At 39.4% G+C, this 142683-nt stretch overlaps 11 protein-coding genes across 24 annotated transcripts in view; 6 read left to right on the top strand and 5 right to left on the bottom strand.

Annotated features, from left to right (window-relative positions):
* The first annotated feature begins 11012 nt into the window (after positions 1-11012).
* Positions 11013-15722, top strand: LOC122656413 (probable flavin-containing monooxygenase 1). Its single transcript, XM_043850915.1, has 5 exons — positions 11013-11482; positions 12458-12698; positions 14471-14649; positions 14729-15093; positions 15370-15722. The coding sequence occupies exons 1-5, from the start codon at positions 11033-11035 to the stop codon at positions 15710-15712; spliced, it is 1578 nt and encodes a 525-aa protein (XP_043706850.1). The 5' UTR covers positions 11013-11032; the 3' UTR covers positions 15713-15722.
* Positions 15723-19175: 3453 nt separating this feature from the next.
* Positions 19176-24800, bottom strand: LOC122656411 (peroxiredoxin Q, chloroplastic). 5 transcript variants are annotated; one of them, XM_043850912.1, is made up of 5 exons: positions 24569-24800; positions 24359-24496; positions 24035-24124; positions 23691-23920; positions 19176-19381 (listed from the first exon to the last, which is right to left on the bottom strand). In XM_043850912.1, exons 1-4 carry the CDS (start codon positions 24773-24775, stop codon positions 23702-23704), a joined length of 654 nt encoding a protein of 217 aa, XP_043706847.1. In that variant the 5' UTR covers positions 24776-24800; the 3' UTR covers positions 19176-19381; positions 23691-23701. The 5 variants fall into 5 exon arrangements, with proteins under 5 accessions (XP_043706847.1, XP_043706848.1, XP_043706845.1 ...); XM_043850913.1 differs by having other exon boundaries at positions 19176-19387; positions 23693-23920; XM_043850910.1 differs by lacking the exons at positions 23691-23920; positions 24035-24124; positions 24359-24496 and adding exons at positions 19703-19792; positions 19896-20033 and having other exon boundaries at positions 19176-19599.
* A 1850-nt stretch (positions 24801-26650) lies between these two features.
* On the bottom strand, positions 26651-39467 carry LOC122656410. 5 transcript variants are annotated; one of them, XM_043850907.1, is made up of 10 exons: positions 39147-39467; positions 38200-38346; positions 37919-38101; positions 37620-37750; positions 36001-36043; positions 35172-35324; positions 31419-33777; positions 29837-31277; positions 28767-28850; positions 26651-27126 (listed from the first exon to the last, which is right to left on the bottom strand). In XM_043850907.1, the coding sequence occupies exons 2-10, from the start codon at positions 38256-38258 to the stop codon at positions 27062-27064; spliced, it is 4518 nt and encodes a 1505-aa protein (XP_043706842.1). In that variant the 5' UTR covers positions 38259-38346; positions 39147-39467; the 3' UTR covers positions 26651-27061. The 5 variants fall into 5 exon arrangements, with proteins under 5 accessions (XP_043706842.1, XP_043706841.1, XP_043706843.1 ...); XM_043850906.1 differs by having other exon boundaries at positions 38200-38355; positions 39147-39213; XM_043850908.1 differs by lacking the exon at positions 39147-39467 and adding an exon at positions 38853-38976 and having other exon boundaries at positions 29837-31274; positions 38200-38355.
* Positions 39468-50314: 10847 nt separating this feature from the next.
* LOC122654561 lies at positions 50315-76909 on the top strand. 3 transcript variants are annotated; one of them, XM_043848694.1, is made up of 8 exons: positions 50315-50742; positions 64174-64321; positions 70321-70471; positions 73646-73771; positions 73966-74046; positions 75259-75451; positions 75822-76089; positions 76547-76909. In XM_043848694.1, the coding sequence occupies exons 1-8, from the start codon at positions 50524-50526 to the stop codon at positions 76795-76797; spliced, it is 1437 nt and encodes a 478-aa protein (XP_043704629.1). In that variant the 5' UTR covers positions 50315-50523; the 3' UTR covers positions 76798-76909. The 3 variants fall into 3 exon arrangements, with proteins under 3 accessions (XP_043704629.1, XP_043704630.1, XP_043704628.1); XM_043848695.1 differs by having other exon boundaries at positions 75810-76089; positions 76559-76909; XM_043848693.1 differs by having other exon boundaries at positions 75810-76089.
* A 3517-nt stretch (positions 76910-80426) lies between these two features.
* On the bottom strand, positions 80427-85566 carry LOC122654563 (probable cytochrome c oxidase subunit 5C-1). Of its 2 annotated transcripts, none has more exons than XM_043848697.1 (2): positions 85498-85566; positions 80427-80871 (listed from the first exon to the last, which is right to left on the bottom strand). In XM_043848697.1, the coding sequence occupies exon 2, from the start codon at positions 80838-80840 to the stop codon at positions 80649-80651; it is 192 nt and encodes a 63-aa protein (XP_043704632.1). In that variant the 5' UTR covers positions 80841-80871; positions 85498-85566; the 3' UTR covers positions 80427-80648. The 2 variants fall into 2 exon arrangements, with proteins under 2 accessions (XP_043704632.1, XP_043704633.1); XM_043848698.1 differs by having other exon boundaries at positions 80427-80869; positions 85505-85547.
* Positions 85567-86320: 754 nt separating this feature from the next.
* LOC122654562 (dnaJ homolog subfamily B member 6-like) lies at positions 86321-88636 on the top strand. Its single transcript, XM_043848696.1, has 6 exons — positions 86321-86431; positions 86734-86827; positions 86946-87019; positions 87130-87189; positions 87999-88242; positions 88523-88636. The coding sequence occupies exons 1-6, from the start codon at positions 86327-86329 to the stop codon at positions 88597-88599; spliced, it is 654 nt and encodes a 217-aa protein (XP_043704631.1). The 5' UTR covers positions 86321-86326; the 3' UTR covers positions 88600-88636.
* An 8498-nt stretch (positions 88637-97134) lies between these two features.
* On the top strand, positions 97135-97644 carry LOC122655079 (auxin-responsive protein SAUR36-like). The gene has a single exon (XM_043849319.1). The coding sequence runs from the start codon at positions 97135-97137 to the stop codon at positions 97642-97644; it is 510 nt and encodes a 169-aa protein (XP_043705254.1).
* A 9682-nt stretch (positions 97645-107326) lies between these two features.
* Positions 107327-107772, bottom strand: LOC122656561 (auxin-responsive protein SAUR76-like). Its single transcript, XM_043851140.1, has 2 exons — positions 107613-107772; positions 107327-107567 (listed from the first exon to the last, which is right to left on the bottom strand). The coding sequence occupies exons 1-2, from the start codon at positions 107733-107735 to the stop codon at positions 107334-107336; spliced, it is 357 nt and encodes a 118-aa protein (XP_043707075.1). The 5' UTR covers positions 107736-107772; the 3' UTR covers positions 107327-107333.
* Positions 107773-113646: 5874 nt separating this feature from the next.
* On the top strand, positions 113647-114267 carry LOC122655723 (17.4 kDa class III heat shock protein). Of its 2 annotated transcripts, none has more exons than XM_043850020.1 (2): positions 113647-113888; positions 113977-114267. In XM_043850020.1, exons 1-2 carry the CDS (start codon positions 113682-113684, stop codon positions 114229-114231), a joined length of 462 nt encoding a protein of 153 aa, XP_043705955.1. In that variant the 5' UTR covers positions 113647-113681; the 3' UTR covers positions 114232-114267. The 2 variants fall into 2 exon arrangements, with proteins under 2 accessions (XP_043705955.1, XP_043705954.1); XM_043850019.1 differs by having other exon boundaries at positions 113650-113885; positions 113974-114267.
* Positions 114268-115253: 986 nt separating this feature from the next.
* LOC122655722 lies at positions 115254-124399 on the bottom strand. The gene is made up of 10 exons (XM_043850018.1): positions 124338-124399; positions 123472-123889; positions 122815-123018; positions 119907-119964; positions 119228-119290; positions 118374-118449; positions 117776-117891; positions 117235-117324; positions 117013-117144; positions 115254-115454 (listed from the first exon to the last, which is right to left on the bottom strand). The coding sequence occupies exons 2-10, from the start codon at positions 123858-123860 to the stop codon at positions 115317-115319; spliced, it is 1266 nt and encodes a 421-aa protein (XP_043705953.1). The 5' UTR covers positions 123861-123889; positions 124338-124399; the 3' UTR covers positions 115254-115316.
* An 8538-nt stretch (positions 124400-132937) lies between these two features.
* LOC122656556 overlaps positions 132938-142683 on the top strand; it is a 21056-nt gene continuing 11310 nt past the window's right edge. The window contains exons 1-8 of one of the 2 annotated variants that reach the window (XM_043851132.1): positions 132938-133783; positions 135094-135370; positions 135549-135734; positions 136205-136354; positions 137097-137567; positions 138611-140929; positions 141884-142092; positions 142173-142328. In XM_043851132.1, coding sequence (XP_043707067.1) covers positions 133023-133783; positions 135094-135370; positions 135549-135734; positions 136205-136354; positions 137097-137567; positions 138611-140929; positions 141884-142092; positions 142173-142328 — 4529 coding nt within the window. In that variant the 5' untranslated portion in view covers positions 132938-133022. The remainder of the gene's footprint in view (positions 133784-135093; positions 135371-135548; positions 135735-136204; positions 136355-137096; positions 137568-138610; positions 140930-141883; positions 142093-142172; positions 142329-142683) is intronic. The other variant, XM_043851133.1, reaches the window with a different exon arrangement.

Raw genomic sequence — 142683 nt, 5'->3', positions numbered from 1 at the left:
TCTGGCACAACCGTGTGGCGTTCTTTCTCCCTTTTTTCTATTACATTTTTCAAGGTCTTACCTAGTATGACAAACCTTCTCTAACTTTCCTAGATGTCATAAACATATCTGGATCATCCATCTTCTCACCATCGAAATCTTTCATTTTACAAAGTTGGAGAGCATATCTCCTCCTCCTCTAGTAGAATTATTGAAGAACGTTATCAGAAAACACCATGGAACCTTCAAACCATAAACCTTAGCTCTACTATGAAATGCTTACCTTTAACCATTAAATATAAACCTTATATTCGGACCATATTGAACCCTAATATAGAGTATGAACTATGTGAAGTTACAGATTCAGAATATAAAATTGTGGCTCCAGTCTAAAGCATGATGTTCTTTCCTTTTACTTCCTATGAAAACAAGCCCTATAAGCCTCATAAATAGATGTGTCATTTCTTAATTTTGCCCATTGTAGAGACAAACTGAGGATTAAAGGACATAGTCTTTTCCACCCATAGAGGACGGTTCACCCACCATCCTAGGGTTCACAAACCCCTCCTAGGGTTTTGTATGTTCTAAAATACCCTCTTGATACCCATTCCCGCCCTCTCCCGCCCCTCGGCGAATGGGATCCCATTCATTGTGGGTGGAGGGAAAATCGGTCCTTAAGTAAAAATGTCCGATTTTTCCTTCACCCGCTGTGAACCAAGAGTCTTTTTGCCTACCAACTTTATTCTCTACCCCCATTATACGAAGTTTCTAAAATGCCCTTGAGTGCCCAAAGAGCCCCTGCAATTGACAGTGAGTTTGTTCACCATGGCTGAAGAGAAACTTTCTCATAAATAATGGGAAAGAGAACTCTATGTGGTCGCGTTTGGTGCACTGCCTCTGTGCCCAGATAAAATGCCGCGTGAAATGACCACCGCACACTCAGGGATTTCTGCCTTTCCATAAGGGGTGTGGCGGTCATTTTGCATGGCCCTGTGTGTAAGCGCAGAGGCCGAACACGACCAGCTACCATTTTTCTCCCATAAAGAATTACAAAAGTGATGCAAGAACTACTCCATTGGACTCAGTGAGTGGGCTTATTATCTATTACTGACTGGTTTTGGGCCTGAAAAATATGCCAATATTGATCTGTGCAAGAGCTCTTCTAAATGGATTAGGTTTGGGCCTAACTAGCTAGAAGCCCAAAGACCAACCCCACAAAACCCATAAAACTAATCAGTATGTACATGACCTACGGGCCAAGTGCAGCTCAGGCTTGGACGGTCTTGGTTCTTGACAGAACCAACTAAACAATTTCTTCTGTCAAATGACCAAAATACCCCAATGATATTTCTTCAGAAATAAAAAATTCATAATATACTATTGGGGTGTAGTGGGTAGGAAAAATATCTCCTGTGATTCCCTGATCGGTGCAGTTCCCCTAGTGCCTCCAATAAGAGGGGGGTGGACCCCACCCGGGCAAAGTGTTCAATCAGGGGTGGAATGGTCATTGCACCCCCCTCCCTTGTTAGGGAACCGCAGGAACTGTACCAGGCAGGGAATTGCAGGGGATAAAGATCCGTAGTAGGTAATACTCTTCGCATGCATAATATCCACTCCTCTAGCTTCTTACTACCAGGGTGATGTCAACCACATCATCCCTAAAAAATAAATAAAGGGAGAAAGAAAGCTACCTAGTTGTGTGCGATGCACAACCCTGTGCCAGACAGAGGGCCGTGCGAAATGACTGTCATATCCCCAGGAATTTCCACCTTTCTATGGGAACACGGTGGTCATTTCGCCCTACCGCATGCGACGAGGTAGCGTTCTCTTTCTAAAAATAAATTGAACTTATAACGTAGGACTGAGTTTCCCTCCACCCACTGAGGGGCGTGAGAAAGCAGGAATGGGTATCAGGAAGGGATTTTGGAACATACTAAAACCCTAGGATGGTGGGTGAACTGTCCTTTATGGGTGGAGAAAATTTTTGTCCTATAATGTATGTGCTTCAATTCTTTCTCCAGTTATATCCCTAACTAATTATATCCATTAATATGTCTAATTAACCCTTTACATATTGTTTCCATTTCCACCAAAGGGTTTCACATTAATTTTAGTTGTCATTCAATTAATCACGTTTCTTTCACTACATGGATGAATTCTAAGAATATGAAAGAGCTCAATTGCTAACATAAATTAATGGTTATATTGTTGACTAAACTAATTAAACTTTTTGATATTCTTTTCTAAGATAGGCTCCTACGTCTCTAAAGGAAATTAAGGATACACACTAACCTAAGCCTTTTCCTGTAATTCCCGTTTACCTTTCTTAATCACGGGCCCACTTGACTTTCTGTGGCATGTATGATCAACTTTCTGGCTGCTTTATATTGTGAACTTGATCAGACTGGAGAACCTTCGCATTGACCAATTTAATAGATTTAGAAAGACTAATTAAATACTTAAATAAGTGAAAGAAGAAAGATACGGAAATTTTTATTTGGAATATCCATTCAGAAATTAATTCTTCTCTGCATGCGTTAATTAATCAAGTCATATGTGGAAGTCGATTTCCCTTCACACGATGGTCAAGCTCTCTTACGTTAATGGCCATCATTATTTACTTGATTTCTTTATAACTTTCAATATTTCAACACCCCTCACGTGTTGCTTTGGCATTCGTAGTTCTACACATGAACATACAATATGAAGAAGGAAGCAAAGATGCAAGGATTATGTGATTTGGCCGTAAGCTACATCTATGGAGAGAATATTTTAAGATCAGTCTTTTATGAAAGGGTGTGTGTGTTGGGGGGGGGGGGGGGGTGCGGGCGTGTGGTTCCTGCACTCAAACATAGGAAAGCTTGGAATCGCAGTCCAAAACTCCATCCCTGAGTGAAATAAAAAATGAAACCCAAATTGATGTCCCTGTGCACACTTGCATTGGCCCCCACATTGGTGCAGGGGCTACATGATCAGGTAGTGCTCTCTTGCCCTATTTATATAGAAAATCTTGTTGTAACCAAAATTGGTTACAACAAGATTGTGATCTTACTTTTTTCCCTTTCTGTATAACACACTTATTTTTTTACGAAGATAAACCATGTCATTTTACATGGGCAATGACAATTATTCAAAATGATATAATAATTAGACACATTCAACTTATTTTGAAAATACATTTTTGTCCTGGACTTAAATAACTTTTAGGAATAAGATAAGCGACAATCAAAAGAAGATTACAACTTCTAACTTCACCATTATTTGTGACAACAAGATGCACACACACACCCACCCACCCAGACTTGACCACTTCTCTTGGGTCATATTTTAGGATTAAATTCAATCATATTCATCCCAAATATAAGCATTTTCCTTCATATTTTCAATCATATCCATATGTTTTAAATTTTTTTTTTCTAGAAGTTCAAAGCTTTATTTTTGCCTTTCATCAAAAACTTTATGACTAAGGAAACTTGATAATGTGAACAATAACCTTTAGGCTCTATTTGTCCTTGGAATTTGTGTCCCAGTTGACATGTGTTGTGGCAGAATCCGAGCTGCGGTCCACCTGGTCGGGTCGACCTGCATAGATAGACAACACTAGACAAGAGAGTGCCGGCTTGAGCTTGTTAGTACAGTCCGATGCCTAAGTCAGACCTCTGCAACAGACAACTCTCCGAAGTTAAGAACTTAAGAAAATGAATAGAGAGAGAGTCCTCTATTACCTAGGTTAGGCGTGTCTATTTATAGTTTTGGTTTACTGGATCGATGTGTGTACCATTTGATTATAGATGGTAAACTCGGCCTCAGGTAGTCCTAGGTGGGATGATCTGCGTTTGACATGTGTCAGGCTGTTGAAAACGTGACTTTGACCTGATCGGGATGTTATACCCGTACCTCGGGATATAATTAAATAACATTTCTTCTCGTGACGTGTAGATACATTGCCATGTATCTTTGGTGACTGTTCTCCATGATGGTCAAACCTAGCTACAAAATCGTTGACCACAGACGGGTTTGCCTGTGGAGGAAAGATTCCTCAACCGCCGATGGGAAAGTTCGTTGACGGCGACTTATCGACTACCCTCCAAGTACCAGCCGGGAAGCGAGGAGTTCAGGAGAGAGCATCCTGGACCGTCACCTCGGTTGGATAATTCGTTCGGTGATGAGCTTAGCATTGCGTGGCGAAGTTGTTCGGTCATGGGTAATAAACCATGACGGGGGAAAAGTAAGTTCTAGCCTCAAGACTTATTAATTATTCTTCCCTTGGTAACCTCGAAGTGCGGGTCCGGCTTGAACCGCTCGAGCTATTTCATGAGAGAAGGGAATAATTTAAGTTCGGGTCCCACGTACCTTTTAGGAAGTACATTGGGGACTTATACCCATCTCATATGAACCCATCTAAGAATGGGCTTTTCCCTAATTAAAGTTGTGGGCAGGCCCATTTAACCTATTGACCCAATGATGGGTTATTCCATCCACTTACCCACATAGGACTAATGGGTTGACCCATTAGGCCTCATGACCCATTTGTCTAGAGGTACCCAAATACCCATTTATTATAAATGAGTCCATGAGGGAGAGAGAGAACATTACTTCTCCTTCATCATTCTCATCTACCCTAAATCGTGGAGGAGAGAAAGAGGAGAAGGGAGGTCGAGAGGCTTGGAGGAAGGTGGAGACCCCATCTCTTGGGCCATAAATCGTGGAGCTCTCTCATCTTGGGGGTAGGTAAGCTATTGAAGCTTCTTCCTTCTTCTATTTTGGATTTTAAAAAGGGGTTGGGTAATGGGAGAGATTGACCTAGATCTCTCTTGGAACCTAGGGAGTCGATGGAGCATTAAAGCCCAAGCTATGGTGGAGTTATTTCACTCCATTATGAGCTCTAATGTAAGGGTTCTCATTGCCATTTGAGAGATTTAAGGTTGGACCCTAATGAGCTTAGGATGGAGTTCCTAGAAGTTCTTGTGCTTTAAAACCACTTGAAAATGGGGTCCTTGGAGGGAATCCTTCGGATTTTGGACCACGAAGGTGTGAGGGTTTACATGTGGTTTCGAGACTGCAAGAAACCACCAAATTACCTTCCGAGAAGGCCTTCTAAGAATATGAAAGAGCTCAATTGCTAACATAAATTAATGGTTATATTGTTGACTAAACTAATTAAACTTTTTGATATTCTTTTCTAAGATAGGCTCCTACGTCTCTAAAGGAAATTAAGGATACACACTAACCTAAGCCTTTTCCTGTAATTCCCATTTACCTTTCTTAATCACGGGCCCACTTGACTTTCTGTGGCATGTATGATCAACTTTCTGGCTGCTTTATATTGTGAACTTGATCAGACTGGAGAACCTTCGCATTGACCAATTTAATAGATTTAGAAAGACTAATTAAATACTTAAATAAGTGAAAGAAGAAAGATACGGAAATTTTTCTGGAATATCCATTCAGAAATTAATTCTTCTCTGCATAGCGTTAATTAATCAAGTCATATGTGGCTTAGTCGATTTCCTTCACACGATGGTCTTGCTCTCTTACGTTGTGAGTGGGTTTGGTCGTTTGGGCTTGTTATTATTATTGCATTATATATTATGTAAACATTATAATTAATAAGCATGTTTGTGCATATTGCATACTCTTATATACAATTGTTATAATGTTGATTGGTAACGTGGTACCTTGATGGGTCTCGGTGTCGGTGGGTGCCGTCTTAACCCAACACTATATACATTTATGAAGAAATTTTGTTGAATGTCATGTTGAACTCGTATGCGCCGTGCCGTCTTGTGGTAATCGGGCACTAAACCGGATGAAAAGTTGATGCGCCCGGATTACCTCTCGGGACGATAGGACTTGCATGTAGTATGTTGTGGCTAGGATTTCACACCCTTATGCTCGACCCTTACCAACAGGGGTTTAGGTGTTGGGTAATCAGTACACCGGATTCTGTGGAGGTGGGAGAGGAGCCGATCATGGTAGTATTGGTTATCGGGGTCTGCCATGCATCGGTGGTCTTGGAGGCTTCGATCGGCGTAGGTCCCACGTGACAATTGAGGTTTCATTGTGGCGATAAGTTAAGTGACCCACAGTGTCTCGAGTTGTCACGTGAAAATAGCATATGCCATTGACTTAGTTGTTTGTTAGGTGGAAAAATGGACTTAACATGTGCATGCATCACATTGGACTATGTGGTGCGTGTTTGTGCATCCCCATCCCCTCACTTTGGCTCGGGAGCTAACCCCCTCGTGCGCACACTTTTTAGATTATGATGCAGTGGTGACGGATATCTCGCGGGACTTGGGTTCGACCCTCGGGATACGATGAGATCGGTGAGGAGGAACCGAGAGGCGTGTTTGAGGAACATGGCACCAGGTGTCCTTGCGATGATTGTGCCTACGGGCCGTGAGGATATTCGGGACTCGATCCCTTTTGATTTACTTTTGAGGCTAAGGCCTATGTTGAAATACTTACTATTATACCGCTTTTGATAGTTATTAGATGGTCATTGGAAATGTAACTAATTACTGTATTTATCATCTAGCCTTTGAACATCTTGTAACTATTCGATTTATACGCTCGCAATACTACGATCCTTGGAATGTAATATTCCTCTTTTCGCATTCTAATATTATATTGTGTTAATATTGGTTATGTTGCGTTGGGACACACGTGTTCGTGATCCATGCGGTTTAGTAGGATGACACGCGTCGTCCTAGTCACCCTTTATATGATATTATATTCCTTGTCTGGAATAGGGCGTGACACGGATCTATGGTTAGGTTAGTTAACCGTACCAGGTTCTTGGAGCGCCAAACCGACCTGAGTTAATTATCCCGATCCGAGGCCTCAGGACGTTCGGTTCGTGCCTTTCTGCACAGCTTGGTTTAACCTAGTCGATTCGATTCTCCACGTGTGGCCTGGGGATTGGATGAGTCGAACTATGACTCATCAACATGCTACATGGAAAATATTAGGGTGGTGGGAATGCCTTGTTAAATGTGTCATTGATAAATGATTCCTCTATAATAATTTATGGGGAAAATATCCTCCTATGCCTCTCACATTATGACAATGGGGACCTCTACACTAACACTCTCTCTCCTCTCTAACCATGTGGACCTTGGTTGACGAAACCCTTTTTTTGTTTTTTTTTGTTCATTGCATGATTGATTTGGCGTGGATGATTCCCCCCTCCCCCAACAAGCGGTGTGGGGAACCCTTGCCCTTAACTTATACATTGAGGAAGGTAAGTTAATACTTAGATAAGAGACAGGAGGAGAGGGGGGAGGAGAGAAGACGCAAGGGTGAAAATTAAGAAGAGTAGTTAGAATCCAAGCTAATGGTGGTGGCAGATTTAGGCGGTATTTCGTTGAATAATAAAAAAGTTGTTGCCTTTGTTATGAAAGCTACCGATCGAATTGAAGTAGTTCTTCCGGGTTTATCCAATGTATCTGATCTATCTATTCAAGTTAATTATGGAAGAATTATTCGAAGAAACTCACCAATTCGGTTTACTTACCTCTCAGAACTTTTTTTTTTGGTAGAAAGGGAGCTTTTATAATCAGAAGAGGAATAAAAGGTTACAATCTAGAATATTTTTTTCCCCGCAGCATCGTCACTTACCTCTCAAAACTTTTTGATATTGGAATTATACTTATAGCCTATAGGAGCGAATTAATTAAGGAACGACTGGAAAAGAATTGAATTAAATAATTAAGAAGGCTTCCATCAGTCTCTTTCATTAAACCTAACTAGGGTTAACACAACACAAGCCACGTACCTTCCATATTTCCATAATTTCCATATTCCATAGAAGAAGAAAAAATAAAAACCAAAGGGGAAAGATGGCCGGGGAAAAAAGAAGAAGAAAACATGTAGAGAGTGGGTGGTTTTTTTTTTGGTTTTTTTTGGATTTAAGTTGAGAGTGGGTGTTACTATCTCGAATGTAAACCTTAATAAAAGAACAAGAGAATGACAGGCAAAAATAAAGGGAAGAATTGGAATAGAAAGGGCTAGCTAGGCAGCTGGTTTTAACCTTTAGTTTGAAAGTTATTGGGAAGGTGATGAAGGGTTTTTTTTGGGTCTAGTTCCTCTAGGAAATAGGGTTGAAAGTTTCATCTCATGCTTGTATGTTGACGCATGCATGCACAAGAAGTTATATATATATATATATAGGAGGTGCTTAAGAAGGTATCTAGTTCCCTAGACCATAAATAGTCTCAAGGGTTTTTCCCTTTTTAGGTCTCCCTTTCACATACCATCCATGGTATTATATTGTTCTTATATGGGAGTAGTCTCCCACACCACTTGTATTGGAAATTTCATGTATTATTAGTATATATATTTAAGGTTTGTGATCAAATTCAAGTAATATTTTTTCTTAAAAAATTACAAGAGGCATTTGTCATCTACCATGATATATAATAGTGTCATTTCACACGTATATTCAAAAAATGTATATTAAAGTTTCATGGATCATTAAGTTATATATATATATATTATATTGATGTGTACAAGGAGGGAGAAGAGAATAAATAAGACAAGAAGAAGTCTCACCTCTTGGCTTTACTGAAGAAGCAATGACCTCATTTCTCATGAGAGAAATTGTAGGAACCCAAGTCTATCCCATTCATAGTACACAAACTATTTAAAGATTACAAGGCAGTTAAGATAATTACTACTACTTAGCCACGTTAAGATAGCTAACCCATTTCCTCGTTATCTATTAGAGTCTACATACATAAACTACTATGCACTGACTCCTTGGCAAGGAAAGCCGTATTGGTAACGTGCACGATGGTGTTGTCTATTTCTGATCCATGGTTATTGGATTTATGTGTCCTACCAATTTGGATCCTCTACTGCCGAGCTACCCGGCAGGACCGTGCTACCCAGACAAGGTGTTGCACGCAATGTCCGCCTTACCCCTGCCCAAACACCTTGCCCGAGTGGAGGTAAGGCGGTCATTGTGCGCAGCATCGTGTCTAGGCAGCACAGTCCTGCCAGGCAACTTGACAGTAGAGGATATGGATCCGTATTCTACAGCCATGAGCTTTCACGTTATCCAAAATAAAGTACTTTTACCAAATACCCATATACAACCACCCATATATACAACTCAGCCACGTGGCACACCTTCATGCAAGAGAGAGAGAGAGAGAGAGATGAAATCCATGCATGTAACATCTATTCATTAACTTTATATGCATTCTTAAGTGAATTGATTAATTAATTAATCTCCATTTAGTCAAATGTTTTTTTAATCATATTTGTATATGGTGTATTAAAATATTAAACTGAGATATCACAACATATACGTTGGTGACAATATTACTATTTTTAAATTCTTGTTTCGTTTTCTTTTATTAATTTCACGGAATTTGAATACTGTTGCAGATAACCCAGCTCAAGATGATCCTGTCTAACGTGTGTATGACAATTTAACCCATTTCCACTCCTTGACTCCAAGATATATTTGGAGTTTAAGACCCCTCGATCACATGATTATCAGTAAAGCTTCTTGTTATCAAAAAATATATATATATTCTTGTGTGCGTGCATGGTAATTCATCTGGCACAGGCATAACATCATGACTCATGTATGTTCACAGCCTTCACTCTCCACTTGCAAATTAAAACCCCACATCATGATCAGATCCCACTCCCATGACATTCATTATACACTATGGATCAATGTGTTCTAGCTATCTAGCTACTTGACGTCCACAGTCAACTGAGGAAAGATCCAAGAAATTAAATTTATGTCCATTCCCAATTTTATAGAGCTTAAAAATGAGGGATGATATATAACACCCTCTCTCTCTCTTTTGGTCACCTTTTCCGACTGTTATGGTCAGGTCCTCTAAAAATCATTGAAATTAAGTTTGAAGTGGAAGGAGTATGTCATCAAAAGCCAGTCATCAATCAATACCACAAGCATCTGCAACTGCAGAGAAACCCAACAGTACTACTGGACAACTAAGAGAATAAAGAAATTAGGAAAACCAAACCATTTGGTGCAGAGATCATTAATCTTGTTTGTATTGTTTAATTTATCATAGAGAGAGAGACTTTGATTTCCAAATTCCAATATATGATTGTTGTTGTTGTTGTTGATGATTTGTGATTGTTAATTTGAAATATATACCCGTTCCTTCTCATCACCTTCTTCTCTGCTTCTTGGTTGCTTCCCTGCTGGTTTTTCTCCTCCACGTACCATGCAGCTCACCCATTACCGTACCCCTAATTAGATTCATTAATCAAGTATTTGTTTTGTTATATCAAATAGATAATCAGCTGGTTCTCTAGGTTGTGTTTGGTATGCATTCTTGAAATGGATTCTAGGTCGTTTTTGTATTCTTTGATAATAAAAATAATTATTTTTATCATTTGATAATGCAAAATCAACTTGGAATGAGAAAATAGCTACAAGTGCAATTTTACCAAACATATGAAATTCATTCCTTCTCATCACCTTCTTCTCTCTTTCTTGGATGCTTCCTTGGTTTTTCTCCTCCATCAGGCAAGCTCACCTAGGAAAAAATAATCCTCTACAATGCCCTAATCTGCACTGCAGTGCAGGTCTGAAAGCTCGACACATGGAAGATGTAACACCTTCTTCTCTCTTTCTTGGATGCTTCCCTAGTTTTTCAATTCTCCCCCACCAGGAAAGGTCACACTGATCACCCCATACCCTTAGAAATGGAATAATTCATTTTCCCTTTAGATTCACAAATACCCTCCTAGATTTTAGTATTTTTCAAAATATTCTTTTAGATTCCGTTTCTTTGGCTGTGAATCAGGTAGCATGAGCATTCCTACAACCCGGGTAACAGCAAATATTTGTCCCTTGTCACCACCTCCCACTAGAGAAAGAAAATGTACAAGCACAAAAAAAAAGGTGCTATTTCCACTGGTCTAATTGATTAGTGAAGACCCAATCTCTTATGAGTTCCCTTATAAATAGGCCCATATCCTAAGCTTATCTTAGAGAGACATCTCGCAGTATAAGCTCTAATTAAGCTGCAATTAAGCTCTCAACCATCTTGCTTCAATGGCTAAAGAGAATAACTGTCTCAAAGTCTCTAGAGTAGGAATCATTGGGGCTGGTATAAGCGGAATAGCAGCGGCGAAACAGCTTTCCGGTTACGAGCCGGTAGTGTTCGAATCCACAGATTCAATTGGAGGTGTGTGGAAGCATTGCTCATACAAATCAACTAGACTTCAGACCCCTCAATGTGATTATGAGTTCTCAGACTTCCCTTGGCCGGAGAGAGATAATTCCACTTTCCCTACTTATGTTGAGATATTGGATTACTTGCATAACTATGCTACCCACTTTGATGTTCTCAAATACGTGAAGTTCAACTCAAGGGTGGTGGAGATCAGGTTCATTGGTGACCGGGAAACCACCAATTTTCGTAGAGGAGAGTACGGAAACCTGCTGAGTAGTCGCCCGGTTTGGGAGGTCGCTGTGCAGACCAAACACTCCGAGACTCTTCAGGTTGTTCTTCCTTTTCCATACTACTCTCTCTATCTCTGTCTCTCTCAACTTCTTCCTTCTTCCATTATCTCACTCAAAATTTTCGAAACTGTAGCCCTAATGCCACCTTTATCTTTACTATTTTGTATATGCATGCTTTTTAATTTTTTTATTTTTTTTAATTTTTTTTTTGTTTTTTGTCAATATCATGGAGAGTCTGGATCTCCTCCCCTACGGGTAACCACCCCACCCAACCTCACATTGTCCGTTGAGTATGATCCACCATCATAATTATGTCAATATCATGGAGAGCCCGGATCCCCTCCACCCCACCTCACCCCATCTCACACCATCCATTAGCTAAATTTGAGTTGGGATTGACGGAAAATTATCTCCTCCAGTTCCTTGCCCGGCTCAGTTCTCCTAATACCTATAATAAGGGGGGTTCGGGCAGAGGTGGAGGGGACAAAGTTCTGGGATCAGCTCCTCACATAGATGCCACTCCACATGGATCTCACTATCCATACGATTTTTGTGGGCATGTTGACCCACATCTCATGGACGGTGAGATTTTTGTGGGCATATTTTAAGTTAACGGTATTGAGCACAGTATTAGTGTATGCTACATTGTATTCTCCATTTTCTCATTCTTATTAATATAATCATCTGGTGACTTTTAGTAAAAAAATATTAGTATCTGCTGATACTAATTTGATACTAATCCAAATCGACCCATATCAATTGGGATCAGAAGATTTTGCCCTAGTATTTTCTTTAAAAATCGGTTATATTGACATTTTTTTTATTTTACATATACTCTCTCTCTCTCTCTCTCTCTCTCTCTCTCTAATTGCACTAATTGGGTTTTAAAAAGCAGAGTTATTGGTAGTAGCTAGTAGTTTCTCTTTTTATCAAATAGTGCATGCATCACTAATATATGTTACACTGTACATTGCTTAATTATAAAATCCTTTCATTTCATTTCATTTCATGTAGTGGTATGCTTTTGAGTTTGTGGTGGTATGTATCGGAAAATATGGAGATGTAGCTAAGATGCCAAGTTTCCCACCCAACAAAGGCCCTGATGTGTTCAATGGGAAGGTGTTGCATTCACTCCATTACTCAAAGCTTGATGAGGAAGCTGCCTCTCAACTACTAAAAGGAAAGAAAGTTGTAATCATCGGCTACAAGAAGTCCGCAATTGACTTGGCTGTTGAGTGTGCTGAAGCCAACCAAGGTAAAATTAATTAATATATATTTCTCTTATGTGTTTTATATATGCTTTACGTTGACCATTAATTAAGATATCTTTGTTGGGAGATTTTCTCTTCAATTTCCTTATGAATCAATTCACATGTTTTTTATTTCCTATTTTTTTTGGTTGGGGTGGTTTACTGGATCCAGATTTTCTACTGTCAAGTTGGCCCAGACACAGTGCTGCATGCACCTCCACTTAGACAAGGCATTTGAGCAGGGGTAAGGCGGATATTGTGCGTAACACCGTGTCTGGGCAACACAGTCCTACCAGACTGCTCGGCAGTAGAGGATCCAAATCGATGGTTTACTACCTATTTTGGTCTTTGGACGTCGACAAGGAAAAGGAAAAGGAATTAATTAATGCATGGATTTTGCTTCCTCACTTGTTCTATGGTCCCAGTGTCAAAGATTAAGACAGCTTCGTTGTATGGAATGTCTCTCGGTGACTTTTCAAGTTTTCAAAATTTTCTTAGAAAAACGTTTTCCATATAGCGAATGTGCTGTACATCTTCACAGTTCTCACACGAGTTTTTTTTGTGTTATTATTATTATTTCTCTTCACATATAGATGATACCATGAGGTGACACCCTACAGGATCCAGATCTTCTACAGCACAGGCTGCCCGTCCTGCCATGCTACGTAGACACAAGGTTGAGCGCATTGATCGACCGCCTTACCCTTGCCCGAGCGGGGGTAAGGCGGTCATTGCGCATGACCCTATGTCTATGCAGCACAGGCAGAACAGGGCAGCACACCGTAGAAGATCTGTGTTGCACCCTACAAGGGTAGAGAATCCCACCTTAATGGGATTGGCTCTCCTCTAGCCATGGCGGGAGCTGGAGGATCCAGCCCCGTAAAAATAGGGAGAATTTGATAATTTCATAGGAGGCCCCTCTTGTGAGGGAGGGGAAGGCTAGATTAGAAACAAGAGGTCTTGAACTCCAAACCTCCTAGGGGTTAGGCTTGAATTAACCCTCATACTATTAAATGAGCCATTGTCAAAGTCCCCAATACAGAATTTTTATTGTATGCGGTTCCCTGACTGATGCAGTTCCCTAGCGCCTCTCACAAGAGGAGGGTGGACCCCACCCGAGCAGAGTGTTTGGTCAAATGCCCCCGGTGGGTCCCACCCCCTCTTGTGAGAGGCACTAGGGAACCGCATCAGTCAAGGAATCGTAGACGTTAACGATTCCCCCAATAGGTATCTATAGATGCATGCCAAAATATCCTAGATTGATTTTTAGTGTGTATATTGACATAGGGTCAATAGGTATCTATAGATGCATGCCAAAATATCCTAGATTGATTTTTAGTGTGTATATTGACACATAGTCAATCCTCTCTCTCTCTCTCTCTCTCTCCCTCTCCGACAATATTGTTACATCATGTTCTTCCATGGAAAAATAAAGTGAGCCAAGTACTCAAAAAACTGGATCCAGATCTTCTACGGCGTGCTGCTCATAACGGCCTGAGTAGTACAGACATAGGGTGCAGCGCAATGATTGCTTTACCCCCTTTCGGGTAGGGATAAGGCGGTCATTGTACTATGCCCTGTGTCTGCGCCGCTTAGACCGCTATGGGCAGCATGCCGTTGAGGCCTGCCTAGCTAAAAAACTTTTGTCCATTAGGGTACTTCTCCAAAAGATAGAATTTGTTTTTGTATTTGAAATAGGTGAAGCTTATTCTGTTACTATAAAACTCTTGACTTTGAATTTGGTTGTGGTGGTTGAAAATGGAATTTGTTACAGGAGCAGCAGATGGGCAACCATGCACCATGGTGGTAAGGACACTTCATTGGACGGTTCCTTCATATTGGGTATGGGGGTTGCCCTTTTACTTGTTCTATTCCACCAGATCTTCTCAGTTTCTGCATGAAAGGCCCAACCAAAGCTTGCTTAGGGATCTCCTTGGCTTCCTTCTCTCTCCACTGGTACATCACTCACTAGTCGACCCCATTCTTTCTTTTTTCTCTTAAAACTTCAAATATTGAATTTGTGGTAATTGAACAGAGGAGAGGGATTTCAAAATTCATAGAGAAGTATCTGGTGTGGAAGCTTCCACTGATCAAGTATGGGTTGAAACCAGATCACCCGTTCGAAGAGGACTATGCATCGTGCCAAATGGCAATCTTGCCAGAAAACTTCTTCTCTTTGGCGGATCAAGGAATGATCTCCTTCAAGAAGACATCATCATCACCATCCAATACATGGTGGTTCTCGAACGAAGGGCTCGAATTCGATGACGGTACCAAGCTTGATGCTGATGTTGTGCTTCTTGCAACTGGTTTCGATGGCAAGCGCAAGTTGAAGACTTTGTTGCCAGAACCCTTCCGTAGTTTGGTAGAGGACTCGTCTGGAGTCATGCCTTTATACAGGTATTCGTTCTCTATATCTTTAAAAGCTAGCCGTAAAGGAGAGGGTGTCCAAGTCCTTATAACTCTCCATAACGAGCAACACACTTGACTTGCCCATAAAATTTAAGAGTAATTTCTCAATGTCAATTAATAGTTAATCAATTAATTTTCTCGCCTTCACATAGTACATGAGTTCTCTCCAGCTAATGCTTTAAGGTTTTCGGTTAGACCCCTCGAACAATACCTAAATTAAATATTATTTATTTTGTGACTCTTATCTCTGTATGGTTGTGGCAGGGGAACGATCCACCCTCTAATACCACATATGGCATTCGTGGGTTACTTGGAGAGCGTATCGAACCTTCATACTGCGGAGATACGGTGCAAATGGATGGCTAGTCTAGTTGAGGATCAATTCAAGCTCCCTAGTGTGGAGAAAATGCTGGAGCAAACAACCAAAGAAATGGAAGTCATGAAGAGGACTACTAGGTTTTACAAGAGACATTGCATTTCCACTTTTAGTATCAACCACAGCGACGAGATTTGCGAAGAGATGGGTTGGAGTTCATGGAGGAAGAAAAATTGGTTCTTAGAAGCCTTCAGTCCTTATAATAGCCAAGACTATGAAGAACAGAAATGATCCAAACTCATTACTCCCTTCAATATTACCTAATAATTTTTATTATTATAATTGTTGTTGTTGTTGTTGTTCTCTTTTCTTTACGGGTGTAATATCAATTGCCTATGTATCAAGGAATACTAATTTTAAATTTCTAATAAAAGAATAAAAAGATTATCATATACCATCTCTCTCTCTCTCTCTCTTCAATCCCTTTCTATTTTTAGTTAAAAGCTATCAATTTTTTCTGTTAATCTCTTCCTATTTTTTATTCAAAAGTTATCATTTTTCTTTTTTACTTTTTTAATTATTTATTAATTCTTATTATTTTTTAGTATCATAAAAAAAAAGACGATATCGACAAAAGGATCACTATGACTATCACATCATATCACTGGATCGTAAAATGACGCGATCTGCGATTTGTTGTAATCCACGATATGCCATGATCATCATAGTGATATCGCGTATTGTATCATATCAATATCAATATCAATATGATATGGGTCTGTCTTGTATCGAATCGATAATAAGTTAGTATTGAATCGATATTGAAAGTAGATTCGATAGCATGAAGAGGAAGAAAAAGAATAGTTGACAAAATATTGATATTGCAATCAGATTACGTCATATTGTGGGATCATATATACTATATCGCAATCCCAGAAATGGTGCAAATCGATCATGATATGACGTGATCATTATAGCGATATATCAATATGGTATCATTGATATTGATACGATATGGCTCAGTCTTTGTACTGAATAATAATTTTGGTTTTTTATTAATTAAACCAAAAATATCCATAGCTTTAAACTAAAAAATAGGAAGGGATTGAAGAGAGAGAGAAAGAGAGCACAAAACAATTTAGAGTTTAGAGGCTTGGTTTTGGGCTATGAGAGTAATTGGGAGAGCACAAAACAATTTAGAGTTTATTAGAGGCTTGGTTTTGGGCTATATAGTTCGATTATATAAGCCATGTCTTCGCCGACCATAATTGGGCTGCCTGAACTGGACCAATTTACAAACCCAGCAATGGTGCTTTTTTTTTTTTTTTTTGTTTTTCCCAACTACCCATTAACCCTATTGAATTGGGCCAGAAACTTTGGACATGCATAAGACCTTTAAGCCTAAAGGTGGCAAGAGAAAGCAAATTAGAGAAGAATTAGTACCTTCCCATAGTCCATAGATCGATCCTCACTTATTTGTTATATTTGGACTAATTTTTGTTAAGGTATTGGCAGAGGCTAGTTCTATACCGTCCATATATAGTGCTTCTCATATTAGTAATTAATGAGCATGTTGAGATGTTAGGAGTACTTATGGTCCCACATCGATTTGTCATCAGGTCCTCTCATGCCTTCATGTAATTGAACAATTAATTGTCTCTATTCGAGTTGCATAACCTGAGCTTGTGATTGAGATGCAAAGTGCTTCTCGAGAGCATTCCAAACTTCATGAGAGGTGTTTAAACCAACCACCAATGAAAAGACTGATTTGGTGAGGATAGAAATGAGGCAGCAGAGGAGCATTTGGTCTTGTTGTTGCTAGGTCACGTAATCTGGATTGACCATGGTTGTTGGCGCAGCAACGGTGGTGTCGGCAGTAGGTGTTGCAGTCACAGTCACAAGAGATAGAGATATATATGAGTTTGTTATCTACAAACTAGGAAAGAGTGGTTTGAAGAATTTTGTTCTTTGAAGACTCCTCTTTGAAATCCTTTGGCGACCGTTGAGGTTGTGCGTTATGATCACCTCCAACATGGTATCAATACCCAAGTACCTTTGTTATCCATCGTCTGTTCAAGTATAAAATCACATAACCGATTCTGATATAATTGGACACCTCTACAATAGAGCCAAACATAGACCATCGATTGGTCTCAGGAATTCTCAAGGAAAACGCAGGCAGGATAGCTCTTCATTTCCACCATTATTCTCCTCTTCCGCTAGTGGGTTTCACACTGTGTGTGGGTGTGGGTGTGGGTGTGGGTGTGGGTGTGGGTGAGAGAGAGAGAGTTTAGGGTGTAAATCAGTGAACTGGGCTTTTCAGCCCATGGGCCGGACCCCAGCCCATTTCATGATTTTTCTTATATAAATTGTCTGTACTGGGATTTTCTGTTCAAAGTTTTTCTTACTTAAATTGTCCATTTTCAATGATTTTATAAGCATCACATTCTCTATTCCCTCTCATAAAAGCTCGCATGTGGGACTAAAAAAATACTCCAAGGATGGAGAAAGGACTCATTTTTAGTCCCGCATTAAAAACTAAGAAGAGGAGAAGAGAATAAGAGTTTGTAAATGAGAGAGAGAGAGAGAGAGATTCTCAAAGTAGTTGATATATATGCTCTATGCTACAATGGCTTTAGTCTTTACTGCAATTACTATACCTGGAATGGTTATAATTGTTGGCACATGCTTGAACATTTTGATCTCAACTGAGTACAGGAACTTTCTCCATCCACCTAATCAGTAATAAGTAAGTGATGCAATTGATCCTGTACATCATCCAATCTAATTTGGGGACAATTTTTTATGCCCAAAACATCATAATTTAGAGAAAATGTGTGATATATGAGTTGTAGATCTTGAAGATCTCTTTCCAATGAAGCATAAAAAGTCAAAATCTAAGATCCGGATCAAAAGTTGTGGGTGTGACCCTTTATTTTATTTTTTTTTGGTTTGAGTTGTAGATCTTGAAGATCTCTATCGTGTAATTGATAGTACTTTGATATACAATGTGGTTTTAACCTTTGGTTTTTAATTGTAAATTACTGAAATTCAAAATTTGGCATTGGTTCCCAAGTGGTGTCCTTTAAATGTGTTTTAAGAATTACATGTCTTCTGATTTTTTTTTGAGAGGGTGGTGTCACTCCTCTTTTAACTCTTGGCAATATTCTTCAAGAGTCTTTTCTAAAGTTTTGACCTCCGAAGACCGATGCTGAAGAAAAGAGAGCACCCTCAAATAAAGGGAGCGCAAGAATTGTCATAAGTTCATTTTATTTTTTATCAATTTCAGCCAACTCCCATGTTTTCTCCCTCTAGACTAACTTCACTATCGATCTCGATCTCGATCTCGATCACGATCTCAACACGTGCAAAAACTTTTAGATGGGTTTATAGAGATTGTCGTATCTTGGAAGATTGATTTGCAAGTAAACATGTTTTAAACCTATATGGGGAAAATATAATATTAAGGAGAATGACTGGCATACCTTAGTTTGTGATCGTGATCTCTCTGCAGTGCGACTTTGTTTAAAGAATTGTTTACAATAAGATAAGTCTTATTTTATCTCTAGAATAGTGATTATTTATTACATATAAATTATGTTATAATCCTCCTTTGTACATGAGGGTGAACGGTGATTGCCTGAATGGAGATCACATCCTGATCTTCATCTTCTCTAGTGGGGTTGTGAGTTGTGACTCTGCAGAGAATGGAAAAGGGTCGCCCAACACAAGTAGAAATATACTAACTAGGGACTGTAGTAGTCTAAGTTCTTAGGAACTCATTAACAACTACAAACATGCATTTCTGTCAATAATGGGAAAGTTCCCACTTAAAAGGAATGCAAATAGATAGATTAATAACCCATAAATCTGAAAGAAACGAGGAGGAAAATAGTTTTAAAAAAGACAGACAAAAACCATAACTAAGATGGAAAAGCCCAATTTAGAACAGAGATAGATCAAAGGCTCTGAAGGAGATTGAGAGTCTCGTCGATGTGCTTCTCAGGTTGGAATTGATTGTTGTAGACGAGTTTAACCACACCGTTTCTGTCAAGAACATAAGTCTCTCTCCCTGCCAATGTTCCGAACAGATCCGCCGGCACTCCCCACTCTTTCCTCACCTTGTTTCCTTCGTCACTCAGCAACGTATACGGCAGCCGGTATTTCTTCGCAAACGCCTGTTACATTCTTCCCTCATTAAAATTTTCCTTTTTTCCATTAATTTTTATCATCATCACAAGATAACTAAGAAGCAATTGTTTCAAATGTAATTAATCTCACCTTGTGGGATTCCGTATCATCGCCACTAATCCCTACAACTTCAGCTCCGGCTTTCTTAAATTTCTCATAGGAATCCCTGAAAGCACAGGCCTGACAGGGGATTACAATCAGGTTAGCAAATCCTTAATATGATGATCCAAATTTTCTAATTAGGAGAGAGTAAGAAAAGAGAATTACAAAAATTAAACAGTACCTGCTTAGTGCAGCCAGGGGATTCATCAGCAGGGTAGAAATAGAGTACAACTGGTTTTCCTTTAAATTTGGAGAGACTCACATTCCTTCCTTCCTGATCTTTCAACGTGAAGGAAGGAGGCACCTGACCTTTCGAAACCTGCCCATCAAATTATTTTCCCAAATTAAAAAAAAAAAAAAAAAATCCCTGTAACATTAGCCATGAATGAAAATGGGAGACTGCTATAATCGTTTGAGAGTGAGAATTTGTACCTTGGCAAAAATGGAAGTTCTCAGGGAGGGAATAGCTGGGACTGAAACAGAAGAAGAAGTAGTAGAAAGCTTTACACCGTAGAATTGCGACTGTGATGATTGGGAGAGAATGGGGATGATTTGGGAAGATGGGCATTTAGGGTTTATTGAGGGGAGTGATGGTGGGAGAGAGTGCTTAGGGAGGGAGATGGAATTGAAAGCCATTTCAATGGAGAAAGAGAATGAACGACTGGGTTACTGATTCCGTTCTGCGCAAGAGCGAAACAGGGAGACTGCGAGATCAATGGAACTCGTCTCTAACCTCTGCCTCTGTTCCCCTTTCTCCTACAGTTGTTTGTTTATTCCGACGTTTTTTGTAAATGAATTTTGAGAGAGAGAGGGATGTGGGGTCTACAGACTCCAGAGGGGGTTGGGGGCCATAGATTTTTGTAGATTGGCCATTTAACGTGGACGATTCCTCACCCTGCCCTCCGGTTTCGTTGTTGTTTAGTACTGAAAAAACCAAAAACAAAAAAATTACTACTGTGAAGAGTCTTCACTGAAGACTGAGTCATGTTCCCCTGGCCACTCACATGAAATCTACTGTAGGATTTATAGAAGAAGAAGTGGATTCCATGTGAGTGACCCTGGAGGGTTTTGAAGGTTAATTGTACAAACCTACAAGGACACGATCCGGGTCTGTGGAAACACTACGGCCTCAAGAATCCACTACATAGCAAATACAACCTGAGGCGGCTTCATTTGGCAAATTGGGTAGAAGTGTGATTGGAATAAAATGTTTGACCGAAGCCTTTGATCTTTTGTTGGTATCATTTCCTTTACCGTAGGGTGAAAGAGAATTTCCCCACAATTGTTAAAACAGAAGAGAAGAACAGAAAAAAAATATTATTTCTTATTTTCAATCAATTTTTAATGGGAATTTGAATTATATGTTTGATTGGTAATGGTAGTGGAGTATTAAAAAGAAAATGAAGAAAAAAAAAGTAAATCAATATTAATAAGAGGGTGGGGAAATCTTAGACCCTACGTCTTATATGGGGTGGCCATACTAGTATCAATTAGAGTTCATACACAGGCTTTTTTTAGGGTGGGCACACCATATAATATCTAGCCATGGTGGAGTTGCTCTTTGCTCATCAGAAGTGGATGCCACATGAGGTCATAGATTCGGCCCGAGTTAGTTGAAATTCATAAATGCTCTTATCACTCAAGGGCAAGTATTAGTGGGCACTCAAGGTCCACCAATCTTGATATGGGAACTTTCTTCTCAATCTTTTGTAAAGTTAAATTGTGATGCTTCTTTTCTTGCAAAGGAGAATAGAGGGGGGCTGAGTTTTTTAATTAGAGATTTTTTGGGGAGATGTATCTCTGTAGTTTTCGAACCCTGATCTTTTGATAATGTTCTGGTGGTAGAAGTCATAGCAGTTTGGTAAGATCTTTTGGAGACTATTTCGGAAGGCGTCAACAACTTGATTGTGGAGAGTGATAATCAGGAGTTAATATCATGTCTCTGGTCCAAGTCTATCAATTCTAGATTCATTCTGTGTTCTATTGTATCTAACATTTGATACCTGGTTAGTTACTTTGAGTCCTGTATTTTTCAATTTATTCCAAGAGTTGTTAATGTTGTAACAGATGCTCTTGCAAGAAGGACTTTGTCCGTCGTGAGAAGGACATCATGGTCTATTTTCGATCATTGCTTATCTGAGCATTTCCAGCCAGATCTTAGGTGTGTTTCTCATTTTCTGAATAAATTGGTTCTTTAACAACAACAACAACAACAAAAGTGTAGAGGGGAGATGACCATTGGCTATTGGGGGGCAGGGGGGGGGAGGAGAGAACGCCTTATATGCCGTTTCATTGCTATGGGTGAAGTACATAATTTAGACTCGATTACAGAAGAAAGATATGTCTGCAAACCGAGAACAAATATGAGAAACAAAATTGCAGTAGCAAAGCTGAGATATCATCACAACATCCTAGAGTTTGAACAAGTTGTGAGCACATCTTTAAAATACGACTGAAGCCAGCTAGGTTTTAGTCCAACTCAATTTGAGATATCAACAAAAGTTTTAGCATTACCTTCAAAAATTATCATGACGGCCACTTTACACTCTTTATATTGCCACCTTCCCCCTCCCCTCCCCCTCTCTTCTCGCTTTCTCGCTTTCATTCAAGAGATGGAACTAGAGTTCAGATTGCAGCTATCATTTGTGGTTTGGGAGAAAGGGAGGGGAGCTGTCTACCAAGTGTGTGGGTGTGCGTGCGTGCGTGGGTGTGCGTGTGTGTGTGCGTGTGCATGTGGAGGTGTGTGTGTGTGGGTGTGTGTGTGTAGTAACCCCTTAATAAGAGCGCGGATTGTGTGTGTGTGTATGTGAGAGAGAGAGAGAGAGAGAGAGAGAGAGTAACCCCTTAATAAGAGTGCGGATCGTGTCCTTGTACAAATACCTTCCAAGGCCACTCACATGGAATCCACGTCTCATGTGGGTCCCATAGTAGATTCCATGTAAGTGGCCTTGGAGGGCCTTGGATAGTACTTGTACAAGGGCACGATCCGATGTCCCTTAATAAGTAGGCTACACAGTGCATGTCGTATCTTATAATGCTCCCCCTTTGTGTCTGGGTATGGGCGATACACTCCCCTCCACAAAGAACTTTTCTCCATGAATAAAGGGCAAGAGATCACTGCCTGGTCATGTAGCCCCTACACTAGCATGGGGTCCAATGAGAGAGCACACAGCGGCATCTGCCTGGATATAATTTTTCATGGCAAATAGAATGCTACCTGGTCGTGTTGCTCCTGCACCCAGACACAGGTGTGTGCAAAAGTACCACCCAAATCCATGAAATAAAAAATATTATCTATGTTGGTGCCCCTACGTGGGTTCTCATTGGCCCTAGCATTGGTGCAACCGCTACACGATCAGACAGCGATCTCTTTCTCATTTTTTATTTTACTAGGACTGGATAGTAATTTTGTACCACCTTTGTCTAGGTGCAAGAAGGATGCGACTAGGCATTGCTTTTTTTGTCTTTCATAAATGATAATCCTCCTTTATACATAAGGATGAATGCTGCTATGTTTTGATGCCAAGAAAAGAAAAAATTCAAAAAAAAAATTTAGGGATAGAGTTAAGACACATAAATCACTAATTGCATCATTATGATTTTTTTTTTTTGTCTCATCATGCTTTTTTTTTATCTTTTCTTTTCTTTTCTTTTCTTGGCATCCAAACATAGTGAACGGTTAGTAGAGACTAGAGACATCCTGATCTTCATCTTCTCTAGTTGGGGTAATGAGTAATGAGTTGTGACGCTGCAGAGAAAGGAAGAGGCTCGCTCAACTCAAGTAGGAATACTAACTAAGGACGGTAGTAATCAAGTTCTTGGGAACTCATTAACAACTACAAACATGCATTTCTGTCAATAATGGGAATGTTCCCACCTGCAAATAAATAGATCCATAGATTAATAACCCACAAACCTGAAAGAAATGAGGCAGAAAATAGGTAGAAGTAGAAAAAACGGAAAAGCCCAATTTAGAACAGAGAAAGATCAAAGGCTCTGAAGGAGCTTGAGAGTCTCGTCAATGTGCTTCTCAGGTTGGAATTGATTGTTGTAGACGAGCTTAACCACACCGTTTCTGTCAAGAACATAAGTCTCTCTCCCTGGCAATGTTCCGAACAGATCTGCCGGCACTCCCCACTCTTTCCTCACTTTGTTTCCCTCATCACTCAGCAACGTGTACGGCAGCCTGTATTTCTTCGCAAACGCCTGTTACATTGTTCCCTCATTAAAATTTCCCTTTTTTCCATTAAATTTTAATCATTATTTATCATCATCACCAGATAACTAAGAAGTAATTGGTTCCAATGTAATCAATCTCACCTTGTGGGAAGCCGTATCATCGCCGCTAATCCCTACAACTTCAGCTCCGGCTTTCTTAAATTTCTCGTAGGAGTCCCTGAAAGCACAGGCCTGCCAGGGTAATAAAAGACTGTCAGATAAAAGAGTTATTTTTTTGAACAATACTCAGCAGATAGCTCTCTCTGTTTGAGGTCTCCAGTCTCAACAGAAAATTCACTCTCAGAATCGTTTCCATGAGGTTAGCAAATCTCTAATACTAAACACAATGGGGGTTTGCATTAAACAATGATCCAAAATTTTGTAATTCGGAGAGTAAGAAAAGAAAATTACAAAATTTAACAGTACCTGCTTAGTGCAGCCAGGGGTCTCATCAGCTGGGTAGAAATAGACCACAACTGGTTTTCCTTTATACTTGGAGAGATTCACAGTTTTTCCATCTTGATCTTTCAACGTGAAGGAAGGAGGCACCTGACCTTTCGAAACCTGCCCACCAAATTATTAGCCATGAATGAAAATGGGACAGAACTGTAGTCTTCTGAGAGTGAGAATCTGTACCTTGGCAAAAATGGAAGTCCTGAGGGAAGGAATAGCTGGGACTGAAACAGAAGAAGTAGTAGTAGTACAAAGCTTTACACCATAGAATTGCGACTGTGATGATTGGGAAAGAATACGGATGATTTGGGAAGATGGGCATTTAGAGTTTATTGAGGGGAGTGATGGTGGGAGAGAGTGCTTAGGGAGGGAGATGGAATTGAAAGCCATTCAATGGAGAAAGAGAATGAACGAAGTCCTTGAGCTCTGTTCTGAGGACTCGTCTCTGAGCTCTTCTGCTCTGTTCCTCTTTCTCGTTTATTCTGACGTTGTTGTAAATGAATTTTGAGGGAGAGAAAGAAAGATAAAGGCTGTGGGGTTTACAGACTACAGAGGGAGTTTGCGGAGAAGAAGATAGATTTTGTAGATTGGGCTTTTAACGTGGACGATTGCTCACCCTTCCCTCTGATTACGTGGTTTAGTACTTCAGGACCCTCACCCTCCGAGGACCTTTATCCGCTGCTGTGCACTGCAGCACGGCTGTGCCATCGTGCGATGCAGCAATGGCCATGTGTGCACAGTGGGGCCCGCTGTACACACATGGCCACTGCTGCACCGCACAATGGCACAGCAGCGCTGCAGTGCACAGCAGCAGATAAAAATTCCACCCTCCAACGCATGTGAAGATCGACCCTGTTGCCCCCTTCCAAACACTAGTACACTACGACCTCAATTAAGAATTCCCCATAGCAAACACAACCTGAGGCTTCCTTTGGAATTTTGGGTAGAAGTGAAATTGGAATAAAATGTTGGACCAAGTTTTCCTTTAGCAGGGAGAATCCCTCGACCAAGGCCTTCAATCGGTGTCCATAAGGTATCATGCAACATTCAAAGGATATGTTCGACCATTCATAAATAGGGGACAGAAGTACAACCTTACGTAACTTTCCCTAAATTGTTCATTGGAATAGAAGAATAGAAACTTTTTTTTTCTTATTTTCAGTTAATTTTTTACGGGAATTTTGAATTATATGTTTGATAATGGTAGTAGAGTATTAACAAGAAAAAAAAATATTCCAATATTAATATGAGGGTGGGGAAATCTTGGATCCTACATCTTATGACATTTTGGGGTGCTCATACTAGTATTAATGAGTAGAGTTCATACATTAGGCTTATTTTTCTAGGTAGGCATAGTAGATAATATCTAGCCATGGTGGAGAGAGGAGACAACCATTGGCTATTTTGGGGTGGAGAGAACGCATTGTATGCCAGATTCATTGTTATGATTAGAAGTACATAATTCAGACTCGATTACAGAAGAAAGATATGTCTGCAAACCGAAGACGAACATGAGCAGCAAAATTGGAGGAACAAAGTTGAAATATCACCACAGCATCCTAAAGTTTGAACAAGCTGTGAGGACATCTTTAAAATACGATTGAAGCCAGCAAGGTACTGGTCCAGCTCGATTGGAGGCATCAACAACAGATTTAGCATCACCTTCAAACAATACCAGGACGACCAACTCTCTCTCTCCAAAGATGAAAGTAGAGTTCCAGACTGCAGCCATCATTTTGTGGTTTGTGTGTGTGTGTGTGTGAGTGAGAGAGAGAGACAGAGAGAGTAGCCCCTTAATAAGTAGGCTACACAGTGTACGTCGTATCTTACTAGAGCTGGTCCTTCCACAGAAAATAATCAGTTCCTTATTAATATATGTACAAACTATCAAAACCTCCAGCTCAGACCTCCAAATGCAGGTGCATCCATCACTTCATGTCAGGATGTGCTTTCAGAATCTTTTTCAAGGCGGTTTCATTAGCAAATCATCTGATGATCATCGAGTTTACCGGTACCACCTGAACAAGCAGTCCTCTATTCTTCCACATAATCTCCAAGAGACCAAGAAACTATTACAAATATTCCATATTGAGTGGAAAGTGATAATTTTTAATAGCAATACAATGATCAAGGCTCTTACATAAACACTAAACCAAGCATGGAGAATATTTTTCATCTGTGTTTTCCAGTGTGTGTTTGTGTGTGTGTGTGTGCATACATACGCAGAATAGAAGAATATAAACCATCCTTAGAGGCCATTGTGCTGTGTAAAAATGAAATCACTCTTCTTTCCTTTCAGGGTAGACATTTTGAATTCTTATAATTTGTAAACACTGAAGTACAGGAATACAAAATGACTACAGCAGTAGAAAAAAGAATTACCTGGACTTGCAAAAATAAGGATAACTTTACGCCAATTGGCATCTTTTCACTTTGTACCTATGCTACAAATTTCAACACTACCAATAGGGGAAAACACTAACTAAAATCACAATGAGAAACTGAAAGCTTCGGAAGTCTATGGAAGAAAAGAATACACAGTGGTATATGTATACCACTTCAGAATGCATTGATTTTGTATAAATCTACCTCTATTTCAAAATTAATTGCCACCTCTACATATATATATATATGATTCTTTATATCCTGAGATCCAACCACTTCGGTTCTTGGCTGTCACCTGGGCTTTGACTCAGTCGCCTTGCTTCGAAACGATGAAAGCGAGAAGAATGATCGCGGAGCTGTAAATTTCAAACAAGAAACAAACCAACCCATCAGAAAACTGCTAATGTTTTGTTTCTGAAACTTCTCTGAGTTATGATCATATATAACTGGCCTTTCAATGTAGTGATATTCATAAATTAAAATTAATCCTTTCTTCTTCCATCTAATCCATCAACCATTTAGCTTTTTCTTTTGGCAAAAGGTTTTTATGGACAGTCCCATCCATAAGAGTATATTGGTGACAACTTAGATGTGCCATGTGGATGGACAATGTGGCAATTCTGACCATTGGATATCTAGAAAATGGTCTGGATTAGCCACTTACCAAATTCCATACTTCAATCCAATCATATACTCTCCCATTTATTGGCATGCACCTTCTTGATAGTCTAAGAATTGTCATGCAACCTCTAGGCAGTCCTGGATTTTTAAAATTTTAATTTTTCCACTTGGTCAACCCTGATTGAGCTAAAACATGACATGTGAGCAGAGGACCTCTGGGTCTACCTCTTTATAAAATTTCAGCCCCCACCACACTTGCTATGTTGTACAAATAGATGGGCATTCATTGATACCCTATGGACAGGGCTGTCAATAAAAGCTGCTCCCTTTCTCTTTTTTTATTTTTTTTTTTTTTTTTTTTTTTTTTTTTGTTGCGGGGGGTGTTTATTGACATCCTTTTAGCTTTTGATTGTATGGTTAAGATCATCCAAAGGGCATGAGTTCTGGCAACTGTCCCACAGATTCTTCCAGTGAGAAAATTTTAGGACAGGAAAGGAGTGGAGTAACAACTCAAAATTGCACCAGAAACAACCAAAGAAATGCTAGTCTAAAGAACCTAATCTGCAATAATAGCTACCAACTCGATCACAATGCCATTAGCAATAAGAGTTAAAACAAAGGTATCAATATTGATCCAAAAAAAAAATCTCAGGTATCAATAACACTCAGAGAAACTTAAATGAGAAGAAGCCATCCTCTTTGCCTATGACATATAGCAAGCACACAAAAAGGCAACAGTTGGCAGCAAAGGGTGTTAAACGGTTCATTTCGATTCAAACCGTTTAATTAAACGGTCTTAATTTTGAAAACCATAACCGAAACATTTATTAAACGGTTTCGATTTTAATCGATTCAGTAAACGGTTTCTGTTTGATTTTGGCACATTTATGTACATTTATTCGCTTAAACGGTTCAGTTAGGTTCAAAGCGTTTACCTAAATGGTCTCAATTTTGAAACCATTACCGAACCATTTATTCAACAGTTTCACGGTTCGGTTTCGGTAAACGGCTTCGATTTGATTTTGACACCCTTAGGCCGACAACAGGTGCTGTGCAGTTCCAGTCAAAATTTAACCCTTGCATTTTTCTGGATAGAAGACCATGTACCATGACATAGGAAATGCTTGAAAGTATTGTTTTGTCAGGAAAAAGAAAAGAGGTCATAGGACAAAGAAAGACCCTAGATATGGATGATTCTCTACATAGTCAGAATTTTTTGTTAGACAGTTTCCTATCACAATTTAACATGTCGACCATAGCAAAGGGGTGGCTTCTCCCAATTCCCCATCCTGGACAAAGTATTCTCGTTAAGTTCAATAAGTTTCTTCAAAATAAAGAAAAGGAAATTGAACCGAAGCAGGTGTAAGTAGTGAACCTTTTAGTGAGCTTCCTGATAGATGGTCCTCTCTCAGTTTGAAGTTGTCTGGAGGCGCAGGGATAGAGCTATGTAAAGCTTGAACTGCAGGAATAAGAGATGTCCCATTACCAAATCGAGAATCCAGGTGCATGTATAAATATCTCAAGGATTCCAGGCCATTCTTTAGTAGTATATAAACTTCCCCAAAGAAATGGATCATAGAAGTCTATCATGAGATGAATAGATGGACAGATACGTGAGTCCTTTTAAGAACTCTAGCAATGATATTTATAATCATGGATAAAACTTCAACTCAATATCCAGACACCTTGAGGAAAGATGGATCCAGTTTCCATCTTAAAAAGAAGTAGAGGGCAACAAAGATGAAATACATGAATTTTGGAACTATGATATTACCTCTGTAAGTATTACAGAATATAAATTCCCATCCCCAACTGATAGGATTTAGCAACATCTTACCAAAAATCCAAAATAATTCAATGAAAAAAATTTCCAAGTACCATCCTCATATTTCCTCCTGACCCAACCACAATGATGATGATTCCAGTTACCAGACCTGAACAAGGTATCAACCCCCTTTTTGGGAATGACACCCAGGTCAACTGGCCCAACCCCATGTTAACTAAGTCAAACCTTCCAGTTGCTCTATATATCTCAGAAGCAAACGGAAAAGTGGCTAAACATTAAGTATTATACAGAACATGAATGTATTAATGTTATACAGAACCATGTCAGTGGGTGGATGAATGAGATTGAATTCATGACCCAGTAATGTTTCAACCAGTTCATCCTCCTAGAATAGTCCATTTGTGATAACTAACTAACTTAGAACAACCATGCGGAAAGATCATAGGTCCAATTCCCACAGAAATAACAGAAGAATAGGACATCATTGGTCTCAGTTCAAAATTTCGGGCCCCACACGTAAAAGAAGAGATGGATTTGATTTGATGTGCACTTCAAGTAAGATTTCAAAGCTGATGGCAACTTTTACTAAGTAAATGCACTGAAAAATAATGTGCATGTTGATGGTTGACATAAGGAAATGCAGCAAAATTTTTGCATACCTTGTTCATCAAACAACTCGCCTTCGTTGAAGCCATCATATGAAGGGTGACTCTGTGAGGAACCCATTCTTGATTTCCTCACATCTTCAGATGACCGATTAATTGGATCCCGGCCATCTTCAGTATCGTCATCTCCTTCAGAAGTTGTCGCAGATATCCAGTCCACCAGGCTCTCGGACCCACGACTTTTCCTCCCGAATTTCAATAACCTCTTAAACCCTTTCGTCATGTCTTTCCGTGAAAGATGGTGGGACGTATTAGCTACAAGAACTGGCTTCTGAGCACTGCCCCACTTCTTCCTCATTCGAGCTGCATCAGATTCCATCTGACTGAGAGAGTGCAAGTTCCATGATGCGGGGCTCCCCACTGGAGAGTCCACACAGGCATCAATATCTGATGTCTCATTTACATAAGAAAATGGATGATGCACATGAGAGTTCCAAGATGCAGGACTCTCTCCCAGTGAGTCATGCACATTCCCTGCAAAGCCATGGATTGGAATGGGCCCTGAAGCAACAACATCAACTACCAAGTTGTGGTCTACTTGAGAAAGTGATCTCAGGACATCGCCATTTTCTGATCCAGGATCACCTGATTTTTCTGATTCCTGGCTCAGTCGTGATTTCTCATTATCTGAATCAGCAGGAAAATCTCCAGCCTTAAGAGCTTCTTCACCAGTCACTCTTCCAAACTCTTCTTCTTCCTCTTCTTCTTCCCCCTTGACCATGTCTACTGGATCATCTGGCTGATAAGCCACTTCATCAGAGTCTTCTTCATTTTTCTGGTCCTCAGATGTCATTGAAGCTTTCATCTTAGCTAAACCAGCACCAGCTCCTGGAACTATCCCATTGCCCTTCCTGAAGGAGGGTTTTGACTCGGCATTCTTGGGAGATTTTCCGTAGAGGCCCTCATCAGTTTGCTCATTACTAAATATTACTGGTGCCAGAACAACACCATCGGTGTTCTGAGGTGACATGTCCTTCAACTCACCAGGACTAGCAAAGCTCTTTCTCATGGACTGAGATCGCCGTGGCTTTTCCTCCTTAGCAAGTGGTAGGTCTTCAGTGGCGCTCTTGCTGCGGGTAGAATTTCGAAACTGTGAACGGGTTGCAGTCTTGCTCATTCCGGTTGAAGGTTTTGTGTTTTCCTTTCTAAAGTCAGAGAAATTCGGAACAGACTGTGCAAGGGAATTTTCAGGTAGAGTCCGTTGCCTGCCAGAACTGGAATTGGAACCCTTTGCAGATGATCGTGGACCTGGTACTGCTACAGTTCGAGGGGTAGATGAGAATGAGCTTCTACTGGGCAAAAGCTTCTTTGATTGGGTATTTCTGGAAGAACTATCTGCTGAAGTTATCCCACTGAAGGATATATCTTGTTGTGTATCTCCAGCAAACTGCGATGGATCTTCATCATTTTCGCTCAGGGCAGACTCTATTGGCTGCTGCCAGAAAAGAAAACCTTATAAGGGTTAGCTACAAAAAACCACTCAAGCACCAGTTCTGGGAACAGTTCCCAGGCTCTCAACATAAAACATCCATATCTACCGGTCCACAGCATAAACTATAACTAAAATTAAGAATACCTGCTCCCTGTTCTTACTGGCTAAACGAATGTTAAAAGATCTAAGCTTCTCCGCACGTCGACGAGCAAGAAGAGTAGAGTCCTGCTGGTTTGGAGTGCCCAAGAACTTGGTCTTCATTTCAGCTCTGCTACGTTCAAGACTATCCTGCATGGCTTTCATCTTGGCTTCCTTTTGAACCCTTTTTGAACTCCATTCTTCCCTCAATTTTTCCTCTCGTTTCTGCATGTACCTGTCATAAAACTTTCCTCTAGAATCCTCGGACGAACCAAATTCAGTAATATTCTGCCTGAGAGTATTACCATAGTCTTGATTATCTACCATCTTTATTAAAGAGTTGAAATCAAACTCCAGTGTGTTACTGGAACTACCACGAGGTTCCCCCACTGGATTTTTTTCAAGCAATTGAGTGGGAGTTACTTCATCTGATGTCCTGTACATTGCACTATCAACCTGCTCTACCGGTGCATCTGGTCCCTTAACTCTCCGAACAGAAGAAGGCTGATCTCCAGTCACCCGTAGCTTGTGCGCTGCAAAAATCTTTTCAAGCTCATCAGCCTTCAACTGCAGCTCATCATTGAGTTCCTGACTTCCTTTTGACTGCCTTACCTTCTGAACTTGCTCAATTGGGGTTTTTGTGGCTGAACCAAACACCTCCAAACTTTCTGTAATCTTTCTTTCGGAGAAAAACATTTCACTGTTTCCATTGACAGGGGTGCTCTCACTCCTCCTACCTTGTGACTTCTTGCTCTGTTCAGATGCAGAATTCTGTCTCTGTAACTTCATCCCCTGAAGATTATTTTCCACCCTGGGTGGCAAATCTCCATGGTGCATCCCCAAAGATGCCAATTCTTTCCTCCCCATATCCATTTTTCCTGGGAAAGAGCTCCACTGGGACAGTGGAGCCAACCGATCACCTTCAGAACCTCTGTACTGAACCTGGAAGGCCGCTTGGTTTTTCAGTTCAGGACCACCGTCCAACTTACTTGAGAAAGCTTTATCCTGAATATGAGAAACCGACGGTTGTCTTGAATCTGATCCCATGTCCACTATTGCACCAGGAGAACCTTTGAGTAAAGCCTGACTAGAAGGATAATCTCTCTGTTCAACACTGCTTGTTCTGCTCGCAGAAGCTCCAGATGGCATCTTACTTGCATCCTGACAAGAGAGAACCAAGAACTGCGACTGAGAATAAACTTGATCTTTCACTCCAGAAAGCTCAGCTCCAACAGGACTTCTGAACATGTTTTGAGTAGAAGTTTCATCTTGTAATCCAGATTGCTCAGCTCCACCAGGATTAGATCTAAATTGAGTCTGAGAAGCTGCTTGATCCTTAAAATCAACATCACCCCAGCCTGAATAAGAGCGGGACTGGCTCTCAAAAGGTGCCTGATCCTTCCACCCCACCTTCTCTAATTTGCCTGTTTGAGCATTCACTTGTGTTTGTGAAGCCAGTTGATCTTTCAAACAAACATCCCCTGAACTGCCAAACAAAGCTGTCACTTGGGCTTCGGAATCTGTAACCTGGGTCTGGGTAACAGGCAAATCTTTAAATCCAGAATCATCCAATCGACCTGAAGAACCCTTGAACTCAACCTTAGAAGTTGAAACTGTGTTTTGCGATCCGACATCATCCTTGCTGTCCTCATTCAAACTGGCAAATTTGCTAGATTTACTGGACTGAGTCTGAGAATTTGTGGAAGAACAGGGTGTGGTAGAACTGCTCTCCGTTTCTTTCCGATCATTACTCAAGTCCACGCTCATGTCACTAGCCCCACTCCATCTTCTCAGAACGGCCTTCTCCACAACAGGGGGAGTGGACGACACATCCGAAGACAGCCTCCGAAGCTCAGCAGACTTCCCTAATGCAACCTTACCACCACTCCCAGACTTCTCCTTCTGCTTGTTCTCAAACAAGTTGATCCGGTCCTGAACACTTAGCCGCCTCGATGGCTGACTACTAGCCTGAGGCAACTCGGCCACACTCTCTTCCATGCCCTTGTCTTTCTCGACGGTCCCTTCCCTGATCTCGCCCCTCTCATCAGAACGCCGTATTGGGAAGGTGAAGGATGATTTCGGTTGTTGATACATGGAGGATTTGGAGTTCTCAAGGGGTTGTGTAGCATCATGATCTTGGTGGATCTGTTGTTGTTGCTGGTGCTGATGCTGCTGATTGTGATACTGGCGATGAGATTGGTGGAGCAAACTAGGCCCAGCAGGAGAGCTTTCTTCGGCAAGGTCATCGATGGACATATCTGAACCAAAAGAGGTTCGGACTGCCTGATCATCATCCATATTCTTCCACGCACAGATTAATTCTGGTCTTCTCTGACACAGGGAGATGAATTTGCTACAAGCTTTACTGCAGCGAAAGAGGAAAATAGTAAGGAAACCAAAAATATAGTAGCCAACAAAAAAAATGAAACTTGACACCCTTCTCTGAGATCTGAAATCCAAACTCTGAAGAAATATAACTATCATATGTGGAATGATGGGTTGTTGAATCACCTAGAGCTGCCACTTCACATTTTTATCTTTTTTACTCTTAATGAGAAACACCTGTGATTGTCTGGGAAAATATCAACCTAACAAATGTGATGATAAAATTATTAAATACACCACCAGTAATCAAAATGATCTGGGTGGTTTTGTGCTTCGCCATCAGTCAGGTGGGTCTGATTCTATCTGCACTTATGCGCATATAACGAATCACATTTTCCTTTTCCTCAAGTTATAAGGGTGAAACTATATCCTGTAGCAGTAGTGACACAAACCTTTAGGCAAAATTAATGTGCATCCTATTTACGGAAAATAGAAAGGATGTTTTAATTTTCATATCCCTGTACAAACAGCTATATCCATTATGATTAACCACATCGCCAACTATGGACGAGCCCATGTGATAAGGAACCCAACACCCATCTCACTGGTCAAGTTTCAACTTGAAAACAAGTAGAATAGTGCCTGAAAAATTGAGCTCAAGTGACAAATTATAGAAATGCCACCAAAATCCATTGCAGAAAAATGGCATTTTCTGATTTAATGAAATTTAAACTCACTTTTTCAATACTTTTTAATGCTTGTTTGAGGCAGAAATTTGATAAGTGAGATGGGTGTTGGGTCCTCTATCACATGACCTCGGTTTCTTTTTTTTTTTCAAGCTTAAGTGGTAACAACCCACATGCGATTTTTATCATCACAAACCAACGGTAAATATGAGAAAAATGTAATTCCATCTAATAAGTGAAATCACACACCTATTCAGTTTTAACGGCCCAAGGGAGGTACAAAAACTCTCATGAAAAAGAAGGGGATGTATTTGAGGTTGTCAGAAACCTGTGGGAGTGTCAGTGTAACTTAGCTATTCTTTTATTCCCTTTCATATTCTGCTTTCTGAATTTCAAAAATAACAAAAGATCAATTTTATTTCTTGTCCGTTAAGCCCTCTTTTATGTTCACAATGTTGCACTTACAATTTACTGTAGTTCAAGCTTTTCAATTATTATACAATAAAAAAACCAAGAAGCTCCAATATGAGTGTCATACAAACCTACAGTTCACAAAGAAGCCACCAAAACAATTAAGGAAAGTGCAAAAGTCACTGCAAAAGGAGGAGCCCACCTACTGCAAGGCTTCCATCTCTCTTGCAGATAGAAGGCCAACCTCACTTTGGTGTCAAACTTAAGCTGGCAGAAAACTCACACCTAATTGTGAAAGCCTACTAATGTCTCTGAATGAGACTTTTCTTCAACTTACTTTAAGCGATGGGCACCAAATCGATCCGCAAAGAGTCGGAGTTCAGAGACAGTGTCAAGGGTGAAACCAGCAGCAGACGCTCGAGCAAGAGCTGTGGTCAGGTCTTGCTTAACTGCAACAAGTCGCACATCAATTGCCCTCAGAAGCTCCTTCCTGATTGCAAGCAAAAAATTGGTAAAGGGAGAGTAGAACACAAGTAAACAGACCAAATCTCCATAGTTTCCATACATCTTACGATTTATCAACTCAACTATCCAATGGATGGTGAATGAGACCCTAACTACTCCATCTAACCCCCAATACAACCCCCCCCCTCCCCCCCCCCCCCAAAAAAAAAAGCAAGGTTTTCCCAAAAAATTGATTGCCAATCTAACAACTTCTCATGTATGAAAGCTTCTTTGTTTGTAACAATATATCTAACTACTTCCATGATAAAAGCTCTAGTTGTCTTTTCAATAATTAGTTCAGGGATAAATAACTCCAGTTGTCAGTTCACAACTCTGTAAATGCAAACATAACTGGGTCCAATACTTGAAATGTTAAACTGACTTAAAACACACCCAAAAAAATAATAATAAAAGAGTTCTTTATGTTGGTCAAGGGAAAAAAAAAATCATTAGGTCACTTTTTTTTTTAATTAGAAAATAAAATGCAGGGTACGAGTATCTTAAGAGACAAGAAGTCAAGCTTCCTCCCTTCAGTTTGTTGGCTACAAAAAGAGGGGAAAGATAGACAAGATTTAAGACTAATGGAATTGAAGCCATCATTTAATCTGACCGCACATCACAATTAAGCAACTAAAGAAATGGAGAGAACAGGAAGAGCTTACTTGGTTATGTCAGCAGCATCCAAGGTTCCAATTCCATCTCCACCTGGAGCAAACCATGGAGAGAGAACATAATCAGTCTGTGTGTGGCATCCTACCAGTCACAACTAATAGTTTCTTCTGAATTAAAGCTTAAGTACATCACACAATGAATCTTTGGCCTTGGCATCTCAAAAATAAGATCTTGCACTTAAATCTGAATCAGGGCATGGTACATCACTCACATTTAGAACAGCAACAAATTCTCAGAGTAGATGCCATAATGGCTTCACCTTCTTCATCAGTACAGCATCTAAAGATGGTTAAGAGAACAACACGGCTCATAAAGCCCATTCATCGAAAACTAAACATTTTTTAATGCTTTCCCCCTTTAGTTTTAATGCAACGGCTACCGGTCCTCGTTGGAGTAAAGACCTTGTCCATTTGTGCTTGTGTAGCACGAATTTACTTTTTCAGTATGTGCTGGTTGAGCCCTCATGAAGCTTTCTTTCTAGAGAAATGTATGCGAGAAACAGACAACGAGTACGACATGCATTTTCGTTGTAACTAAAAAGAGTATCTGCATAACCTATTCCTATAAGGCCACCCCTATCCGGTAGCTTTTTCGGACAAAGCGACTGGGAATCAATCCCAAAAAGAACAATCCAGATGACTACCAAAAGAGATCATAAGTAGCATTATTCAAACCTAAATATATTAGGAGTCTCATCACATTTACCGAGATCCAGAAAACTTCTCAAGAAGCTGATTTGTATAAAAATAAAAAAAATAAAAAAAGGATAAAATATGGAAAATGACATAAGACCCCCATGGCAGACTATAACTAGACAAAAAAAAAACACCACTACATTGACACGTGTAAGTATCAAAGATAAAAATCACTAAAACCCCAATATGCATTTCTATAGCTCCCCACCCCTCCCCTCGTTATTTTCCAAGTAGTATGCTACCATTAGTAGTCATGATTTATTTGTTAATTCCTAGTAACAACTAAAAACTACTCATCTTTTCATACTTTCTAAAGGCCATACCCAGTGCACAAGGCTCCATCTTTTCATACTTTCTCTTCTCACAAAATCCTCAACTTAATCCATAAAACCTACTCCTCCACCCCTTGAACCTTCCTTGCCACTGCAACTACGCTTGAAAGGTTCTACTGAGGTCTACCGGAATAGGGAAGAAGACGATAATATCTAATGAACATATTTTTAGCAAAATAGTGATGGAAGTGGCAACTATGTCCAAGGTACAACAAAAGAAAATTGTCAAGGGGAAAAATACTAGGGATGTCAAAACTGGCACAATGATATACTTCCATAAAAATCATTCACTGAGAAAGGAGGAAATACAATAAAATTAACGAGTGAATCAACCAAAACTCCTATGGAAACCATAAGTCTGAATTACAATTGCAAGTTTAAGAAAAAAAAAATCCATAATTGCCTCCAGAAATTGATGGCAAAATTTAGGAATGGAAAGGAATGCAGAATGTTGCAGCAGATATGGAAGTTAGTTTTAATGCATAAAAACTAATACAAACTAAGGGTAAAACTTAAATATATCCAGGAACATGGAGTTACCAAATAACCACTTCAAAAAAAGCAAAGGATTATTTGACATACTCAATGAACCAGACAGCTTATCTCCTCCTCCTTGTGAGTAAATCTTCCGTGCTGCTTCCAACTGAGACATTTCAGCATCAAATGTACTGACAAGCTCCAAAACCTCTGGTGTACTAACAAACCGGACAAACCTGAAACCATGATGCCATATTAGTCAACAATGTAACGCAACCTCCACTTTATGATTAAGTGGCTACTGGCAAGCACACAGTCTCATAATGAAGGGGATTAAAGGTCACATTAATCAAACTGTGGTTCAGTTGGCAACCAAAATAGAAAAAGAAAAACATGAGTCCAACCTCTCAAGAGTTCCTTTTGTAAACCATGTTCCAACATTTTTATGTTTCTCAACTTCAAGTTTGATTGACTGAACTGCTCGAGCAACCTGTTCTTCTGCAACTGCTAAATGAGCAACGAATGGCTTTAACAAACCTGATGTGAGCTTCTCCGTCGCTCCATCACCAGAAATAAATAACTCACATCTGCCAAAAGAAAAGGAAAAAAAATATATAGAAAATCAAAATTCAACAGCAACTAAATAGTCGAAACCCATAAAAATACCATCAAATAATCTTCTCACCGTGACCGTTTTGGCGACAGCTGGAACACAGCACAATCAAGCGGTGTGTCAGATTTCATTTTCTGATAGTAGTAGAAACAACAAGCCTCCCCAAATCTTCAGCACCAGACCGACTTCTCAGCAGCTCAAAGTCCAAATCCTCTGAATCTGTAGCAACTACAAAATTCATCACAGCTTTAATGATCAACTAAAATTTCAAGTCTGCAATAGCTGGTTCCCTAGCAAGGATAAAGGGAAAATTAATAATGACAAAGGCCAAAAGCCAGTGAATTCCTGATAAATTTTGAATCTCCGAAGAAGACTGCATGACGTTTCCAATGTATAAACCAAATAATAAGACACTTCAATCCTTAATCCACATTTCTCCTCTGACGAGTGAAAGAGTGAAATTACATGAAAAGTTTTTGGATCCTTTACAACCGGAGAACGAAAGCTTTGATTTGACCAAATGCCCACCCAATTTTCGGTTCTAAATCCACCATAGATTTCACTGCCAGACGGAACAAAAAGCCCGAGTTCTATAACGAGGTGCCATCAAAACCTAAAATTGTCCGTTCAAGTTGAAAAAGAGATTTTTCAGAAATCCAGAGTCGATGAGACCTCAGATCTAATTAAAAAGGACTAGTGACACGAAGAATTCTTCAAGAAGATACCAAGTGAAGCTATGAAGTTCGTCTGACACAAAAACAACAAGACCTAACCAATAGGTAGCAATAACGGAACCATTTAAACATAATGTAGAAAAGCCTATCCATATACACGCAGTCTCAAACACGATTGAATCAGAAAAAGGTGTGCAATGAAGTCGAATGATACAAAACCCTAGCTATACACAGAGAAAACCAATATGGATTCGTCACAGAATTGACTTGATAATGTGACTTGAATCGTCAGAGTTATAGACTTGAAGATGTAAAAGAGACTGATAGATCGAGATTATATCTTACCTCTTCATGCTGCCGAGACCTTCGATTGCATAACAGATCGTCGATTTCGTTCGTTTCAGAAACCAACATTTTTTTTCCCCTTTCTTCTTCGTCTTCTTTTGTTTTTTTAAGGGCACTTTTCGTGTGTGGGTGTGGGTGTTTTTTAAATCTTTTCCACTCTCCTTCCTTTTGCTATCGATTGTTATCGCTTTACTCTTCTCTCAAATGATATTTTCTTCGCTTTGTCTCTCTCCCCCACTTCTAAGAAATACAGAACAGTGGAGAGAGAGAGAGAGAGAGAGAGTAGAGTTGGTGAGCTTGGAATTCAGACAAGTGACAACAAACTTACATAATCTCCCTCTCGATTAATCTTTTAAGCTAACAACATAAATTCTCTCTCTGCTCTTGCTGTGAAAACTACACAATTACACCGACAGTGAGAACTGAGAACGATAGGTGGATACTTTGAATTTACTATAATGCCCTTATACACTACTTTAAATTCTCGAAAGTAACGTTCTGAGATTTGAAATTTTGAATATCATTCACACTTTTTTTTTTTTTTTTTTTTGGGGTAACAATCTCACTTCACTTGGAAGTTGGAACAACCATTCACTGCAACCCAAATTCACCACTGCACCGTCCCTGCTTGAATCTCTGGGTGTGACCTGAAATTCCGGGTTTAATTCTTTTTCTAAATTTGAAATATAGTTCAAAATAGTGTAGTAAAAAAAATTAATTAAGGGAAAGGGTTTCCAGAGAGGCAGAGTCGCCCTCCACCAGCACAAGGCCAAGGGAAACATGCCGGAAGCATCAATAGAGACGAGATTTCTATCGTTCATGAAAAGTAAGGCAATCATTAGACTCATTACACGTTTACGCACACCCCCTATGTGTATGGAGCAAGGGACCACACTATATTTCAGACTTTTTTATGGTGAAAGGCTTCATTACACGCTTGTGTGAATATTTCAGCCGTTGAATACGAATACTTAATTCGTATATGTTTATCTAACAATTGAAGTATTAACCATGTTTCATTCATAACCCTGTATAAAAATTGGTCTCTTTTTTTAATTAAAGCTTTGTAAATAAATAAAAAATGGAAAAAATAATGCTAGCCAATCGCTTGGTTAGCATGGCTCCTGTGCCTAAACACAAACCAATGCCTTTGTGTATGAAAAAACTATTCAACCCCCAGTAAAATTAAAAATCGCATCCAAACCAGCGCCTCTATCTCCACTTTCATTGGCTACCGCACCAGTGCAAGGGCTACATTACCAATTAATGTTCTCTTGCCAAAAAAAAAAAATAAAGGACATGTCACTTGTTCCTATGATAAAGACTTTGGATTATGCTAACTATTTCTTGGGTTGAATTTACTCATATACTATTTACAAGAGTATCGAAAAAACTCTCATTTAGTTTTCAAAAGGAGAAAGTATTTTTTCACAACCAAGATTTATCACACCATCCTAGAATTCATAAAATCTATGTTCCCCACAATACCTTTTTGTGCAGCCTTGTGGTCAAGGGTCAAAAAATGGACTATAAGAGGCAATCAGATCGGGTCCAATTTAGTTAACCAACAATTGTCAATAGTTTCCCAACAAAGAACCAGCTAGATTCCCGGATTGGTTTTCCAATAATGGAAGCTGTAGATCTGGAATTATTACTGCTCGAATTAAGTTGACATATTTACACTATGATACAGTCATAAGTTAGTTTTTAGTCCACTTTAAAACTTTTCTAAATGCTAATATAATGTTCTGGAATTTGTTTGAGAAGTTAATTCCATTTGAAGAGTTTGTACCATTAAATAGATAAGGTAAAAAAAAATTACCATATATGATATGTGGAAATTGAAAGGTTTTTTATTTGTTTATCTTGATTTTTTCAGTCTTATGAATTGATGATTTGATTATTTTAATCATTGAATATATGAAAAATCTCATTGTAAAATTTGACAACATATTTTAATCATAAAATCCACCATGTATGAGATCATGCCCTTATTTTTTTCAATGGTCTCTATTCTTTAGACTAAGTTGACTTTTTATTATACATTCAAAGCATTATTGTATTTCACACCCCCTAAAAAAATGCATTATAGTAGTATATTGAAATTTATTGCAAAAACAATAAAATAGAAAAAGACGCAACAGATAATTAGAAAAAAAAATTTTATGATCCGATAATGATAAAAGACATTTCTTTATGCGTTTCGGGAAAAAAAATATCATATGCAGTTGTTAACTAAGTAGATTTATTGTTTTGACTTGGCAATCATATGACAGGTAGATTATTCATCCTTTTGTTCCTTAGACTTAAATAAGTCTGCTTATATGTCAGGAAATTTTTTTTTTTCGAACCTAATTTTCTTACACGAACATCATGGAAAGAATCTGAACACTTAGATCTACTATGTAGTAAGTCAGATGAAAATGAAATTTTATGGAAATATAGACACAAGTCCTCTACTCATATGTTAAAAAAAAAAAGAGGTACTACCAAGAGGATGTAAAGGAGTATAGAGAGGGTACATGGACATATATGCAAGTTTATGGTTTTAGATGTGAGGGTAAATACTTGAATTTGAAGTTGAAAATTGAGGTGTTTTTTTTTTAATACCATTCTTTATGATATTCAATGGTTAGATTCATCGCATTAGTCTTCCACATGGTAAATTGGGTATGCACGTTAAGTAGATTATATTTTGATGACTAAGAAACTTTTTTTCCTTTTACCCCTTATTTGGGTGCTCACATGGGTTGGATTTGCAAATCTTGGTAAGAGTATGATAGGCACACTAGGGATCCAGATCCTATACTGCCAAGTTGCCCATCTTACCGTGTTGCGCAGACACAGCAAGGCGTGTAATGACCGCCTTACCCCCACTTGGGCAAGACGCTCAGGCAAGGTTTAGGCGGTCATTGCATGCCTCGCTATGTCTACGCAAGATGGGCAACTCGGCAATAGAGGATCCAAATTGGCACACTAGTGATGGAAAAGTCGCAATACTAATAAATTCCCATGGTTTCATTTAATATCTTTCTAATATGAATGGCATTTCCTTCCGATATATGTACATGGAACCTCTTATAGTCTCACGCCCTCTTTGTATTCTTAAATTTTCACAATTGTTCGTTTGCATAATATAGACAACTTCAATTGAACCAAAACTTGACATATGAATAAGGAAACATGGGGCTTTTTCATTCATAAAACTTCAACCACATATAAATTGTCACGTGGCTGAAAATGATGTACGATTATAAAAATCAAATGATACCTACATACAACAACAATAAACTCAGCCTTATCCCAACCTAATGGGATCGACTACATGGATCCAAACAAAACAAAATAGGTAAAATAGAGTTTTAACCAAAAAAAAAAAAAAAAAGGAAAGAAAGGATAGAAAAAGAGAGATGGCGAATGAGCTGAGAGATTAAAAAAAAGGAAAAGGGCAAATGAAATATGGGAAATAAGCAGAAAAATGAACGATGAAAGATAGTAAGAGGACATAGGCATAGCCCAGTACGTCAGGAAGATCTTAGCTAAATGGGGTCTACGACATGGATCTTTGCCCTCCAATAGGCTCTATCCAAGGTCATACTTGGAATAAACCCTAACCTATGCATGTCCTTCCACCATTTCTCCTATAATCATTTTAGGTTTGCCCCTAACTCTTTTAGCTCCTTTAATTGGAATCAAATGACACCAACTTGTTGAATTAATTTCAATAAAAATATAATTTCTAAGGATACATCATAAGAAGATGTGGTTGTATATTAATGAAGACATATAATAACTAGGAAGTGACTTCCAAGTCCCACCATGAACCATGCTTATAAGCTTGGAAAGTCTTCCATCTTTTAAACATCCATATATAGTATAGACTATTGTGAGATTTCCACCAATTTATTTTTGGGTAATTTACATATACCACCCCTGAGGTTTGACGAAAGGATAATTTTATCCCCCAATTTTGGAAAATTCTGTGTACCCCCCTAAGGTTTGCAAATGGTAACAAATAAGCCCATTCCGTCAGTTTATGACTAACAACATTAAAAATATGATGTGAACTGACAAAAATGCCCTTGTAAGTAAAGAAAAAAAAAAGAAGAAGCCTGCAACTCATCTTCCCCAAAATCGTTTGGGGAGGATGAGTTGCAGGTATCCTTGTAGGGAACACCATGGAATCCAAGATCTCTGAGAGATCTGTCTTAGACAACTCTGAAATTCCAGATTTGTTGTCGCCTAGGACTGCTAGATTGATCCAAACCACTAGAGTTTTAGAAAAATCAAGTGGTATTTCAATTACAAATTTATGAAATTTGGAATTAGCAGTAGTTGCAGGTCCAGTTAGGAATCGAGCTTGTGTTCTCAGTGGGATCGATTTCAATAACTAACGTCCTAGGGTTTCTACAATGACTTTTGCTAATCAAACTTCAATTTCCCAAACCCTAAGCGGCGGCTTTTGTTTGTTTTTCCATCATTCCATCAGGTTTCTTTGCTAACCTTGCTAGAACTGCTTGAGAGTCGGTAACAGATCTTCTCTTTCGAAAGATGTTAGAAGATCAACCATTGAAGGGACTGTTCCTGCTGCAATCACCATATCATGGTTTCCTGGGTAGAGAAGGAGCCCGAAGATGGCTACCACAACATTTTTTTTCCCTATTGGATTTCCCTCTCTTATCAAGTTCACCAAAGAGGGGATTGCATCTGGTATTTCTCCTATCAAAATCCTGTACTCTTCCACTGAAGAATGCTAAAACAGAGTAGCAACTGCGATTTGGCGACAATCCATCTTCAAACCTCTGCTTAGAATATCCAGAACCAATCTCAACAATCTCTGTTTTGCACTTGCAACCCACCATCCATGACCAGAAATATGTTAATCCTATTTTGTGATCAATAGATGCAATTCTCGAAGCTTATCTAGGGTTAGGATTATGTAGTTTTGTGAACATTAGATGCAGCAATCAATTGAATGTGTAGCTGGTTTTGCGTAGGGTAGGGTTTCGTCTTTCAGATTGGCCGAATTTCTAGGTTTCCATTTATTTTCAAAATTTTCCCCTTTCTAACTAGCATCTTATTCGGTGCTGCCAATCCTGATTTTAAATCATCTCATTATGGTTTGTTATGGTGTTACCTTTGATCCCATCGAATCCACATCCATGGTGTTGTGCCTGCAATTCATCTTCCCATCCCAATCGATTTGGGGAAGATGAGTTGTAGGTTTTTTTCTTTTCTTTTATTGCAAGGGTAATTTTGTCAGTTCACCTCTTATTTTTAACACTGTTAGTCATGAACTGACGGAATGGGCTTATTTGTTACTGTTTGCAAACCTCAGGGGGGTACGTAAAATTTTTCAAAACTGGGGGGGGGGGGGAAATTATCCTTTCGTCAAACCTCAGGGGTGGTATGTGTAAATTATCCTTTATTTTTTCATTTAATATTGTTATAAAAAACATAAGCAAGAAGATAGACAATGTGAATTAAAAGTAAAAAAAAAAAAGGACTTTCAAAAAAATGGACTTCTAAATGACACCTCTATAGGTGTATTTAGGACTTGATACTTTCCTTTAAGGGCAAGAGTCACTATTTGGTCACGTGGCATCTGCACCTAGCGGGGGGACAATGAAAGCATGCATATAGGCATCAACATGGATGAGATTTTTTATTTCATGATGGCAATGTAGTAATTCCATGCAAACCTATGTCTGGGCACAAGGGGATTGGGCTCATCGTGCCACGCACATCCAATGATTGGGTTGCCACGATGCACGTGCGCCGCACTGCAGAGGAGCTGAATCCGGCAAGAGGTCACATAGCCAGGCAATAGTATTTTTCCCTTCTTTTAATTACACATTGTTGTATTCCCGAAACTTCTTTAAGCTAGGGGTATAAAGGGTTTGGCAAAAGGTTTGACTTGTCATTATCAAAAAGTTACCATTGTTCTGCACATTTTTCGAGTACAATATTGAAATGATGGTATTTGTCATAGTGGAGGAATAAAAATGTGTTATAAGGCAAAAAAAATAAGATCAAATTTTTTAACACTTAATGGGTATCATTGTGTCAATAAGAAAATACTCAAAAATATAATAATAAACATACCAAGCCCCCCAAAATTTTCACCCCAAAATTATATATATAAGAGTTGTAGAAGAGGACCACATAGTCGAGTAAGAGAAATAAAACAAGGTCAAGAATAAAATATCAAGTTAAAAGCCAGATGTTTCATGTAAGAAACATAGGATTTAAACTTTAAAATGCCTTACAAATGAGCCTCTTATAGTAGAACAGAGACACAAGAGCATAGAAAGTTGTTATTTTTTTTAGTGCATAGAATTGAAAGTAGTTGCAACTATCAAACTTTGGTTCTAGTTTTACTCCTTCACATTGTCATCAATAATCCTCTCAAGTGCAATGCACCACACTTAAGAATCCAACCGTAAAAACATGGACAATGTTGTCCTTTTATACTCTCAAGTGTTGGGTGGAAGGTTGGATTCTCAAGCGTGATGCACAGGGCAGTGCACCGCAAGAAAATGAAAATCCACTAGGTAAGGGTGTTCTCAATCTGATTCAATCAGGAGTTGAACATATGAGTTCAATCACAAGGTCGAATCACCTAATGGTGAGGGAATTCTTCATTCTCTTTGTTCGCCCCAAACCGTTGAAACCTGAAATAAACACACACTTTGATAAGATCAATCTGTTGAAAAATAAGTCAATGATAAAGAACAAAAAGATTATATTTTTTCATATCCATCAAAATTATTGTCATCATGTTTGTCATTTGTCAATGTGTTCCCCCAAGAGAGTGAATAATGAGTGAACGAAACTTAAAAAACCCCACGTACACACCAAAATTGATTTCTAATTGGCTTTAACCGGTTATTGGGTTTGGTCTGGTTAATTGGTATTGATCCAAGATCGATAAATAATTTATAGGAAAAGGTTCTCTAGTCGCTAGGATAGTGTACGCTAGCACCTTTGTGTCTATCTCTCCTCCTCACATGAAATGACTTCACTACTCTCAAATGTAAGATATTGTTTTGTCAACATCTCATTGGTGCATGTTCCTCTATGCCACTTGCTTAGAGAACCATCTACTATATTTATTCTCTGATGCTGATAAAATAGTAGAAACCTCTTTGCCCAATTTTCTCACCCATTTTCAAAATCTAGAATCAAACCAAAGGGTTATATATTTATTTTTTGTATGCTTGATAGATTAAGGAAACAGTAGACCGCGATTTTTAAATTAGGAAAGTTTTTGAAATATGGGGAGGTTATATAGTGCTATGCACATCGAATGATTATGTGCCTTTATTTTCTAACAGATTGATTTTATTTAATATTTAAGTTAAAAAAAAATTCAAAATATGATGGACTATATGGATGAATTTAACTACAAATTTGATAAATGGCTTATCCGTTTGTCTTTATCTTTACAATGGCTAGAATTAATGACTAATTTTATACCAATTTCGTAGCTGAAAATGCATGGACGGAAAACCCATTGGAGATGGGCAATAAAATTTGTAATTTTAATGATACAACAAGAGAAAACGTAGCTAACTCAAGCATAAGTATAAAGCATTTCAATTGAAGTGACTATTTTTGCCACATGGACTACTCTTTTGTTCATATTGACTAGTTGATGGGAATGAGTTGGATAGATCACATGTTGAATTTGGTAGATCATACTTCAAACATAAGGCCCATCATTTACAGATTCCCCCCTCCCCTTATTTTTTTCCCCCTTTTCTGAGTTGTTATAAAAGATTTGTATTTTTTTTAAATAATAAAATGACAAATAGAGAATTCATATTGATTTGAAAAATGATAAGTGGTTAGATGATGATGTGGATAAACCATCCACTAACTGTCTCATCAACACTGCTGCCATGTTCAGGAAATTGCTTCAGTTGAAAGCCCTCCTGCAACAAATTTCAGTTTGAAACAAAAAAAGCTTGAGAAATGGTTAAAGATTCTGATGAATATTTCTTAAAATTACATGAATGCCTATTTCATCTTTAATGAAATTAAAATTTTTTTTTGGGGGAACTGTTTTATTGGTATGTACAAATGCACAATAGAGAGGGTATCACTAGATTTGATAAATATCTGTCATGTGCACTTCAGATGGGTATGAAGCTTTGTAGACAGATACCCTGTACCCCGAGGTCCTTTGCTCACATGTCAAGTATTAGTTTTTATGGAGATAGTCAAGTAGCAAAGTAAATAGTTGGTTGTTTAAGCCTACCAAGAGGGTGCATGTAATATTTGGATCATTGAAAAGTTGCTTGTCAATATATAAGATGATACATGGTTGAATCTAAATATACTATTTAATATATGGGAAAAAGATCGCTACTTAGACACGTGGCCTCTGCGCCCAAACACAGTGTTGCAAGAATTTACCACCCCACCTCTTGTGAAATAAAAAATTTCATCTATGTTGATGCCTCTATGCACGCTCTCATTGGCTCACGTGCTTATGCAAAGAGCTACACGACCAAACAACAATCTCTTGCCCTTAATATATTCAACAAAAGAATTGTTAGATCACCCTTCGACGTGAAACAATTAGTTGTAAATGAACTATTAAACTAAGGAATAAGTTTCCCTCCACCGCTCGCCATCCTAGGGTTCGCAAACCCCTTTTCTAGTCCACCGACTAGGAAACCGAATATTCCCTCTTATTTGACAAATGGTCAATAATACCTTCTCTTTCGGGATATTTGGTATACATTCCATTCTCAAAACGTAGAGTGCATTCTTAGCTGAGAAAGCGAACACTAACTTTTTTTTCTTCTTCTTCTTGCTCTTCCTCTTTTTTTTTTCTTTTTCTTCCTCTAGAACCAACACGATTTAGGATTTCAGAACACCAACCGGATAAAAAATTCCTTCTTTCTTCTTTCTTCTTCTTCTTCCCAGCCAAGCCATCCCATGCATCTCCCTTTCTACCCATTGTCAGGACCAATCAGGGTCAGCCCAGCCCGACCCTAAGGGTGGGTTGGGTTGGATTTTTCTAGCACTAGGTCTAGCTAAGGGGATTTTGGGTTGGGCTGGGGTTTTAAAAGGCCTGAACCACTTGTCTCAGTCAGTCTCAGTTCTCGAATGCACGGTTTGACAAGAACAAGAACATGGAATGGGCTTTTTGGTGCATTTGAGAACAAGACCCGTTCTTGATCTCATTCTAAGGATTTAGAATGAGAATACATACCAAATAATAGGGTAGCTTTAGGCCGAGCTTTTTAAAACCTCAACCTAACCCTGAGTACCCGTAGCTTACACTAGGCCCGGCTGGCCATGACTCAGAGTCTGAAAAATCCAACCTTGATCTGCCCCCACGATTGGGCCAGGTTGATCCTAATTGGTCCTGACTCCTGATTGGGGACAAGAAGAAAAGAAAGAAGCACTTGGATGGTTAGAAAATAACATTTTCCACATGGTAGTGAACTAAAAGCATCAATAACAATAATTTAAGGAAACCAAAATCTCAAAGTAATACTAGACTTATGTAGTTCCAGAGCAAAAAACATATAATTTTTTTGGGTAAATTACAGATCACCCCTGGTTTTCAATCGAAACTCAGATCACCCCCTAATTTTTGAAAAAACTCAAATCACCCCCTGGTTTAGACCCCAAAATGACAAATTAGTCCCTAACATTAGTTTTATGCTGTTAAGTGATGATGTCAACCAGTTAAATAAATTTAAATCCCTAAACTACCCTTGACCAATGTTGAAGATGAAGGAAGGGTAGTATTGTAAATTTAATTATAATGTTTTAGTATAATAGTAAAATAGTCCTTTCACACCAATAACTAACAGCAGACTAACACCGTTACTATAGAGGGGGACATTTGAGTTTTTTCAAAAACCAGGGGGTGATATGTAATTTATCCTAATAATTACCATGTAGAATCTCTATTAGTGTGGACTCTGATGCATTCCTTTAATCATATCAGAATTCTAGGTTTAATTCTAGAATAAAGGATTAAGCAATGAGATTGTCATTGTTGTTCAAGTATAACATGACCATAGTATGAATATTATTCTAATGTCTTTTTGCATCAACTAATTTGAAGAAAACAACACAACCAATTAAATTCATGATTGATGCATAAGGGCATACTTGTAAAAGTATATTCTACAAAATAGGAGGATGGAAGCAGTTGCTAAGATCTTATTTCAATGTGCAAATGCATATTCAACTGATAGAACCAGGTTGGGCCGAGCTGGGCTTAGCCCAAGGCCTCATCCTTGGCCCTGACTAAGGCTAGAAATTCCTAGCCCTAATCCGCCCTCATGGCCAGGGTATCTCAGCCCAAGCCTTGATCGGGCTCAAAGTGGCCATGGCAAGCTTGGGCAAACAAGGCCAAACTTGCACCCCTACTCCTACCAAATAACGTTCATGTTGTTCCAAAATGCATTATAGACTCAAAATGATACCAAACACAACATTGGTTTTCTCTCCCTAGTTTACCCCTAAAAATGCAACCCATTCCCTTTATTTATATAAACTTTTGCATAACTATGAAGGTTGAACTCACCTAAGCTCTTCTCAGCTTTGGTTGGAGTCCAAACATAGACCAATGTGATGAAATGGCATCACGAATCATAGTAACCATACATATGCGTGTCTCAGTCTAAATGTCACTAACTCTTGGCGTTGGGCTCCTGTATTGCTGTGTGCACCCCAAACATAGCAAGGCGGCGAAAAGACTGCCTTACCTCTACTGTATGGCGGTCTTTTCCGCTGTGTAGAGCACACGAAAATAGGGGCAGCTCGGAAGTGGAGGATCCGGATCCGCTTGTGACAAGCTACTCAATCAATAGCCGTATATTTGAACCGGTTGGGCCTGAACCAAGGGTAGCATTCCTGGTCCGGACTCGCTTAGGACGAACATTGACCGTTCCGCTGGCACTCTTTAATCCGATTATTACTCTGTCGCACAGTTGGAGGCCCAAACGTTACCACGTTGACCATAGACGGTTGCCAAGTATCTGACACACTGATGCACTCGTGTCATGCTTTTTCTGGGGGACGGTAATATATACATCCGGAGTCGTGGCGAGGGCTTGAAAAACAATAAAAAAGGGTAATCGAGCTGCTTGGATTGGAGCTTTGGACTGGAAGAGAAGATCCAGGAGGACTTGCTTTAGTTAACACTTCCTAGTTGCTAGTTCCTAGTTCCCATTTCATGTTCGGTGGTTTCCTCCCCTGAGTTAATGGAGAGAAGAGAAATCCTAAGTCGACGGCCATAGAAAAAAGTACTTTGTTCATTAGAGCTATTCGCTTCAGACTTCGACTTTGATTTCCTGGTTCCCTCAAGCTTTGTCTCCGACCGCCGAGGCAAAGCGAAAGCATAATGGAGAGGAAGAAGTCGCTTCCTAGGCCTCGAGTTCGAGTCACGGCCAAGAAACGAGTGCGAGAGTCGAAGACTTGGGATTCAGTGCTAAAGATTCGGGATAGTGAACTATGCAACTCCGTCAAGAAGCTTCAGCGGCGAGAAATCGGGGGATTACGGAATATGGGTCGTGGGGCGTCCTCAAGTTCTCAAGAAAAATTTAGGAATTATCAACTCCAGGTTAGATTTTCCATTCATTCATTCGGTTGAATTGGCCATAATCGGATTCGATGTCAAAGGTTATTGAGTCCAGCTTCGTGAATTACGGCAGTTTTTATTGTCTGCCTTTTTTGGTCGAATTATTCATCGTGCCGTTGTCTTTTGCTCCCTTTTGTGAATTGTTCCCCCGGTCCCGGTAAAACCCTAATGCAGGGGTTTGTGTTCATCTTTTAACTTTCACTGGAGTTCTGGTTATTGCTCTAAACGTTACTGTTTCGTGTTGTAGGTTAGTCATAATTCTTATATTGGTAGTATAGTTAAGGTTATATGGTTCTACGGTTCTGCCGACTCTCATTTAACGCCCTGCTGTTTAGACTAAAACCCTAGTCTCAATTTCTTTCAACTCGGAAGTTCGATTGTTTTGCTTGGAAATAACATTGAACTACCGACGAGTTGCAATACGAGTATTACAATTGATGTGCAGTTGCTATGAAGGAACATGTAATTTTTTTTGGGTAAGGCAGTTCTCACCATTTTGAACCATACTGGGCGCAATCCTACTCACTTCAACCAACAATTTGTCAACATAGGTCCTAAACATGTTAGATACGTTCTTTGTTTCACTGGAATTGAAAATGATAGAAGAAAAAAAGACATGAAAGTATATATTTCAGATATCGATAATTAGGTGGAGTAATCAGGGTTTAAAAAATCGATGAATCGGGAATAGTCTGATTCATATCGGCGATTTTTGCTGCTCTGAATTGGAATTTGAACATTCATACCGAGAATCTCCGATGTCTACCCTTTCAGGCCAATTATAGGGTTAATCGGACCGATTCCGATCTGATCTGAATTGGTAATCAGTAGGAACCGATTCCGGTTTAAAACCCTGGGTGGAATCCTTAACTCAAGTAGAGGGGTGTACTGAGAATATGGAAGGGGGATTCACTAGAAGTTAGAATGGTCAATGGAGAGGAAATACGTTGGTGGAAAATTCAAGGACTTGTGGCTTTTATTCATGAAAGAAAAGGACTTTGTGGATCAGAGTTGGCAATTAGAAACATTCTATATATTAATGTGTATACCGCAAGAATAATAATAGTACGACTAGTATAATTCAAGTAGACAAGGAAATGCTAGTAGAGGAAAGGGATATGTCAGCAACTATAGTGTCATCAATGAAGTGAACAAATAGTCTAACCCTAACCCTAACCCTAACGCTTGATGGAATTTGGGCAGGGAAGTTAGAATGGTCAATGGAGAGGAAATACGTTGGTGGAAAATTCAAGGACTGGTGGCTTTTATTCATGAAAGAAAAGGACTTTGTCGATCAGGGTTGGCAATTAGAAACATATATATTGTAATGTGTATGCCGATGCAAGAATAATAACAGTATGACTAGTATAATTCAAGTAGACAAGGAAATGCTAGTAGAGGAAAGGGATATATCAGCAACTATAGTGTCATCATTGAAGTGAACAAATAGCCTAACCCTAACCCTAACCCTAACCCTAACCCTTGATGGAATTTGGGAAGCTGAGTCTACTTGTAATAAGACAGATAACATGTAAAATTCCCAAGAAGCCAATAAAAACAATTGATTGGAACTGTACTGAATTATGGATGACCCAAAAAACAGCAAGAAATTTATCAGAAAAGCCAGAAATAGCAGACACTGCAACTTAGGGTTTAGGGAAAAAATCAATGTCTTGGAAACCCCAAGTCCGATAGATATGAGATACAATTTGAATGGTCCTTGAACCTTCCTCTGTCATGCGGTACTGATTAGAGAGATTTTTCCCCTTGAGCTAGAGGTATTTAAAGGAATAAAAATTTGGACAGGATGATCAGACCTGATGTGAAAAACTAATACAAAACTTAAAATGTCGAAACTTAAAAGGAAGTTCAGTATTCTAGTTAATAACAGTAGCAGGAGAACAGGGGATTGCAATTGGATATCAGATTTGAGCTAATGAAGAGAATAAGAACAAACTTACCTCTTGGTCTGGTTAAGCGGAACTTGATATTTCTGAAACTGAACTTGAACTTGAAGATAAAGAGAAGAACACTAACCCCAATAGAAGTCCACCAAAGACCTAGGGAATTCTCACTAGTTGTGAGGAATCCACCTCAAGCAACAAACAATGAATTACTTGGTTGGAGAGAATTCTCAGAGCTTTCATTATTTGTAGTGCCTCCAAGGGCTACAAACACCTGTATTCATAGACTGGGTTTCCATGGTAAACTTGGTTACAAGGAATAAATTTCATATTTCTTGTTTCATGCGTGAAATAGAAGCTATGTAGAAACTCTAAATCTTAACTCCTAGCTCAACAGGAAATCGAAACTAGCAACAGAACAGGAAAGTAGAAACTAACAATAGCTGGAACTCTCCTAACAGAGTAAGGCACTACAATTGGATGCTAAAGATAAAGATTGCCTCCTAGAAAAGACCATGGCTTAGGGTGTTTCAGCCACTCTGTTGCCCTTGTACTGTCCAAGTGGCATGCTGTATCAGTCATTCTACCACAAAGCCTTGCACTTTTAAAGGGGTGTGCTTGGGCTGACTTATTAATGTACCTTTTGGGAGGTTTTGCTGAAGCCTTTTGAGAAATTGGAGGTTTTGATACCCTTTGAAGTGAAAATGAGAATGAAGCATGGGGTCTGGATGGAATAACGAGAGAACATAGTGAGGGAGGACTTGACGTAAATGTTTGAAAAATTTCATAGGATGGGGCAAGCATCATACTTTCTCTTCCTTTTTTTGGGGGGAGGGAATTACTGTCACTCCCTATTTTTGGGGGAATTATTTATTGACCCAAAAAAAAAATTGCTTTTCTGATTCCCCCGGAAATACAAGTTCCACCTCTCCTTCTTCCTCAGTATTTTAAATCCCTCAAATTACCCATGGCACCCTCCCTTTTTCTTCTGTATTCCCCGCTCAGCAGACCAGCACCGGCCCGCCACCACCCCTTATCCTGCCCTCTGCATCTCCCCCCACCCATGCCCATCCCTCCTTGCCTCCCCCTTCCATCCCTTTTTAACATGAAGAACAGGGACGGGGTGCGGGACAACAAACTGAGGGGTTGTGGCGGGTCGTGGGGGTTGTTGAGAGAAGGGGTGGGGTTGGGGATTGTGAAAGGGATGGGAGGGGGAGGCATGGAGGGGCGGGCGGGGGTGGGGGGAGGAGATGCAAAGGGCAGGGTAAAAGGAGGTGGGGGCGGAGCTGGGCTGCTGGGAGGGGAATAAGGGAGGAAAGGGGAGGGAACCAGGGGTAATTTGGGGATTTTAAAATACCAGGGGAGGAGGAGAGGTCAAACTTGCATTTTTTGGGGGAATAAAAAAAGAAGTTATTTTTTAATTAAGAAAAAAGAAATATATGTATTGAGGTGATCCTAAATAAAGCATGGCCAAATTCTTGCTATCGGATGATAGGACATGATTGGTAAGTTGCTGAGTGTAAACCAAGGAACATTGTAGAAGGTTGATAGATTCTTGATAGAGTGGTAATTGCAAGTGGATGCTTTGAGTTGAAGATCTGGGAAAAGTTTTGGAGGACATTTTCGTGAGATCAATTGTAAAAGCATGCATAATCTTGTACATGGAGGTTCCTCATTAAGCTGATGAATTTAGAGATGTATGGAAAATAAAGATATATGATTGTACAAGTGTATATCCAATATATGGTTCTCAATTCTGGTGAATGCTTGTCATTGTGAGGTTCTAGCATAGCGATTGAGGGTTGAGGCTAGGGGTGTCAATTTCAGGCCCGCACCAGCAGACCCACCGAGGCCGACTGATTAAAGCTCGAACCGACCTGGCCCGTTTAATAAATGTGCCAGGCTCAAGCCCGAGCCAATTATAATTGGTCATTTCCGGTGCGGGGCACTTACCTGTCGGTTGCCCAACCGGCCCAATTGACTACGATCCCGCTTAAGCCCGGCCCCTTTAGCTCGCCTAAGCCCAACCCTTTAGGCCTGTTTGAAATACGTATTTTAACCCCAAAAGTCTCCATGACTCCAATTTTTCCTTAAGGCCCAAAATCAAAATCGATCAAAAGCCCCAACCCTCTCCATGGCTCAATAAGCCAATGATTTTCAATGTAATGGGCCAACAAATTAAACATTGCTTGACCCTTGCAATCCTAAAAATAATTAAAAAAACAGTTTCTGTTGTGCCCCATTTTGAGCCAGTTTAGAGTTAAAATGTTCACTAGCCCGACTAAAGCCAGTTTAGCCCAACTATAGGTAGCCCGATTAAAGTCCGGAAACCGGCTGATCGATTATAAACAGTACCATGCCTGCCCAATGTAAGCCCGATTAGTTAATTGGGCGGTCACGGTGCAGGGGGAGGGGAATTGGTAAAGCCCGTTTAGGCCCGACCGAACCTGACTGGTTGACATCCCTAGTTGAGGCAAGTTTACCTACTATTGCCTATGCTTCATTCTAGTGGTGAAGGTTCTTAGTATGATATTGTTATGTGCATGGATAATCTAAAGAGAAAATAAAAAAAAGAGAGATAATAAGTGGAGAGAGAGAGAGAGAGAGAGAAAATAGGGATTTGCTTTACGGACGAAGCAAGGGCATCTTGGTGTAATTTGGAGGTAGCTGACCTCTTCTCAAGTTACCTCAAGAGATAAATTAGGATTTTTCTAGACTATACATCTTACTTCCATTATCATCTATAAATACGAATTACAAGTGGTTAGGACTTCCTACTCAATCCACTGCCTCAAATAACTTCCCACTATGACCATGACTCAATAACTCCCTATTAAAACTACCTCAAACATACAATGCTAAGCCCAAATAAACACAAGATAACTACCCTACACGAATAACTCTCTACCAATACGCTAGACATGTAACAACTCCTCCCCCCTTAAGATCAGACCTTGTCCGCAAGGTCAAAACTTTGAGACTGGAGGCTCTATCTTTACAACCCTGTTAAGACCAGGATCATATGGGAAAGACCTGCCAAAAAATTGATAGATTTGCTCCCAATTGCCCGTGACATTGTCGAGTCAAGCATCCAAAAGTTCCTCATAGCCTCCATTATTAGGAAGTTGTCCATAGCCGTTCTAATTAGCAGAATATTCTTCCAAGGGTCATTGGTAGTCAAACATTGTATCATAGAGTTGATGCGCTTGCATTTGCTTGAACATCCACTCTTGGCTAGGTGTTACATTACTAATTTGAGCTTCCATTCGTTGAAGACGTCACTTACTGGTTTAATTTGGCTCTGGATTTACGCCGGTCGCAAACTCGGTGTTGGGGGGGGTGGTTGAGGACTCAATCTCTTGAACAACTCAGTGAGTTTCAAAAGAATTTGTTGTTACCCGTCGAGTTTTGAGAAGATTTGTTGTTGTCCTTGAAGTGCACGAACATCTCCTTCCAACTTTGCCACCATTTGATCCATAACCGGCTTTGATACCAAGTTGTTATGTGCACGGATAATCTAAAGAGAAAATAAGAAAAAAGAGAAATAATAGAGTAGGATTTTCCCAAACTATCCATCTTACTTCCATTATCGTCTATAAATATGAATTACAAGTGGTTAGAACTTCCTACTCAATCCACTACTTCAAATAACTTCTCACTATGACCATGACTCTATAACTCCCTATTAAAACTTCCCTACCCGAATAACTCTCTACCAATACGCTAGGAACGTAACGGTTATTGACAAGGCTTACAGTTTAGGGTTGCACATGATTTTTGGTGCTTTTCCGGAGGTCTGGAGAAAGCTGCAATCAATAGGTCGACAAGCCTCCCTTCCCGAAAGGAAGAACGTGAAATTCTTTTTCCTTTCCGCAGGGACCAGTAGCTTGCTACCTGGTACAGGTATAGACAGAAAGGGAATAGCTCAACTTCCCAACTGGAATACCTGCTGATCTACGCCTTCCAGAATAGCGGGAACTCAGATCACTCTTTACCCGGCCAAAGAGTAATTTCCAAAAATATACATATAAAATATACTGATACCGATAGATGAACCATACTTAAGGTCTTCTGTGCATGAAGTGAGACATCCTAGTAGGATCTCAAGGTTTTGGAAGAATTACTGCTTTACGGATGAATTTCAAGAACACTACTATGACTATAGGTAATGTGAAGGATGAGCACTTGGAAAGATGCTCATCTTGGGTGTGCTACAGGAGAGTTGCCTTTAATTTATTTGGGTTTCCTATTTACTTGTGTGCATGCTTCCATGTGTGTCTGTGGGCATCGTTTGTTGAAAAGACTTGACGGATAATTTTATTTTATTTTGGTGGGTGGGGGTAGGGGTGGGGGTGGGGGGTTGGAGAGAAAGTAGTTCTTACATCAGTTCTGTGTTTTCTTCTCTACATTAAGATGCTATGCCACTTTAGAGATTGTTAAGAGTTGACAATTAGAGTTTACAGGGTTTCTGGGGGAGTTTTAGTCTTATTTATATTTCTAGTTTATTTCATTGTCTTAAGGGTATTTTGGGCAGTTTACTTGTAATTCATTAATTAAGGTTATAAATAAGACTGCCACCCTCACGATTTACTCACACAGAAATCGTGAGGGAGTTTATTGCTCTCAATCGATCTCTCTCTTCTCTTCTTCTTTGTTACATGGTATCAGAGCACTAATTCTGATCAACAGAATTTTCGTTTGTTGCTGTTTTGAAGGCCTCTCCTTCATCTTGCTCTGTTAGCGTGGTCTACAGCAACCAGATGCTGTACATTCCTGTTTGAACCCTAGTCATACCCTAATGAAGGACTAGGGCTCCCTGTTTTACTGAAGAATGATTGTGCCTTTTGTGGCTGGTGCTGTTCGAGTTTCTGCCGCATGAAGTGATCGATTCTCAAAACCCTGTGAGAATCGACTCCTTTTTTTTCTCCTGGGATTTCTTCTCCATATTGGCTGCTGGTTTGGGGATTTTTATTCCTCATTATTTCGTGGTTATCTACACCAACAATTGATTGTTTTTGGGCTGTTCAGCCCCCTTTTTGCAGTTGTCGATTTTTACCCTAATTTGGGTTTGGACTGAAATCGACTGTTTGGTTTGTCTTCATTATTGTTGGCTGTCCCTGCTCTCTATCCATCCCAGGTAATTTGTGACAATATTATTTGACCTAATGGCTGATTCTAAGCCTCCCACGGACAATTTTAATATTCAGATTACTACAATCAAGCTGAATGGTGCCTCCAACTATCTGCTTTGGTCTCAAGCTTTTGAAGTTTATGTTATTGCTCGCGGAAGATGTCTTACCTCACTATGACACCGCCATCTACGATGCAAAATATGATGATTGGAAGGCAGAAAATGCGACCCTTCTTTGCTGGCTTTGGAATAGCATGGAGCCATCCATCGCCTCTAATGTTATGTTTCATAAAACTGCCAAGGGTGTTTGGGAAGAACTCAAGGAAAGCTATTCTCAAGATACTAATCTGTCTCGCATTTATGATCAGTATGAGAAATTTTGCTCTTTCAAGCAAGAAGGAAAGTCCCTTGGCGAATACTATAGTTCACTGAAGGGAATGTGGGAAGAACTCAATGTGTACCAGCCTATCTCCACCGATGCCTCTATAATTAAATCCCAACGATCTGAGTTTTTGGTTGCTAAGTTTCTCTCTGGATTGGATCCTGATCTTCAATCCGTCAAAAGCCAATTATTGACTGGGGAGAAGATTCCATCTATGAATGAAGCATATTGTCGGATCCAGAGAGTTGTTTCTCCTTCGGTGGTGAAGTCTGATCCAACTCCTATCTCCAAGGATAATTCTGCCCTCTTTATCTCTACTGGAGGACGTGGTGGTGGGGGTACCTCTTCTCTTCTCGAGGTCGTGGTTGTGGGGCTGGTCATGGTGGTCATGGTAGTCGTGGGGCTGTTTCAAATTCTGCTGGTACCCCCTCTGGTGATGGTGGCTCTCGATGGTGTACTCATTGTGGTCGTCCTAACCACACTGTTGAAAAATGTTGGCTGAAACATGGCAAACCACAATGGGCACGTGAACAATTTGCTAACGCTGCAGTCTCTGATGGAGCGGCTGATCCTGTGCCACCTTCTGACACTACTTATGGGTCTTCAACTGATGATGGTAGTTCCTTCAATGACCTGGTTTCTCAACTATTACAATGAGTGCAGCAACTTGAGGCTTCCTCCTCTACATCTACAGCTATTCTTGCCCACTCAGGTACATCTACTACATATTTCGCCTCCTCATCTTCTCCGTGGGTCATTGACTCCGGTGCTTCTTCTCACATGATTGGTAAGCCCAATTTATTTTCATCTTTTACACAGTCCGCTGTCCCATCTCGGATTTCTATTGCTGATGGGTCCTTTATACCGATTACTGGTCATGGGGACATCCCCTTATCTTCTGACCTTTCCTTGTCTAATGTTCTTCATGTTCCTAAGCTTCCTCTTAATCTTCTCTCTGTTAGTCAATTAACTAAGACCTTGAATTGTTCTATAACTTTTCATCCTTCTCATTGTGTCTTTCAGGATCTTGCAACAAGGACGACGATTGGTAGAGGACATGAGAAGGGTGGCCTCTATTACTTTGATTTGGCATCTCCTCCTACGGCAGCGGTTGCTACTTCTTCTAACACTTCTCCTTTACATTGGCACTGTCGGCTAGGACATCCTTTTTTATCCAAGCTGTGCCTTCTTGTTCCTAGCTGCAAATCTGTCTCCCGCATTGAGTGTGAAGCTTGTGAGCTTAGCAAACATCATCGTACTGTTTTTCCTTTGAGTCCAGAGTCTTATTTAAGTTAGTCCATTCAGATATTTGGGGCCCTTGTAGGGTCAAGAGTCGGTTGGGTTTTTATTATTTTGTTAGTTTTATTGATGATCATTCTCGTATGACATGGCTGTACCTTTTGAAGGATAGATCTGAATTTGTTTCTATTTTCAAACAATTTTATAATGAAATTCATGTTCAATTTGGTGTTCATTTGAAAATTTTGCGTACTGACAATGCCCTAGAGATAGTTCAACGTGAGGTTTCCTCCTTTTGTTCTGACAATGGCATCATTCATCAAACTAGTTGCTCTTACACACCTCAACAAAATGGTGTGCCAGAGCGTAAAAACCGCCATTTGTTAGACATTACTAGGTCCTTGATGTTTCATATGCATGTTCCTAAACTCTATTGGGCTAATGCACTTTTAACCGCTTATTTCTTGATTAATCGTATGCCTTCTTCTGTTCTTAATGATCAAATTCCATTTAATATTGTTTTTCCTAATCGAGCTGTTTTCTCTCTTCCCCCTCGTGTATTTGGTTGCCAATGTTTTGTTCATGTGCTTCGCCCTGGTCTTGATAAACTATCTCCTAGGGCTGTCAAGTGTTTGTTTCTTGGTTATTCTCGTACCCAAAAGAGTTATAGGTGTTTTGATCCCATCTCTCGCCAACAGTTTGTTTCCGCTGATGTTACATTCTTCGAAAACTCTCCTTATTTTGCTGCTTCTTCCATTGGTGTGGGTCCTATTCTTGATACTGGTGGGGTTGATCGTATTGTGGCTGAACATGTTCCTCCTCCTATCCCATTGGTTGCAAATCCTGGTCCCATGCAGGTGAAGGTAATGTAGTCCTAGAATAGGAAATAATCCTACTCGGAGCCAGGTAGAATCAAGCTCTGGTTAAGCCTGCTGTTTAGGGCTGATTAGGGGCTGTTTTAGGGCAAAATTAGGGTTTAGGATGGGAATTTGGGAATGGGGTTTATATGGTTTTAATCTGCAGGTTTAGAGGGTCATTATGGTATAAAAATATCTGAATTTGGATCAGTTTTAATTTCCTGCAGAAATTAGGTTTAGGGTTTCGGGTTTTGTAATCAAGAAAAATAATTAGAACTAGGGTTAACAGTAGGATTCAGGGGCTGGGGTTTAGGTTGAGTGTTAGGGGGACTTGGGGGAAGGTTCGATCCAATTATGAAGGTAATCTGTCGATTGAGACAGTCTAGACAGAATTTGGGCCAATTAGGGTTTTAATGGGGAAGAAGAATTTAGGGTTTGTGATGGATGGATGGGATCCAAAGCTGGATTGAGTGGAGGGCACATAGGAAGGGGGCTGTAGCCTGATTTTGATGGTAATCTAATGAGGGAACAGGTCTGGGCAGAGTTAAGATTGGCTAGGGTTTATGGAATACAAATAGAAATAAAAAGAGGATCGAATGGGGAAGGGGAAAGAAGGATGAAACAGAAATTAATAGGTAGACTTACAGTAGATATCCACGGCAGTAAATCCAGCATTGAAGGATAGAACCACCTTCACAAAGAGCCTCTCAGCCATCACGGCGTAAGGAGTCGCAGGATTCCACCCACCCTTCCACCTTGATAAGCCCACAAGGATGCACACACTCTTGAAGAGCAAGGAGCAGCAAGCAGCCACGAAAATCTCTTTTTTTAAATTCAAATCTGTTGTGGGGGAGCCTCCCACGATTCCTTTATTTATAATTAAAGGCCTAAGCCAAATCCTCATACAATCTAATCTCCTCCTCACTTAAATCGTGGAAGGGATCTAATCAAAGTCAAATTACTAATTTAAAATACTAAAATGTCCTAACTACCCCTACTAACTTAAAATAAAAGAATCTAACTTAAAAACAACTAATTAAAAGAAGATTCCATATTAGCCAATAGGATAAAAGAGCCTATTAACCAATAGGAACACTTCACTTAAATTAGACCCATTGAACCACTTGGATGCAACCAAATGGTCCAAATCTAAACCGGTTCAATCTAAAAACATAAAAATACTAAGTATTGGGTTAATCCCGTATGCAACCTAAGTACCCTTAGTTTAGGCTCATTAAAGTGGCCTATTACATAAAAAACCCTTGGGAACAAAGGCCCAACATGGATATAACCCAACCCTAGGCCTATTTCTAAAGAAATAAGCCCTATTTGGTGATCATTCTGCATCAGAAGGTCTACACGTGTCGTACCCAACAGTAGCCGCTGCCACTGCCAAATCCACCTATTGAGGCTGCCTCTCCACCGCCACCAGCTGGCTCCTTGCCTGTGGATCCCATTTTAGACGTTGATGATCTCCCTATTGCCCAGAGGAAAGGTACTCGCACTTGCACTCAGACCTCTCTTTACCCATTGGCCAATTATGTTTCTGTTTCCCATCTCCCACTTCATCATCGTGTTTTTGTTGCTGCTTTACATTCTACTTTTGTTCCCCACTCTTATACGCTTGCCTTATCCCACCCTGGGTGGAAAACTGCTATGGATGTGGAGATGGATGCCTTGGTCTCTCGTAAGACTTGGTCGTTGGTTGATCTACCGCCTGGTAAGGATCTTGTTAAGTGTCGTTGGGTGTACTTAAGTACAATCTAGATGGCACTGTGGAGCGACTCAAGGCCCGTTTGATTGCCAAGGGGTTTACACAGACCTATGGGGTCGACTACTTCGAGACTTTCTATCCTGTTGCGAGGTTGAAGTCTGTTCGCATTTTGCTTTCCTTGGTTGTCAATCTTGATTGGCCTCTCTATCAGATGGATGTGAAGAATGCCTTCTTATATGGTGATTTACAGGAGGAGGTATACATGGAACAACCTCCTGGTTATGTTGCTCAGGGGGAGGATAGTGTCCGGGTTTGTCGCCTTCATAAGGCCATTTATGGACTGAAACAGTCTCCCCGTGCGTGGTTTGATAAATTTAGCAGTGTTATGGCTAGTTGTGGGTTCTCTCAGTGCTATTCTGATCACTCTATCTTTGTTAGACGTCAGAGGTCTAACGTGGTCATCTTAGTAGTTTATGTTGATGACATTATTGTTACTGAAAATGACGCTTCTGGGATTGCACAGGTGAAGACATATTTGCATAATAATTTTCAGATCAAGGATTTGGGTAGCCTCAGGTACTTTCTTGGTATTGAGGTTGTTCGCAGTTCTCAAGGTCTTAGCCTGTCCCAGAGGAAGTATGTACTTGATTTACTTGATGAGACAGGAATGTTGAGTTGCAAACCTATTGATACTCCTATGGATCCACATGTCAAGTTGGTACTTCTGATGACAAGGAACTTAGTGACCCACATCAGTATCGATGCCTGGTTGGTAAACTTATTTACCTCACTGTTACTCGTCCTGATATCTCCTTTGCTGTGGGTGTAGTTAGTCAGTTCATGCAGACACCTAAGTAAGTACATTGGGATGCTGCTTGTCGTATTTTACGCTATCTCAAGGGTGCTCCAGGTAAGGGGCTGGTTTACTGTCGCCATGGTCACACCAGTATTATTGGATTCTCTGATGCTGATTGGGCTGGTTCTGATGGCGATAGAAGATCGACTACAGGTTATTGTACCTTCTTTGGAGGTAATTTGGTTACTTGGAAGAGTAAGAAACAGACCACCGTTGCTCGTTCCAGTGTTGAGGCTGAGTACAGAGCTATGGCTCATACAGTTGCAGAGTTGATGTGGGTTCGTTCTTTTGCTTGTGAGCTTGGTTATTCTAGTGATCAGCCCATGGAGATGTACTGTGATAACCAAGCTGCCATTTATATTGCCAACAACCCTGTTTTTCATGAACGAACCAAGCACATTGAAGTTGATTGTCATTTTGTTCGAGATGCTGTTCAGAAGAAGCTAATTACTACTCCCTTTGTTCGTTCCCAATTTCAGCTTGGAGATATGTTTATGAAGGCTTTGTTTCGACCTCAGTTCTTGAGTGGTTGTTCCAAGCTGGATCTTGGTGATGTCTACGCTCTAGTTTGAGGGGGCGTGTTAAGAGTTGTCGATTAGAGTTTATAGGGTTTCTGGGGGTGTTTTAGTCTTATTTATATTTCTAGTTTATTTCATTGTCTTAAGGGTATTTTGGGCAGTTTACTTGTAATTCATTAATTAAGGTTATAAATAAGACTGCCCCCCTCACGATTTACTCACACAGAAATCGTGAGGGAGTTTATTGCTCTCAATCGATCTCTCTCTTCTCTTCTTCTCTTCTCCATCTTCTTCTTCTTCTTCTTCTTCTTCTTCTTCTTTGTTACAGAGATCATAATGAGAACATTGGTTATGAACAAGTAGGTGTCTTCTCTAGGCTATTGCCTACAGTCAGAGATTCCAATTAATGATAGCATTTTTCACATGAGTTATTTATTTTATATAGGTGGTACTATCCTTGTAACTGAGTCTTAATGTGAAATTCCATCTTTGTAGTATGAAGACTAATGTCCAGCAGATTTCCAGAACTTTATGGGAAATAAGGATATTTGGAAATGTTTTTTTGTTTCATGTTGTTAATCTTCATTAAGTTATAGAGTATTGTCATAAATGTTGTTCACCCCTTAAATATAGGGTTGTAAACGGATTGGATTCGGCTCGGATAGTGCTATATCCGCATCTGCATCCGCATCCGATTAGCTATCGGACGGATTCGGATAGTGCTAAACGGATACGGACACGGATACGGAAACAGATTTTGACTATTCATTTACACCCCTACTTAAATATATTTTTCATGTCTGCTGTCTCAGGAGGAGTTTGATACATATGATCCAAAAGCTCATTTATTTCTGAGGCTACAGTTCCTTAAAAAGAGATCCAAAATTATAGAGATTGTTGCGGCCAAGGATCTTATATTTGCTCTTGCTCAGTCTGGCCTCTGTGCGGCTTTTAATCGTAGTAAGTAGCCGGGCTCCTCTTGATTTTATAATCAGGTTCTGTTTGTTTTAGTAGGAATACATTTTAGACATACCAGAGATCTGTCAAAAATATTGGGAAAATTTTTTGGTCAGTTTGTTTGCACTATTTGATGATGCAGTGTAAGATACCTACGATGAAGTCGAGAAGTATTTTTTTAGTATTTAAATGATCTAAAATTGTGCCTGGTAAGTATAATTGTAATTTTATATACTGATAAGATAATTGTCTCTTTTAGCAAAAGTTACATAATGATTTGTATAACTATTATGGTGTAACTATATAATGAATGTAACTATTATTCCTAGCTGACTGGGTTGTTGTGTACAAAGATTTTGATGTTAATGTCAACGATCTGGGTTCAATTTGAGTCTTGGGCTAGTAGGATATTTTAGGTTTTATTTATTTCTATTTTGGGATTAACATGCAATATTTTATTTTGATAGCTTAAGTGGGAGATGGCTATTGGGATATTTTTTCCTAATTGATTTGAGTTTCCAAATTAGAGTAGGTTTCTGTTCATGTTGGGTTTCTTTCTTATTAAGTACATGTAACTGCCCAATTAGAACTCAGATTTGAAGAATGGAATAGTGAAGTGTTGATCGACAACTTGTGCACCTTACAGCTGGTGGAGGGCCGGTTAGGAGAAGAGGGGGGGAATTGGGAAGAACCAGAGTTGCAGGGGAAGAGGAAATTAAGGGTGTCAATGAGTAACCAGTAACCAAGTACCGAATCCGGATCCGGAACGAATATCCGGTTCCGATCCGGACCGAATTTAATATGGTGAAAGTCCTGGATCTGAAAATGTCTTTATAATTCGGTTCGGATATCCGGGTCTACCCACCTATTTGGTGGATCTATCCGGTTCTGGACCGAATACCCGCCTTAAAAATTAACAGAAAACCCTAATATTTTATTAGGTTTAAAAGACTCTAATTGACTATTACGTGGTTAACTTAACCCTTCAATTAAAATATTCTATCAATATTTCTTTTACTTAAGTAAGTCATATATTTTGATCTCAAACTTTTGCTTTGCTTTGTCTTGTGAATATCAGAACCGAACGAGAACCAAATGGCATAACTGAACATAAATTGGATATAGTAACCAGATAAGAACCGAATACAAGAACTGGATTGTAACCAGATCCAAACCGAACTGTCCAGAAACAGATAGAGTATTCAATTCTAGAACCGTTCCGGGACTTGGTCTGGATCTGGATCTCACTACCATTGCTTGGAACCGAACCGGATCCGAACCGAATACCCGGTTCCGTACCCAATTGACACCCTTGGAGGAAATCACATAAGAAGAAGAAAAAGAAGAAGAAGGGGGAGGGGGGGGGGGGAAGAAGCTCGCTCCATACACCACGCAGGCACAATTAAACTTGATTTTCAATTCATCTTTTCAATCTGCTTCAATCGTTAGTTACACATGTATATATAAAACCCAAAAAAATAGACTTAATTACTTCCTAAAACTTAGACTAACTAAACTAGAAACTCAATAAAATTCAAATTGGAAATAACCCCCACCGTCTTCCCTTCCCCTCTTAGGGCTTCATCAAGTGGGAAAAAAAAAAGTAATCTGCGAGTGCCTATGTGGCCAGAGTGATTGTGCAATCTTCTTCTCCCCCTCCCTCTTCTTATGCGATTTTCCCTCTCCCCTGCAACTCAGATATCCCTTTCTCAAATTTCTTCCTATCCTAACCGGCCCTCCACCACATATTCTTTACTCAAATCATCTTTAATTGATGGGGGCATATTACATATATAAATGCCTAACATTCCTAAATTGACTCGTAAAATGACTTCTAATACACTTACACACTCAATAAAGTAAATAAACTCAAAACAGAACAAGGGGATCTCAAATTGGTAACCTGTTGAAGCTGCAAATTGGATTGAGTGGTCCTATTAGATGTAGGATGAAACCCCAAATAAATGAGCAAAATCTGAACAGATAGAAGAGAGATCGATCAGCCTTTCAGGGTTTTGAAAACCCTAATTTTCTCCTGAATTCGATGATGGGGGATTGGCCCCTGCTGTGATGATTGATATTGATCTTGGCAGCAACTCGAAAATTGGTAAGAATGCCCAAGAGGATGATGCAAGCAACTTGCAGAGAAATTCCAGCAAACTTGAAGAACTCCTTGAGATCGATTAGGGCAGTTTCAAGATTTGAAAACACTAAAATTTTGAGATCGATGGAAGGGAATGGGTTTCTCACCTATCCTATCTCAGGATTTCACAATTGAACAAGCGAATTTTTCTATTCATTCAAATCGTGGGGAGCTCTCAAGAGCTGATATTTGTATATATAGCCTAATGGCTGAGACAAAATAGAAAGTAAAGTCTAACTAGTATTCCCAATTAGGAGTCCAACCCAAACATAACTAGGAAAATAAAAGCCTAATAATAAAAAGAAATAAAATAAACCTCAACATCAGCCCATGATTTGTTACTTGTGTAGGGTAATCCTTACACCTCTAGTAGTGCTGGTGTAGGGGAATCCCTACACTTGCGGCTGTACTTCTTGGCATGCAGCCTAGATTCATCAAGAACTCTATCTAGCTATTAAGTATTCTAATCTAACTCAAACATTGAACTTTTAATCCCGTGTACTAATTTTATCCCTACTTTATGGGCTTATAAATTTGGTTCATTACAACGAAACCCCAAAAAATAAAGGCCCAACCCATAAATCTAACTACCCAAAGGTCAATTGCAGCCCATTTGATGCAAGGCTGGATCACGAATGACCTAGCCCCAGGCAGGATCTTCTTGAATAAAGTTTAATGCTGATTTGGTCTTCAAAATATTAGTCAACAATTGAAGAACTTGTAGCAGATCACACAACGAAATTGATTGAAATAGAAACAAAAAAGAAAATAGAAGATAGAAAAGAAGGATAGGATTGGATCGAGTATCCCTGATGTAGTCCTAGGTAGGAGAAGTCCCACTAGGAGCCAGGGGAATAGGGTTACCTAACAAGGCTGGTCGATTGGGACAGATTAGGCTAATTAGGGTTAGGGTTAAATAATGGTAATGGGGTTTAGAGGGTTTTAATATGCAGGTTTAGGAGGCTTTAATGGCATAAGAATATTAGGGTTTGGAAGGGTTCTAAAATTCTGCAGTTGGGCAGAATCGAGTTGCAGGTTTTTAGGTTTAATGGAGTGGGGCAATGGAGGGGTTAAAGTGGAGACTAAGGGCTAGGGTTAAGGTCGAGTGTGGGGAGTGATGTGGGGAATGTAGGCTGGAAGTAGGGTTTGAAAGTGAAGGCTAAACCTGGAGTTATGGGGGAATCCTAGTGGAGGTAGGAGTGCAGGTTTAATGGAGAATTAAGTTGATGGATGGAGGGGACTGTAGATTAGGTCTGAGTAGAAGAAAGTTTAAATAAAAAAACAGATTCAAACTCACTGTATTGCAGGAACAATGGCAGCAGCTTGAATGATTTGAAAGGACCTCCCGATCTTCACAATGCAAGGAGTCGCAGGAGTCCACCTACCCTTCACCGCCTTGAGATCCACAAGGATGTAACCACTCACAAAGGAGCAGAGGCAGCAGCACGATGGCAACAACAAAGCTTGAAAAGCAGGAAAATTTTATGCAGGAAATAGTGGGGGAGCCTGCCCACGATTGCTATTATTTATAGTTTTAAAAGGGCCAAAGGCCTTACAGATATTCAGATCTGGATTAGGAATCCCAGATCTGATTCCTAGTTACATTCCTAGTTACAAAACAACTCCACCCTCTTAAAATAATGGAGGGGGGAGACTAAAACAAAGTTTAAACAAAAAAATATAAAAGATGCTCTACGAGCCAATAGAAATAAAACAAAAGCAGCCAATAGGAAAGAGTCACTTAAATTGGACCATTGGTTGGACCGGTTCAATCTAAGAGCTAAAAAAAAACTAAGTATAGAAAAAAAGAGAAAGGCTCCAACACAAAACAGCCAAGTCAAGGCTTCTTCTTCTTCCTAGTGCTTGGACCTACATCAATCCCACTCTCTCCTGGGACTCTCACCCACGACCTCTCACCATATTTTGGTCTCTCACCAATGGCATCTCACCATACTCTCTCACAGAGCAAAGCACAAAGCTATGTTTTTTTTTTTTTCCCTCTCAATCTCATTAATCAAATTCGTGTATATGGCTGTAGCCCCTTATAAACTTACGTAGAAGACTTAAAAACAGACTCAAATTCGTGTACAAGGCCATAATCCTTCACTGATAAGGTTATATAAACTGACTAGGAAACTAAAATAATGAAAGAAACAGACTCAAAACAGGACTCTTAACTAAACTAATGAAGTAAATCCCATTTTCCTACTTTTTACTCATATTTTAGACTCATTAAATTGGCGAATTACAAAGTAAACCCATGGTATCAAAAGCCCAACACCTATGTAACCCAACCCAAAGCTTATTTTCCTTAAAATAAGCCCTTTAGGTGACTTATCTGCATCACACATCACCATTGGACTGCCACCGGCACCGTATGTGCCTCCCAAGCTTGTGCATCAGCTTCCATTCGGTATTAATGTCTGATGCCACTGCATCACCACTAGGTAGCCATATATGGAGAAGCTTCTTTGGATGGGTTTCTAAAAGACCTTTTGCCATATGTTATATAACCTTCTTTCTATTGATTTCTCGTGTGTAATTCTTATCATATCTTACAATAATTTCCCAATGAGAATTGCTACAGAGACACATTATTGTTGATATTATTAAAAACTGGTGATGGGTTGACTGCTAGTCTAAATTTGTTAAAGAAAACAATGTAGTGGAGATTAAAAGGGCATTAAACATTGTGTTAGATGGAGCAACTCACCACTGCCTCTCTTCATCTATATTACCCAGATTTGTCACTCCGAATTGCATGTCCGGGGAGATCATGCTCTTCTGTTAAAAAGAAAAATAAAAAAAATGAAGGGTGCTGTAAAGCTGTGTTTCAGGCATCCCTTAGAGAGAGAGATGAACTCATTGACATCGCAGATTGCTGCTGCAATCCCTCCCATCCACCACTCTCGGTATTGGGCGAGACGAAGGAAAAGGGAAAACCATTTCTTTTACATAGAGAAAGGAAAGGGAAAATATTCATTTAACACTTTAACTTTGGCTTATTTTTTATTTTACAAATTTACCCTTTCTTTTTGTTTGTATTCTTCTCTGTCCTCTATTCCTAGGGTCTACTATTCCATAAATAGACCCCTGCCACAAACCACTGTTTTGGAATCTTGAATGATTGTTTGGAGATGAGAAATGTTCCGTGTGTTCAGCTCTTCAGTTTATTTTAACTTGCAAATTTATTAAAAAGAAATTCTACTAGCTATTTGTTAAAGTATGTATCCCCCCCCCCCCCCGGCGTGTCCCTGAGTCCTATTTTTCAATGAGAGTGAAGACAAGTGCAATAATCAAATCCATGTTTGGCAATGTCGGAGGTAGTCCCAAATTTGACCAGGTAATTATTCATCTGTCCAATATCCTTGATTAGTCAAATAGCCCTCCTAGTGGTTCAATCAAGTCACCTAGGTTGCTGCCGTGAAAAAAAAAAATCCCATTTGTGATGTAGTAGAGCTAAAAGGAATTTTGATGCATAATCATATATATATGTACTACTATTATTTTTATTTTTTTAAAATATCTAAAAGAAATGAATACCTGTGAAGTGTTATATTTTCTACAAAGCCAAAATTCCATCAAAATTCAGATTAAAGAAGGGGGGGGGGGTATCACAATTGTCCTGCCCCATTCCTTTATCTAATATATCAAATCGAGGGGGAAGTATCAGGGAGAGTGAACCCCCCCTTTCCCCGGCTCTGTCCATTACAAATGTCCCAGAGAGAAGTCTAGTTTCAGTCCTCTCCTGATGTGGGGACCCCTGTATATGATCTCTTAATTATTGTGCTTGTACAATTCCTTGTTTAGTTATGTGTGTTATACTGACTTATTTGCATGTGGTGTTCTCTTTTCACAGCAACCAATAAACGTCTATGCTTCCTGAATATTAGTCCTGATGAGGTGATCAGAAGTCTTTTCTACAACAAGAACAACGAGTCACTCATTACGGTGTCAGTTTTTGCTTCAGACCACTTTAGCTCATTGAAGTGCAGAACTACTCCTATCGAGTAAGAAACTCATGTTTATGTTTTGTGCTTGTTTTACTCTCAAGCCTTTGACTTGGGTTAAGATAAAAAGAAACCTTTACAAAACCGTACAGGTGAGTTTGTAGCCTGAGTATCTGAGATAATGTTTGTCTATGAACAGAATATATAAAAATGGTCTATATACTGGATTCCCTGCTGTTTGATGGACCCCAGTACTCCATCTAGGAGTTCTCATTGGTGAACTATGCATAGAGACCACACAATAATAAGCTTTCTCTGGGCAACCGGACCACAACCCTAATGTGTAGCGGATCAAATGGTTGTGTTCATACAATCTGGATGATTCTGACTTTGATGACCTATGATATGGGAACTGGAGCAGCCTTGTGCCAAGGGTAGGATGGAGCAGGGTCAAGGAGGAAGAAGAACACTCAATCACAAGATTGGAACTCGCAAGTTCCTCTGAAACTCTCCAATGGAGGTCGAATTCAATATTATTCAATAATCTCCCTTTCCTTATTATAGTAGATCCTTTTATAGGATTCCCAAAGCCCAATCTCAATCCCTAAGCCTAAGATTGAGTTTTACTAAAATAAAAATATACTAAATAAAAACATAGCATATTAGGTAAAAACTAATTAAGGATAGGATTAGAAGGCAATCAACTGTAAATCAGCTAACCAATCCTTGATTGCAATCAACACCAAATCAGCCAGCCAATCAATCCTTGATTGCAATCAATACCAAATCAGCCAAGCAAGGATCCTTGATTGCAGTTAGAATCCAATTAGCCATGTTGGGCTCTTATTCTCTTAGATCTTCTAAGGATCTTTGGGTGGTTGAGCTGGACTTCCACGTCCTCCACTGCTGCCTCTATGCCTGCATCATTCCCTTCTGGTTTAGAATAATTCAACCTCGAATTTAAGTCACCATCTTCAGATGTTCGCCTTCTACCAGGATCAAATGGAATCCAGATAAAGTCATTGGTGATAATGATATCTCCAATTGAATATAATAAAATTTGGAACTCAACTTCAGATTTGATGGCGATAGCAATTGAGATGTTCACGGCTTGAAGAAATGAGGCATTAAAATATGGCTTGTTGACAATGTGTATACCGTGAACAAATTGAAGTACAAACGGGAAAGAAATAACGGCCAAATACGGATCATCATACATATTGATAATGTCAATCCATTGGAACGTGTCTCCATTCGTCTTCTCCGCTACATTGTTAACCAATAAGTAAAAGAAAGTTGCACAGTTGCACAGTTGCAACACTCCAAATATTGATCTTGATATGGTGCCGTGTTCATCATTTCCTTCACGAAAAAATCTCCAAAAACAAAAACTGATATGCATGATGGAACCAAATCAAAGGCTTGAGAGGTGATCTCCTCAATGGGAAGATCAGTGGTTGTTGGGAGTTGGGACTGCTTTTTTGCAAGGAAAACAATCACTTACATTTAATGATGCTGGCTCACCGTGTTGTGCTTCTAAAATAGAATCAGGTTCAAGGCTTTCAAAACCGCCATGCTCGTCGACGTACTCATCCTGGTATTTGTCAAACTTAGGAGGTTCTCTCCAATCAACCTGGGTGACTAATCGATCGTCGGTAGCTTGTTGGCAAAGTTGTCAATTCTCCACTCCAAGGTTGATCTTTTCAGCTGGAGTTGTGTGGTCGCCTTTCAACTTCCGAAACCATTCGACCTCTCGCTCCTCCTGAGCATGTCGTCGTAGTGGTCTCGTAGCAAAAGCACGCCTTTCATCTTTCGATGAGGGTGATTGACTGCCTATGGTGTTATCCGATCTACTGGAATGACAAGATGAGGTTTGCAAACGCTCCATCTCAAGATTCATTGCAGCAATCTGTTGACATAGTTGAGCATTCTCGTCTCTCAACGTAACGTCCTCTATGTGACTAGTGTGATCTCCCCTACGCTTGGGAGACATACTCGTTGCACCCTGCTTTGGCTTTGATACCAGAAATGGAGCAGCCTTGTGCCAAGGGTAGGATTGAGCAGGGTCAAGGAGGAAGAAGAACACTCAATCACAAGATTGGAACTCGCAAGTTCCTCTAAACTCTCCAATGGAGGTCAAATTCAATATTATTCAATAATCTCCCTTGCCTTATTACAGTAGATCCTTTTATAGGATTCCCAATGCCCAATCTCAATTCCTAGGCCTACGATTGAGTTTTACTAAAATAAGAACATACTAAATAAAAACATAGCATATTAGGTAAAACTAATTAAGCATAGGATTATCAGGCAATCAACTGTAAATCAGCCAACCAATCCTTGATTGCAATCAACACCAAATCAACCAATCAAGCCTTGATTCCAATCAATACCAAATCAGCCAATCAATCCTTGATTGCAATCAATTCCAAATCAGCCAAGCAAGGATCCTTGATTGCAGTCAGAATCCAATTAGCCGTGTTGGGCTCTTATTCTCTCAGATCTTCTAAGGATCTTTGGGTGGTTGAGCTGGACTTCCACGTCTTCCACTGCTGCCTCTATGCCTGCATCAGGAACCCTTAAAAGGGTGGCACTGAGCCCTTTCATACAGATATGTGTAGGGATTGATAGTCTAGCAGTCTGAATGATCTGATTTCTAGAAGCTTAAGATAAGGTTATTTTTGTTATAAATAAGGGAAATCCAAAATATGATGCTCAATAGCTTTTAAGACATAATTGGTGGCACAGCGATTTATGGGCTTGCATCACAAATGTAGGTGTATGGGGTTCAAGGCTCCTTACTTACATGAGCTACTTGTGATTTTTTTTAATATAATTCACACCATGGTTGATGGTCCGATGTTCTGATCCTTGTCTGTCTGGTCAAGTGGTCCATGAGAATACTGCTATAATTGTAATATAGCTGCAGTAAGTTGTACCGTACAGAGTTCATACTTCATCCAGCAGTTTGGACTGAGAATCTCGTTTCCCTGCATTTCTAAACCAGATTTTTGTATCTTGATGGAACTTGTTATATTCCTCAAAACCCGATGCCCTTAGATGGCAAGGCTTAGCCACCACCCTCTTAAGTACCCTGCTTGTCTGGTCATATAATCTCGCAGAGTTAGGAGGCAGCAGGAAGGAAGTACTTGTCCCACTTTAGGGTTTATGCTTTTCTTCCCCCCACCCCAGCATTTGTATCTATAACAATGTCATTGGTTAAAATTGTCACAGATATATTAGAAGAAACCAACTGGATGCTGGAATCCCACTCTTCGAAACAGAGTCGCTGAAATGGCCCGGTTTTGTTGAATTTGATGATGTTAATGGAAAAGTTCTGACGTATTCAGCCCAGGATGGGTAAGAGATTCTTTTGAAAGTCCGCTTAGTTATTGCAGTCCAGTCACTTCCGTGGCATTGAAGTTCCTTTGTCAATGTGTACTAATTTAGAATTTGCGCATATGGATGGTGATTAGAGTGTTGTGCTATGAAAGACTTCCCTTAATATCCATCGATTTTAATCTGACATTCTTGCTTGGTGCAAACTTGTGTAGAATATACAAGGTGTTTGACCTGAAGAACTACAACTTCTTGTACGCAATATCTGATAAAAACATTCAGGAGATCAAAATCAGGTTTGTACTTGTATCTTCTGTATCTTTATTTAATATTTTGATGTTCTTCCAATGAAACAAAAGGGAGAGATATCTCCATGACTGTAGGTGGCAACAGCCAGTTTGCTTGTTGGGCAGGGCTCAGCTGGGGACTGGAGGCCTGATAGGCCATGCTAGGCTGAGAAATTCCTGTCTCAGTAGTCAAAACTTTGGCTGTGCCTAGTGTCATCCTGGCCTGCCCAGATTCCCATTATAGATACTGCAGCATATAGATTAAGAATTTTTTTCGGTGTGCGATAGCTGAGATGGTCGGCCAAATGGTTCTCCACTTGTTGCAATTTTCAGCCTGACTAAGCTGCTTTGCGGCCAAAGGAAGTCTGAGCTGTATTTTTCTGGTGTATACCTTTTTTTTTCTGATAATTTGTCTTCAGAAATCCTAGAAAATTACAGTTGTACCTCTTTTTGCTGTATGAAATATCCCTTTTTCCTGAAACATGGCAAGGTGTTATTGGGATTGATCATATGAAGTATCTGATGAGGTTCAGGTGGATGGAGTTTCACACTTGTTGGTAGTAGTAGTGTAGATCCATACTATGTTTCATGGGTATTGCATGGAGCATAGTTTGTCTGAAATATTTCGTCCACTGGTTTTATTTAGAGGGTTGAACAACATTCCAGATTTAAGTTCATTAATGGTCTCAAAAGTGTTATATATTGTATTTCATTTCCCCCAAAAAAAAAAAAAAAAGAAGAAGATATATATTGTAGGGAGAAAGAATCAAAGAAAGCCACCCAGTCACGCAGCACACGTCGCCCCTGCCCCCAGACACAGGGGCGCGCGTAATGACTGCTGCACCCCCTGGAAAGATGGAAATGACCATGGGTGTGGTGGTCATTTTGCATGCCCCTGTGTCTGGGCGCAGGGGCAGTGTGCGCCGCGCAACCGGGTGGCATTCTCTTAAATATTGTATTTCACTCTGACTAATTGAAACCAAAGAACTGTACTGTCTGGTGGATGATATAGATGCTTCCTTCTGCTGGTGTAGGAAAGGGGGTAGTCCCATGATGAAAAGCAAAAGGAAGATTTAAAGTTCAATAGATGATGTTTCAGGTTACAATGCTAGGCTTAAGCAGACAGTTTCTAATGAGCTGTGCTTAGGCTGGGCCTGTTGCCAGTCTATCAAATTTCATCACAGTTAACTGAATCCTGGATGATACTTTTGTGGATGACAGCCCAGGAATTATGCTGCTAATTTTCCAAAGAACCCCTGGATGTGTGCCTTTGAAGATACTCTCCATTGAAGATGGAACAGTGTTGAAATCATTCAATCACCTCCTACACCGTAATAAGAAGGTCGATTTTATCGAGCAGTTCAATGAGAAGCTTTTGGTCAAGCAAGATAATGAGAACCTTCAAATTCTTGATGTGAGCACCTTCTGTTTCTCTAGTGCATACATTTGCATGTATGGGGAGATGCACTCTAGCTCACATGCTGGGGCCTGGTATGGGGGTTGGGATCCATCATTCAACTGGTTATTTGGAACAAAAGTAGCCTGATCAAACCATGGAATCCTTAACATTCTTTTACGTGGTTAAGAAGATAGGGGATGTTTCTTTGAGGGGTGGGGGGGTAACAGAACCTGATATATTGAATGGTTTATCATCATCCATTTGTTTTTGTTGGAGGTTGCATCTTGAACCCTGAAACCGCCAGATGTGTGCCTTGTGGATGCTAGTTACTGTGTTCCCATACTTTCCCCTTGTCTGGTTAAAATTTTTTTAGCTTTTTGAGCAGGTGAGGAACGCAGAGCTGATTGAAGTTGACCGGGCAGAGTTCATGACACCATCTGCCTTCATATTCCTGTATGAGAACCACCTCTTCCTGACATTTCGGAATAGAACTGTCGCTGTGTGGAATTTCCGAGGAGAGCTGGTTACATCTTTTGAAGATCACTTGCTATGGCACCCTGACTGTAACACAAACAACATCTACATAACCAGTGATCAGGAGCTCATAATTTCCTATTGCAAGGCTGAGGAAGGATCTGAGGATGATGGTGAATGTACGTGCTGTTATCCCTGCATCTTTACTTTTCACATACTTTCCAATTAGTTATTACCTCCAGGAGCAATGCTATATCAATATATACTATCTTGGCTGTGATGTGGCATGTTCAATGAACCCATCCAGTTAAGTGCCGAAGGTAAGAGATCAATTGGCCCAAGTGTGAGATCAATGGAGAGACACAGAGAAACTAGTTATTAATAATCCAGCTTCTACCTTTCAACTGCATTAGATTGGATGGTTTCATTCATACCTCCCAGATAATTGAAAGCATCTGTATTCTTTGTAAGAATTGTCATCTGGCATTTGGAATTTGGAAGTGGGAATATTTATATCTTTCAAACTAGGTTGATATGCCAATTTATTCCATTGAACTAGAATTTTGGGGGTTTTTTTTTCTTCTTTCGGATTAATTTCATTTTAGATTAATTCCTAGTGTCATTGATCTTAAGAAGCCTATTTTGCAGCTTGTGCAGTTGGATCAATCAATATGAGCAACATTTTAACAGGGAGGTGTATTGCAAAGATTTCGTCGAGTGAGCCCACCCTCAAAATCAGCCCTCGAGGCAGAACTGGGGGGAGGTCATTTATCCGGAGCACTGTTCAAGAAGCTCTTGAAGATGTTACAGCCCTATTCTATGATGAGGATCGGAATGAGATCTACACCGGTAATAAGCAAGGACTGATTCATGTGTGGTCAAATTAGCTATGCAATGTAATCCAAAGGAGGATCATTGGGAGGATTTTATCTTTTTTGTATAGATTGATTATGTTCTGACGCAGTAGTAATCTTCTAGGCTGAAGTTCATTGCTAATCTTCTACACTGAAGTTCATTGCTTCGGTTGTTTATCTGGATAATCTGTAAATATTTATAGATTGTAACTTAAAAAAATTAATGGTATGATATTTTCTGTATTTTTTCTGTTGGTTTCGTGCACACCCTAACACCCTGGTCCCCTCCCCTAAAAAAAAAAATCCTCTCTTTTATGAGATAAAAGTATCATATTAGGTTGTCCAATTGAAAAAAAAATGATATCATGTTGATTGGTATTCTTTGAGCTAACCCTTCGTTACATTGCAGACACGTTTACGCAGCACGGGATTTGCTTTCATGGAGTCCTAAACACATGAAACTAGCGTGGTCCCGAAGAGGAGTTAAAGAGTAAAAGAGGAATGAGTCCAAATTGGAAGAATCATTCCTCAAGTAAAAATGCTTCTGTTTTTTTCATTATCGTAGCTTCAATAGGTTTTTACCAAAAAAATAAAAAATAAAAAGCTTCAAGAGGAGGATTGAAGTAGCCGGATAATTTTAGGAGTTCTTCACATACCTGGTCAAAGCCTTCGCTTATACCGTGAAGAATAGTAATTATCCATGCCGTTTGACACTGTAACAGACGAGAAGAATAGAGATTTTGGGATGGCAAACCTCGCTGCCCTATCACATCTTTGAGAATCACCCTCGCTCACCTTTTTTGATCTTTTTTGGTAGATAACAGGACTATTCATTCACGCGTGCCCAACGCCAACAGAAAAACAGGATACATAAAGGATACTAAAAAAAGATAGGTAGCATGACCAACAGAAGGTTTGGGTATACAGAACCCAGACCGACGAAGCGGAAAGCGACCCGGTCTCGCATGCCAAAGACTGAGTCATCCAGAAAAGGGGATGGGTGAAAGCCATTGCCCCAGATAAAGCGCTGTCAACACAGCAACTGATAAGCTCATGCACGTTCGTGCCAAAAGAAAGGACCCCAAAAGTGCCGAAAAGATCTGCGCCATCATGCCCATGCGAGCCGGTACGCTGCCGCGCCGAGAGGAGCTTCGGTGAAAGATGATCGGGCCACAAGATCGGTACGGCGAGAGGGGTAACGGAGCCGGCCATTTTCATGGCGACACCAACGCCAGAATCGACGTAACCTACAAAGCCAGAACCTAAAAAAGAAAGAGGAGGTGGAACTCGGCACCACCCAAATAAAAAAGAAAAACCTTCCACACCAAACAACTCGGCGTTGCTCATAGCTAGCATTGCCGATACTTCCAACAACTGCAGGGACTGAAACTCCATCAGCATCAGCCACGTCCCCCTGCCTATGAGGCTTCCGCCATCCTTATCGCGCAGGTCAAGAGCCCACCCGAAACCATCGACAGAGATGAAGACAAAGACGGCGACGCCGCCCCTGAGGAAGTCGAAGAGCACCCTGACATGGGCAGTGAGCAGGGGGAACCACGGCCTTGCGCTTGAAGATCCAGAGAAAACAGAAGGTAGCACTGTCAGAAGGAGGAGAGCTTGTATTGTCTATGCACTTGGGCTCAACATCATTCCAAACGAATCAGATGCAGAGGAAGATTCCGGCATTGGTCGGCAGGGCAAGTTTCTGGCATTCCTTGTCCAGATTGAAGAGATAGGTTGTCGGAGGGTAGTGGTGCTCAAGAGACAGGTTGCGTTTCGACCTAAGCTTGCCGTTGGAGTCGTCGTCGGCTTCGGCGTCTTCTTCGCTGGGGGATTCAATGAGCATGGTGAGAAAACGGAACACGCACTAAGGCGGAGAGCTATACACGCACTATGGCGGAGAACGAAACACGCACTGTGGCGGAGAACTAACAAGCACGGCGGCAGAAAAATACAATCGCGCACCCTGCGGCTGACAATAGGAGAAGAGAAAAGAAAAACCTAACCCTACGCAAAGTGCCATTTGAAACCCTTGTTCGAAACAGCAGAAAGAGCTCGATCGCTCTCAATAGAAGTAGCGGCAGCAAATCGATTCAGCATCAGAGGCAGCGAGAGCACAAAATCCGCAATCAGTAACCAATACGATTACTCTGAGGGAGTCTGCGTTCCTTCTTTGATGTCTCTTCTTCTTCGTCTTCGGCGTTCAGTTCTTCAAACAGAGTAGACACAGAGAAAGATTAAATCATTGATGTCTCTTATCTTAAACATCATGGTTGAGGACCCCCAACATCGACTCTGCGTTGCCTCTTTGATGTCTCTTCTGCTTCGTCTTCTTCGTTCAGGGCTTCTTCGTCTTCTTCTTACCCCAAACCTTATTGCCTGCCTTGTGCCTATCCAGCTGCTGAGTGCGGGCCAAGCATCTAAGATTCGCGCACCTTTTTTGATTATGGATTGAAGAAGCTGCATTACGATTTCCTTCAACGAATCCTTCCTTTGGAAGAGTAGGCTGGATGGATGGATTGCCAGTGCTCTGCTAGCGCTGGTCTATTGGGTTAAACTCAAGTCCAGTGGCTAAAAATAAACTCATTTCAAGATCGCCAATTAGGGGTGTTAAATCGGGAAGAATTGTTTGACTGGACCAGAACCAATGAGTCACCTGTTCCATTGATATGGACACATCTGAGATCACCAAATGCTTGGGAATTCTTCTATTCAATCTCTTTCATTTTTCTTGTTGCTGCTGGATATTTCATTCCCATCTTGGGTGGAACAGATCTACTAATTCTTTGATTCCACTTGGTAAGAGGGATTTTAAACTAAGAAATAGACCCTGAGCAATTGCAATAATTGGATTCATTGATGTTCCTTGATATAGTAGATGCTATCTCACAAACAGTCACCTAATTAACACTCAAACCAACTAACCGAATCAGTTATAAATTGATCCAGCTTCGGCCATTAAGTTCACGGGTCTTAGATTTCTCAAAATTTGTGCCTAATTTTGCCATAGATTGAGTATGAGATGTATTTTGGGCCTTAATTACCGGCTTTCCGGTTTTTTTTTTTTTTTTTTGTGGTTCCTGATTTTATTTTAGATTCTGTTTAGGCTCTACCTATTGTATTACTACGACACAGTCTACCCAAAAAAAAAATTACTACGATACACTGAGGAATTGCATTGCCATGATTCTCCCCCCTCAAATTAACTGGTGGAATTAGTTATGAGTTTTATAGTTCATACCAGAAGCCTCGACCTCTGGTCAATTTGGAGCGTCACTTCTGTATCCAGTGGTTGGAGTACCAAATCGGCCTCCATATGGCAGAAAATAGATCCACCAAAGCAAGCTCTATATATGACCCTCAGTGGTAGTGGAGAGTCGACATACCCTGATACTGATAGGTTGGTCACTACAAGGCTAAACTAGCTAGCAGTGTTGACATAACTCTCATTGTCCACAGTCAAAATTGCTATCCTTTCATCTAAACCATTCAAGACTTGCATTAACATCATCTGAGTTCATAACCATGCAGTCAGAACAGACCGATTAATTAATTGGCCACAACATATCAGGAAATATCAAATATCCATATCCGGTTGGCCTACTCTGTAAAACAATTACTTCCCTCCCAACGAAGAAAAGAACAAAAAAAAAAAAAAAATTCACTTTCATATTGCTTCAAATTAGGCAATCATGTATTAAAAGATGTACGATGATCAAAATGTGTTTCACAATGTTGGTGCCAGACACATTTATTAATACCTATACTACTCAATTATGCTCATTTCCATCCAAACTTCCTCGAGTCGATTGCAAAGTACCACAATGAACAAAAAGCCATTTTTGAAGGCATCAATGGGATCACACATATTGGAGGCGGAAAGTCTACTCTTCAGCAACAATACTAATCTCACCTTTCTCGAGCATGTCATAAAAGGCTCTCACTTTCCTCTGCTCATTCCAGTGATGCATTTTCCACATCCCTCCGGCCATCAACCCAAGGGCAGTCCCTATGATGATCTCCTTTACCACACTTGGTCCTTTCAATGTGGCGTGAGCAATCTTGTGGCCAGCCATTCGCTTGAGCAGCTAAAAGAATTCCCTGTAACTTCAAGTAAATAGGAATATCAAGGGACAGTACTTCACATGTAATATCTGTCAAATATCAGAAAGACCAAACTAGACCTTTTTCCGCAAGGGGAAAAAAAAAAAAGAAAAATTAATTGTGATGGATCACAACTCACAATCGAAATGCTAGAATGATTATAGACGTTCCCAGAGTACAAAAGAAAAATGGCATAGAAACAATCCTTCAAAACTAATAAATCATTATTTAACTCAATTTGAACAGTTCAGGTTTTCATTAATTTTGATTATTTATTGGACAAAGGTATACCCAATTGGTGGCAGATCAAAGTTCCAATGGTTGCTATTTTTCCTTCACATGAGGCTGCTTTGACCATTCCAACCATTGGATCTATAGGGTATCCTTAGTAACAAAAAAAAAAAAAAAAAAACCAAAAAAGACAAGGTATCCCTAGATAGACCACATGTCAAATTCAGTAGGACCTTTCCCCCTTGTACTTTCCAATGAAAATTCAAAATCTTTATTTGGTGACTCAAGCTGAAACTTGGAACATGAGAAGAAGGAGATGTAGATAAACCAGTGCCTTGCCTTGTCACTATCCTAATTCCTCTTATTAGCTTAAAGAGATAATTATCCTAGAAAACCCAACGAGACAAATCAATGCACCCACCTAACCTATGGGCCCAGCCCAATAAGAGCCAAACACATCCAATATGGACCACCATGATCAAAGCCTGGTTCTCTTCAGTGTACAACACAGCAGGTGCAAGAGACAACTCAACACCTTCCCCTTATACTTCCATTGGTACGACCTTTTCACAATTCTATAATATCTGGTCAGGTTCAATCAAGCTAAAACTTCGACAAGAGTAAAGGATGACATGGACAAGAGTATAGAAGTTGATGTACTCAATCATGATACCTCACAGCAAATTCTCTGTAAGCATGCCTCCATCTTCATTTAGGGGCAGTATGCATGCTCCCATGCTAGAGCAGGAGCAGCCTTCCTCATCACAAAGGGATGATGGTATATAAATAGAAAAGAAAAAATACAATGGGAAGAACACCCTTTAAGAACATGAGTTGAGCGCACAAAAGGTAACCACAACCCCACACAGTGTGACATATCCAAAGAGTCCATTTGTTCATGAAATGGAAACCCCCATTACCCTCTCTTTTTCCGGTAATCCGCCAATTGCAAACATCAAACATCAGATAATGGAAAAGGGACACATTCAAAGATAATGTTAAATCTCTATATGTATAGAATTATGAAAAGTTCTCCAAGTCCATTCTTTTGCAACACCAATTTAATCTCAACTATCAAAGCTAGACTTCCTCTCAACTACAAAATGTCCAAAAGAGCATTTATGTCAAAATGATTCACTTGGGCATCGCTTTCTGACTCCTGAGTGTAGTCAATGACATTCCAGATCCTGACTCCACTCCCACGCATGAGGGTTCATTATGTTGAACACTCCAAACAAGCAATTCAATAGAGTCAAAGACCCAGACTCCAATGAAAATCATAGATATAGGTCTTCAATTGAACAGGCCATACCAGCAGACTCGTATCAAGATTGGCTGGTTGCTATCCAAGTTGATTCAGCAGTTCCCCCCTCCATAACTAGGTTGTTACAGGTATTCCAAAGAAGCTGTTTTACCCAAACTGGGCTAATTTGATCCCAAAGGTCTAACACTAAATCCTTGGTGACAACATTGACTCCACCAATTCTTGATTTGGCAGACAAACTACAAAATAATTCTTGATTTGGCTGAGTTTTGCATAGTTCTTTACTTTGAAAAGAATAAATAGAGTAGAGTCAAACAATCTATCAATAAGTTCTCATACAACACTACTAGAGAGGATTCCCTCCTAAAGGCCATAATAAAGCTTAAAGATCCTGAGAAGCATTGAGAGAGAACATGAGAATGAAATTTTTGGATTTTTTTGAACCAACTAAAGGAAATCAACTCAACTCAAATAAGCCTTTTTCCCAACTAAATGAGGTTGGCTAAATGAATCTTGTTTTACCATTCACATGAATCAACTAAAAAGTATTTACTTCAATCAGCAGACACAAAATCTGAGTTTGTAGATGGAATGCCAGCCAGCAATAACAAACTGAAACGAAACAAACTTATGCTAACATAGATAGTAACCATCAACGATAGAAAACAGATTATTAAGCATAAAATAAAACCAGCAACCATCTAATTCTTCAAACTATAGAATATATTTCTCTTCAATTAAATTTACCAATACAATAGCATGTCAAACACGTATTAATATCACACTCGTAAATAGCAATCCTAATCCAATAAAACTTAGTGTCTAACTCATAAAAATAAGAAACATACATTGGCATCATGGAGTACTATCTAATTCCACAGAAGCTATTTAAAGATTGGCGAACAAAAGTTATATTCTAAAAGCACTAATTTGATGTAAATCAGCAACTCCAAAAGATCCATTACCCAGTGGAGGTCCCACCTATGAAGGGTACTAGGAGAGGTGAGTTTGGAGACTGTCCTAACCTTTGGCATTTTGGGCAAAGTGGTTGATCTCAAGACTCAAACCCGGGCATTTGCCTTGATTTACTATTGCTTCAAGCAACGGCCCCTTTTTAAAACAATAAAACTACTAACAGACAGAAAACAGAACATTATTAAGGCCATCTATGGACCCACATTAAGTACTCTAGCAGGTCATATTCTAACACCCCCTATTTTTATTTTTATTTTTATTTTTATTTTATGTAAACTGATGTCAACTCTAGTATGGAATAGAACAAAGAGAAAACACTAAAAATTCCAATACTGGAAAATTTTGAGAAAATAATGGGCACATTGTGGAATTGTTATATTCAACTAATTTTTATATCAACTGCTGTGAACTCTTGCACGATGTTAAACCAAAGAAAAAACTAAAAAATTTCAACTAAGGAAAAAACTTAGAAAAAATGTGGCAACATTTTGAAATTGTTGTATTCAAATAATTTCTCATTTTGAAAACCTTAATGTAAGAAAGACTTTGAAGAAAATCTCAGGAAAATTTGGAACCATTGTTGAAGGGAATCGTTCAATGGAAGCCTATATATATATATATATATATATATATTTTACTTAATATCTCATTTATGTCTCACATGTAACATTAACAGAAAGCTGGTACAAATATCTTACAGAACATCATTGTTAAAATGATTTTAAAATGCTCAGGGAGGTTATATGTTTGCCTGACATGATTGAAACAAAAAAAATCATAAGTTCTAAATTTATATCGTAAGGAACCATGTTATTGCAAATGAAGTTTCTTGTTGGACATTAAATGACACACTTCTTGGGTCCAAATGTAAACATTTCTATTGGATTTCATCCCATGAATGAAATTTGATCCATACTCAATTCTTCTCTTTGTCAAACAAATCAAGCATGACAAGATACACAACTTTGACATTTTTGTTAGAAAATAATGTGCAGAATGTTTATATATCAGAACCTAGATGCATTTTCTTAGTTTAACCTAGCAAGGTGTCATCAAGGAATGCCTCGATTCTAATTTATCTTTAATAAAGGTAAATGATAACATATCCATTAACAATAATTCCAGATAAAGATAATTATAAGATCATTAGTTTTTCAATTCACACAAAATTTTTCCCCACCGCAAACAACCTAAAAACTCAGTCAGGATTTATTCCTACAATCTTACCCGAGACACCACCTAAATAGTTTAAAACATATTCAGTCTACTATCAAAACCCTAACAGCTCTGGGAAAAGCCCACAAAATCAAACTCAAGCAAAATCAGATTAAGATATTGGATAAAACGGGAAAAAATGACAAAACACATCACTTCCAGATGAAATCCAAAAATCAAAATAAAAACATTCAAAGAACAAGACGGAAGTGAAAGTATATCTAACTTCTCCTAAAATACACAAATGGAAAAATAAAAAGAACAATATATACACATCAGAAAAGGTCGCGGGCACTACATTGCCCGCGAAACCTTCCGTCGTGCCCTGATTTCCTACCGACTTGGTGTGACGATTTGTGTAGGGCTTTCTCCCTTTAGGTTTTCACCGGTCCCTGTCATTATTTTTCATGTTTTCAGCTTTCAGTTCCAGGATTTATAATTTTCAGGCTTAGGATTTAGGTTTAATCGCTCAAATCTCGAAATCCACGCGCTCAAATTTCCAGTTTATTGGTTTCAAACCGCGAGTTTCATAATGGAAGGTATTTTCATGGCGTTTTCCGTCAATCCCCCTTTTATCTATCTCTGTGCGTTTTCCAACAATTTCCAGCAGGCTTTGAAAAAGGAGAGATGGGGTTGGTAAAGGAACACATATAACGAAATTTCTAGGGTTAGATCGACCAAAGTCGAAGATAGATCCGAGCACTGAATCACTTCCATAAAAACGATCCTCCGGTGTTAAACAGAAATCTCATCGATGAATTGAAGCGATGCAAAAGGAACCCTAATCCAGAAATAATGATTGCCAAATAACTTAAAAAAATACCAGTTCAAAAGGCATCAATAATGGATCTCAGACAAAGAGATCTCCATCACCGTAGGACACGAGATTTCAGGTCAATTGCAAGAAACAGAGAGAGAAACTGAGAGAAATTCATAGACCATACCTGTTCCTGCTAATGGCGACGACTGCGGTCTCAGTGGCAGCTCGATACGAATGCGCGTGTCCGAGAAGAAGCGGTTTGAACAATAGGTCACCTCCGGTGGAATTTAAGGACAGAATTCGCCCGGTCTAACCGGTTATCGAAGTGAGGCCACCCATCCCTTTCGCGATCCCTTTACAACTACAGTGATAGGCTTAGCCGAAATCATGACTTATTAACCGTCAGATTGGCATATCACAGGTATTACCTTCGACGATCAACAAAAATACAAAATACAACAAATTTTCTGAAAATAATGGAAAAGTTTCAAGTATAGGCCCAATTCCAAAACTAGACCAGAAGGGAATGGAAAAGTTGTGTAACCAACCAATGCCGTCAAACGAGACTTTCAGGAAAGGCAATAAACAAAGAACCTTCTGGAGACACCAAAGAAAATAAATCTACAGTCTACGAGGAATCTGAACCGTCCATCAGTGACAGAAGAACAAACAGTAACTAAAAAAAGCCTATTTAAAAGCCAGTTTCTGGAGACTTCTAAACCTTAATTAGCGTTTTGGGTGGGGTTGTCTGGAGTTGCTCCTCCATTCCCAACTCCATTCCCTTCTCCTATTCTCTCTACGGAAGCAATTTTTTCCTGAGGTTCCGTGTTTGAACCATCATCAAAGATGTAGCTTTTAATGCTTCTCTTTTCTCATATAATAAATTAAGTATTCCATCTCCTTCTGCTCCTCCACCTCCACCTCCCCCTTTCATCTATCTATGGTTTGGTCACAGAAATTCGTCGACAACCCCTAGTTACGTTTGGTTCTTCTACCGCTTCTCTCAACTAGTAATGGCTGACGGAGAAGAGAAGAGCTCTGATTTTTATGCTGTTTTGGGTTTGAAGAAGGAATGCACTGCAACGGAGCTAAAAAAAGCATATAAGAAGCTCGCTTTGGTTAGAATTAATGATAAACCCTTATTTTGCTCTTTAATATTTTTTTTTCCTCTTATCGTATTCTTGTTCTTACTAGCTCGAACTTGGAACCGGTTAATGGCGCCGGCAAAACACGAATTTGTTCTTGTATTTATCTTTGTTCAGTCTTTACGCCGTTTAAAAGGTCACTTGTGTTATTCTGTATGTGAATCAGTCCAATTAAAGTTGGTATCTTCGCCAATTAATTTCGAAATCTTTATTCGGCTTGTCCCTACGAATACTATGGTAGTTCATAATATAATGATAACTAGTAATTCCTGCAGCGATGGCATCCAGACAGATGCTCAGCGTCAGGAAATTCCAAACACGCGGATGAAGCGAAGAAAAATTTCCAGTCAATACAAGAAGCTTATTCCGGTAATTCGTGTGTGGTTTTCCCCAAGCAGCGGGGTTGCCCTTTTACTGAAATCTTTAAGATGAGTTATTATAGTTGATACCTCTTACGCTTCTAACAAACTTCACGTTGTTTCGACAGTTCTATCAGACTCGAATAAGAGATTCCTGTACGATTTGGGAGCATACGACGATGACGATGATGATGACGAAAATGTAGGTTGTGACGGAAAATGTTAAATAACTATTATTTTGTTGGGTTACGGTTGAATTGGGAAATCCTACCCAAATGGTTTCTGAGTTTTCCATTTTACCGATTATTGCAGGGAATGGGCGACTTTTTGGGTGAAATGACGGTGATGATGAGCCAGACCAATAAGTCCAGTGTAAGTATCGCTTCTTCCCTCTTTGAGATTCTCAATGGATATTCTTTTTTTCGAGCGATTAGAGATCGATTCAACTTCCATAGGTGGTTAATCTTCCTGGTTCGAGTAAAAAGGATTAACTCTCACAATCCATTTCGGCCTCCAAACGAGGGATCGTGTACAGTACTGTCACAAGGAGAGTTTTATCAGACGACGATAGGCGTCACAGATCGAACTGCCGTCGTCTTTTGACTCCCGTTTTGATCGGCGGCGGCCTCCATTTTTGAGCTTCGTTTGTGGTTATCAACATTCTGTTTCTACACTTGTTCGATAGAAAGCCACGTTGACCTTTCTGATCTCCAATAGCCAATGATTCGAATTTTGAAATCGAAAAAAAAGGGGCAAAATAAGAACCAGTCAGAGAGAGAGAGAGAGGAAGCTTCAAGAAAGATTGAGAACCTCACAGGGGTCAAGCACATCTAAGTAGTGGGAGGTGGATCTCATGTGGATCTCATCTCGGGCAGTGTGTTTGGGCAAGGGTAGAATAGTTATTTTTCCTCGTCAATTGAGAGGATAAAGATACGAAAAACAGGCCAACGTGAAGCCAGGTCAGAGGTGATATAACGGTGGTGGGGCCCAGAATTCCTTTTGTTTTGCACAGAATAGCGATTCGCTGCTTGTGTAGTCGTCCTCGTCCACAAGCTTTCTTCTTCCTCATCTGCTTGCCTTCTGTTTGTTTGTCGTGAAGCATTGGCGTGCTACGGGATGAATAGGAAATTAATAATGGTTCTTTTTTTTGGTGTTTTTGTTTGGTTTTCTGTTTCAAACAGGGGAAAGGACAGGAGAGTTTCAAAGATCTTCAGGAACTGTTCGATGAAATGTTCCAGAGTGACATGGATGCTTTCCATCCCGCCTCCTCTCAGGGCGCCTCTTTTTCTTCTTATTCTTCTATTACTACCCACATCGACAATAGCAAGGAGAACAAGAGAGCTTGCTCCGGGCTGAACTCCGAGAGATCAAGCAGTTTCGATGCAGAATCCATGGAAATTCCCAGTTTTTGTATAGGAGTAAGCCCCTCTCTCTCTCTCGCTCGCTCCTTTTTTTGCGTATTAGTATAATTTGGGTGGCATGGCTTGGAAAACTCCAGAGTCCGTCTGTACATTCACCACGTGTTGTTTTTTTATTCTTACACACGATGATGCAAAACGAGCAAAACGTGGGGGGGGGTGATGTGCTTGAAAGAGAGCTAGCGTCCGCTGTGTGTGTGTGTCTCTGTCTTCCCATATAGCAATTTAATTAAAGTTTGTAGAGTATTATGCCTTAGCGTTTTTAGTGCGTTAAATTGTTTTTGATTAGGCAAAGGGGAGGGAAGATTGCAAGGGGAAAGGTGGAAAGGAAAGACGGAGGAACACTGGTTGGAGGAAATCATGATGCCTCAGGAAAGAGTAAGAAAAAAAAAAAAGGAAAACGGAATTTTTTTAGATTTGATTTCACTGGAAGATATCACCACCACCAACACCGCAGGAGCAGTGCCAGCCGGTGTCCTGCTTATGATTGTCTCGGTCGGTACTAAAAGATCATGTGATTGAAGAATTCTAGCACTATTATTATCTATGGCATGTAAAACTATTGCTACCATAATAGGTTTTGCAATACCTACTTCTTCGGCTATCTATACTCTATGGTATTTGTTAAACATTAGAAAAAAATATCAAAGAAATGCTCTTAAAAATTGTAGAAGTTAAACTCTCTGTTTTAGTAACAAAAGTTTTTTTTTTTTTTTTTTGGTTTTTCTCAATTCCATTATAGCTTTTCCTCTCTCACATTTTTTACTTTGCTAATCCGACAAAGGTTGCCCCCTTCCCCCCCCCCCCCCCCCAAAAAAAAAAGAAAAAGAAAAAAGAGTTGGGGTTGGATCCTATTTGATTGACCCTAAAAAAAATCTTAGATGTGTCAACTTCTCAGTTCCCCCTTCTTGATTAATGGTTTTGTTTTTTTTCTTTTTTTTGGATACGACTTGATTAATGAGCTCTTTGATTTCCTTTATTTTTTAAATGTCGCAAGACATCTATTTGCCACGTGAATAGATGATGTGTCTATTCCGACCATTGGATGGAGAGGACATAGTCTAGTTAAGTCACATGTCAAATTTCAAAGTCTAATTCAATCAAATATTCCTCTTTTGTATTGGCATACATAATATGTCTATCTATGCATTTGTACCAATACTTTAGATATTACTATGCACTCTCTAAACTTTGAGTGGGGTTGATGATTTAAATTTAAAAAAAAAAACATAAAAATGGATGTCTTAGATTTGCCTTGTGGAGTTGTGGTATTTGGAAACATTACCTTTCATTGTTACATGGGTATCTAAGTAGTGTAAAGCAAAAGTTTTTCCACAAGGTTGTTCAAGAAACAAATTCTTTAATGGTCATGTTAAAATTTGACATGTGGAAAAGTGCTGTGACATTTGACATCTGGATTTTACTGAAAAGATCACAATAGATTGTGTCAAATTTTAGCCTCAAATTTAATTATAGGAAATTTTTACGTATCATCCCTGAGGTATCACGTAAGTATAAACACACTCCCCCAATGTTGAAAAATTTTGTATATCCCTTTGAGGTTCACAAAAGTTAACACATGACCTCATTTTGTTAGTTTATAACTAATAACATTAAAAATATGGGGTGAACTAACAAAAATGCCCTTGCAAGAAAGAAAAAATAAACCTGTTAGATATAGATCCATAGATCCAAAATGCCTCAAATAGGGTGTTTTTTTTTTGCCAAAAAAAAAAAGAGCGGAATCTTAGTTTCCATGGTGTTCACTATTTTTTTTTCCCCTTACAAGGGCATTTTGTTAGTTCATCCCATTTTTTTAACGTCATTAGTCATAAACTAACAAAATGGGGGCATGTATTAATTTTTGTGAACCGCAGGGGGATTACGTAGAATTTTTCAAAACTAAGGGGTGTGTTTATACTTATGTGATATCTCAAGGATGGTATCTGAAAATTTTTCTTTAATTATTTATCCCTCCCATCTAATGTCTTTTTTTTTATGGTAAACAATATTCTATTCATTGGAGAGTGAAGAGCACATGGTGTCATCTTTACAAAGATTGATCGGCCATGGAGTGGAAGTAGGCCAGCTTGTCATACTCTCTATAGACAAGGCCTTCCTGGACAAAGTATCAGCCACTTGGTTGAGGGACCTTGATAAAAGCTGAAAGTTATAGGACACAAAAAATGTGGACAAATGATGGATATCCTTTATAATAGGCAGGACTCCAAACGAGGGATCCTTTGTCTTTGACTGCAACAGATTGATCATCTTCAAGCTATCAGATTCCACAAGAACATTATCAAAGCAATCTCCTATACCGTGTAGAAGGCTTGTTCTCATCGCAAGGGCCTCCCCTTGCAAGATGTTCAAAAACTTCATAGGCTCCGAAACTGCGAGAACAGGTTTTCCACAGTGATCTCTGAACACAAACCCAGTCCCAGATTTCTCCTTGACTGTAGATAGAGAAGCGTCACAGCTGATTTTAATTGTACCCGAGCTGGAAGGTTGCCATCTGCCAACGGCTTTGGAATCGAGAGAGGGAGGGGCTCTATTATACTTTGTATCCCCCATCTAATGTCATACCATCATATATATGTCCATATATGCTTATTGATGCTCCAACTACTATTGTGTATTTTCTAAATTTTCAATTCCTTCCTTGTTTTTCCAATTGGAAAGCTCTATCCAACTTGAGACTTGACATGTGAGTAGATATTAGATAGCATTGGGGTCTATTTATCTACAAAGTTTCGGTTAAATTGAATCTACCACATGGTAGATCTTGGTGCTTGTTAAAGGGATTTTTTTTTAAACGTCTGTCCTAGTGTGCTACTTGCTATTTATTAATCCAATGTTATCTTGTGCATTAAAAATAATAAAAGTCATAAAAAGGGGGAAAATGGCAGTATGGTGGTTTTCTTAGGAAATGGGGAACTTCGTTACTAACCACAAAAAAAAAAAAAAAAGTTACATGAAACTTGTGTGTGCACGTGGGGTGAAAAGCCTTAAATAATATATAGAGTCATAAAGAAGAAGAAAACGCTGGCGAGCATGCATAGTCTTGAGTTTGGATCTGCTACCCACATCGGGACGGGTGGGAAGAGATCTGAACCCTCTATGGGAGGTGTTGGATCCACCTCTAGGGTGCGAAACCCACTACCCATGGAGGGGTCAAATCTATCCCCACCCGTCCCTGTGTGGATAGTTGATCCGGATTCGTTTTGAGTTTTGGAGATGGGGACGAGGAAATGATCTTGCCACATGACATGGCAACCTGCCCCATGAAAAGCCGAAACCCCACCCCTGAGATGTCAGTCCGTGAAAATCGGCATGCATGACCACTGCGTCCCATATATATAATAATATACACGTGAGACAAGCTTGGACCCATATGCACTAGCCGCCCTTTCTCTTTTTTCGGGTTTGATGGTCCCACGGGCTGGCCCAGTGTGTTGGGGATATGGCAGTTGGCCAAGTTGCTACAACTTGCGGGTCAAAAGCAACTGCAAATTGTTGGACCTCAAGGGAGGCTCAAGCTGTGTAGAGAAAGAGAAGATCATCGAATCCACACCGACAAGGTCGGGCGATATTGGGGTCAATTTATAAAATTTGATTCACCAAATATTATAAATAATATTTTAAATCAACTTGGGCAACTTGATCGACCAAACATGGAAGAGAAATTTTTTTTTTTCCCCAATCCCCAATTTCCAATTTGGGTAACTTTGGGTGCTCTGTATGGTGTCGACGCTACTCAATTCATAGAATTTAGACTCTTCCAACTTCCATTTCTAATCTCTCCCAAGTATAAAAATAAGGTCCCTATCAGTATAACCATATATTTATAACTGAGCACCTTACAAGACGGTTACACTTACCCACATCCACTTCCAAGTTCCAAGGCTGCCGAGTAAGCGATCCTTCTCGAAAGAGTGTGTCACTTGTGCAGTTGTGTTGTACTAACAACATTGATCCTTATTGCCAGCCTTTTTGTTGTTGTTTTGATATATAATATTAAGGTTGAGATTGGAGACTACTTGAAGTTGAAGATGACATTAGACTTGCGTAAAAAGGGTTTTGTTAAAATCTCATATAAAAAGGAAGAGGACAGAGAGACAGTCTGAGGCTTGATCATTGATATGTAGAAACAGTAATCACTTGAAACTATCAGAGAATTGATATGTCTGAATGGCTGAACTCGTGGGTTATATATGGGCTTGGACTTGGCTGTTCCCGTATGGATACAACCATTGGGCTCACATGGCTGATCGAATGGGTCACAACCATTGGGCTCAACGTTATTCCAAAGGTTGCACCTCACTTTAACCAGCCATCGATCCAACGGTCGGATCCTAAGTACCCCTTTGATCAGACAGTGACCCAATGGTTGGAACCTAACCATCGCACTGGTTCACTGACCTGTGACCTAGAAAAGATTAAGGCACCTCATTGCGAGACGATGCGCAATGCAAAGTGTGCCTCCCGCACGTGCACGCTCTCAGACGGTTACCATCCTCGTTCAAGTGCACTGTACAACCCTTTCTAAACATAATATGTGATAATAGATCATTATCACATATAAGCCAAAAGAAATTTTCTTTCATAACCGATGTGGGACTAAAAAAGTCCCACATTATTATTTGAAAAATTCCAACAAGTTTGCATTTGTTGTGGTTGGAATGTAAATCATTACGTCAAAGAAAACTTATACATCACATATTAAGAATTGAACAAGAAAGAGAGTCAGAGTGGACTCCAAGGTGAACTCTTTGATGTTTAAATCAAAACTCCGAGTAACTATAGTATGAGATGGGAATTGAAAGAGCACTAATGTTAAATCTATTAATTATTGATTGTGTTATCTTGTACTTTACCTTCCTATTTATAGGAGAGGTGGTTGGTAGAGTCTGATGATTCGGAAAAAGGAAAGTCCTTGTAGATCCTTCCCTTTATGGTGGTGGCGAGTCTAAGACACGAAGGATCATGATAATTGGTGGGCTACTCGTTGACGAACTGTTTTTATGCATATTACATTGGATTTGATCTTTGGGTTGGTTTAAAGATGAATACGATATATGGTACAAAGTTTCAAATATCGTTATTGGCTAATCTGATACTGGGGATAACCTTTGGTCTTTCATTTCAATTTCGTAACATTTGGTAAGAAGATAAGGAGGATCAATAAGAAAGGAAAAGGGAGTCTTCGGAGCTGCTCAAAGAGAGGACCAACTTCTCTTCTGGTTAGAAAGGAAACCAACAAGAAAAAAGGAGGAAGCCCAGCGTCCGGAACGAAGGGAATATGTCCCTCAGATTCGGGTTCCCAACAAGAGCGGAGAATTTACCAAAAGAAGGCCATTTCGGATAAAAAACACAGATTTTTTTTTCAAGGTTAAGGGCTTTCTCGCTTGTTGCCTCCAGTAGTAATACCATGCTATATAGGATCCAGATCTTCTACGGCGCAGTTGCTTGAGCGGCCTAAGCAGCGTAGACACAAGTCAACACGTAATGACAGCCTTACCCTTGCCCGAGTGCCTTGCCCTAGCGAGGGTAAGGTGATCATTGTGCGTGACTCTATGTCTGCATTGCTCAAACCGCTCAGCCAACTACCCTATAGAGGATCTGTTTCCGTGGTATATATGAGTAAAATCATTCAATAATCTATTATTAAAAAGAAAATTGGGGGTAAAATTTAAAATTTCTGATACGCATTCAGACATGCTTTTAGGTCTGAACCGGATGCATTGGTAGAATATTCCAAAGAATCTCCATGAGGGAACAAGAGGGGAAGAATTTACCAAAAGTGCATGTTGGAATTAAGTTAGTGCAATTAGTGTAAAGAATGTTTTGGTCTATCTACCTACCAACTTAATTTGAGCCTTATTAGACCAACTACCACATTGCATAATAGGTGCCACCTACCTAATGTTTCCTAGGTGGCCCGACCAGAAAGCCTAGCTACTTCATGTTTGAATTTATTTCCTTATTGGTTTGTGATAACAAGAAGGTAAAGTCACTACCTAGTGGGGCAGGCCTTGGTGCCCTTAAAAGGTCATAGGTTTGAGTGTGGAAATAGTCATACATTATGCTCTTCTTTAGACCTCATAATGGTAGGAGTCTTGTGCACTTGGTATGCCTTTTCTGGTAGCCATACTAATTTTGAAAATGATTCTAAATTTGACATATGGTTAATAAGGGAATAGCAACAAAGGAAAGCGACGTTATAAGATGTTACAAGAAGAAGATTACGTATTGACGTATTGTGATGTTCAAAAACCATATAGCGTATTTTGTAAGTACCTTAGAAAGTGGTCAAGACAAAAACTCAACCAACGATTTGAATTAAATCTTAAAAATCATACGACTAATATCATGTTAGCATACCTAATTCCAAGGTAAACTGCTAACGTACCCATCCCTTGCCCGACCAAGAGATCTTTACTTGATTGCATGGTCTTTACACAAGCGTTTGGGCCAATTGGTTAGCACGCCTGAATATCTACCAGGAGCAAAAACATCATCTCACGATACATTGTGAAAGGGCATAAGAAACACCGCCAAGTAGTGATCTTTTTTCCTACTATATATTGGCATTTAACATTTAGCCCAATTGATACACCTTTTTTGGGTGATGTGAAAGTAGTCCAATACATTCTTTTTTAGTCATCGAAATCAAAAGATTAGCATTACTTTCCCAATCAACATGCTAATATTCCTTTCTTTCTTTTTTTCTCCTCCTTTTTTTAAATATAAATTTTGATTTTAAATAAATACATGGTTTAATATTCATGGTATTCATCATCAAGAATATGCCCATTGATTTTTTCTGATGCTTGAGAGCGGTGGATAATTTATCAAATATAGGGAATATATAGGAGTATATGTTTCTACCAAAATATATATATATATAAGAGTATATGTAAGGCCAAAATTAGATTTTTTTTCTCCCCATTGACATTAGTGGGGGGGGGGGGGGGTGGTGTGAATCACCCATGGGATAAGGAAAAAGGGCTTTTACATGCATGGTTTGTAATCTTGGATCGGATCAGATCGGTATCGGGTAAGGAAAAAGGGCTTTTACATGCATGGTTTGTAATCTTGGATCGGATCAGATCGGTATCGGGTGAGGCCAATCTCAAAATTAGACTGATATGACAAGGTATTTATGGATCATTCTCTGGATCGATTAACTAGGTTGGATCGGCAGATCCGATCCAATACTTGTCATTTGTTTGAGTATTTTGACCCAGTTTTTGAATTTGTGACCGATCCGTATCGATTTTTCGTATTTTATAATATTTTTTACCAATTCAAGTCCGATCCAATAAAACTTGGATTTTGATCATTTTTTACCGATTCAAGTCAATTTTATCTGACTCGGATTAGTATCGAATGGATATCGATGTTGACCAATCCCGCATCTGATACCTGGAATACGAATATATCATTCTGTTGGATAAAAAAGAAAAGAAAGAAAGAGTAGTTAGGTTGATCAAGATTTTGACACGTGCTACATTAATTAAGCCATCTCCTATAAATGTATAGAGAATGGATCTTCTGCACCTACGTGTAGGTGAACGTACATGTGAGAGATAATCACTTGTCCTTTTTTGTTTCAATTAATACCCTTTTCCCCTTGTAAATGGTAAAAATAGATTAGGTGGTTGCCTTTCACATATACATGCAGGTGCATATATGTACAGAGGAATTGGACTCAAATATATATAGGGTCAGCGTTCCCTATAGGGGAGCGTGACCTTTGTATATGTGCACGGAGCCAATGAAAGCATTTTGGCATCATGGGTGGCAGGATTTCTGTTTTTCATAGGGGCGGGCAGTCATTTCGTCTCCCAGTGTGTGGGCATGGGCGGTACACTCCTTGACAGAAAACTTTTTGTTTGTGTTGGTGTAGGGTTTTTTTTATTTTTTTTATTTTTTTGGCAGATGCCTTAGAAAGTTAGTTGAGGGCCTGAGCCATACATATGTACATATTTAAAGTACATTTGTTGACACTTTCGAAAGTATTATTTAGAATTTGACAGCTTCATTTAATTGTTCTTACCTTATTTCAAAAAATTCTTTAATTTAAAATTATAAAAGGATTTTCAAAATTATTTTGATAATGACTTGTCATTATATCATTATCAAAAGCCATCATTGACTTGCACATTTTTCGAATATACATGTGAGACGATAGGGTCGGTCCATGAATTTTTCTTCATTTTGCCGTATTTCGCTCAAAGGGTTGAAGGGAGATTTGAAGGGCCAAGCTATTCGCAAGGGCCAAGTTGATCCTCTTTCCTAAAGATCCCAAATGAGGGAACCCTAGGAAAGCCAGTGACTCCAACTACCCCATCAATGTACGATCCATGCTAGATTTGTCCAAGCGGCCATCCTACCTCCTCTACGCTCTTGACAGCCCATCTTTGTTGGTAGAGCCATTGAGTGGCATGTTTCATTTCTCATCGGAAAAAAAAACAAAAAAGGGTTTACTAAAAGGATAAATGAAAAAAATCTACTAACAATTTATTTGACACTCAAGGGATGTCAATAAGAAAATCCCTTAAAATAAAATGTGAAAAGTTTTGTTTGCTTGAGGCCATACATACCTCTTCATATCTTCAAATCTTCTCTAAAAATCTCTATTTTGGAAGCTAACCCATTCTATGCAAAGCTCTGATCATGGAGAATTTTCATCAGTCTTGCTGCTGATGATGATAGGCACCAACTCCATTGCCAAATCAGGTAGGTACCCATTACTTCTTCCTTTTCTTTCCATGTTTTAATTTCCTTAGATATTTGGATTTTTATCTTAATTTTTATTTTGTTTTAATTTGAAAGATCATCTCCCTTGGGACTGAAATTAAGCTCCAACTGCTCCAAATTATATACCAGCACCATGAATGGGGATGATGATGAACAGGGCGAAAAGTTGAATGGAATTCGACAAATAGTTCGATTGAAGGAAATGCTCAAGAAATGGCAATACATAACCTTTAGTCCAAGGGGGAATGGTCTTCCCTCAGACACTCCCAGTGGTCACTGGGGAATTTCTCCGGCAATAAACAGGAGGCTCAGGAATTCATATGTTATGTGTGATTCCGATGAGGAGAATTGCAATTGCCAGGAACCACCACCTGACGTTCCCAAAGGGTATTTGGCAGTCTATGTTGGTTCAGAGCTTGAAAGGTTCATCATTCCCACTAGTTATCTTAGCCTCCCTGCGTTCAAGGAGTTGTTGGAGAAAGCCGAAGAGGAATATGGGTTTAAACACAAAGGAGGGCTAAACATTCCTTGTGAGATCGAGACCTTCAAGTCTCTCTTGAAGTGCATGGAGAACAATAACCATAAGAATCACCCTGAAGATCACTCGGAAAAATTCCATCATAGAGAATTGCTCTCATTGTAATCTGTCTCAAGTGATCTAATTGAATTTTTTGATTTGATATTGAATGGAATTCATTCATTCTTTTTTTTTCTTTTTTTTTTCTTTTTTGCCCTTTTCTTCATGTAATACCCTTACATGGTTCATCCCCGAAATTTTTTGGCTACAACCCATGTTCCTGCTGCTCCAATAGTAGGCACCAACTTGGAATAATTCCCTTTTCCTTTAGTTCCATAAATACCCCTTTAGGTTTTAATATTTTTCAAAATATTCTTCGGGATTCCAAGTCGGTGCCCATGATTGGGGCAGCAGGAACATGGCTGCAACCCGGGCAGCAGCCAAGTTTTGTCCATTCATCCCTCCCTCACTTGTCGCCATGAAGCACGAAGCTACCATCGTAGGAATGGGACCCTTGGATTGGATTGGATTGGATTGGATAGACCAACAAGATTTTGAGCCCAATATCTGAACTATAATGGGCTGGGCCTCTCATCGATATTATTCAATTTTTCAAAAATCAAAATTCTCCAATTCCGAGTTAATTAAAGGAGAGTTTTCTGCCATTGATGCTATGATTAGACTCTTGGGACAGTGAGTCTTATAATTATCACCTGCCCGAAATACCCTTTTTGGTTCTGTGGATTTAGATATTCTCTCTTCACCGTGGGTGAAGGAAAATGCAATCTCAGGAGAGAACTAAATGAGTACAGTTCGATCATAGGAAAATGTAATAGTTACCCTCCGGCACATGACAGGCTAAAGACCGAACTCAACCCACATATTCAAGGTACAACACTAGCCCAGCCCTAGTGGCGCCGTGCATGGCCTCAAGCTGAGAAATCCTGATTCTCACCCAACCTGGATGGCCTGACTCATTGGAGGTTGTGTAATGGATGGAAGTGTTGGATACAGTCTCCATCAAATACAAATAAAGAGTTTATTTTAAATAATTTGTACTTACTTTTATGTGGGCAATTGTGTCTTCAGAGGTATGATGTCAAAGTGTTCACGATTAGGGATGGAGTTGGGCTCTTCGTTTAAATGGTTTTCGTCTTATGTGTTTTTGGGAATGGAGATTTCAGACATAGATGTGGGTATACTTTAGTTGTGTATCGAATATGAGCATTCGAGAACCTGGCATAGTCTACTGTTAGATGTTTAGTATAAATGGGTTATCGAGAAAACTATACAGTCCATAGACCAGAGAAGTCTTTATTGTTGTAGACCAGAACAGTATACTTTAGTGTACAAAAAGTGGATGCCTACATATGACTGCCCATACATCACTATGACGAGTCCACTGTGTCTGCCTGTGGACAAAAGTGACACTTAATAAGGAATCCAATTCCTATGCAAGGAGAATATCTCAAAAAAGAATCTTGAACTTGATTAGATGGAAATTCCGAGTTCAGTGGTTTGTAAAGTGTTTACAAAAGAATTTAGGGCCTCTTTGGTATCACTTTTTATTTTCATTTTGGCCTATTTAAAAAAACAATAGTTACTAAAATCCATTTTGATAAAAAATGAAAAACTGTTTAACAACTACTAAACACAATAGATTGTAGAATGGAAAATAAGTTTGGTAACTATTTATGTGTAAATAATTTTTATACAATTTAGTGATAGGTAAAGAAATTCTCCCATCACCTATCTTCTTTCAAGCTAAGAGTTCCTTTTATGTTTTTTTTAGCTATCCTCTTCCTCCCAATTCTATTACAGTATAATGAGAAAAATGTAGAGAATAGAGGGAGTAATAAATGGAGAATTTCTACTTTCTGTTTATAGAGAACAGAGCTCTATGAAGCGTGGGAAGTAGTGGCCAGGGTTGGGGAAGGTGAAGGTGGGTTCAAATAAAGCGTTCTCTGCATTGATTAAGGCTGAAGAAGAGGGGGGTTGGGCAAACGCATGCCCCTCTGAGTAGCAACATCTAATAGACAGAGTCAGAAATTACAAGGAGAGCAGAAGGGATTAGAAGGGGTTACCCAAGTGCAATAGAAGGGGTTAGAAGGGGTTACCTAGCTGCGCGGATCTTTATCGCCCCCAGTACTGGCGGCGATAATTTGCCTAGGTGCGCTCTCTCTCTCTCTCTCTATATATATATATATATATACAAATCCATTACTTTTCAGCAAAAAAAAAACCCATTACCTCCTTAATAATCTTCAAGTACTAAGTAGTACTTGCATTACTTGGGAGTTGGGATTTGGTCTTGACAATTTCAGCCTTTTAACACCTTCAACCATACAATTCAAACCATCAAAAGCAGTCCATCAAAAATTGGGTGAGTGGTAGCAGCGCTTGAGCACTGCGAGCGCTGCTATTTATATATTAATCTTAACCGTTGATGAATATAGATTAATCTAGCCGTCCATTGCTTTCTACCATTAACCTATAACCGGCTGTTACGGTGAGACTCTCTCTCTCTCTCTCTCTCTCGCAAAGGTGCGCAGGTCAAAGCATAATGAAGGTGGTGCTAGTTGAAGGCTCTGCTACACACCTCCGCTGCTGCAATGAATGAAACCCTCCACAACCCACCCTCCGCTACTGCAACCTCCCATCCCGCTGCACCCCTGCAATATCGACCTAGGTCGTCGGCTTCCCAATCTCATATTAGAATAGCAATGTTGCCATAGCTTCATCGACTGACCCAAGCACAACCTTCGACCATCCCTGTCATGGAACCCAAGCAATAACCCTCTTTTTCTTGGGTTCCATTGCAACCTGAGTCGAGACATCTCCAACACAATCAAAGTCCTGGTGTAATTTTCCAACGATTAATTTAAAGCAAATTAGGGAATCAATCGCGGAACACAGAGAGAGAAGCGGGTGTGTATCGTTCTCCTCCCCCCTTTGTCTTCTTCTCCTTTCTCTCTTGCCCTCAAGTCTGCACTCTCTCTTCGATTTCCTTTTGGTCTTGCACTACTTGCAACGTCGCCGGAATTTGTAGTGTCTCGTGAAGAGTAAAGATTAGGAAAAATTACATAGGTTAGATTTGGATCGGTCAAAGAGAAACTCTTCACTTCTTTCTTTCTCTCTCTCTCTCTTTCTTTCATGGCAACGTTTCTCTCTTTCTTCCATGATCCATATCTCCACTCTTCAACTCTCTCTTTCTCTCTCGGAAATTCGGAAATTGAAATTAGAAGTGATATTAAGAACTCAAACTCCATCGGAAAATTTGGATTTTAATCCCAGAAGAATTTAATGGTTTCTTTCCAAAATTTTGGGGTTTAATCAGAAGAATTTAATGGTTTCTTTCCACAATTTTGGGGTTTAATTAGAAGGTCGAATGGGAGTCATCGTCTCTGTTGCCCATGTTGATGAAGATGAGAAGACCTCAGATCCATCCTCTTGTGTCTTCTATCTGTTCCATCTCTGACCCGCCTTTGCACACCATCTCCACTTCGCTCCTTCACATTTGATAGAAGAGGAGTTAACCGGTTGTCATTGTAACAGAAAGTAATAGGTTAAAAGCTTGTAAAGTAATCAACGATTAGGATTAGCCTTGATGTAGATCAATGGCTGGTATTAAATGTTGCACTGCTAGTACTATTTAAGAATGGCAGTGCTCGAGCGCTGCTACCTTTTGGCCTCAAAAATTTTATTTTCTGAATGTTGTGGGCTTGAACAAGAGATTGGTCTGGTCGAAAAAGCGTCCATGGAAGGGAGGCGTAATCATCATAATCTTGTTCCACTTGCCACCTTGATCGGTAGAGAGATGAGGAGCGAGAAGATGGGCGGAGGTGCAAGGTCGAGGAAGAAAAAGAAGAAGAGAAAGAGGGGGAGGAGAGCTTGTGGGACTTTAAGCTCATTAAAGGAGGGAGTGAGCTGGGACTTTATAAGCACACACTCATTAAAGTACCAAAAAAATGACTAAAAAGAATTTTTGGCCAAAATCAGTAATAAGTTCTCAACTCTATTATGGTTTTTCTATTATTTTGATGTTTTGTAAATAGATATAGGGTCTATAAATTGTACCAAACACTTGTAAGAACGTTTATGTGTCAGAAAATGAAAATGAAAATGAAAAGTGATACCAAAGAGGCCCGTATGAAATTTTTTTTATTATTTAATAAATATATTTTATCACGTTGTTTTGTTGTCCAATCAGTGAGCGGGATGCTTTATACTAGTTGTTCAATGGACAAGGGTAGTTACAATAATTTAATTCCATGCCATGAGGTCTATTGTTAGATGTTATAAAGTGGAGGGACCAATATGTTATGTTTTCTATCAACTATGAGATTAGTGGTTATTATCAAAACTAAGGTGCACTTGTATGCAATTAATGTAATTAGTTGACTAGGTAAGACTCAGTGTAAGCTATCTTGGTGTACAACCCACTAGGATCGCACCATTTGGCACTAGTAATCACAATAAAGAAAGGAATCAGGATTTGGCTATAAATATAGCCTTAAAGAGGAGAAAGTGTATACAATTAATAATTAGCTCATAGATTTTGAGAAAAAGTGTTTCTCCTAAAATTGTGACTCTCTCTCCTCTTATTCTCTCTATCCCTCTAAGAGTTGGTGGTTGTGATTGTTAAAGGAAGGATTTTGCTACGTTCTTCTCCATCAAAGAATTGAATGAGAGATTGATTCTTACCTTTGCGAGTTCAGTGTTCAAGTGTTGTGAATCGTTGGAGGTGTTTTACTTGTGGTACTAAAGAGGTAACCTTAAACTCGTATTGAGATATTGTTTCGAACATCTTATACTGCGAGAGGATCAATTCGATACCGTTTCAAAAAAAACCGTAGAATCATGTCTAACCTTGAGAGTTCTTTAGTCTTCTATTTCATATTGAATGTTTTTTTAAAGATATCGATATCTGGTTGTATTAAGAAGATGGATAGAGTGGTGGCAAAGTATCTTGGAAGGTAGGAAAGCTCTTCAAAAGGACTTGTTATGGCAGGTAGGCAATGGAGAACACATTGATATATGGCTGGATAATTTTATTTTTTTTTATTTTTTTTTATGAAAGTATAATCACACAAACCACATATGGCTGGATAATTGGGTTCCCATATTACCAAACTTCAAGATTCAAAGCCCGCGACCGCCAGGCTGCACTATCAAATATGTGGCACAATTGATCAACCCTCTTAACTGGGCCTAGAGAATGGATTTGATCCAACAATTGTTCAATCATGTGGATGCGGCTGGAATTAAACTAATACAACTTAGCATCTTCCCGCACGAGGGTAAGTTGGTTTGGGGTGCTTCTAAGAGGGGTGTTTTTACTGTGAAATTGGCATATAATATGTTATCTAATCAACTTCAGAGTTCTACCATTGTGGAGGCTTCCTCTTCTCACACGCATTGTTGGGACTCTGTGCCGGATACCGGTATGGAATAGGATTTGGGCTATCGATACTTTGCCTAAAGTGAAGTCTTTCTTATGGCGGGTTTGTGCAGGAGGAATCGCCTCTGGTGATGGGCTTCATAGAAGGCAAATCCCACTAGACCCATCTTGCCGCAGGTGCAGATCATATCCTTTTTGGCTACCAATTTGCAAAGGTTGTATGGTTTGGGAGTACCTTATCGTACTCTCCTCCCACCGATCTAGAACCCACTCTTTCTGGTTGGTTGCAAAGCTGGGATTCCATGCTATACGGAATGATAAGAAGTTGGGACGTGAATGCTTGGCTCGTGCATCGTTCATATGCTGGTATCTATGGTGTGCTCGAAATGATATGGTGTTCAATACAAAAGACTGGAGCCCCCAGGCCGGAGGTAATCATTGTGGCAGAGAAGGCATATCTTGAATATAACGGTGCGAACCCAAGATGTAATACCCTGTGTAGCAGCGACATATTATCAACAACGGCTCTAAGATCATGGTCACCACCACCATCAGGGTCCATAAAGGTTAACTGTGATGCAGCCCTACCGCAGCATAGTAGTTCGGGAGGCTTGGGAATCATCTTTCTTCAAGGGGCTAATCAATTATCCCCCCCTCTGGAGGCAACAGTTGTTCTCAATGATACAAAACTTCTCTGTAATTCTTTTGCTTCAATTTCTTTCAGATGTATTCCAAGGGGTTTGAATTGTATAGCAGACACCCTGGCAAGAAGGGCCATGTCTATCATGTGTATGACAGATTGACCTGCTTCCTCTCCTTGGCTTCATAGACTATATATGTTCTAATGAAACTCTTGGCTCATCACATATTTATCAGTAAAGCTTCTTTCTACCAAACAAATAAAAAAGAAAGATGGATAAAGTATAGACATATAATTTTCATAGTTCATAATCTAGCAGTTAAAAGTTAGGACTTTGAAGGGCATTTTCACAAACAATCTTCTAGTCTTCCTTTTTAATTAATGCATATTTTTCTTCCACGCACACACCCAAAAAACTTTATCAAAAAAAAAAAAAACCTTGCGTGGGCTCATCTTGGTCCAGCCTCCAGCCTGACCTGGCCTGTCCTAAAATGTGGATTTTAAGGGTGACTAGGACCCTGCCTTGTTGTATGGTCATAACCATAGGCTTTACCATCACAGCACATATATGCATATATTAGTGATATGCATTTTGATCTTCATAAAAACTTGCAAGTCGCTCATGGTCCCTATCGATACCCCCATGTAATACAGGAACTCTGTAAAATTCTCTTTTTTTAGGGTTGGGAGGAATAAAACACAATACTTTTTGCGAATTGTGATTGTATTATATATGAGGTTGGTATCTTAATCACATGCACATATATAAAAATTGGGGTCAAACTAGAATGGGCGAAAACCTCAAAAGCTTCATCCCTAAGCCATTCGAACGAAATTTTGCTGCTACACCTATAGTTGGAATATTCGTGCTACAAAGCTGGTAGTCAAAGAAATGGGATCTTAAAGGGTATTTTACAAAATACTAAATCTAGGAGGGTATTTATGAATCCAAAGAGAAAGTTAATTATTCTATTTCCTTGGCTGCCAGCCTTGTTACTGGAACATTTCGCAACAAAATTTTTTCCAAGCCGTCCCGTCCCAAGACAATCTGGCCCACGGGCTGAGATCTGATGTATACACCTCTCTTGAACATGGTTTTAAGAATGGAGAATCGGATCGGTGAATTGTTTTCCATCATTTCTAATCGTTACTTTCTGAATCGAAATCAGATTGACCGATTCTTAGTCATTTTCTTTATAAACCATCTTGAATCAGACCGATTCTTAATTCTTGAACTAATTTGATTTTCACCATAAAATAGCTTACATAACTGATTCTTAAACCGATTTAGATCCGAATCTGATCGGAATCCTCTCTGACCGATTTTGTTCCCTATTCTTAGTTTTAAAACCTTGCTCTTGGGGGGAAACAAAAAAGTTAAAACTTAAAATAGAAGAACTACAAATCTATGTATTTGCTGCCCACAGTATATGTATGTTTGGATCAAGTCTCCCAGGTAGTTATTACGATAGCATCGGTCGCTGTCCTGACTTGTGTAGTCTTTATTCATCAATAAAGAAAGTTTATTTTATATGTTCCATTTTGAATGCGATACAGCCATTAGATGAGCCCATGCGTCCCTTCTCTTTCTTTCTTTCTTTCTTTCTTTCAGAGAGAGAGAGAGAGAGCAGAAGACCAGGTGATCATGCCGTGATACGCTTCACGAGGGCTTGTCCTCGTCTCAAACAATTACTTAATCAAACAAACATGACATGTGATTGTCTGACTAGAGGAGATCGATCGAGTAGTCCTCCCCTGAATTCTGATCTGAGATCCCAACTTCTCCATTAATATATTATCTATCTAAGCCTCCTACCACTCAATCTCAATCCAGTGGGCTTCTCTCTCTATCTCTCTCCCTCTCACCCTCCTTCATGTCTTTTATGGACAAAGACAAAACAAGTTTGGCTTTGACTAGCTAGAAGGAGTCATATGTGATCCCATCATCCACGTCTGACTCACTCACTCACTGACCACATACCATGGGCTGCCGAATTAAAAGCTGCAGCTGCAAACCCATTACTATTTGGATTTCTTCCTCAATTCCTTCCATTATCCCTTCTCCCTTGTTCCCATCTACAATATTTTAAATTTTGATGAGAGGGTTTTTTTTTGTATTTTTGTCCCTTGCCCCTCGTTCTTAATTCCTTTAATCCCCACCCATCGGTCGGACTGGGGGACCTCTATTGTGTCCCAAATGTCTTCTCTCGGCCCACTCCCACATGGGATGGGTTCTTCTATTCCTGCCCATTAGAGACATTCATGCATGCTCCCCTACCCTTTCTTCGGTCAAAAAGCCACACTTTGCTCTCCTCCCTTTCTTTCTTCGGCCCATTTTGTTGATAATTCTTCTTACTTTAATTAGTTTCACAATTATTTATTATTAATTTACATGACTTCATTTTGTTGCCTTCTATGGTGATATAAACTTGCTTATAGGGTATTGAGGTCGTAATTCCACATCAGTTGTGGGTATTCCGACTATCTCACTGGACCAGTGATTGACTACTAGGGGAGTATCAAGTATTTTTCTTTGGCTTTCTTAATGCATTCCATACAGTAACACTCCACATGAACTTGCTCTGTAACTATAAAATACCGAGGGGATAAGCTCCACTATCCCGGGGGAAGAATATGTCATATCATGATGCAAGAAACATGGATGATAGAATCTGATTATAGTACACATTTGATTATAGATATATAATCATGCACGATAAAGTATAAGAGCCACAAGAGATCACCCCACTTTGAACTAATCAGTTTTAATCTGTTTTAAGATTAAAACTTAATATGGTGTCACAGCGGGTACGTTAGGCGATCCGTCAATGATGGACCCTGCTCCACCCACGAAGACGGAGCCCATAAGAAGACCTGCGACAATCAAATATAAGAGTCAAAAGAGGTCATCCTACTTTGAATCAATTGGTTTTAAGATGAAAACCTAATATAAGAGAAAGGGAAAGGTTAGGATTTTGATTAAAAAAGAAAGTGCATAGCTATGCTTGTGATAATGATGATGATGATCACCTCAACAGATGGCTCAGTCTACTACTACTCACCGGATCAAACTAACAAAAAAGAATGCACTCACCAAGCTAGAAACAGTAATTAATATTAATGAGATCATATATATGATCAAAAGATACCAATGGATATATTTTCATTCGAAATGGTTTGAAACACAGATCATGAGATGTTTAATTGGATCTCAAAGCATCTAACACAGATCATGAGCTGTTTAATTGGATCTCAAAGCATCTAATCTAATAATAATATTTCTTACTACATTTTCTTGGTAGCTAGGCTCCCCTATTGAAGATTCTGCAACCAACCCACCCAAGCCCCCAAACCTCACGGCCGGTCCCCACCCCCTGCCGGCCCCAATAAAACAAAAGAGTGAGAAAAAAAAAACTCCAAAATACAGACTCACTCAAGTTGCCCACAACCTATTTGTGATAATGTATGTGTGGCAGCTTGGAATCGCGTTTCTGGTGGCATTATATACAGGAGTTCACATTACTTATTGTGTCGTCTTAGATTAGAAGGGCATACCCAGTGCATGAGGACTGCGGGATTTCCTGCTTTCATAAAGAGGCTGTTTCCAAACTCGAACCCGTGAAAAACTACTAATCATTTTTTTAAAATTAAACCGGAGAAATTAGAAATTTACAAGTGGAAAATTTTATCTCTCTTTATCATACAATATTGGGAAATTAGAGAATAAAATAATCTGATGGGAAGATCACCATGAGACGATGAGCAGCAATTAATTCAGCAAGCGTAGAATTCGACGAGCTCGTTCAACGATTCCGGCTGTGGCTCTGCGTTCTCCAGCATCCATAGCATGTGTTCGAACAAAACTACTTCACACCCTACCGTCATCGAATCCGAACCCTCTGATTTCTCCACCAACTCACGGAACAGAGGGTGATCAATGACGTCGGAACTTATTAGGTACCGCCGCCGAGACTTTCCGACGTACACTGGCTGAAATCCTCCCTGAACCTTTCTGCCGTCCGCGCTGACGGTCTCAGTCATAGCCATGGAAACTTCGTCGTAATCGGAGGGGTTTGCGGCGGAGATGGAGCTGCTGTTGTTACGACCGAACTTGTTCATCGAATTCCATTTCTTTAACACGGATTTCAGCTTCGTTAGCTTCCCGCCTTTCGCCATTGCCGATTGGGGAATTTGGTTGGCTTTTCGTTGTTTGGAAGTTAGGGTTACTCCAAGCAACAAGAGCTGATCTACTGAACTCGTAGATAGAGCGAGCTGATAGAGCGAGCTTCTGGACTGCTTTCTCAGGAAGTCAGAGAAACTCAACTCGAGAGAGAGAGAGAGAGAGAGGTGTTTGCGGCTGAGAAAGAGCGGAGAAAGTTCGTATATAAAGGAGGACGGAACGCATGGGAGAAAGAAAGTTTATTTATTTTTGCGGTGGGGATACACGTGGGGGGTCCCTCGTGCCCCGTTAGATAACAGCGGGGAATTTTGATTCCAAAACCAGCAGCGCGCTTGGTTTGCAGTTTGGGCTTAGCTTAGCCAACTTTTTCTTTTTGGGAGATGGTTGGGTAAGCCGCCAGGCTCCAGGTAAGCTAACAACTGTAGCCAATTAAAGGGGGGCATGGGTCATTTTCATATGTGATGGGATGGGATCATGGGAGAGAAACAGCAATTTGGATCCTCTTATGCGGGGTAGCGGTGCGGCCGATGTGCGGCCTCACACAAGTAGGGCATGGACTCCACCCGGGTTGGATGCTCGATATCACCTCCAATTTGCTGTCCGCTCCAATTCCCTCCAATCCCTCACATAGGAGCAGAAATGACCACCCTACCCCACCTTGGGCAGTGCGTTCGGGTAGTGGGTAAGGTGGCCATTTCTGCTCCTATGTGAGGGATTGGAGGGAATTGGAGGTGATAACGATTCAACAGTGGGTATGTGGGATAGTCATTTTACTTCTACTTGTGTGAGGCACACGGCTGCCTGACAGTAGAAGATCACAATTTGAGAGACGGGTAAAGCCTGGGTAAGCCACCCCGCTTATCTTGCATTTTTCCTATTTTTTTAGTGATAGTGGGATCTACTTTTTCTTTTTCTTTGCCAAAAAGAAAAACCATCCCTATTCCCCCACCTACAATAAAGACCGGATTATGTCCTTATACAAGTATCGCTCAAGGCTCTCCAAGGCCAGTCACATAGAATCTACTCCTCATGTGGGTCTCACAGTGGATTCCATGTGTCTGGCTCTGGAGGGCCTTAGACGGTACTTGTACAAGGACATGATCCACACTCCCTTCAACACCCTCTCCCTCTCTTGCTATCACTTTCCCCTCCCTTACAACCCCAACCTCTTTGGTCTTCCTCACCCCCCACAATTTAGGGTTCCACGTGAAAGCAACAAATCCACATTAGATGTGAGTAATCCGGTGTAAAGACTCAAAGGACTCGGACACCCTTCTTTAAAACGCTAGCTTTTAAAAGTTAATCCTCCAAGAAAGATTGCAACTCCCATGTGTATTCCCAGTGGAGAGGGAGACAGTGTTGGAATTCCACATAAAAGCAATGATTCCACATTAGGCCTACCTTCATCCTCTCCTTACTGGCTAGTTTTAAAGGATAAGGTCTACCTGAATCCCAACATCGATCAAAGAAAGGTATTTTGGACTTTCACGGGGTTCATGGGTGGGAATTTAATTTTTTTTTTTTTTAAAAAAAAAAAAAAAAACTCAAAAGGGAAAGTTAATTGAAAGGGACAGACATGTGCAACTAGAAGTTATGTCTCAAAGTTTTTATCTAGTTGATACCATTTCTTGGATTTATATTACTTTCGACAAAAAAAAATATAATAAGTAAGACATAAGAGGTTACTTTTCTATGCTAGCCGACAATCATAACCAGTCACTACCCCATGCAATATTCCTAAAGGTTGAGGAACTAATTAATTAATGGGAAGTAGTTTTCTGCACGGGAGTGCTCTCTCCTCCTTAAAACAAGGAGGCAGAGATGTCTTTTTACATGGGGAGGAGAGAGATAGACTCATGGGAGTGCTGGCGTAGTGGACAGAAAACTTTTTCCCTTAATTAATTTATTCTATCATGAGTCATGACTCTTCAAACTAAGGATATATAAGGAAAAAGATTTCATACAATATAAACTGTTTAAAAATATATTAATTGATCCATTAAATTAGTACTCCCAAATCATATATTATAATTAATTAATCATAGGATCTGGTCATAATAAAGTGTGCCCTTTAATTTTAAAACCAACAACCATTGCTTATATTTTGAAAAAAAGAATTGAGGAAGAACACATGGCATTGTTGATATACTGCTATATGGGCAACACTTGGAATCATTTGCAAGAAATTAATTTGTAACATATGTCCATGTATCTCCCCACATGGACTCAGATGCAACTACAACAAAAAAGACAGAATTAGAATAGAAAATATTTAGAATTATAGGGTTTGTTTAATTTGAGATTTTGAATCCATCACCAATAAACTAAGAGATCGATATAGAGATAGAGATACCAGCTTACCAACATTTCTATTTTTTTTTGTAGCTTTTTAAGTTATTGTCTTCAATTCTTAATGAATAAAATGAACAGGCCCATGGGTCTGGGTGTAGGTTGTGCTACGGCACAAAGAACATCAACCCATACATATATTTACTAATAAAATGCAACAATGTTGCACTAAATTGGAGGCCACCTACCCATTAGGAAAATATAGTATTATCATATATAATCCAAAAGAAAGGTGCGGCGTAAATATTAAGATAAATTAAGTGATCACCATTCAACATGGGAGAGAGAGATATCTTTTTTAAATGTTCTCCAAAAGAAATAATAGACAAGAGAGGTAGTAGAGTTCTCAAGATGCTAACATTTCAATTCAAGTTTAATTTATTAATCTATTTATTATTGTTGTATCACGGAATTTAGTCTCACGTCGATTGTGCTTAGACAATGGAATGTCCATATAAGTGATGGCCAACCTTCACATGATATGATGTATTTCAAAGCTCCATGCGATGAACCTTAGTCAAAGCGGATAGTATCATAGCATATGGGGCCCACCATGGACTGTGGCACTTCAATTTTTGGGTTTTGCTTTTTGTAACCATAGTTATCAATGACACTAAACCTGTAAGAGTATCCTAATTTCTACATTAAGAGACTATTTTTTGTCATGTAGGGGTAGAAATAGTTCAATTCTTCTATCTTATAATTTGCCCATATTCCTTTATTATTTATGAGAAGCTAAAATTGTATGGATTCTCTTTTGGAAGTGTGGATCATTTTTCTTCTCTTGCTCCTTAGAAAATGCTGGTCTGTCCCTAGAATTATCTTTTCTTTTGACAAAAAATGTTGAGGGATCTTGAAAACTTTTAATGGCAAAACTCTTAGTGATAAATTATTATTTTTTTGGTAAGAGATAAAATTATTTAAAAAGGCAAGAGGAGTTCAAAGCTTCCGAATTACAACAATCCTAAAGTCAAGGACTGGAAATTGGCCACTCAATCTTACCTGCCAAAGAGAGTGCCTTCCGAGCTAGGGAGTGGGCTAAGCCATTTAACTTCTTAAGAATAAAAGAAAAACAACAGTATTCGAAAGATGAAGCTAACAAACAAATATCAAAAGTCAATCCAGAGATCAAAGAAGGAGGAGCCTGATCAGATGAGTTTAGTAAGATCTTAATCAAAGCCTCGTAGTCGGATTCCACCACCAGGTTACGAAAACCTCGATTCATCGTCTGGACCAAACCTACCCCGATTGCACAAGCTTTGCCTTCGATAGCCTCAGTGACAATCTTCGTAAGCTTATTTTATTATTATGATTCATCACACCTGATGGAAAAGAAATAAAGGATGGTCTTCTTCTTTGCGTTCTGTAGTAAATTTGAGACCTCATTAATTTTGAGATTAAAAATAAAATTATTCTCAAATGTGTTGTGTGCCCCGACAGTAGTGAAAATAGGCATCTATCCTACTAATGAGATCTTCCTCTTATTTCTCCCTCCCCCTAGTTTTGTTGTATCATCTTTTAGCCTCCCCTCCCCCCTCCCCCCTCCCCCGCGGTGCTTTTTTTACTCTGTCCCTCTTTTGATTGTTATTTTGGTTTCTTTTGTTAGGTTCTTCTCCCTTGGTTATCCTTTATGGCTTTGTCATTGTTTTTTCGATGTTTCTTTTGAAAGGATAGGAAAGGAAAGGATGGAGACGCTATTCGATGATTGCCTCCTAGAATTAATTACACAATCTAATCATCGCAGGTGAGGTGAGGACTGAGGACATATTAAGTAGTAATCTAATCTACACCTTTATAATAGATGTTTGGATTGATTTAGAATCTCTCTCTCTCTCTCTCTCTCTCTCTCCCTCACATTAATGCTCAGTTTGAATGAATGAACGAACTGTCGAAGCATGTGGTCAAGGGAAAGATCAGTAACGTAAGATTTGCAAAGGTTTGGGGCCATGTGCTTCTTAGGTTTATCAGCAGCAGCCAATATATCACCTAAAAATTGTCTAGGTCATAGATAGATATATAGATAGGGCTAATATGTAGAATAATTATCACCCAATTTGTGGGCATCTTCAATTCATTTAATAGGGGGGAGTAGACCTCACCTTGGGCAGTGTTTTTGGACAGGTATAGGATGATCATTTTCGCCCCCATGTGAGGAATTGGAAGAATTGAAGGAGACAATGAATTGGAGGAGAGAAAATTTTCCTTCATGATCCATCCGCTAGACTAATTAATAGGTCTCCCTTGAACTTGAACCTGCACCTGAACGGTCAATTTTTCCTATCTATCATATTTAACACCTAGCCTTAGTTAATCGGAAGTTGGAAATGTAAAAAAAGCAAAATCCATCCCTTAAAAAAAGTGCAGTTTCCATGGTATTGAACTCGACCCATGAAAGATGTTAAATCCAATGGTGTCGAGGTTGAGCAAAAAAGAAAAAAACTAGGTCAATCAAATTCGGCACCTGTTAAATTTAGCATCTTCCATTTGTCGAGTTCTCAATCCCAAACTGCAACACACTGCATTTTTAGGGAATTGAAGAGGACTTTAATGACCAAATGCCATCGGACATGCAGGCATGCTTATCTTTTTCTTTTTTTTTGATAAATCAGGCATGCTTATCTACTAGCACATGTTTTCTTTTTTTCGGCTGTCAATCTACTAGCACATGGTGTTTTGTCCATTTCACATTTCTATCCAACAAACTCTAACTTCGGATTTTTTATTAGTACTTGCTGCTGAGCTTTCCGCATTATCTGAACACTGATGACACAACAAATTTACAGATCGGTTTTATCGTCTCCATTTATCTGGCCCTTCATTTTTAATAGGGGTGAAAATGATCACTCTACCCCCGCCCAAACATACTGCCCAGGTGAAATCCACTCCCCCTAGTAGATGTAATGGAAGAAATGAAGGGACAGATAAATGGAGACGATAATTTTCCAGAGGGGTATACGTATCGTAACTTCCTAAGAGAGAATTTTACTAACAAAGGAAGCAGGCAGTAGCAGAAGCATACTTCTTTTATCGTAGTTTCATTCTACAAACAAACGCGGCCCAAGCAACGATATATGCCACCATCTCCATGTGGATTCATGGAGAGCGAGATTGAGGGAGAGCAGATAATAAAACAAAAGGTCCAGCGCATCTGAATTCTACAACGCGTAGATGACCACCACGTGGAACCTTAGTAATCGCTGATCAGATAGATCTTCACTATGCTGCCACGTGTAATAAAACTTGGGAAAGCAAGCCCGGAATTTTCTGGATGGTTCCGGCAAGACCAGGAACCCGACAGACTAAATCCTCTCTCTCACTCTCGAACTTTCCCTTTTCCGTTTTAAATCCCTCGCTCCCATCCATTGGCTCGGCGATTGGATTGGATTCTTTGGCTCGACATATCTAATAGCTATCAAAGAAGTTCGTAGCAGATCCCAGACCGGCTTTAGGTTGCAGTTGGGTAGCTTCTCTCAAATCTTTCCTCTCTTCAGTTTCTCGTTTTAGCTAACTGGTTCTGCTTCATCGCTTAGCTTTTTGGCTTCAGGAATTTGTTCTTCTGAGTATAGCCCCACACATCGATTCAGGCAGTCACGATGAACCCAATGGCAGATATCAATGGGAACTTGGCTTCAGCCATGAACCATTTGTTCAATTTCCCAGAGAATATCGAGAAATTGATGTTTTCAGATCGGTCTGACTCGAAAGGCATGACGAGCATTCCTGTGGACATCCTTGATAGCCCTAAGGAGTATATATTTTACATGGATGTCCCTGGTCTGTCCAAAACCGATATTCAGGTAGAGTTAAAACACCCAGAAAGTCAGAATCAATAATCTCCCTTGCTGCAATTGTTGGTCTGATGTCTCACGATGATGATGTGTACAGGTCACGGTGGAGGATGAGCGAACACTGGTGATCCGAAGTAATGGGAAGAGAAAGCGTGAGGATGGAGAGGAGGAAGGATGCAAGTACATAAAGTTGGAGCGGAGAGCTTCCCCTAAGTTCTTGAGGAAATTCCGTCTCCCTGAGAATTCAAACGTCTCTGCCATCTCAGCCAAATGTGAGAATGGTGTCCTGACTGTGATAGTGGAGAAACTGCCCCCACCACCCAAACCCAAGACCGTCGAGGTTGCCATTTCCTGAGAAGAGAACACAGCACAGCCAGAGGAGATAAGCAAGTACAGACGGCCTCCGGCTGGTCTTCTTGTTGATGCCATTAAATTAGGAAAGGGAAGAGAAAAGCTTCCTTGCTTCTGTTCTTTCAATGTAAAATTGTAGATAGAAATGTAGGTTTTTTTGCTATCGCTAGCTTTCTTCTTGGGGCCTTGGGCAGACGGTGGTGGACGAGCTTACTTCTGGAATTCCAGCTTCTTTACTCTCGTCGTGCCAAGTATGTTAAATCTTCTAATCTACCAAACCTTGTGTAACTCATGCCAGTTATCTGAATAGAACTCTTTTTTTTCACTAAAAAAAAATCTTCTAATTTAATCGTCAGAATAAATCTTAATTTATACCCAGATTATCCATAATATGATTTTAGTAGCTCCTTCCATGCCGAATCAGATAATAATAAAAATAACAATAATTTTTACACAAATAAATTTAGGATTATAATTCGTTTTGGTGCCAATTGAGTGAAACATAATTTCGAAGTAGTATCTATAAAATTCATGCATGATATAGGGGGAGTAAAATAAAAAATTTGTGCATGTTTTTAACTCCAAAAGGGATCAAGAAAGATCATGGATCAGTATGGTCTCTCCCACCATAGTAATACCTTTTGGCATAGTTGTCAAGGCGTCGCCTAGGGCGCCCTGGTCGCCTTGATTTTGGGCCCTCTCCAACGCCTTGGGTCACCTATATGCTGTGACAACTATGCCTTCTATCAATACAGAGATCATAGTCATCATGGATTTAATCCATAACTTCTACCGACCCAGTAGCACAGTACTCTCTTTAAGATTTGGAAGCAGATCCCTGAGAGAAAATCTTGTGATTCAATATGAAAATTTAGTGTTGAATCATCTGGCCTTAACAAAAGGAGCATAAATACTTGAAAACTTTCCTTCTTTCATTGCAGCTGCAAGGCTTAACCCTGGGTTCTGTATTGTATACAATCCATGGGATATAGCTTGACCTCCCGCACTTGTATACTAAGAAAAACCCTATGCACAAGATTGCAAATGGTACCAGTCAAACTTAAGCAGAACGGTAGGTAGCTTGTAATTTCATTGCCCATCAAGGCTTTTGAACCAGTTTGCAATTGTTTTGGCAAGCATTCTAGTGTCATTCAGTGAAAGGGCTTTCAAACCCTGAGCAATAGCATCTGCTGGGGTGTAAACGGAACCCACTTCCCATCTCAAATCCTATATAACAAAAGATTGACACTGTTTGTTAGAGTAAAGCACATGAGCAGTTCTTTGGTTTAAAACCAAGAAATATAAATGACAAAATAGAAGATTGGACTTCAAAGCCACTTCAAATTTGTAGGACTTGTGAGTACCTAAAGTCTAAGGCCGAAATGCAGATTTGCCTACTAACCTACAAATCAATTTATCTCCTATTATTCAGGAAAAAAAAACAATAATTATAAATACCTCCCACAAATGTTTTTGAAAATGTTGAATGCTTCTAATTCCTAGCAGAATCTTTTTCTCTCCTATTAACACTATCCATGGCTATAGCCTACAGGTAAATCTACAAGGTGGACACTTTTTTAGAGGGATATCTAAATGTATCTAACATTAGAATATGTGCAAGTATTAAAGTTGATATCAGTGCTTATAAATAAGTGCAACGGATTGATAACCAGCATTTAATCACCAGTGGAAAGGATTATGAAATCACTAGAAGTGTTAGAAGACCTCTAAAGGATTAGAAAAATGAGTGAAGCTTTTGGAAACATCAGAGACCATGGGCTGGTATTTCAGAAAATTTCAGTGCTCAATATATCATCACGGATAACACTTCGATAATGCTAGAATTTTGTGGGCAGGTAGACCCCAAGGTCTCCTGCTCAAATGTCAAAATTCAAGGATCAAATAACATTCATTATTCACTTTAGGACAAAATTAGATAACATTATTAAATTTTCAGTGTTTCTGTACATCTAGAGATATCTTAGTATTCCTATATTTTACTTAAATCATCAACATCTGAAGCCATGATATTTATTTTACTATTTTTTAAAAAAAATTCAGTGAAGTTACTATTTATCTAGTGAAAAAAGTAATAATTTCAGTTTATGACAACCAACAGGGCTGACCAAAAAAAAAAAAAGTACACTAAAGAATCACTGCACATTTGACCCAAAAAGTTCATCATCCTGAGTAATGTGAAGTGTGAACCTACATTGCAGTACTAAGGGTGTCAATGCGTACGGTTTTTTTTTTTGGTAGAGGTGTCAATGGGTACGTTACCGGTATGGTAAATTGTACATTTACCTCATACCGATACTGTACCGAATACCGATCGGTACAGGTATTTCATACCGATACTATACCATATCTATTCAGGACAGGTATTCGGTACAGTATGGTTCATTTTTACCGTTTTGTCCATACCAATACCGTACCAAATACCGATTCAGTACATGTATCTCATACCAATACCATACCGAATTTATTCGGTACAGTATAACCGGTACAGTTTCGGTGTTGGCATATGGTATGCGGTATGAGTTGACACCCTTACAATGCACACAGTTTCTGACAACCAACAGAACTGACTAAAAAAAACAGTAAGCTAAAGAACCACTGCACATTTGACCCAAAAAATTCATCATCCTGAGTAATGTGAAGTGTGAACCTACATTGCACAAGGTTATAGTCAAGAATAGGTGGAATTCTGGAAACAGGAATTGTATAAATATTTAGATATTTCTGTGGACATAAATCTAGATCAACAAGGTGTGAATGTTCATACCTGTATGCAAGGTGTGAGATGATTCCCAGACAACGATACCTTTTCCAATGTTCCCCCTATAGACTCCACACGAGGCTTCAATATCTCTTCAAGTAGATCAGTTTCATCAATAGCATCCAAGTTGAATTGCACCTGGAAGTCAAATGTGATTCCAACATATTAATACAGTAATTTGAGGAAAAGGATGGTAAGTCTTAGGGTCTTTACTAGGTTGTGCAGTACCAGTAAAGTGTGAGGAACATTGTATAAATTCTTAACACAATCACGGTTCTCAGAGGGTGTAGGCTTGAACTCTGATATCCCCTGGGTGACCTGAAGATGATATGCCCAAAAAAAAAATAAGGTGGAAATAAAAGATGATATGCTAAAAAAATTAGGTGGAAATAATGTGGTGGGTAGTACTGGACTACAGACACAGACCACACTTCCTTGCATCAATTAGTGCATGTTATCATCAATCTGGGTGACCCAACTAAATGACCAATGAACCATCTCCAATAGGTACATTGTAACCATCCAATCATTGAACATTTTTGTAGATACATTTATTGCCTGTACAAAAGAAAGTGATGACTGGATGGCTCCTACTCTCAAATCACTGTCACTTAACTTTGAGCTGCATCATATCCAAAAGGTATTCCAAAAAATAAACAGGCTGGATTCAAGGATGTAAACTATGGTATCTGGTAGAACAGCCATGGATGCACTACCAGATATATGTTTTCTGATGGCTCTAAAAAGATGATTGCAGTTACAGCATGACCTGATTCATGACTGAGGGCACTTGATCAACAAATTTATTTAAAGACACCATGACTTCTTCATCATACTCTTGTATCATTGCTCCAGCTGCATCAAATAATGACTTCCATGCATCTCCTATGAAAATAAAGTAATACATATTAAGCATATCTTGTGATGTCATTTCGTATATAACCATCCAATATGTCAAAGTTGTCAGAATCCATCTTCAACTCTAACAATGAAATTAACCAGCTTTTCTATTCGTTCCCACCCCCAAAAGGGAAAAAGAAGGAAAGTCCTGTTTTATGCAAGGACGATGTTGTGGTAGTTAATGTGGGAAGAAAAAGAGCACAAGAAAGAACTGCAAGGAACAATCAGGGAGGCCCCAAAAGGATGACTGCAAGACAAGTTTCTTTCCGCAGACATGTTGGTCTTCAGGTGTTTGTTAGAGTTGCTGGCCACTGTAAATTGCACTGAGGATCTTCTTTATGAAGAGAATACTGATAAGGCTATTTAAAAACAATGTATCTAAATAGCAGAAAACTAACACGTATATAAGTAGAAATTATATGAGTGGAATATACAAATAAAAGCATGGATAGGGTTCAATAAAATACCTGAAGCACTTCTAGCCATTGAATATACGGGAGAGGCTTCCATAATAGGCATCATCTGACTAAGTAGTGGGCCAAACTGCACAATAGAATTAGAATACACATATTAGAGCATCTGAAGTAATTTGTATTGTTTAAAAAAAATACTTCAGAAAATCCAACATGACTATGGAGAACCAAGAAAATAAAAATTTAAGGCATTCAGAAAAGATGTCCCAACTCCAAATGAATTTCAAGAAAGATATATAGGCACGTTTTTCTTCTTTTGTTACATTCGAGAATTTAGAAATAGAGAAACCTAATGTTATGTATCGACGGTTTGAAATGGCAGTGACTAGGATTGAAGCTGTTTGACCAGGGGAAAACACAAGGCACTCGCAGAAGATGTGCAAAATGAATATCTACAAACAAAATATAGTCAATAATATTTAGAAATCGATGAAAAAGCTAATACTTGAGTATTGACAATCTGAATTGGAAGTGGATAGGACTTTGGTTCTACTACTCCTTCGGTCCTGTGCACCAAAGGTACATAAGGAATTGAGTATCATTACAGTTCAGACAGTGTAGTTCAACATTTGACCTTCTGTCTGGTAATTGGGTTAACGGCTGAAACTTTTAGACAATCAGTTGGCAATTTTGTATGAAGGCGTTGCACATAATGTTCTTGATCTTTTTTCAGGCTCCCCTATTACTGATCAGATGATAAATTAAAATTTTAACACAAAAAACTCATATAGTGGAACAGCAAAACAGGAATTGTAAAGACAGCCCCATTCAGTCGAGAAAAGGCTCAGTTGAGTTGTTGGGATATAGTTGAACATAAAGTAATCCAGAATGTATAGAAAAAAAATTACCTGCTCAAAGTATGGTACTGCCTCTGCTGCTGGTTTGTTGTTGAATGAGATTACGGCATTAGCCTTCCAGAAGATAAGTGTAAAATTTCCTTGTCACATTCCCCACATTTTAAAGTAAATCAAACTTCAAAATGTTGCATTTTTGTTTGGTATAATGTCCTCTATATGGTCCAGCACAGACAAGCTTCTCTTCATGATGCACTTAATTCTGCCACGTGGCAATTCCAACCATTGGATTGTTTAGGGCAATATCTGGATGAGCCACGTGTCAAATTTCATATCCAAATTCAACCTTACACCCCTCACCATGGATTGGTATGTACCCTCTCCATAACCCCAGTCTTAGTCTGCACCCTCTTGGTAGCCATGGATTTTCCCACTTGGTGAATTCTGTTTTGGCTGAAACTTGACATGTGAGCAGGGGACCTTCAGGTCTACCTGTCCATAAAATAGGGCCCTACCCAACATACCATGTGGCTAAAAAAGGTGGGTCATATAGAGAAGCTTAACTCAATGGCTGGTGAAGGAAACTTTTGCCCTTCTTTCCACAAAACTCTTGTTATCGACATTCTGGTTTCCACAAGCTAATTTGTAAGGCATGTTTCCTTCTTATAAAGCTCATCTACATGGTCCACCAACAGTAATTTTTGAGAACCAGGAATGAAGAGAAAAACCAAACCTTTGGTATCTTCTCAGAGAAATAGCTTCCAGTGAGCAATTGGAGTAGAGCACCATTGCTGCAAATTCAAACAAGGAAATGGCTCAGGATTATAAATGAAGCACATCTAAGTTTCAATAAGATGAGAAACAGTTGGTGCTTTTTGGTCAGCCAGCATAATAAATAATGTAGTATTATGCATACAGAGAAGTTAAAGAGGCACATGTTTTGCAAGTGCATGCCAATGTACTCTTGAACTCTCTATTTTTATTTGTGCAATGTTACAAGTAGTATCTCATAAGGCAGGTAGCTCACCCAAAGAACAAAGAAAAGAAGGTTGGGAATCTTCAGAACAACGCCCCCCCCCCCCCCAATCGAAAGATAGGTGAACAAAGAACACTTGAAATATTTTATTTCTATAAGTAATAGATCTCATCAAACTGAGTCTTGAAAAGGCCAGAGAGTGGCATTACATGGATATTAAGGGCATTCTTCGAATAAATAAATTAGAACCTAGAGCCTCAGAATACTTCTTTGGAGAACTTTCAAGCTGCAACCTAGCTGAAAAATCGAGGCAAGGTAATCTTCTACACAGCAGAGGCTCCATCTTATGTTCATGACATCCTCTACTTTCAGCCCAACAGCACTTTTCCCCGTAGCAAAAGAAAGCCTACTATTCTTAAGCCTTTTGGAACTTGGAAAAGAGAAATTTGAATTTTTAACAGCTTTTGTTGCAAGGAGCAAAACCCTATCCATGGAGGACCACAAAGCTGAAGTCTACACAAGAACAAAACATGTGCTACCTTTTTTCTCTTTTCTTTGGTCAACATGTGCTACCTGGTTGATGGTCTGGATCAGCCACAACATCCTCCACATGGCTGGAATATAGGTAGGAGTTGGACTCATCCACAACACTCTAGATCAGGGCTTCATTTTTAATTTCTAATAAATGGAAAGAAGCAAATAGCAAGATGAGGATGACTCAAGGATGAATTTGGACATGCTAATCACCCCCAAAAAAAAATGCATTCTGACTGTCAACATTCACCTTCAAATTGAATGGCCTGCTATTGTAGAAGATAGACTCCTGAAATTACACTTTTATGCAGTACTACGTCAATATCTAGTGCACACCTACATGACCTCATGCAGGTTTAAAATGCAGACAATGGGCTTCATATGAATGTGAAGAAGAAGAAGTTCAACAACACCACCGTTGGTCCATATGCAACATAGACAATAATCTGAAGACAGTGCAATCCAAAAATGCATTGTACATGAACTGTATGGTGACACTACAAAAGGATCACAGGAAGGGGCATTTTATAGGGTGTAAAGAATTTGAACATTCAAATATTAATAGGCCTTGTGGTTTGCACTTATAACTTCACTGCTTTCCAATAGATGTCTGATAAAATGTAAAATTGTTCAGTACAAAATATAATTCTCCATTCACCATAATAGTCTTATTACATATAAAACATTAAAACTTAATATTTTATCTTGGCATTTGCCAAAGCAATGTTTTCACTTTAAAATACATGCATATGCTTCATGTAGGTTTAAAATGCAGATGATGGGCTTCATATGAATGTGAAGAAGTTCAAGAATATGACAAAAACATCACCATTGGTTAATATGCAAAGTAGACAATAATCTGAAGACAGTGCATTCCAATAATGCAATGCACATGAACTGTATGGTGATTACAAAAAGATCACAGAGAAGGGGCATTTTACAGGGTGTATAGAATTTGAACATTTAAATATTAATAGGCCTAGTGGTTTGCACTTATAACTTCACTTCTTTCCATTAGATGTCTGATAAAATGTGCAAATGTTCAGTACAAAATCAAATTCTCCGCTCACCATAATAGTCTTATAAGACAAAAAACATTAATACTAAATATTTTATCTTGGCATTTGCCAAAGCAATGCTTTCACTTTAAAATACATGTAAATGCATTACCATATGCATGTTATTATGCAATGTATATGTAATGGATTCAGAACTTAAGAAACCAGACAGAGAAGAAGAGAGGAGAGGAAGAAGATGGAGAAGTCGAGAGATGGGAGAAAAGGGAATGTGCAATAGAATAGAATGATCTACCGCCAGCACATTATATTCATACTAATCTGTAATGATTTGCATAACGGAAATAAACTTCTTAAGATAGCTAATCCTAAAGTCTAATCATAATAGGAAACTGAAATCTAATTACAATAGGAAACTCTAAACTACTTAGATGAACAGACCATCCCACTGTACAGAGGTCCATGGGTGCCCATGGACCTCCAACCGATACACACACTCTAACAGTATAAAATCCATGTGAAAAATCAGAAACAGAAATTACTATAGAAGTATTTGCATCAATTACTATAACTTTTAAAAGTTATTTATGGAAGTTTCACCATTGACAACAGATTTCAAGTAGAAATCTTTTATCTGAAAACTACACCTTCAACGTCGACCACATAAGGATACCATCTTGAACAGTAGGCACAAAACTGTCTTTCAAAACCATAGGCAGGAAGGTGTAATCATGGAAGGGCAATCTGCATGGTTCAAGCAACTGAAAGCACAGAAGTTGGGATAGCTGGGAGGATAAAGACATGCCAGATATTCTTTTCAACATGGTATAAGTTCCACAAATGGAACATCCTCTCACCCCCAACACCCCCCAACGCTTTCTTCATGCCGTTATCTAAGTGCAAGAAAAACCTTCTTGCATGGCAAGTTGGGTAAGATATCAAACCACAGCCAAGCACACAACTGAAAAGGGAAAAAAACTATATCATTTCTTCGAGCACATGGAATGACTTGCAAACCGAGTACTGAAACATCATAAATGATAAAATGAACATAAACAACTTCATTATCATGAAGATAAATTTCAAAGGCACAGAAAGTGAAACTATGAACTCACCTATGACCAACAGAATAGAATGGTAGTGAAATAAGCTCACTGGGTTTTAGATTAGCATCAGGCAATCCAGATGTTAAGATCATATCCAAGCAGGCATTGAACCTCGTATATACCTCCCGGGCAGCTTGGGCATGATCAAATGTCACATTGTATGGCACAGAGATAATAAGGAAGCCTTCTTTTGCCAAAAGGTCAATCAGATGGCTGCAAAAGAACAAATCAAAGAGATAAGTACATAGTTCAAATAATAAAATATCCTCAATTAAGATAGCAGCGGGGTGAATTATGGCAAAATTAGAAAGGTAACACAATAACTCCTTTGATTTGACTCCTTTGGAAACCAATGGTTATTCCAAGAGTGAAATGTAAAACTTGGAGTAAACTATCAAAACACCAAAAAATTTATGAAGAATAGTTTATATAATTAGGTTGACTAGTCATCCATTGGTATAAATAGAAGCCCTAGATTTTTTTTTCTTTTTGAAAGGGCTTACTTATCTTAGGATGTAATTTCCTATACATGCTTTCCTATATATTAATGTAATATTTTATTTTTCCACTCCCAAAAACAAAAACAAAAAAAGAGGGGGAGGGGGAATTTCATCGTTTATAAGTATATAACAAATAATTTTTGCACATTCAAACTTAGCTCCTTACCTATATGTAACTTCAGGAACTGCCCCAATAAAAGCCCCGCCCAAGAATTTGATAATCCCACAAGGTTTCTTTCCCTCAGGTGGAGGAACAACCAAACAAGAATCCAACCTCATGTATGTTTTATTCTTGAAGGTGCCCCTGCCCACATATCCGTTAGAAACCATCTTCTTACCGGGGCTTGCAGCAAGCGCTCTGAGTTCCCCAAAAAGTGGAAACCAAGTAGTGGAATCTTGCCACAAGTCTGAATTCCCGGGCTGAGTAAACTTGTGAGAAGAAATTTTGAAGTGAAAAGGCTTTCTTTTAGAACACAGTGATCTATATACTGTCAGGTTCTCCAGATGATTGACTCCCAATGCCATGGTTGGCAGAAAAGACGTAATCGAAGCCATATTACTCCAGAATGATCAATTTCCAATTTCTGCAAATAAATGAATAAAATGAGGAAAAACATTGTTCACTGATCCCACTTCGACTTCGACTGTAAAGCAAGAATTGCTTTTTCAAGAACGTGAACATGAAATAGAAATAAATCCATATAACACTGAAGACGAGTAAAATTAGTAGTTCGGATAAACAACAATCACGTATGAGAAAGAAGTGCCAAAAAGATCTAGGGAAAAATCACTAAAAAGAAGTTTAATCACACACTATTTGGATTTAGTGTTTGGATCACCAATTCACCGTTGCGAATTAGAAGCTCAACGTCAAAGTGGAATTAATGAAATTAAAACTCTTCAAACCAAATAAGAAGAAGAAAATGTCAGAAACACAGACGAAATGGGAAATGGGAACGAGAGAAAGAGAAAAAGATGATGAACTTGAATATTATACGGAAATGATACTGAGGAGGCGAACCAGATGCTTACCTCTTACCCAGGAGGTTTATGAATTATGATTGTGAGAGAGCTACACCGAGGTGAGGTGGGAGGATTTGTATTTTATTTTAAGAAAAAATCTATCTTTTGCAAGGGATGATGTAGTTGGAATAACATAAGCTGAAGGTTCCGCCACGATTCCGCTTTATTATACAAAGCTGTGAGTTACTCTGTTTTATCCTCTCATCATTTCCAACTTTCCCCCTTTCTCTCTTCTTCCTGGGATCTAGTAAAACATAAAATTTTGGGTAAATTACATATGCCTCCCCTGTACTTTGCCCTAATTACACGTTCCTCCCCTTGATTTTTCCACCTTACATTTTGACCCCTTATGGCTGACGGTGTTAGTTTGCTGTAAGTTAATGATTTGAAAAGACAATATTACCCTTGTTCTAAAACACCACAAGTTGAATTACAATGACACCCTTTTCATCATCTTCAACCTTAAAACACTCATTTCTTTCCTCCTCCACCGCCACCACCACCACCACCACCACCACCACCACCACGTGCGCCTCCTTCTCCACCGCCGCCCTTGTCGCCGCCTCCTCCTCCTCGAGACTCTTATTCCCTAAAACTTTAAATTCACGCACCGCAAAGACGAACAGCAGAGATGGGTTCATCATCATAGCTTCCATTACGCGTGAAGAGCACGCAGAAGGTGTTGATTTCAATCTTCCAGGCTCGCTTGAACACGCTGGAGCATCTCTTGTTCTATCACGTAGGAATCACGAATAACAAATTAAAACTGCATTTTCAATTCTACCTTTCTCATCATCTTCAACCTAAAACACTCATATCTTTCCTACTCCATTGCCGCACCACCACCACCGCCACCACCGCTGCCGCCACGCTTTCCTCCATCACCGCCACCACTGCAGCCCGCCGCGCCTCCACCACAAACAAATAAGAAGAGATTAGAGGAGAAAGAAGGGATACCGATTGGTAAAGATCACCGAAGGTTCTTTGCCGAGTAGGACTAAAACATTAGAAACCGAACCAGTAGCGCAACCTCCGTCCTGCGCACATAAGAAAAACACCCGTGAACCTCGGTTCCGCCACGTTTTATATTTATGTCTTTCATCTAAATCATCTTCTCCATAATTGCCAAAGAAAAATAAGAAAGAAGAAGAAACAGAGAGGCGAAGGAGCCCTTTGGTTTCTCCCCGACTGAGGGCAATCAATTTCGGGAAGGAGAGACTAGAGAGAAAGAGAGAGATTGAAGGAGAAGACGGAATTCAATGCGATTGCAGAGATTCTATTTAAATTTTCTTTTGTTTTATTTGTTTATCAGCTTTTGAATTTTTATCTGTCAATAGATGAGATAAGATGAAAGATCGATTATTTTCTTTCTGCTTCTTATTTCGCGAGTGCTTTTATGTCTTTCCTTCTTGAATTCTAACAGCATTTTATTGTTTGATTCCCTTCTCACCCAAAATAGCACCAAAGATTCACTTCCACCAACATAATTGGTAGTTTTTTTTCACTCTTTTCAATGGAATTTTTGTTTCCTTTCTTTTGGTAATTCATAAATCCAGGCTTTTTCAAGGTGTCTGAAATCACACACAAAGAGAGCATACCTTGTAGCAGAGAACCGTATGGAATGAAGAGAAGTTGGTGAAATTGAGGCTCGAAGGTGGGAATGGGTTTCGATAAGCGAAGAAGAAGAAGTAACTCCATTCTCTCTCTCTCTCTCTGCGTTAACAAGCCACAAATACAAGAATGGGGGCTGGCTGCCTGAAACTTAAAACTAGAAACTGAATCCTATAATACAAGAATGGAGAAGGGCTTCTAATAATTGTAAAAGAAAGAAAAAGAAACCGGTTTGGGAAGGAATCTGTTTTAGAACCCGTAAACGATCTCGAATGACAAGAATGGTCCTTTGTGAGCATAAATACTCCGGCATGGTAGGGGTATCGTTGCCGATCACAAGGTTCAGAGGTTGAAGATGAAGTTGGGAGAGGAGAAAGGGCAAATTTTTCCTTCTTATTTTGGTTTTTATCAAAAGGGTAAATGGGTCATCTCACAATGACCAGGGTTAGTTTGGGCATTATAAAAAATCTAATTATGCCATGTCGGCACTTATGAGCGGATGCTAACGACAGGGGGAGGAATTAGTAACTTTTTGAAAACTATAGGGAATCGTATGTAAGGTGGGAAAATCAAGGAACGAATGTGTAATTAGGACAAAGTACAGGGGAGGCATATGTAATTTACCCTAAAATTTTTGTTTCGATCAACCAATCGTTGGATGGAACGTTGGAAACCCCCTCATAGGCTCATCCTAACCATATATGTGGTTGACTTCGCTACTCCCTTGGGAGAACTGCGTCAGGAGCTTGATCGGTGGTTCAAGTCCCCTTAGCGATACCAAGTCCACATTTACTTGCTTTCTAAGAAATAGAACCCCTGTGGGTACCATATTGATCTCTTGTGGATCTTCTCTTGCCTCCTTGTGGGGCCCTGATGGCCAATAGGTTACCGAGTCTATAGGGATAAGGCAAACTTTGCGTACGACCATGTGTCTGTGCAGCACGGCAGGATGGGGCATCTGCACCATAGAGGATCCAAATTCATGTGAGTTGACTTCCAAGATACAAGAGCCTAATGGTTTTTAGCAATAATGATGCACTCCTTTATTGTAAACCCCTACGTTTTCTAAACTCACAACGTTGTGCTCAAACTCACAAAATGGAAGTACACAAGAAAGTGTAAAACTGAGAAAAACGAATATGAAATTGTATGAGAAATCAAGACAACTAGAGAAGGATTTTAGTGAGAAATTCTCATTTAAGCGTGTCTCCAAATGTGCAGGTACAACCTCTATTTATAGAGGAAAGAACCCCCATTGAAAACACCTATATGAAAAGCAACCTTAGGGCTAGAAATACTTATAGAATATCGTAGGCTTTGAGATATCATATTAGAATTGAACATAAACAATTGAAATTAAAAGCTACTAGACAGTGGACATCCATGGTATAGTTTCATGTCCATCTCGTCGTTCAGCATTATGCATGGCACGTGTGAAAGATGAAGTATGAATTTCTGGTCCAACTCTTCGGGAAGAGGGAAGGGAGATGCAGGGACTAGGACAGGTCGGAGAGAAGAAGAAAAAGAAGATAGGGGGGCTTGGTTGGGCAGGCTTAGCCCAAGGCCTCAACCTTGGCCCGGCCTGGCTCAGCCCTGACTCAGGGCCAAAATTTTCCAACCTTGACCCGCCCTCAAGGCCATGAATTTCAGCCCGGGCCGTGTTCGGGCTTAGGCAAGCTAGGGCAAACGGGGCCAAACTTGCACCCTTAGTTTTTATTCATGGGAATAGAAAGAAAATAATGATCGATAGAATGAACAATTTAAGAATAAAATTTGATGAATTATTTCGGAGAAATGAAGAAAGAGGGGTTTTGCAAACCTCATACTTCGTTCATGATTCCATCCAAACCTGACACATGAGGTCTTGGGCATTGGAACCCTATAAACTATGGGATAAGAAATAAAAATAAGGGAAATGGTTTTTTGAGGAGCGTGATGCCTGCGCTCAGACGCATGGGATGAAATGATAGCCCTGCGGCCCTACCTCACCCCAGGAAAATGCAAAATGACACCCTTGTTGATGTTTGCATGTGCGCTCTCACTGAAACTATGCACAAGAGCCATGCTCCCCCATAAGAAACACTTTCCCATAAAAATATATTTTTTTTGACATATGAATTGTTTGTGTAACTTATACTATCAATGCAGCATTGAGGTCAGCATTTTCTCAGAGATTCTCAATGGTACAGTGTGGGGAGAAATTGTTTTTGGGAGGGGAATGGTGAGAGGGAAAGTATAATATATTTATGAGTAAATTATACAGACCTCCCCTGTAATTATGCTTAATTCAAGAAACACCTCAGAATTTGAAAAAACTCCACAAGCCTCCCCTGTAGGTGAAACTCTGCCTTGGTCACACTCGGCCCCAATTTCGTCCGTGAGTTGCTGTTAAATAATGACATCATATAGAAAATAAATTATAATGACTTAAAGTTACCCTTATTTGAAAATAACATTACCTTTTTGCCCTATCAACTGATTTGTCCCAAATAGCCAAGGTTTTTCGTTTTTTTACTTCCTTTTCAATATGTAACTCATATGAAAACTCCTTCGAGGAAGAAGATCGACAAAACTTGAAGAGCTGCAGAGCTGCTGTGTTTGTCGCCCCAATTGGCGAAATATATCCACGAAACATTTCTCTGCAATTCCTACTTTACTTCAAATCCCTTGGATTTCACCATTCATCGTCTTAAATACCTTCCTTTAAATCGTGTGTCTACTGACGCCCTGCAACTGGTTCAATTCGGTCTCGATACTCTTACTATTTGGACTTGCAACCCTCAGTGCCCTACAAGCCTCTACCACTACCGCTGCAAGCCATACCCAACCCAACGCCCCTACCATCACCCTGAAATTTCTTCACCAGTTTCTATTATCATTCCTAATCAGATCTAATCAGATCAAGCATCAGATTAGAATTTTATTCTACCAATCCTTACTTGAGCCCATAACTAGCAGATCCATCTATTTGATCTATATTAAATGGTGTTGCCTCTGGAGAATTGATATGTTTAAAACTGATTTCGGTGGAGGTAGATGGGTTGAGATAAAAATGAAGTTAGGATTTGGGATTAGGAGATAGGAAAGAGAGAAATGGGGAAGATGACGGTTGTGGGTGGAGTGACAAAAAAAAAAAGGAAAATAAAGAGAGGAAGATGGGTTCGGTAGAGGTTATGGTGCTGATGTGTTGGTGGTGGTTTCAGTAGGAAAGGGGGAAAATCAAAATCAAAATGAAAAAAAAAAAAAAAATGGCAGCAGAAGGAGCAGAAGAAGAGGAGAAGAAACCGTGGCAACAATGGATTTCTTCCTGGCTCAGGGGGCTTCGGCGTTACATCGCAATGGGGGATCGTCTTAGGATTTTCAAGGAAACAATCAGCAGCTCAATGAGGAAATCGCAGGTCCAGGGGTGGTCGTCCCCGGAGAAGATGATCGGCTTAGGCCAAAGTTGTTTGATACACAGAAGGAATAGAGAGCACGGGAAGGAAAACCTCGAGAGGAAATGCAGCCAGAACCTCCGTTGATGGTGCTCATTCAGCTGTTTTAGGTCAAAGTTAGGAAGAAGAAGAGAAATAGGTGTTTTAAGTTTAAGGGCGGTAGGGTCATTTCATTCTTTTAAGTGGTTTTGGTGTAAGGGTAGTAGGATCATTTCATTATTCAATCTAACAGAGTCTCCCGTTTTGGGGTCGACTAAAGTTTTTAAACTAACAGAGATGTCCATTGAATTACACATAGTTATAGAGGAGATTCGTGTAATTTAATCTTTATTTATGTTTGTGTATTTATTTTTAAGAAAGGTTTCCATGCACAGTCGTTTTACGTTGGACGATAATGCATCAAATAGGGGTTCGGTACTTTGGACATTTATGCCCATCCGACGCCCATATGCACGACGTGCATAAAAACGTTAGTCCCAAAAAGTGTTGAACTAGTTAACCCCATTTAGTTGGATGAACAGTGTTTTTTTTTTGTTTTTTTTTTTTAAATAGAAAAAAGAAAAAATATTTTAGATAGAAAACGTATTAGTTACATCAGATCCAATATTTACAAAATTACACCTTACGGTTAAGGAATGAAAAGCTAATTTTCTAGTTAGTTTGAGACATTCCAAAGCCAAGTAAATCCATCTTGGGGTGGTAGAAGAGAGGCAACCTCTTTACTACTACACCAGATTTTCTTAATGCAAATTTTATATCTTTTCAGCATGTTGAAATCCTTGCAAAATGCCAAAAATCTCTGCTTCCACTATGTCTCTTGCAGAAAAGTACCCTACAGTAGTCAAAATTAATTGACCATCTCACAAAATACAAAAAGCTCAGCTTAAGGAACTTAGGTTTGGGTTACTTTCTCTTGCGCAAATTAAAATAGAAAATCAAATAGGGGATTAGAAACATAAATATTAATAAGAGATAGAGATGAAGGAATGTCATGAGGATCAAAGCCACTTGGGGTGAATGTTAAGATCATCCAACCATTTAATTACATACCGAATAACTGTATTAGGATTAGCAGTAGCTAACCCTTTAGAGATCTTGTTTCTGATTTGCCAGATAAAATAAAAAGTAATAATAATGACTGAAAAGAATCAAACATAAGATTGTTTATCCAGGACATTTGATGAGAGAAAAGAGGCGTAGAAATCAACCAAAGAGGAAATGGAGAGAAGCTATGTTCTCAATCCTAGAGGGCTTGAAGCCCAAATACGTTTAGTCCAATCACATGAAAGAAACGGATGCCAGATAGTATTATCACAAGAATAAAAAAAGACACAAGTAGGGTCGAGCGAGATCCATTTTGATAGTGATGCTTTAATTGGTATACCTACATATAAAACATGCAAAAAAAAAAAAAAAAAAAAGTTTAAATTTGGGATGCAAATTAAATTTCCAAAAAAAGCACCATCATTTAGATAAAATGAGACTTCAAGAAGAAATTGTTGGTGCTCTCATAAAATCAGATGTCAGTCGAGTGGAAAAATGCCCACCTCGAAATAAAAGAACACCACCATTGGTCCTCAAGCCAAAAAATAGAGGTTTTTTAAAATTTCTCCTACAAAAGCAATAGGAAGAGCAAAAGATAAAAGCATCAATAAACTAGGTAGAATTGGAAATAGCATCACTGACATAAACAAAGTCATTAGAAGGTTTAAAATCAGTGGGTATGGAAAAACTTGGTATTGATGGGTGTTAGAGAAACTGGGATAAAAAAGAAGATGATAGAATTATGGCCTGAGTCGAACGAGGTCGTTCTGTCCTTAAGACAGTATTTGCACCCTCCTATTCCTGCAAAGGGTTGCAGCAAACCTACCTCCCAAGATAAATCAGGCTGGACTGTTACTGATTGCAGAGACAGTAACCACTGTGAAGCTATCAGAGATTTTAATATGATGGGTTGAGAGATTTCGTGGCCCATTTATAAGCCCATAGGGCCTGTTCGGATGGGTCACACCCATAGACTCATATGACTGTTCTAATGGGTCATGACCATGCGCACGTGCAAAGTGCAAAGTGCGCCATCAAAGTTCCACATTGTGCTTCATGCACGCGCACGGACACGCACTTGGACAATCACCATCCTCGCTCGCAAACGTACCGTACAATCCTTTCCAAACATAACATGTGATAATAGCTCACAATCACATATAAACCAAAGGAAACACTTCTCCATAACCGACCCACATCTATTATTTGAAAATTTCCAACAATGGGATCTAAGGATCAAACCAGAATCGGGTCTTTGTCCATTACCAATTTTACTAAAACAGTAGAGCTTTAAAAAAGGTAGATTTGAAGCAACACTATTCCAAGACCACGAACCTTTTTTGGAGAGAACCTTAGGATCGAAAATGGAGGTATCATGAGAGTACTTAACCTATAGTGTTTGGAGTAACAAGTGTTGAGCCCATTACCTCTTAATTGTGATACAAGAGGAGCCTTAGATCGTTTGGAAAACACAATCAAAGGATAACCCCCGAATGCCACGAATAAGGCAAAAAGAGGCACTATGGCTGGAGGATCTTTATCCCCTCCAGTTCTTTGCCCGGTCTAGTTCCCCAGTTCCTCTAACAAGGGGGGCTGAAATGGCCACCCTACCCCTACCCAAACACTTTGCTCGGTGGATAATTTCCCTAGGGCTGAAAGGCAAAAAGAGGTACTAGAGCTTGGGACTATGGATGTTATTATGTAGTGACAAGGAAAAAAAGTTTTCCGATTAGAATGTTTTTTTTTTTTTTTTTTTGGTAGAACCAGTTAGAATGTTAAATAGGTTGAATTTGAAGTTTTGAACACAAACATTACCGCTAAATTTTTACTAAGAAAATAGCCTGATTTGGTATGGTTTCTATTTCAATTTTAGGAGATGATTTCTATTTCATTGGCTTGATGTTTGCACCTTATTTCAGTGAAATAGAAATCAAATGGAATTTCAGAATTTCTATTTCACTTGATTTCATTTTGCTCTTTAAAGAGCACATGGTTAATTTGATGGACAAAATAGTAATTTAATTTTATGTTAAAAATAAAACACTATTCTTCTTCTTTTTTTAATGGTCTCTTCACCACCATGCTAGCACCATCATTACAACAACCACTGCCACTCCTTCCCTGCCCCTGCCACCTTTCCCAAAGTAATATAGAGAATCTATTATAAAAAATTGAACTATCAAATAATTTTTTTTTTATTCTTTATATTAACCATTTCATATTGATAGTTTGATACAATCAAAACAATTTCAGTTTTTTTTATTTTATCAAATATCTATTTTTTATTATTTCATTAAATCAATCCGAAATTGAAATAGAAATCATACCAAACCTTCAATTGAACATTAACCTCATAGGTAACTGTCATCCGTTCTCGCTCGTGAACGTCTCTGTCTCTCTCTCTCGGATTCAGATCTCTTCTGGATTTTACCTGTAATTTCGAATACGACATGCAGGTGGCCTTCATTCAGCTTCAACGGCTATTCTCCACCATCCGTGCACCCTCAGCATCTTAGACATTTTCAAGTGTCGTTCTGCTAATATTTAAGGAACAGACACTCTCACTTTTAATGTGGGGAGATCTCACCTCTGGAATTGTATTCGAATGAGTCTCCTATTGAATCACGCTTCTCTTCAGCCCCAATCTCCTTCTCTTCATCTCCATGGGAATTCGCAAATCCATGGATCTCTCTTTTGGAGGCGTCGAAAACGGAAACTGGAACGAAGCTTCACTCTTCGTAATCATGTAAGATCTTCACTATCGGCTTCGTTCGAAAACCTGTTTCAGAATTTGATTTCTCAGTTCCCCTCGGTAAATTCCTTGGATTTGATCGCTCCAGCTTTGGGTCTTTCATCCGGTGCTGCGTTGTATCTCTCTCGTTTTAATTCCCGTCGGAATTCTGGAGTTTCTGATATTGGAGAGTGGATTTTATTCACCAGCCCAACACCGTTCAATCGATTTGCATTGCTCCGGTGCCCTTCGATACAGTTCGAGGGGAGTGAGCTACTGCAGGAAGTGAATGATAAGCTCGTGAAGGAGGACAGGCATTTCGTGAAGCTGAACAGTGGGAGGATTCATGTACGGTATTCGGATGAGAGGCATGGCCGTTTTGAGGAGAAATTCGTTTATCAGAGAGTTTGTGTCCGCACAGACGATGGAGGGGTTATTTCCTTGGACTGGCCAGCGAATTTGGATTTGACGGAGGAGCCTGGATTGGATACGACACTGTTGATTGTACCGGGGACGACGGAAGGGAGCACAGATAAGAACATAAGGTCATTCGTATGTGATTCTCTGAAGCAAGGCTGTTTTCCCATCGTCATGAATCCAAGGGGATGCGCTGGTTCACCTCTGACCACTGCCCGGTAAGCTTTCTTGTGATCGTTTGTTTGATTTTGGGTCTTAAATGTAGTTCATGATAGCTCTAAACTGATGACGATAAGTGCTGTATCTGTGGGATGTTGTGTGATACGTAAAACCACCCGATGCTTATTATCAAGCAATGACTTATGACATAGAGAAAGCTCAATGGAGCCCTCTTCAAGGGGAATCTCTTCTCATCAAAACAGAACGAACGTGCAGAAATTTCATTAACTACCCTGACTGCCAAAATAAGGACTTCCATTCTTGGCAATGACTGACTTTTTGGAGTACGATAAAGATAATCTACACCATCAACCTCAAATTGGTTTCATTTAAGAAGTCTGTCAAAACCATCAACTTCAAATTGGTTTCAGTTAAGAAGTCTGTCAATCTATGGATTCTTGCTCCCCCTAGCCATTGCCAAATTTTCCTTGAGCAAACAGAGAATGCGCTCATATATTTCAGCTCTATGTTCACTTGTTGAACTTTTGTGCACTTTGGTGTGTAAAAGATGCTAGTGGGTGGAGAGTGTCCAGAAAATGCCTTGTAACATGTTGTGAGCTGTGAAAGCCAGCACCATAGCACCAGTCCATTGTCCTGGTCACAAGCTTGAAAAATCCTACACAAAACTGCATCCAAATTCAACTCCGCCTGCTGTCCTTAAAGGTTATTGTCCAAATTCAAGCCTGGAACCCTCCCTCAATGCAAGTTTATTTGTAAGAAAAGCAGAGTACAAATGGGGAAATTGGTTCTGAGGGAGAAGGCATGCTGTTGTTAGCAACTTGGGAAGACCTTTTTCTGGTTCGATGTTGTACTCAGCTTTCATAAAATCAATGGTAAGGCTCTCATCTTGTGCTGTTGTCACCTCACTACTTGTTAATTTATTGCATCTCCAGCAGTTGGTTGCTAGAGGTTCTATTCCCCCCCCCCCTCCTATCTTTCTGACAATATGGATCTGTAACCATTTTCTGGAAAAAGGAGTATGGTTGGATGCATTCACCATTTTCATAGACTACAAACCCAGTCAAATGGTTTGATATAGTCTTGGTGTGCTGATTTATTTTATTTCCACAGCAATCTAAACATATGCAAACAAAAATATCTGGAACATTGCACTGCACTTCCTATTGTGGGTTCTGAGAATGTCCAAACTAGGATTTGATCCAAGTTCCATTAATGTCTGTTTAATTCTTCACTGCACTCTATATGCTTCTTGATGAGTAAATCATTTATCCCCAGATCCTCTACAATATGTTGCAAAGGAGAAAAAGAAAACTGATTGTAGAAACTCTCAACTACTTTATTTATGTAGGTTATTTACAGCAGCTGACAGCGATGATATCTGGACAGCTATACAGTTTATCAACAGTGCAAGACCATGGACAACATTGATGGGTGTTGGCTGGGGATATGGTGCAAACATGCTGACAAAATACCTTGCAGAAGTTGGAGAGAGAACACCTCTTACAGCTGCTGTATGCATAGACAATCCTTTTGACTTGGAGGAAGCAACAAGATCATCCCCCTACCATCTTACCACAGACCAAAAGCTCAAAGGTGGACTGATTGATATTCTGCGGTTTAACAAGGTTGAACTTTTCAAGCGTTACATTTCTTAAATCTAATGTTTTCTCATTGACCTGCAAGCAATAAAATAATACTGTAGAGTTCTATATGCCAGGTTTGGTGGTTCTCTGTTTCATTTGATAAATTTATCTCAGTTACGTATTACTAGCTGCTAACAAGTGCAGAATTACATGTTTTCAGGAACTCTTTCAGGGCAGAGCAAAAGGGTTTAACGTGGAAAAGGCTCTGTCAGCCACATCCGTGCGTGATTTTGAGAAAGCCATATCCATGGTTTTTTATGGGTTTGAAGCTATTGAAGAATTTTATGCAAAATCTAGTACAAGACAACTGGTTGGGAACGTGAAGATCCCTGTTCTCTTCATACAGGCATGCATTTTACACTCTTCATACTATAATGTATCCTGGAATTCCTATATGTTATCTTAATGGTATATGTTGATGCCTTTCTATGTTCAGTAAACAATTCAGTTAGTGAGTGCTTTACACTTCCAAAGGGATTACTAGTTATATATCCCCATTGATTTAATATTTTAGGTTCACTTATGGATGTTTCAAACTTTTAATGTTACTTCTTGGAGAATCTTTGTTAACGGTATCTTGATGCATAGCATGGCCACTAAGGGAATATTTTTCCAAGTTTATGTGGTTAAACCTGGTTGAACTGCAGGTGGGGTCCATATTAATCTTAAGAACATGTTTAATGCACGACTGGGCTGATATAGTTTTTATTTTTATACTTAATACTGTCAAGAACATCAACTAGCTCTATAGTGCATGATTGTAATAATTGTATGTTCTAACTGATTATACCTGCCAAATTTCTCTTTATCTATCAGAGTGATGATGGGATGGTACCTGTATTCTCCATTCCACGCAGTTCAATCGCAGAAAACCCATTCACAAGCCTACTTCTCTGTTCTTGTTTGCCTACTACTACTAGAAGTGATATTTCTGCTCTATCTTGGTGCCAGCATCTTGCCATTGAGGTTATCTCGTTTACTACTTATTTTTCTTTTTCTATTAGAAGAAATTTTAATTATTATTTAGATACAGTTACCATTTATTTTCAAGTTAAAAAGGGCGGTTCATGCTTATAGTGCAAAAGATACATAATTATGATTTTTTGAAGAACTTTCCAAAAGGTATTTATTGATTATGATTGAACAGCACATGGTTCATCAGAGACACATGACCACTGATATTTAATTATGATTGATCATCAGAACCAAGGACTTCTTGATTCGATCCCCTCAAGCTCAACCCAATAGACAAGAGCTGATCATTGGACATACTTTTATATTATTTCTAGGCTTATCATCATTAAACCTTATGTTCCTTTCCTTCATACTCCCAAGGAACTGGATAGAGGGATCTGTTTCCACAAGATGTGCCTCTGGGCCCCAGGGAAGCCTGGACTACTGCCCAGACAGTAAGGAGTAGTTTCAGTTCAGGTGGTTCTGTCAACTTCACCCCTGCAGTTCTAACACATGTTTGATCTCTTGTGGAATCGCAAACTCCAAAAATAACCTTGTATATTTCAATGTCTTTTGCTTATTCTCCTTTGGGTGGTGGTTTATTGTCATTGACGATCTAAACATCTACCTCTAGTATTGTGGTTGTGCTCTGTTGATGGATACTTCTTTTTGTGATGACAATATGCAGATATACTGAAGCTCAACCATTTATGTCTTGCCTGTGTTCTTATGTGTATATAATTGGGCTTTGTAGTGGCTTACAGCAGTGGAACTTGGACTCCTGAAGGGTCGACATCCTCTTCTGAAAGATGTAGATGTTACCATCAATCCTTCAAAAGGTTTAGCTCTGCTTGAAACTAAGGCATCAGATAAGAGTAGGAACAAAAACAACTTCTTGAATCCTACCCACTCAGATGCTTTAAATGGATATTCCGTTGGTCCGATGAAGAATGTGATTGACGAGACTGATACTGCTCCCAGAGCTCATTTAAAATCTGGAAGGGATTTAGAAAGGAAGTCAAAAATTCAAGACGAAGGACAACAACAACTTGTAAATGGTTCTGTTTCTCAGCAGAATAGTTTAATCCATGCTGAATCAGTCGAAGAGGAGGGGGGTGATCCAGTGGATAGTGAACGAGGCCAAGTGCTACAGACAGCAAACGTGGTTATTAACATGCTCGATGTAACTCTGCCTGGTACACTAGCAGAAGAACAGAAGAAGAAGGTACAGATTCATAATTCTAGTACTTGTGTAGATATTGGCTCTCATTATGTGTCAATATTTTCCTCTCTTTTTTCAATCATATTGTAGTTGTTTCTTTTGGTTGGTGTTGTCTACTACTTTGTTGATCCGTTTTTAGCATATCATGTAGACCTTTTTGAACCTTTGGGGTAAGTTTTATGACATGTGCATGTGGAGAATAGTGGAACTAATTGAACTGTACATTTTTTTATATGTTGGTTTCAATTTGATGTTATTAATGTTCTTCTCTTAATTATATTCTATGGCTTTTCTTTTACTTACATGCTTTATGTTGATTTTTAGCCAGGAGATTATTTAATAATTTAATGTTTTGTTGGAGGTCCCTTATTCATTTTCATTTGTAGTTGTTTATGTCATTTTCTTGGACACTTTCTATTGTAAATCAAACATGGAAAGGCTATTGTCCTAGTGGTTTCATTGTGTTACCAAAGACAGCAAAAAGGCTGCAACCCAATGCAAGTCCAACTTTCACAGGGTCCTGGAAGGGGTGGACTCTAGTCAGTCCTAAACTTCAGAATGGAATTCCATAGGTTCTCTTCTGTTATTGCTTTGCAGATCATCACAGGAAGCCTCGGTTTCACAAAGTGTTGGTAACTTAGACCCAGTGAACCTAACAATAAATCCTACCCACATTAGTTTGGGCCTTGTTAACGTGTGTTGTATACTTGTATCTCATACTGATTAACCTGCATTCTCTAGAGAAAAAAAAAAGAAGTTGGCATGGTGGTACCATATATCCCACTGTAGGTTTTTGTTATGTTCTTTTCATCTTTAATGATTTCTTACAATCCTGTTACATATTTCCTTACTTTTTGCTCATTGAGTGTCAATCTGTGACAGCATTTTCTTGGATTTTTTCTTTTGAAGCATTCTGTAATTTGTTTGCATGGGTATTGAATTTCATAGAAGTTTCTTGGAGTTATCTGGAATGGTTCATATTTTTGTTTAAGTATTTTTTTTTATTGCTCACCATGATTTACATAGAATTCTATGTTTCCGTGCAGGTCCTGGCAGCTGTGGAACAAGGAGAAACAGTCATGAAAGCTTTGCAAGGAGCTGTACCAGAAGATGTTCGTGGAAAGCTTACAGCTGCTGTTTCTGAAATTGTGCAAACTAAAGGAACAAATTTAAATCTTGATAGACTCATGATGATTGGTAGGACTTCTAGTGTATCAGAGCCAAAGTCTAAGGCCCATGAAAAAGCTGGAGGTCCCTTAAGTTCTGAAAATGGGTCAAGTAGCAGTATCTCTTCAGAAATTGTGAAAAGAGTCGACGAACTGACTACTGCTTCAGACAACAATCAGTCTGGAATGGAGAAGCCATCTGGGGGGATAGAATTAGACGTTCAGCCTTCATCAAAATCTATTGATCTAGGTCAATCTCAACATTCGAGTGCTCATGTAGATGTTCCTAATTCAGGAAAGAAGGATACTAATGACGCAGAGCAGAACCATGGAAAAGATGAGTTATCAATAGAAAGATCTGTGCAGTTCTCTGAATATGAAGAAACAAGTTCAGAAACAGGTGGTAACGAGAAGACAAGCGGCACTGAGGAAGCTCAGGGAAAGGTGAACCAAGGAAATGGAGTAGCTCAATTGGGTGTAAAGGAAGTGAATGATAATAGGACTACTGAAGATAAAAGCTCAGATGCTTCAGTTGACCAAAGTAAGCAAATTCCAACCACAAAATCTGAAGAAGCCTCAGCATCTCCCCAACCAGAGCCAATGGAAGATATGGGCAACAATAACCAGACAACTGAAGAAAAAAACATGCAGCCTATGACAGACCAAAATAAACAAGGGTGTACTAAATCTGAGGAAACTTCTCCATCCTTTCAACAAGCTCCTAATCCTCCCTCTTTAAATGTTTCACAAGCATTTGATGCCTTGACAGGTCTGGATGATTCCACCCAAATGGCTGTCAACAGTGTTTTTGGAGTTATAGAAGATATGATTACTCAGTTGGAGGAAAAAGACAACAGAAATGATGGAAAGGAAGATAAGATTGTGGACAGGGTTGGGGATGAGAATGAGAAACCTGGTTCTGCATCTGAGCCTTCCGTCACCAGTGAACACAAATTGGAAATTGAAGAAGACAGTAAGAAGGAAATGAGCTCAGAGTCCAATCAGTTGCAATCATGTGATAATCTTGTAGGCAATTCCTCTGAGAAATGTGCAGAACCACATCAAGACACAACAAATGGATGGAATGAGAGGAAACTCACAGATAACCCTAGTTCACTTTATAAAAGCTCTACTGGTGGTTTCTGGGGATATTGCAATGGTAATAATCTATATAAAGAGGACAAAAAGAGGAAAGAAGATTTGACAAGATCCAAATTTTTGGTGGAGAATCTGGATAAATCTAAACCTGTACATAAGTTTCCACTGTATGTAACTATAAATCCATACAGAGACTCACTGTACAGCGAATACCTAAATAAGTATCTTCTTTCAAAAATGTCAAACACCACATCTCTAGATTTGGATACAACTACTGATTTGTTGCTTGACTACATTCCAGAAGAAGGACAATGGAAGCTCTTGGATCAACCAGGAAACGCTAGAAATTTGGGTGTTGACCAGAAGGATCAGGATATCCGCTCAACACCAGACGTATATGATATAGATAAAATTATTGAACCATCCTATGTTATACTAGAAACCGAAAAAGAAAAGCAACAGATTGAAGAACATGGGAGAGTAGAAGATTTTAATCAGAAAGCTCAAATTGGTTCTGATGTATCTTCTGAGGAGCCGACACAATTTATTAAGAGTATTATACTGGATTCTTTAAAAGTTGAAGTTGGTCGGAAGCTAGGTGCATATACTGTGAAAGGAATGGAGTCTGATCTTGCTCAAGATTTGGAGCAAGTTGCAAATGCAGTGAGCCTGGCAATAGGACAGAGTGAGGAGCTGATCTGGTCTTTGGCAAGTAAAGACCCTGCTTCCAGGAAGTTTGGCACAATTAATGGAGGGCTTATTATAAATACAATTTCTTCTGCTGTTCAGGATGCCAATTATTTGGGTAAAGTGTTGCCGATTGGTGTTATTATAGGCTCCAGCTTGGCTGCTCTGCGAAAGCACTTCAATGTAGCTACAATTGATCAAGCTGACAGTATGGGGGAAAACTATTATGGTCAAGTTCGTGAGATGGGGAACTGTCATAAACCTGTTGAAAAGAAGGATCAATTTTCTGATATGGATGGCTTAACAAGCAGAGTTGAAGAGAAAGTTCAGAGAGTTAATCTAAAGAATGATACTATGATGGTTGGTGCTGTTACAGCTGCCCTGGGTGCATCTGCATTGATGGTACACCAACAGGTAACTAATCTGCGACCTTCAGAAGCCTGATGCAGCTCTTATATCATGATTTTGATAGGTTCTTTTCAGCTTTATGATAAGTCTTCTTGTCTACAATTTATTAAGAAAAGCCACTGAGTGGTTTGTGCTGATGTGCTTCCTGAATCCAGACATTTTTCAGGTTCCCTAGAATAGTCCACTTACAGAAATTATATAGGCAAAACACAAAGTGAAAATGATTTTAAAGAAAAGATAAGCCAAAAACTTTTGAGTTGTACAAATTACCAAATGCAAAAGATTGGTTTCTAACTCAAACTCTCCACTTTGTTTTGGCACAAACCTCTTCCTGATTTATATTTGGAGGCTCATTTTTTGATAAATTGGTGGTGCACCTAAATTTCAGTTCCATAAATATCTTCCAAGATGGTGCCTCCATTTATGTTGTGTAACTTTCTGCAGCTAGTTCTATGGGATTGAAAATGGGTTTGGTCATCCAACATGACTCTATTGTAAAATGAGTTAATGCTGTTTGTGTTACTTCCTAAGGTTTTTGTATTATGTTTTAAAATGAATTCATGCTGTTTGTGTTACTTTCTCAGCTTTTTGTAACACGTGTAATACACTAATACCAATTCCTCTTTGTTCCTTGCCTTAAGCTTCAAGATTCCAGCTCTTTGTCATCAATACTTCTCAGAAAATTTTATCTGGGTGAATTACATTTCTTCCTTTGAACTTTCCGGTTTCCATCTGTTTGAGATATACAGCCCTTTTGGACAAATTTGTTGCCAATGTTTCTTGCCGGTGCTTCTGAATTTTGTTGGTGAAATTGTCTTCTTTATTTAGAGTGGTGGATTAAAATCCAGAAGCACCAAACTTTTGGTTATAATTGAGTTTTATATTTACTTTTCTTTTTAGACAGCTTTGCAACCAAGCATGCATCTTATTTATGTTTGTTGTTGGTAATAATAAATGCAGAGAGTGCCAGAGAAAAGTGATGAAATCACTGGAATTTCTTCCAGGTCCCTCAATGTAAGAGGAGGTCATGGGATGGAACCCGATAAGCTTCAGGAAGCAATATCAGAAAAAAATCATAATAATATAGTTACTTCCCTTGCTGAGAAAGCCATGTCAGTTGCTGGTCCGGTGGTACCGACTAAGAATGACGGTGAAGTGGATCAGGATAGGTCAGTTCATTTTTGTCCATGTTTACTCATTTTTAATTCATTTTTTCCAGAATTTTCCATCACTTTCTTTGTGTAAACAGGCTGGTCGCAATGCTAGCAGACTTGGGGCAAAAGGGTGGAATGTTGAGGCTTATTGGTAAAATTGCTTTGCTTTGGGGGGGTATTCGTGGTGCTATGAGTTTGACTGACAGGCTTATCTCATTCTTGCGATTTGCTGAGCGTCCCTTGGTTCAGAGGTAAGTGAAATTTTGAAGTTCTTCTCTTTTAGTTGGTGAAAGTGAGGGCCTGTGCAGTTTCTCTTTCCTTGTTCTTATGCATTTTTCCATTTTTTTCCCATTTTTTCTCTTTCCTTGTTCTTATGCATTTCTGTTAGTAGCACTTTGACCTGTTTTTCTGGTATTCTTAACTATGATCCTGAGGCTTCATGGTATTTTGTAATATTCATGCACTGCAAACTTCCAAGTTTGTGCATTGTTCGTTTGCTGGGCTTAAAGTGGTTCTATAGAATGTAGTTCTAAATTCTTATTGAAGCACCAAAGTTATGATTTCTGTCCCTTATTGTATGGAACACATAACTTCTCTGCCTACCCT

The sequence above is a fragment of the Telopea speciosissima genome, chromosome 3 (assembly GCF_018873765.1).
Source record: "Telopea speciosissima isolate NSW1024214 ecotype Mountain lineage chromosome 3, Tspe_v1, whole genome shotgun sequence".
Classification (NCBI taxonomy): domain Eukaryota; kingdom Viridiplantae; phylum Streptophyta; class Magnoliopsida; order Proteales; family Proteaceae; genus Telopea; species Telopea speciosissima.
This window is presented reverse-complemented; position numbering and strand designations above follow the sequence as displayed.

Bases quoted from the DNA above. Each gene is read 5' to 3' on its own strand.
- LOC122656413 (XM_043850915.1), top strand. From the start codon at position 11,033: ATGGCTAAAGAGAATAACTGTCTCAAAGTCTCTAGAGTAGGAATCATT. The intron at 11,483-12,457 runs GTTGTTCTTCCT...CATTTCATGTAG, and splicing joins AACACTCCGAGACTCTTCAG to TGGTATGCTTTTGAGTTTGT. The intron at 14,650-14,728 runs GTACATCACTCA...GTAATTGAACAG, and splicing joins GCTTCCTTCTCTCTCCACTG to AGGAGAGGGATTTCAAAATT.
- LOC122656411 (XM_043850912.1), bottom strand. From the start codon at position 24,775: ATGGCTTTCAATTCCATCTCCCTCCCTAAGCACTCTCTCCCACCATCA. The intron at 24,497-24,568 runs GTACAGATTCTC...TTTGGTGGGCAG, and splicing joins GGACTTCCATTTTTGCCAAG to GTTTCGAAAGGTCAGGTGCC. The intron at 24,125-24,358 runs GTACTGTTAAAT...TTACCCTGGCAG, and splicing joins CCCCTGGCTGCACTAAGCAG to GCCTGTGCTTTCAGGGACTC.
- LOC122656410 (XM_043850907.1), bottom strand. From the start codon at position 38,258: ATGAAATCTGACACACCGCTTGATTGTGCTGTGTTCCAGCTGTCGCCA. The intron at 37,751-37,918 runs GTTGGACTCATG...TCATGGTTTCAG, and splicing joins ACAAAAGGAACTCTTGAGAG to GTTTGTCCGGTTTGTTAGTA. The intron at 27,127-28,766 runs GTTCACTACTTA...TGAAATTTACAG, and splicing joins ATCAGGAAGCTCACTAAAAG to CTCCGCGATCATTCTTCTCG.
- LOC122654561 (XM_043848693.1), top strand. From the start codon at position 50,524: ATGGAGAGGAAGAAGTCGCTTCCTAGGCCTCGAGTTCGAGTCACGGCC. The intron at 64,322-70,320 runs GTAAGTAGCCGG...CTCTTTTCACAG, and splicing joins CTGTGCGGCTTTTAATCGTA to CAACCAATAAACGTCTATGC. The intron at 76,090-76,546 runs GTACGTGCTGTT...GATCTTAAGAAG, and splicing joins ATCTGAGGATGATGGTGAAT to CCTATTTTGCAGCTTGTGCA.
- LOC122654563 (XM_043848697.1), bottom strand. From the start codon at position 80,840: ATGGCTGGCCACAAGATTGCTCACGCCACATTGAAAGGACCAAGTGTG.
- LOC122654562 (XM_043848696.1), top strand. From the start codon at position 86,327: ATGGCTGACGGAGAAGAGAAGAGCTCTGATTTTTATGCTGTTTTGGGT. The intron at 87,020-87,129 runs GTAGGTTGTGAC...CGATTATTGCAG, and splicing joins ACGATGATGATGACGAAAAT to GGAATGGGCGACTTTTTGGG. The intron at 88,243-88,522 runs CCTCTCTCTCTC...TTGTTTTTGATT, and splicing joins TTTTTGTATAGGAGTAAGCC to AGGCAAAGGGGAGGGAAGAT.
- LOC122655079 (XM_043849319.1), top strand. From the start codon at position 97,135: ATGAATGGGGATGATGATGAACAGGGCGAAAAGTTGAATGGAATTCGA.
- LOC122656561 (XM_043851140.1), bottom strand. From the start codon at position 107,735: ATGGCGAAAGGCGGGAAGCTAACGAAGCTGAAATCCGTGTTAAAGAAA. The intron at 107,568-107,612 runs GTTTCCATGGCT...GACGGCAGAAAG, and splicing joins ACCCCTCCGATTACGACGAA to GTTCAGGGAGGATTTCAGCC.
- LOC122655723 (XM_043850020.1), top strand. From the start codon at position 113,682: ATGAACCCAATGGCAGATATCAATGGGAACTTGGCTTCAGCCATGAAC. The intron at 113,889-113,976 runs GAGTTAAAACAC...TGTGTACAGGTC, and splicing joins CCAAAACCGATATTCAGGTA to ACGGTGGAGGATGAGCGAAC.
- LOC122655722 (XM_043850018.1), bottom strand. From the start codon at position 123,860: ATGGCTTCGATTACGTCTTTTCTGCCAACCATGGCATTGGGAGTCAAT. The intron at 123,019-123,471 runs GTAAGGAGCTAA...GTTCTTTTGCAG, and splicing joins GTTCCTGAAGTTACATATAG to CCATCTGATTGACCTTTTGG. The intron at 117,145-117,234 runs GTACTGCACAAC...TTTGACTTCCAG, and splicing joins ATGTTCCTCACACTTTACTG to GTGCAATTCAACTTGGATGC.